The following is a 112,465-nucleotide window of genomic DNA, read 5'->3' as shown; positions in this document are numbered from 1 at the left end:
TCTAACTCTCTATGCAATCCTCTTTGAAGAGTTTTTGTCATCATAGATTTGTTTTTTGCAACAGCTTGATGGCAGATTGAAAGTCTGGAAATGAATCTGTGGGCACTGTTTAAGCATATGCCTGCTGTTGCTGCAACTACATTACCTCTTAAAATGAGCTCTTTGTCTCCCACTGCACTTTTTTTTTTGTCTCACTGTAATACTGCACATTGTCTGCGTCCGTTTAGATTTTCAATTCAGCACTGCAAGTGTTGCAATTTATCAAATCTGAACACCATCGTACAGATAAACAGTACCGTCGTTCTGTTTATGGACGACATCGTTGTGGATATGGCGTTATGAACCAATGAGGAAGAAAGGTTATGTGTCAAAACACAGAGTAATAGATTTATTGAATTTAAATAAACAAAAATCCTGCCACATGTGAAGGGAAAATGTTTCCATGTGGGTGGATGAGTCATAAGCTTTTTTTCCCCTAGCTATGAAGTATTAAAACAGTGTGTGCTTGTGCGAGACGGAAAAATAGTGTTTTAAAATTGCAAAATATTCAGAAGAAGCTGCTTGTTCTGACTTATTTATGGTTTAAAACTATAAAATCTCTTAAGTCTTTACAGTTAATTGTTGCCAGTGGGGAGGGGGAGGGATAGACACTTGTGTTTAAAGATTGTGCAGTGCTTACAACCTCACACAGTTTAAAGAGTGACTCACTTACTTTGCCCCATATGGAATTCCCTAATTTTAGCTGGTCTTTGTGTATTTCACATGCCTTGTTAGTCCAGAAAAGGTCAGAGGGGGATAACATTGCTTTGTCATTATGTCTCTGTATGTAAACTACGGAAGCGCTCAGACCAACATGAGCAACAGAGTACCAGACATGGAGGTGGCATCCAAATGCAAAACATACTCCGATTGCGAACATTTTAGTGGTGAGTTGAGCTCACACAGATTAAAAAAAAACAATCCATTTAAGACAGTCAAACAAACTGCAGCTGCTTTTTGTTTGGCTAAGTCGTGCAGTTATTTAGTTCCAGCATTTTGATCTTAGATAAAAAAAGAAAATGATTTAACTTCTTTCTGCAAATGTCTATTGTCATTGTTTTTCTTTGTGCAGAGGTTTAGTTGACATCCAAGATTGAATCCTATTCCTAATTTAATGACTTCTGTGTTCTACGTTCTATGGTTGTTGAAATTGTTCAGCTGTCTGGGTGATCCCAATGATTCATACGGCCTGCGTTTGTGATTGCGGGTTGCATGGACACAGTGGTGTAATTATCTGACCTGAAGCCCACCCAACAGGAAACCCAAATATTCCAGCCATTGCCAGGCACCCATGCAGTTATTTTACCCTGTCAAATAGTGTATTACAGAGTTTACGTTTAACAAACAAACTTTGTTGTATTATTTTCATGTTATCACTATGAAGCTGCTTTGATACAATCTGTATTGCAAAAAGCGCTATATAAATAAAGTTGACTTAAATTGACTTGACTTACACATTATAACTTTCTTATTAGGCCTACAACACATTGTAAATACTATAATAGCTGTCCCTGAGAGTATTTGTATAACGAAGAAAAACTAATGAGAATAATGAGAAATCTCATTTTCAACACATTAAACATTGCTGAGGAAGTTCTTATTATTCCAACCTGCCACTACTCCACAAAGTTTAGAGTAATTTTCCATGGGATTCAAACCTTAACATATACAGCCAGGCCAAAAAATGACATAATGCTCCCTAGAAGCTGAAGCCTGTCAGGATATGGAAAGGCAGATGTACTAACCACGCAGCTAAAGCAGCCAAAATTCTTATTGCAATTAGTTCCAATCATTTACTTGCTACTTTTCCATTGCAATCACTGAGATAGAGTGGGTCATTTAGAATAATCAGTAGCACAAGAGAGTGGATATTTCACAATATTTAACCAGAAAAGTCCATACTTGCGCATCACAAATACAGATATCTGTGGAGAAAGCAGTCTGATCTGCTTCACCTTTTCCCAGGTCATGTTGAACCAGAGCATGTGAGCATATGGTGTCTCATTGCTGGCTGACTTGCATTTTTTTTCCAGAACCAAAACGGAGGCAGATGAGAAACATCAGGACATTACTAGTTAGTGGAAAAAGCCTTTTCCCATCTTTCATCTGGAGCAGAGGGATGTCTGTGGGTTGAGGGCTAATCAGTGTTCTGGCTTTAGAAGTCCACAGATGAGAGTGGGATGTGATTTTGGTTATACCGAGGTGGACATAGCGGCGCTGTCCAATAAATAAAAAATGCCCAGCTGTGTACAAAAGCGAAATAATTATTGGTATAAGGTGTTGCTATTGCTCATTCTTGTTTTTATTTAAATATTATTAAATCATTTTTAAAATCTGTAAATATTCAATTTTGGTGGATATTATACTATTCTGACGCCAGATTTCTCAGAAAGATGTACAGCAGTAGGCTATACCACAGGAGCTTAATGCTAAATTTATTCTCCTCAAACCAGTGAAAATGTGTTGTTTACATCTATGGTTTCATATACATAATCATGTTTGTACACTCATGAAGTAATGTTTAGTACAGTTTGATTAGTGGACTTTGTCTTTCAGAAAAGAAGCAAACAAGCAATTTGCTGACATTTCTGTATTCAAACATTTGTTTAACATAGGCTAATTATGATCAAAGACTATTTCCCCCTCAAAACATTTCGTCATTCAGAGGGAAAGGAAATCCCCCCCCCCACTTCAACCTTCATGTTGCTCGTCAAACAGAATTTTGTAAAAAGTAAATAAGTAAATAAATACCAGAAAGTAAAAAAAAAATATGGGTTACACTTTATTTTAAGGTATCCGTGTTTACATTTAAATACTGTGTTGGTTAGGTTAGGATTAGGGTATGGTTGATGCATGTAATTATTGATAATTTATAGTTATTACTTCAGTAACTACACGAAACGTGTAACAATTAAGGACATTGTAAAATAAAGTGTTACCAAACAAATTATTAAAAATGGCATTAAGAGCAAATAGCTGCAATTATTAGATTCAAATAGATTGTCAAAATGAATCCTTTACACTTATTTCTTGAATCCTTTGAACATAGTACAAATTTATTATTTTTGTTTGATGATTGTTTTCCTGACCGTCTCATTTGTTAGTGCTATTTTACACCAAACGCAAAGTAAAAATGCGTAACAAATTGCAGATGAGTCAAATTACACTATAAAAGTGCCAGTGACCTTGCAGACAGATACGGTGTCAGTGCCATGAAATGCTTGGCCCCTGTGATCAGACACTTGGAGACAGTTCGCTGTGTGACACAGATTGCAGATTAATTGGACTTATGGTGAGCCTTTTATGATGTGAAATATATAGTGGGTTTTTGTATTTATTGCACCAGTGGAAAGCCAAAATGCCACTACAATGAGTCATATGTGAGCCTGGGATAAACTCAAAGCACAAAGTCACAGAGTAAAGGAGCTTGAACTTTCATCTGAATTCAATTCAAAAGAACCAGGAGAACAAAATGAATACTCTATACTTACATGGACATCTCATCCACACTGCCATTTTGTAATGCCAGTTTTGTTGACATTCAGAGTGTAGTCATGCTGTAGTGTACACATGAATTCTTCCTTTCTTTTTCCACTCCTTTGTAAACTCCTTTCCTCATAGCCTACACTCCAAACATACAAACCAAAAAGATGGTTCTTTACATATAGTAACAGTTCTATTTAGAACCGGTATGTCCTGAAGAACCCTTTTTATGCTGAAATGGTTCTTTGTGTTAGAGTTTAGGGTTCTTTATTCCCGCCTTTTTGTTTTTCAAATCTGTAACTGTCAAAGCCTCCTCAATACTGATTTTCTGGAGCTCAGCTATACACTACAGTAACACAGACTGTCAACATCAACAGGTAAATAATTTCTTAAAATGTCTATAAATTATAACTTTAAAAATTGTAACAATCATTGTTTTTACATAATCAAATGGAAGAGACACAATGTAACTAAACTCAATTGTTTATTTCAGATACTGTCACGTATCATAACCTCATCATCTGCAGAGAGAAACTACTCAGAATACACACTTAATGAAGGACATAAATATATCATTGAGTATTGTGAAGATATTCCACTGGAACATCTTCATTACATCTATATCGTGTTCAATGTCAATTGTTATTTAGTAATGTATACAGCTAACAACTGTTGTTAGAGCTGTCATTTTTGCTACAATCTGCCATGTCAATAAAAATAAAAGTACCACAACATACTGTTTAAAAAAAAAAAAAAGTAAAACCCAAATAGAGGCAACAAGATATAAGACCAGACAAAGAGGACAAAAAAACAAAAACAATATTAATAAATAATTTATAAATAATAATAGTAATATTGATAATATGAAGCTACTAATATACTAAAATTAATGAAAATAAATATTGTTGAAAAGGTTATTTATAACACTATTAAGGTCCTATAGCGCTTTCAAAGCATGTTCCTTTATGGAATCTTATAAAAAGGGTTCTGCTATTGTTACAAGCCGGAAAAAAAACCTAATTTGGTAGCCTATTTAGAACCATTTTTTTCTGTACTTTAAAATAAGCGGGTCAGTGATGAATTTTAATCTCCAAATGGCAAAAAAACAATCCAGTATCAGAAATGAAATTTTGAAAGGTCAGTATTAGAAGAATATATGTGTGAATTTATTTAAAAAAAAAAAAAATTCTTTGAATGGTCACATATTCAGATGCACTGTACACTCTAAAAACTAATTCAGAGGACCTTTAGTCATTACTTAAATATATATATTGTTGTGAAATAAAAAATCAAGTTCTGAGATACTGTTAGACTTTTTACTTGTAATTGTTATTTTATTGAGCTGGGATGACACACAAATTATGCCTATTGATTAAACATACTATCATGACTTGTCAGAGTTTAACATTTTCAGTTGATCAAAAATTAATTTAATTTTAAGTTCTGTTAATGTAAAAAACAATTTGATGACGTGTAAACGGTCCACAGTTACCGTGTGTGCATGTTTAAGGCCAGACGAGTGTGGCCACAGCTGAAACTCGCTGAAGCGTAATGTGGTGAATGGTAAGTAATTTTATGCTTACACATATTCGCATTCGCTCAGGATTCTGTTGGTGATAGCCTACTGTAACCGAATACCGAAATCTGGAAGTCCTTACTCTGAAATTTGAGCAGTGTTGATAGTAGGCTATACGTTAGTCTGTGTGCCGAGGTAAAGTTGGCTAGTAGCTACGCTATTTGTTCAGATACTTTGCTCAAAACAAGTCGGTGTTATGTAGGGCCCTATGAATTCCGTTTTAGTTTTCCGAATTTTGTTTTTATTGTTTACAATTGTGACAGGCGCCCGCGCATTTTACTGAGAGAACGAGCAGAGAGAGAGAGAGCGAGAGAGACCCTCCTCCGGCCGCGCGCGCGCGCTCTCTCACAGTCTTCAAACTGTCTTGTTCTCCCTCCCTTCCTCGCGCATATTTACGTTAATCAAAACTGATATTACCATCAAAATCAATAGAGAATTGACACGATGGTAATAGGTCGGAAGACCGAAGTTTCACGTGAAGCATTCAGAGATTTTTTCCCCTTAGCTACCGCTGGGTGTTAATTGTACTAAAATAACGTTGCCTTATCTTCTCTGAAAAGCGTTCCGCACATTCAGCTGACATGAACCACACTTTAAATAAACGAACGAAACCTATCCAGTGATGAAATGTTTTCTGTGTTCCTGTCCAATGACAGTGTAGTGACCATACATTTCAATTGAATGTTTGATTTGAAGTGATAAGTCGGCTATTGATTTCTAAGAAAATGTATGCTTTACGTTGTATTAGAAAGGACATGGTAATACAGTTCATTTAAATCTTTTGAAAGGGAAATATATTAAAAGATGAATGTTACATGTATGTTTAAAAGAGTAATCAACTTCAAATAAAAACAAAAGGGCTCAACTTAACTCTTGCAGAGATCAACTTAATTATTAAGTTCATGTTACTTAGAAATGTGTTTTATTGTGGCCAAAAAAACTGCTTCACCTAACTTAAAACATTATGTTGGATCAACTTAATTACTTGCATTCATGTTGAAAATTATTAAGTTCGTATTACTTAGAAATGCGTTTTATTGTGGCCAAAAAAAGTAATTATCCGTACTCAAAACATCGCTTTGAATTAATGTAATTCTGCCAGCAGTCTTAACATAAAAATTCTAGTGGAAAACGTTAACATATTTTTTTTTGTTGACCCAATGTTTTATTTTTTAGAGTGTATGAATATATTTTGGATTTAGTATATACCTAAAACTTCTGAGTATTGTGAATTCTGTTTGGTATGGCTATGACAGTTATTTCAGCCCTATTGATAACAAATTCCTCTTTTTTTAAATGTAACCTAATTTGGTAAAATTTTCATGCATGTGGCAGACACTTGTATCCAAAGTGGCACTGCATTCAAGGCACACATTTTATTCACATATTATCTATAGGGGGAGAGTGGGGTGATTTGTGCCAGGGGGGAAGTAGTTCCACCCTTGTTTCTGGAAAACCATAGAAGAAATTGGTCATGAGACCACATAATTTTGAAAAGCAATCACTTTTACTCGTCCTCCAAAGAAGAGAGACACATGGCATGAGAGTTAAGCATATTTTAGTGCAAAAAACAGTTTTTTCCCTTTCAAAGTAAAATTTCTATGATTAAGGTTTTTTGATTGTAGTGTCTGAACAATTATAGACAAGTCTGAAAAAATTTCACACACGTTTTAGTGCTTTAGTAGGCTACACAATGAGTCTATACAGTTAGCATGACGTTAGCTCTTAACTGCTGGATCATGCTAGTTTTTCAAACTTGTGGGTCTGGGGTGATTTGTGCCAAAGGGCCTGGGTTAAGTTGTGCCAGATCCAGACCACCTAGACCTACATACTCACAGGGGATAATCTTGAGAAGTGAGGAGATGGTCATGCCTCATCATTGTTTTATTTGGGCCTGCCTGTTATTTGTTTAATTTAGCTAACACTGATTTCAGTTTTGAGTTTGCACTATGTTATTAAAGAGAAGTTTTATTCCATTTTTAAGTGGCCTATGTCACAATAGGATGTTTAGAAATTAGCCTAGTCACTTTATTCTTATGTTACATAATTGACAGACATCACTATGTCAACAGGCATCTATTGCCAAAGCCTTTTTGCCTGAAATGATTCACAAATATCATATATTGTGTTGCTATGGTGCTCTAAATGGTTGCTAGGGCGTAGCTTGATAGCTTCACAATGATCCTGAGAGACTGATTGGTCGTCTGAGTAAAATGAGCCCACCCCCTTGTCTCTATGACACTGTGATCCAGAGTTATGTTCAATACAAAATCCCTATGCAATTGACCATAGTAGGAAAAACGCATGCTATGGTATTCCAGGGTGACAATATCTAAATAAACCTTAAATTAGTAATTTTGTATTGAATTTATCTTGCTTTCATATAGCAGTATGGTTCATAACATTAAAATGTTCTGTTTTACTTCAGAAATCACTGGCACAATTTACCCCCAATGTATTCCCCCAAAGGCACAACTTCCCCCGCACCAGGGGCAAGTTGTGCCATGAGACCACTTTTTTTCCAAGAGCTATATTTCTGAAACAATTTATTTCAGATCCAAAGTTATTGTTCTCAGGGATGCACCACATCCTGAAATATATGTACATCCTTAAGTTGAAGGCATTACTGCCATGGCCTCACTTTAAAGTCACTTTGAGTAAAAACTGGCACAACTCACCCCACTCTCCCCCTAGTCTCTCCCTGTGAAGGATCCCTTTCCCACTCTACAGATAAAGCGATGTCGGGATAATTTCGGTTTCGCGTATCTACCCCGAAGTGATAAAATTCTGTTTCAAAATTGTAAGGCCAGACAAATAGTTTAAGGCTTGGTTTGTAGGGAATTACAAACCTGCGCACATATATTCAAATGCGCATAACTAGCCTATAGAATTAATTCTTGATGCGCACGCGAGCGCCATCAGCGTTTCTCACAGGTTCGCGTTTAGTCTGTGTAGAGAGAACGATGTCGTCTTAGCGGCCTCTAATTTAATAACTAATGATCCTTGCGACGGACGTGAATCAATCAAAACTAACTTTAGCTGGAAAAGTTAAAGTTAAAAGCCAAAAAATTATCCGTTTGTTACTGTAAACCCGCTTTGAAACAATCTACATTGTTAAAAGCGCTATATAAATGAAGATGACTTGACTTGACATAATAATGTTTCAGTTCTTGAATTATTTGGGAATCGAAGCCATGACCTTGGCATTGCTAGCGGCATGATTTATTGTTTGAGCTACAGGGATGCAGGAAAACGCTAAAAAACTTTTGAAAGTATCAATGTGCAGATGCACTGTTGATTTAGCACTATCAGTGCATTGTGCTTTAATTCTGTGCTATACACAAGAAAGAATAACTTCTAAGAAAAATAACTAAATAGGACCAGGCTACTTTATAAAGCATACATTAGCTTGAGCAGCTGAAACATGAGACATTGATGACGTGCAGAATGACATCCTTCAATCACAATGAATCATTGCATTAAAACAGGATTTAAAATATATATAAATGGTAAAATACAACAGTGGTGAAAACCAAAACCTGGCATTCAGCTCTGCAGGAACCTATTGGAAAGCACTGATACATTTATTATACAGTTAACCTCAGCATGGGAAGGGGCCAGAGGGGCTGCTGCAAAGCCCACAAGACCACGTGCAGATTGTTCAGGATTGAACAACATTCATATATGCTGCAGTGATGGATTTACAGACTGGCAGAGAAAAATGCAACACGTGTGCATAACAAATCAGACTGAGATGCTGTGTAAAGTGTTTATATGGTGATATAAGACGTGCTGATTGAGGCCCAATTTAAGAATGGAAAAACAGATCATAATTCATGCATTATCGCCTCAGCTGTTGATGGAGATTATACACTTTCATTTGCTAATAACCTTATTTTGTGAATATAAATGGCTGGAACTGGTTTCAGGTGTTTAATAAGGAAGTGCTCATATGAAAACATGCTGTATTTTTAAATTCAGAACTTCTAAATTGGGTCACATAGAGTTCACAGTGAAATGTTTCTCAAGTTCTATGGCAACTGAAGATAACAAACTTTGATTTATAAAACGTCTGCTGATGAAGCTGCCTGTCCTCCCCAAACAGTCTTGATTTGGGGTAATTTCCATCATGAAAAATACAACATTTACAGGAGGGAGAGAGGAAATTACCGCCTTGGTGCAACAGAGGAAATCAGAAGCATGCCTCTTTTTGATAAACATTCAGGTTCTTGCACTTTGAATGAGTTGATCCATTTAATTTTATTTTTCAGAGTCTGAACCATGTATCAAGTTGTGGAAGCGTGCAAGTTAAAGGAAGGAGACAATCTCGTTCATGGAACTATGCTATATAAGCTGCTAATGCTTACTGCATTAAACACAGTGCTCTTCCTTGAGCATGCAAAGGTCACATCTGTCTATTTAATTTCTTGTTCTCTTAGCAGTACTTATATTGAATGTTCAGAGTCATAAAAAAGGATATTCTTCTCAGCATGACTCACGGCAGCCTAGGAGTAAAATGATGTTAAGCTTCTAATGCATTACAATAAGTAAAAAAAAAAAAAAAAAAAAAAAAAGAAAGAAAGAAAGAAAGGACAAATCAAAATCAAAGTTTTATATAAAGACTCATTTATTTATATCTTCCCATTTCCAAATACAAAGTTTTTTTTTTTTAAACACCAACCCCCCAAAAAATACAGTTTGAACAGTACATTCCAATTGCTTTTTGAAATCAAAACTTGTGTGTAAGGCAATGATTCCAAAAGTGCATAGTTATTTAAAAAATGACGTTGATTTCAGATGATGGTCATTTTATAGTTACCTAATTTGCAAACATCAACATAGCATTTGCTTGGAGATTCAGTGGAGAGCTTCAGTGAAGATCGGTATGCCAAAAAGAGCAATTAAGATTCTTCCTTCCAAGCAGTAAAAAAACATAATAAGGGTACTGCAGTAGGAGCAGACTTTACTAAATGGAACTAAACTGTCATGAACCTGTCTCATAACTACAAAGATTTATTGATATGTTTTGATCAAAATATTTCCACAAACAAACCATATGATTAAAACGGAACAACATTCTTTAAAAGAAAATAAAAACAAAAAAGTTATTTTGCCCTGGACATTTACACTGGGTTTCATACAAACCCATACACACATTAAAAATAAAACAATTTAAAAATATTAAAGAAACTGATTGTAGCACCAGCACGAAACAAAGAAACTTGTTCTGCTTTTTTCTTATTTGGAAAATACTACTTCAAGGTTCTCTTTGGATCAAATCCTCTAGCAGGGTCCAGTGCAGGCATCTTGGCTGTGGTGAAGCTTCTAGTTTTAGGTGCTATTTCCTCTAAATGTCGTCAGTGGTTAGCTTACAGTCTTCATTAGTTTCTATGTTTTAACTGCAGCGATGATCCCTTCTTTAACAGGTGCTGTTAAAAAACAAATATGTTAAAGTATGCCTTGATCTTCACACTAATATCACTTTGACATGCAATTTTTAGAAGTAATCTCACCCGCTTTTCCACAGGCCTTTTCACACTCATCTTGTGTATCAAAGCGATTCTGGTTCCCTCCACAACCTCCGTACCAGAAGCGAGTACAGTTTCCACTAAGTGGGTCGTAATGCCATTTAAGCACAAATTTAGCACAGGAACCTTCTTCTTTTGGTAGCTTGCAGATATCCACACTGGAGTGCAAGGCAGCTGTTAGAGAGCATAGTGAGGATGAGAAAAATGACAGAATTTAATACAATATCTAATTATTTGCAAAAGCCTTTCAGATATACTGGATCTTAGTGAGGTTTTGGAAAATTAGCAGGTTTGCTAAGTTAACTAGATGACATCAAGGGTTGTCCTCTGTGGACACGTCATCTGCAACATAGTTTCTTGAAACATTTATACTTTGCCCTAAAATTAGCTATAGCTATACAGACCTTTCAGTTCACTTGATACAACATTTACACAATGATTTCACTGTATTCTTTCCAGAGGTCATCAAAAAGTGGTAAAGTATTGTTCACTAAGGAATGTGCATTACATAACAAGTAAGGATGTGTTGTCTTAACATTTTCAAAGGTCTTTGGCAAGAAGTTCTTAACCTTCACATGGGCCATATTTTGCACATTATTATCCATGAACCCTGTTTCTTGTGTAAATCAATGTGCATGCATCAGTGATTACTACAAATAATCTGATCTCTTCTGAATTACAAATGTATTACTCCCAGTACAGCACAGTTTTAATAAAGTGGTCCTATAACAGAATTTTGAACACTTCATCACTTTTGAAAAAGGTTCAAGAGGTTTTTAGAGGTTACTGTAACCGGTGGACTGACCTGGAGCTGGTGCTGGGGGGAGAACAGCTTTGACATGCTTGTCACTTGCTTTATACTCAGCCACTGTGGTAGTAAGAAAAAAAAAATTTAAACAATCATTTTCCTATCTTTCATTTTATTGTACTTCCTTTTAGGAGTGCTAGTAGCCACGAGGGAAAGTCTCTAGGCTAGTAATACGGTTATTGTTGGTCAGTGCTGGAGAGTTAGGCCTACTGGGTGAATCCAACGCTATCTCACGACCAATTCGTACGAATTCGTACGAGTGATAAAAAAGTGGCTAATTCGTACGAATTCGTACGACCTCACTCGTACGAATTTGTACGATTTGTCTAAACCCACGTGATGGGTAGGTTTAGGGGCGGGGTCAGGGGTAGGTCATTCGTATGAATTCATACGAATTGGGCAATTCGTAAAATATGTACGATTTAGCAAAAATCGTACGAATTTGTACGAGTGAGGTCGTATGAATTCGTACGAATTGCCGTGAGATCAGGCTGGTGAATCATACAATGTTATCTTAGTAAGGCACTGCATTTAGTGTGCTGTAAATGATTTAGATGAAATAAATAATCTAATTGACAAGTAGTCTAATTTTGTAGCAAGAGTTTGCACTAATTTGATCCTATTTTGGGATTTAAGCGTTTTAAGACTTTGACATGAGCACTGCAACCTGTAAACTGTTTTTATAGCCTGATTTTATTCATTCATTCATTTTTTTTTTTTAGTCCTAAATAGAGATAACAGAGCAAATCGATTGTTGCAGAGTTCGTGTCAAGGGGTTAAAGGGCGGACATACCTGTCTTCATGCAGCGTTTGAGGCAATCAGCCTCAGTCTCAAACCTATTGTCATTTCCTCCACAACCTCCATACCAGAACTGTGTACAGAATCCATTCTTTCTGTCAAAGTACCACTTAGCTTGGTAATCTTTGCATGGCAGTCCAGTGTCAAAGTCAAGTGAGCATGGGTCCATAAAATTGTTAACTGAAACATGCAAACACAGAGACAAACAAAGAGGGATTATCATGAAAGAGGAAAGACAAAAACAGTTAGTGTCGTCAGTAAAATGAACATATAGTCAATATTAGGTGATTGTTATAGCTCATATGGGATTAGCTAATTATTTTAATGGGTTAGCAAAATCAGGAATATGCAAACCATGTGTCATTTTCAAATCAAAGCATGATGTCAAAATGTAATGTTTAAGCTTTGTTGTATGTACACTTGGAAAGGCCACCAAAAGACATACAGTTCTCTATTTACATTCTAGACATCTTTTGCTCAAAATAGGAGTAAGTTTAGTGCATTCACTTCAGTATTGTCAGCACTGTTGATCCAAAAGAACTTTAAAGCACATATACTGCCATTTCCAGTTCATTTGATTTATATGCTGTACAAGTGCCATCTGCAGGTAATTAGTGTGATGTCAGTCTCATTAACTCTGTCTGTGCTGGGGCCATCTCACAAATGTCTGCTTCATAACCCCCATAGAGTAAACATGCCTTTTATGTGAAACAATCACTGTTTTCCTTCAAAGTAAGTATTGAATTTTGTTAGTGGGTTATCAAGTCAAATTATGTGTAGTTCAATATAATCTAGGTTAGTTTTTTTTTAGATGCATTTATGTTAAAAGTCAAACTGCCCTGAATGAAAAGGGGTTCCCTACTGCCAACTTATAAGACAATGATCTTCTTGCTTTGCTATACCTCCATCATAACAGAACAGAATGAAGAAATCATTTATAGTACAGATTCTTCAATACTCCAAAACTACAAAAGCCTGTTTAACATGCAGGTTTCTAAGCTGTTCTGACTTTTAAATTTACAAGTTTAACTGTTATTACATCTTTTAAACAATCAGTACAAAAACTAACATTGAATATGCAGACATTTCATTGTTGATCTCGCACAAGTCTGACATACAAGAAACCTCTAATGCCACGATTTTTTTTTATCCCAAAGCACCCACAATGCTGCTTTGATGTATAATTTAAACAAGATGTTCTCCAAAAATTCAAATAGAAAACTTGTCTGAGAATTTCACAAACAAGTAAATGAAAAACATTCATTCATTTATGCTGATGTATGTGCTGTTTGTTTGTGGATAGGAATCACACAAAAAAAACAAGTAATAAAAACTCAGTGAGTGTTTTAGCGCAATTTTCTGACGTCATGGGATCACAACACTAAGAGATAGTAAATTTTTTTTCGGATTTTTTTTTGTGCGTTCCCGAGATTAGACCTTCCTTAACATAATGCCGAAAACCCGAAGTCTCTAGGTGGTCTGGTTGAGGAGTAGATAGAAGTGCAAGATTGGTGCGCACAGACAGAACAGAAATCATGAGTTAACAATCGCAATTTTGTCCGGTGGAAAATTGCGCTAAAAACATGGCCATTTTGGACATGTAAAATTACTTTTTTTTCCGTATATACAGTGGGGTTGATCGTCTGCATCACTTACATATTTCTGGTTTACTTAAGGGTGCAGAGGACACCATTCCCATTACTTCACCTGGAGCAAGAACCATCTGTTCTGCCGTTTCTGTTAATGACCAATATGAAATTAGTTTGATCTCACAGAGATCATTGTTTTCAGCCAACAAGAATGCATTCGCATTTAAACTCTGAACTATATAACAGTACTAAAGCAAGGGCCATCACATCAAATATACACTAAGAATGAATCTGTTGATAGTATTTGTTTTATACGATCCGATTCCGATTACAAAAGCTGTGTCTGTTATACTGTATTAGCTGAAAAAGCCTCTTTCTTATTTTATTGAGAAAATACTTTATGCTGCTTACTTTCTGGTTTACTTAAGGGTGCAGAGGGCCCAATCTCCATCACTTCACTTGGAGTAATAACCTTCTGTTCTGCTGCTTCAAAAGAAATCTGAAGTTAACTAACTCCTGCAGGGATCTTATTTTACAGTAATCATAAATACTTTCATACTTATCAAACTCTGAACTATGTACAGGGAAAGGATATGGAAATACAATATTCTTACCGCTTTTTATGTTATATCATATTCAGAAAAAAATATCTGTATTCTTCTAATCTGTCACTTACTAATTTCTGGATTACTCAAAGGTGCAGTGGACATCAACCCAATCATTTCACTGGCATTAAGAATTTTCTGTTCTGCTGATTCTGTTAAAAAGGACAAATTTGACGTTTACATGATATTTCAGCGCTCAGTTTTCTGGCAAGCATTCATAGGGTGAATAAAAAAACACACATCAACCTCTTTGCACTTTAAGTTGTACTAATAAAATATGCAAAAAAATTAAATAAATCAACTGATACAATCTGTTGAGCAAATTCTCTGTCACTTACTTGTTTCCGGTTTACTCAAGGGTGCAGTGGGCACAATCCCCATCACGTCACTTACAGTAAGGACCTTCGGATGTGCTGATTCTGTTTAAAAGGATGATTATGAGGTTAATGTCATCCTGCAGAGCCCAACATTAAAAGAACAGTTCACAAAAAATGTATTTACATCAACGATTCACTCTGACGTTGGAAACCTGTATGATTTTTCATGATAAGGGAACATTAAAGATACTATTTAGCAAGATATCTAGTCTGCTTTTTTGAATAAGAAAAAAATACATAAATAAGAACTAGGCCTGACCAACCCCCCAAAAAGCTCTAAAAAGTAGAAGTCAAAGCCACTCAATACGTTTGTGAGAAACAGACCATAAGTTGCTATTCACTGAAAATGTTGTCTTCCAGCACAGGTCGCAAATCTCCTTCACTAACCAAATAAGGTCCTGAGTTAAGCACACTGGAAACTCTATATTATCTATCATAAATCTACCACAATTAATCTGCAGCAGAATTTCTGTATGACGATTTAAATGATTGCCTCCTTGTTCTATACACAGTATGTAGAAATTCTGCTAAATAACTTATTTTGTGTTCCACTGATATATATATATATAATCATACTGCTTTATAGGGGAGTAGATTATAATTTTGTTAACGACATTTAAAGCATACCTTTTCATGTCATTACTTATCATTATACTTATCATAATCTCAACTACGGGACAATCACACAAAGAGAAATTTGTGTGAAAAACATGATGAGCTTACTTGTGGGTACAATGCCTTTGTAAGTGCTGGCAACATGACCATTGACATTGTGAGTGTTGACCACTACGTGATAGGTTTGGGCTGCTTCCAGCTCAGTAATGGAGAGATGGCTGCCGGTCACATTTTTCCTCAGTACCAGACTGTGATCCTTCAGACGAGTCACAGTAACCTCATGGGTTGCCTTTGAATCGCCACTCAACCACTGTAGGGAGAATCCGCTGGAGGTGACGTTAACCAGATGCAGTTCCTCCATACCCGTTTCTGGTCAAACACATTCATAATGTGACATGACTTAAACCCTAAACATTGTTTTATAAACAAATACACACAACCTACAGCGCATACTGTCAGTACCTTTATGTTTTGAGTCATGAACCTCCTGCTGTCCATAATGCTTCTGGCGTTTCCTGGAAAAAGACATCATAGCGATATTCACACAATATATTGACAAACTCAGCATTAACATGAATTAAATTAATTAGCAACTCATAGAGTACAGTCTGTCTGTCTGTCTATGCAGGAGCAACATCAAATGCGTGCATGTGCGGTTTACAGGGAACTTTGCTCATAAGTATACTCACTCCTCTGTTTGTGGAAAAGTGAACGGGGCTTTGTGTGGTTGGTCACTCTGATACCACTGGCACTTCTTAGAGACTTCAGGCGACAGGTAGAAAGCATTTTCAACTATATATAAAGAATAAAGAAACTGTTAGTAACAGTTCCTGAAGAAAAACCTGGTACGAAATGACAGGCTAATACATCATTGGATATAATAGGCAACTTTCCTAAACATTTTGAGAACGTTAAATGATAACTTACGGCCGAGGTACTTGGGCAACAGTCTGGCAAATGTCTGAATATGGTCATCATAGAAGCCTGAAGGTCTATCCACCCTCTTAAAGAACACATCTGATGGCTCGCTTGCCACTTGGGCCAGGACACGGACATCACCTGAACTGAACAGCTTTCCAACTGCCATCACCACTATGAAGTATCCTTTGCATTTAACTTCAGTAGCGGCCCTTATTATCCTCTCCTCGTGCAGTTCAACTGGTCCAGTCACCAACAGAACTAATACCTTCAAGTGGCGGGAATGTGGTGCCTTCTCAAACACATGCTCAACAGTGCCTTCAAGAGCAGCTGCAAGGGCACGTCCTCCCTCCAGCTGGTGTACCTTATCCTGTAAGAAGCTTCGAACACTGTTTGGTGAGTTGTGATTTGTCAAACCGAAGGCCACCCTGATGGGAATGCCACTGCCATTGTGCAAGTATTCATAAGGTGCATGCTGGACAAGTGCCACTCGAGCATGATGGGTAGTGCTGGTTGGCTCAGGGGACATCTCTAGCTGCTCTACCATTAGAGCCACATATTGCTTTATCTCTAAGAAGACGGAGGGCCAGGTGCTCTCTGAGCTATCGAGAATGAAGGCCATGTCGATGTCCAAGTCAGTGGTGGGATCCCTCCGGTCTCGGACTCCACGTGGAGGAATATAATCACAGATCTGATCCGGGGCACAGAAGTCTAAAAGAATTGTGACAGATGAAATATTCCATTCAAACATTCTCTTTTGTTACTGTTTTGCCAGTTTAAAAAGTTTATTTAAAATAAATTAGTTTGGTGGCTTTTTTAATGCTGAACAGTAGTACACATGATAACACAGTTTTACCCAGGCAGATATGGCACGTCATGATCTTCTTGATTACATTGTTGTATTCAGCACTTCCAGGTGAGGGTAGGACATTAATCTGGGCTAATGCAGTGTTGTTAAGCTGAAACAGAGTGATTGTAACATAATTATATGCTTTCATTTACACCAAACATCTAATCAGAACATCGGTTATGTCAAGTTTTCACTTAATTTACAACTGTTGCACTAAAACACTTATTAAACCTGTCAGGTAAAGTTTATGTAGAGTTAATTACAGTTAATTAATCCAAGAGGTTGACATTTCCAAACATTTCCCATTTCACAACTTCAAACACTACAAAATTATGTAAGCTGCAATCTGATTTGGAAATTAGCTCACTGAAGGTGTGAAGTTACTTGGCAATTTTTTACAATCACAGTTGTTGTGCCTATGACCTGAACATTTTAAGCTTAACTAAGCATTAAGGCAGAGACCAACACCAAAGTAAAGTTACACAATATATGCATTTCAGTACAAAGAGGTCAAGCCTATGTACTGGGGCAATGAAACAACTACTGTCACGATGGCCCAACATTGTATGGCTGCTACACTTTCTGAACAGTATTCTAATGTTTAAAGACAAAGGGCATTCACACAAGGACAGTTGACGAAGCCACTTAGATGAGTGATGAAACATACTAAATGAATGAAAACATTTACCAACACTAATGGAAATGGAATGAAACTAGTTATTATTCTTAAAGACGCCAATTACAATATTTGCCCTTCTACTGCTCCTACCTGCAAGGCTCTTGTGAGTTGACGATCTTCACGGTTAAGAAGGAATACAGAGGAGATTCCTGCATCGTAGAGGCGCAGAGCAGCGGCACTGAATTCTTGTGTGACTGTCACAGGGCCGTTGACAAAGAAAACAGCAACCTTACGCACAAGGAAGCCACTGCGAACTCTCTTGAATGTGTTCTGTGCAATGAAGTTCATGGCTGTCTCCAAGCTGCGCTGCTTACGGGTCTGCTGAGCCTGGAGCCCTTGAACTCGCTCAACAAGTGCTCGCTTCTTCTGGCTATCTCCAAAGCGTATCTCGGTAGTCACCTCATTGTTGTAGAGCGCTAGAGCAACACGGGCGCCTCGGGGACAGTTGCTCTCAGCAATAGTGATGTCACTGACCAAGCGGAGAACAGTGTCCCGCATGTTGTTGAAAGCAGAGCGGGATACACCATCTGATGAATCCAGGGCAAAGGCCAACTCAGTGGGGTATAGGGGACATTCCTGAGCACCTGAGGAATTAAATATTCAAAAGCTGAACTGGAAGTACAGTATTTCGTAATGAGTGTTTGAAACTCTTACAGCACAGTGGAAATGCAGAGGAGATTGTTCACTCTTCACTTACCATAGCAGCAAGCTAAAAAAAGAAAGAAAAAGAAAGAAAGATTTCAAAACATTAAAGTATAACTATAAGAAAGTCTATAAAAGTATAACTCAAACTATAAGAAAGGGAACATAATTAGATCTACACTGGAGAATCAATATACTTACGACAGTTATCCCTAATTTTCTTGACCAAATCACATTGCTGTATGGACAAAAATTGTTCATTAATTTTCAAAACATTTCAGTAGGAATAAACAATAAAGACACTTATAAAGTGAAAGAAAGGAAAAGTACATACCACAGCACCAACTCCTCGGGGTCCTTTAAGGCCCTGTTTTTGACAACAGAAAAAAAAATCAGTTGCAAAAAATGAGAGAGAAACACTTTCTCAACAGCTGAACACAGCTGGGTAGAGCGATCTGGATTTAATCCACAGAGCATTTTAGTGAGCCAAACTAATGTCTGTCACCAGTAAAAAAAAGTAATAATAATCAACAGCTTGAGTAAATCAAAGCAAAGAAAATTGCACACTTTGTAAGAGAGAACAGCCCTTGTTTCATGCCTCAACTGAGCCACATTGTTAATTCAAAGTCAACATTACTGTATTTAAAGATTTGTTGCAGGATTTTTTTTGAATACGTCAAAGAAATCCGTATAGTATCAAAATATTTTGCTTACGTAGGGCCCAGGGTATCCATTATCTCCCTTTTGACCAGGACCACCACGTCCTCCTGAGGTACCCTACAAAACATATTATCTGTCATTACCAGCATTATGGACGTAATGACCTCATAAAAACAGTTCAATCAAGATTACTCACCCTCTGGCCATTGTTTCCTCTAGGTCCAGGTCCTCCTTTTGAACCAGGGTCACCTGCCTCACCCTTTCAATCGATTCAGATTTAACATCTAGTTACTTCTATTGTTTTGCACAGTGCATTTGTATAAAAACTACAGTATATGCTGTAAAACATTCAAGGCTGCAGACAACTCCAGTCATCTCACCTTTGGACCAGGGAAACCAGGGAAACCTTCATCACCCTAAAACAACATTAAATTGTGTTTAGTGTAAAATACATTTTGAGTAAATAGTACTTAAGCACTATGCTAAAAAAAATGATTATACAGCAACACACACTCACCTTTCTTCCTTTAGGACCAGGTACACCAAACCCATCTCGCCCATCCTCACCCTGTATTGACAGGAAATCTCCTTAGTTTAACTCTCATTTGTATTCTGAATTTAACTACCCATCTAGACCAATCTGGTAATATACAGAAGATGGGACTGATAAATGAACATTGTGCTGTATGTTTTCATTTTTATAATTATTCTATCTATTCATCAGTGTCTCACATAATAATGCTGATGGTTATTATTTGTTATTATTGCTACATGTATTTGGTATGACTGGTGCAGGTTGTGTGACTCCTCACTTACAGGCTCCCCACGGGGTCCCTGGGGTCCAACAACACCTTTAGGTCCTGAGTCCCCTGGTTCACCCTTTAGAGTGAAAGTGAAAAATGTGAATCATAATTTTATAAATATAAAAGGTGCAATGGTGACACACAAAGCAGTTAAGATCGAATGAAATGTAACAGCTGAAAGAGCACCCTACTTTTCACATTAATGCAGTGGAAAAAAAAGTGAGTTAACTTCCTCTGCCCAAATTGTACAAATACAAACTCCCCAGAAACTTTGCTTTAGGTCGACAGTGAGATGTTTTCTTTAATAAATTGCTTAAGCTTGCCAGTGGTAACTGAAGTAAGAGAGTGAAACTGCTTGGAAAAGGAATTGCTAATGCTAAAGATGACCAGTACCTTGCGGCCAACAGCACCTCTTCTGCCCTTTTCTCCAGAAGGTCCTGGCAGTCCTCCTGGCCCCTAAAAATAAATATAAAATAAGATGAATGCTTTCCTCATATAAAGCAGGAGATGTATTCTTTTCATTTGTTAAGTAATAAACCAAAACTCCTTCTTTGTGCAAGTATAAAGTTATTAAACCTTTTGTCTGCACCCGAATCCTTGTTACAATCACTTTTTTGGTAGCAGAGAAAACAAGGAAAAGAACATGCTTAAACTTCTTCTCTTACCCTTGGACCAGGGTTTCCATCCTCTCCTCTAAGACCAGGTGCTCCAATTGGTCCAGCGGGACCCTAAAATAAGTACAGATACATAATATTTATATTATATATAATATATTTTCTATTTAATAATAAAACTGTGGGACATGCGTGCAAATTTCCATGAAAAATAAATGTAACCAGATTGTAAACCATATTGGAGCCATTATGTTTGAATGTATAACATGTCATGGGTCTTTTGTTTTACACAACTGCTATTTACAACTTATTAATTTACCCGAGGTCCTCCAATTCCTGTCTCTCCTGCTAAACCATCACTTCCGGGCCTTCCAGCAGCACCCTATAGATGCAACAGAGCCATCAAAAAACAAAACAAATCAATTTAATAAAACAACAACACTATGGATTACTATGGGAGCGTTAAAATAATGTTTATTTCCATTAATGGCATGGAATAGCTTATGTCTACTCACAGCTTGACCGGGAGGCCCCCTTCTACCATCAGAGCCCTTTTTCAAAAGAGAAGGTGAATAATATTATGAAAAGAACATCTGTCACTCATCATTTCATGTTCTGATACAAAACATTTCAAATCATGTATTACCATAGATAACAGGGCTTAAACTTGAGGTAACAAGTACTATTTTGAATGGTTATTAAAGCCAAATATATATATATTTTTTTTTTTAATTAGTTTATCTCATAATAGTGTACAAATTTCTTGTGTGTTTAGGTTCTAAACATTTGATTGAGCTAAGGGGTTTTAAGAGAAGATTTATGAACTGGTTAAGTTAGAAAAATAATTCCCTTTGGTCGAGAAAACATACCCGTCTGCCTGGTTCACCAGGACCTCCTTTAGTTCCATCCACCCCTGGCTCTCCCTAAAGAAAACACATCAATGAACTCTGCATTGCAGTTGTGCATTTTATTCACAAAGTACAAACAAACATTTTATAGTCCACATTGAAAAAATATGCAGAAACGAATAAGTCTTACAGACCTTGACCATTGCCAGAAACTAAAATACAATGTGATGAGAAATAATTGATATAACAACTTACATGACTTTTAAATTAGATTATTAGTGTAGAACTATAAATTAAGACGAGATTAAGCTTGTTACTTTACAATATAGATGCATGAACATTTTCTATGGTCCTGACCACTGACCAGGCACAATCAAATAAATATAAAAATCCACCAGAATGACTGACTAAGTTTAAAAAAATTGACCATACCGCTGGGCCAGCATCGCCTGGGTCACCTTTTGGTCCCCTCTGGTTGTTGTCTCTTCCAGGGGTGCCCTATAACAACAACAGCAACATCAAATTCTCTTATTGAATGAAGACTAAGTCATTCTAAATTACAACACATTCTTGAGTAACATACTGGATCACCACGTATTCCAGTCTGACCAACATCTCCTGCCTGGCCTTTGGCCCCTTTAGGCCCCTAGAAACAAAAAAGATCAGATAAACTCTATTTTATTTATTTATTTTAAATTTATTCCACATGACTCCACGGCTATATTCTACATGACTTACCCTTTGACCAGGGTTTCCTCTATCTCCTGGAGGCCCAACAACACCACTTGTTCCCTGAAAGACAACAACACATTTTAACTGGCATTCACTGAGAACACTGACTGCAAACCATTGTACAACAGATCACTGGTAAAATGTTTCTAGAAAAAACAGAATTAAACATGTTTGCGAGACAACAGCTGACCTCTTCTCCATTGATTCCATCTAAACCAATCTCTCCAATTTCACCCTTAAAGAAAACAAATGTTATCAATTAAACATATTCTTTTAATATGATAAAATGTAAATGTTATATTACAGTAATATATTATTATAGAATTATTATTCACTATTAAATAGTTATGTAGTTAATATATATATATATATATATATATATATATATATATATATATATATATATATATATATATATTCAACACAAGTAAAAAGTTCTTACCTTTTCACCATTGTATCCTCGAGATCCCTAAAAACAACAACATTGGATTAGTCAATCAATATGTTTTAGCCATAATCTGCTTTCTTAACAAGTGAGATTTACTTGAAATGCACTTACTTTAACACCTCTTTGACCTGGACATCCTTGGAATCCTTGAGTTCCATTTACACCAGGTGGACCTCTCTCTCCCTGTGAAAATACGGATTATCACAATCATGAGAAAAAAACATACCACATGTACAAACTTTGTATTTTTGACAAAATGTTGCCTTCTAATTCAACAATGCACATTGATTTAATGACAACGGCAAAGTTTAAGATGATAGATAGAAGACATGGGGTAGGTAGAGGATTAATTTTATTTACAAGCAAATACATTAAATAAATAGAAGTAACAACAGTGTTATAGTTTAAATTAATAAATGATCACATTATTTGTAATCTGATTACATAGCATGCATTACTTATAACATGTTACCCTAACACTCTGAAAAGGTATGTATAGGATCTGTCTATTTATTAGTGCATGTTGGGAAAAAAGATTTAACTGTAGTGAGAAACTGGGCATTTAGAATCAAGTGAGAAGCTAGATCTAGAGCTAGGAATCACAGACAAAATAGAGTAAAAAAATATGCCTTTAAAATCATTTTAGAAATTCATAGTAGTTAATGAATACATGCTCACCGGACCACCTTCATCACCAGGATGTCCACTGAAGCCCAGACCACCAGACTGACCCTATAGACAATCACACATGGAAATGTGGACATGAGTGAGTAAAATTCAGAATTTGAAATTGTACTAGCCTAAAATATGTTGTTTCTTAAAGAAAAATGTATTAGACCTTTGGTCCAGGAACACCAACAGCTCCTCTGTCCCCTCTCTGGCCATTACACTTGCATGGAACAGAACAGCATTCCCGCTCAGCAATGTTATCCTTAAAAAGAGAATTTATTTTTTCAACCATAATCATATTAGACAAACATATTTATTTCTTTTTGTCACTGAGGTAGGTCATCCCTTAGTTTGCTTATTTGACTGAGCAATGAGGACAGTTCTTACCAGTTCTTCTAGAAGCTCATAATCCAAGTCCATGAGGTTGACACGCAGAGGTCGTGTGTACCTGAAGCCACGGCCAAATTCCAAGAGAACTGCATCTTCAAATCGTGGCACTCTCTCCAGTGCAACAAGAATGAAACTACTAACACCTTAAAGAAAGAAAGAAAAGCAAAATTAAAATGTGTGTGGTAACATATTGTGAGATGTATAAATCATCAACAACAAAAGTTTCAAAAGTATCGGAAAATAAAAAAATAAATAAACTGATACAACAATAATAAATAAAGAAACAGATTGTATTGTTACAACCAATATATATTTGATTGTGAATTAATGCAGTTCATAAGACATTTTCATATTTATAATCATGGTTATGCTTACCAGCTAAACGCATCAATTCAACTTGCTCTTTCAGAATGTTGTACTGGACATCTAATCCATCAGTTAAGTGTATCACAACCTTTATGAGTGTAAAAACACAATTAATTTAATTTATAACACAGATATTTTTTTTATAAATATACAGTCAATACATACAATATGGTAAGATTTTGAGGTTAAAGCTCTTTGCCCTGAAATAAAATGATGTACCTTGATACTGTCTGAAGGCTGATTCTTCAATCTATCAGCATAAGCCTTGATTGTGGCACCATTCAGAACAAAAGGTCCACGATTTCGGAGGGCCTTGAAGGGCTCAAGAAGCTCTGTGTATCTGCTGGTGAAGTCCAGCTGCACAGGCTCTGAGGCAGAGTCCATCGCTAACATGCCAACTTGTACTGAGGGAACCTGGCCAGAAGTGCAGCTGATGGGCTGCATCTGGGTAATACGTTGGAGAATAGCAGACATCTTTGAATCTAATGATCTCTGAGCAGCAAAAATGTTCTGTGCAGCCACATCAAACCCCACAAGAACATCCAACTTGCATGCTGCCAGGGAGTAGAAAGAGATGGCGATTAATGACAATCAAGAGTAAACCGCTGTTCAAAACACTTAGGGCCAGATTTACTAACAGCTTGCGCAAGTGCAACCCCTCTTTTGGCATTAAACAAAAAACTACTGTCAGGATTTACTAAAGACATACAATGAAAAATTTGCACTGAAAAGGCGTGGACCGTGTTATTTTTTTTTTGGCTGACCTTATTGCATATGCATTTGTAAGAGTTTCCTTTTCAGACGCAAAATTTATGGGAGGAGAGTATTTAAAGGAATTATGCAAGGTGATTTACTAATGTTAGTCAATTTACTGGTATTTGCACCATTATTTACCACCCAAAAAAGCATGTCCTAAACCAGATGCTAATTTGCACTGCTCTTAGTAGATTGCCCCAGTCATTGCTTCTTTGTTCTTTAATTTGCATGTCACCAGTAGATCACTCGCAGAAATTTCCACTCCCATCTGTGCTTATTGGAATTGTGCTCTCACGCTAATTTGCCCTGTTTAGTAAATCTGGCCCTTAAACTGTACACTTAAACTTTCATTTGATAAAAACAACAACAAACAAACCTCTTGTAGCATCCTTTACTCCAGTGCACAGTCCTATTCCTTTCACCTCATCATCAAGTGTTTCCAAAATCTGTTCATTCAGCTCAGAGAGCTCTTGGAAGGTGCTGGCTCGGGCCACTGTAGTAGCTTCACTGCCCAAATTATTGAGCTCGTCCTCAATATCACCCACCCCAACAGCATAGATGCGCACACCACTGGCTTTGAGACCTAATGCTGCTGTTTTGCTGTCATCCCTTGACCGTCCACCAGTGACTACCATTAGAATCTGTGGAACTCCCTCATCCTTACGACTGCCTCTTTCTTTTACAAAATGTGTTTTCTGAACATGGCGAATGGCATTGCCTGTTTTAATTTCTCGACCTCCCTTGTACTCTGCTCGAGTTATAGCATTGATAATATCATCCTTATTTTTGTGGGAGTTGAGGTAGAATACATCGGTCACATCAGTAGCATAATGTGCTAGACCAATCTGAATTTGGTCTCTCTCAGTAAAGAACAGGTCAATTAAATTAAGAATAAATTCCATGACCTCTTTGAAATTGTCCTTGCCAAGATTGATTGAGCCATCAACCAAAAAGACAATGTCAGCAACCTTGGCTGGTGGGAGTCCATCAGCTACGGGAAACCAGACAAAATAAAACATTTAGATCCTATTATGATACATGCATCATGTACGGTATGTCTAAAATAACAGTTACAGTAATGCCCCACTTACTTGGCTCGTCGGGTAGAATTTCCTCTGCAATCGTTCCATTAAGTCTGGCTATAAACTTGCTCTGTATGTTTGGAAGATTTGGGAAAGTAGTCACCTGCAGAACGTCATCAGAAGTGGTGGTAATCTGTGACAGCTGTCTTGGGTCTGCATTTTCTGCACCAATTCCTATACAATTGACCCGAGCGCCTTTGAGAATTGGGCCATAATTAGATACGTCGGATGTTGACCTTCCACCAGTGAGCACAACCAAGTGCTGGGAAGCCTGTGACAGACGTACCCCAGCAGAAGGTTGGAGCTCATTTCGAATCACATACTTTATTGCCTCAGCTAGGTCAGCACCACGTCCACCCATGTGACGCAGTCTTTTGATTGCAGAGATGACAGATTGCTTGTTGTCGTGGGAGTTCAAAGAGAACTCAGTTTTAGGTCTTTCACCATACTGTACCAGAGCCACGCGAACTTGGTCAGGTTGTACATCAAGCTGATCAACCACTTTCAAGATAAAGTCACGAATGTGAGCAACACCGCTTTGTCCAACACTGTCAGTGCCATCAATGAGGAAGATGATGTCCTTTCTTCCAAAATTAAGAACGACTGATAAGAAACAAAAAAGAAAATAAACTAGTAAATGGACTGCATATTCTAAAAATGGTATGTGCTTGTGTAAAAATAAACATGACAGGAATAAATTAAGCATCAAATATTCTGATATAGTTGATTAACCTGAAATAACTTTTTAATAAAACCAGAAAAAGTAGAATACCTTTTGGAATAGGGGGGTTAGCAATATCATCTCTGGTCATGGTACTGACTTTGGTCAAAAGCTCTTGCTCCACGCTTGAAAGTTGCTTGAAGTCACTAATGGTGTATGTTAGTTCCGGCCTAAAAGAAATTAATTTTAACTCCTCTGCATCCGCATTATGAGCTCCAACTGCTAAGGGAGCAACATGGCTTAACTTCAGTTGGTTAGCAGGACCAGATACGTCATCATTTGACTTTCCCCCGGTTACCAGGATGAGAAACTGGGGCACACCCTCTTCTACGCGGCTTCCGGTTGATCTTTGATAGATGTTCTTTGATACAAATTCCAGAGCTTGGCCAGTGTTAAGCTGATTGCCACCTTTGCTTCTCATTCTTCGTATTGCTTGACGAACTTCATCCTTGGTGGAGTAATCATTGAGGAGAAATTCCTTTTTGGGATCATCGCTGTACTGCACAACTGAGACCCTGACATTGTCGAGACCCACATCCAACTTCTCCACCACTCGCTGAACCATGTCTTTTATGGCAGGGAACTCAGTGCGCATCTTTGTTGTGCCATCAATAAGGAAAACAACATCCCTCTTATCTCCAGAAGGGACTGGAATTGTAGGCTCTATATTTTTGGAAATAAATAGAGATGTTTTTTTTTTTTTTTTTTTTTTTTTAACATACAAATAAATATGACAATAACCATAGCTATAACAATAGTAAATTGATCTCAATAAATACACAAATGAAACTGACAGTCTGACCACACAGGATTCACACACAGTTGCACAGATTTAATACCAAATCGAGTAGAACTCAACTTACTTATACAGTTATACAGACTGTCAGGTATATTTAAATAGTTAACAATTTTGTCTTTTGGACTTTATCAATTTTGTCACTCTGAAGATGTTCTTCCCCTCTTCACAGTTTATGGGATGATGTAAATATCCATTCTTGGTCTATTTTGTACATTTAAATGTAAAAATGCTCTAGATTGGTACTTATAAAAATTTTTTGTATGTCTTATCATGTGCACTGTTTGTTTAAGTTTAACTGTTTGTGCCATTTTAATTAATATAAGTCTTTGACTATTGTGGTAGGTCTGGCTGTTTCAGTATGTCACTCACACCATGATTGTTGTGTTTTTAAGATGCTGTGGCATGAATGTCTTAAAAACAAAAACAAAAAGTTGATGGAGAAGCTGACCACACTTAGTGTAGCCTTAGCCTCACTCCACTGCATACTGCACAAAACAGTGGAAAGTACTTTCTCGGTATAGCAAATTTTAATCTAATTGGCAGGCTTTATACATTTCTAGCAGTAACAAAAGCACACAGTTTTTAAGCCTTTTTTCCTATGCAAAATATTAGTCAATCATAAAAGTAGTTGAAATCTTAATGAAAGGCAGCACCAAAACTGAACATTTTATTAATATGGTCACTGAGTGACTATATAATACTGAAGAAGTTGGATTTACAATCCCTCCTCTTGTATTATAAAATGAATTGGAAATCAAAGTTTTCTTGAAACCAGTGTATTTATTCTAGTATTTATGTTGCGGGCAATGTCTGTATTTGTTATCTGAGAGGTGACCGAGGGTCTGACCCATGTTAGGAATGCAGTGACAGTATTTACTCCTTAAATCTGGCTTCCAGAGAATAATTATGTATTTTGTTTTGTTTAGTCATGAAAGTCAATAACGCATTAAATGTATCTACTAATGCATATTTAGTATGTGTAGTATGTCATTTAATATATTGTTTGTATACTAGGGAAGCAAGGAACAACATATATACAATAGGTTCATAGCCTACCTATCAAGTCAGTCCCTGAATATTGATTTAATTTCATTATAATTATCAGCATTTTAACTAACCAGATCATACAATTTAATATTAATTTAGAATACAGAAAAAAACACTTTAATTTTCTACATTGGCAATTGGTTTAATTTGCCCTATATTACTCTAAGGCTATACATATCACAATCAGCTGCTGGGTCATAATAGTAGAAATAAATAACTCCACATGATTTTTTTCTGTCTCTGTCATTCACAGTTTAAATCAGTGCATTGACTGAGTGCTGTCTGTCACTGCACTTTAAAAAAAAATCATGATTTGTTATTACAACTTTCAACAAATCATTTGTCTAATTAGCTTAGGTTCACAAATGTTTGTTTATGTTTCTTTCTTTGTATCAACTAAAATTTTTAGATTAAATGAGGTATGAATGAATCAGGTTAATTTAAGTTAAATAGAAGTTTTTACAGTGTGATTGTGTCTTTAATAATTCCTGTGCATGATGTTAATACCACATCCAGAATAATACGTCTAAAGTGTTTCTTCACATTTCGTCTTCTATGTGTGAAAGGGTATGAATGCATCGAAAACTTTACAGTGGATGGGAAACTCGTATCTCGTAACTTGTCTTCTATCGCTCCCACATCACATTATGTAAACAGCATTCATGACAAAGAGCTGCAGATGCAGATATCATGACAAGCTATCAATAAACACATACATTGTCCTCTGCTTCTGATGCTGACTCTGCGCCACTACGGACTGAAAAACACGCTGAATAAATTTAACTAAAAGACGGGGAGGAGCTGAAGCCTGACGCCGTTTTCATATAAGGTTTAAAGCGTTCTGAGACAATCACAAATTAATGTACAGATTACAGAGCTAATTACAATTTTTTAGGGGGGCGGAGTAGAAAAAGGACCTAGTTACGCCCCCGGTACCTGTAACATGTGAGAAGTGCCGGTATGCAAGAAAAAGTTAGGGTACAGCTTAAAATATAGAAGTGCCGATACTGCGTACCAGTGCGTACCGGCCCACTTTTAACACTGCTCTAACTCATTTTCTAAGGACCTTGGAAGTGTGGAGAACTTTGTCTTTAGTAAACTATCTGACAACTGATTTAACTTCAACTTTGACTCCTGATCTTCATTTAGCATATTATATGCTGTTCCCAGCATAGAATGCTGGTGTTGTTAGCAATCTTCTTTACTGGTTAACCAGCAAGACTTCTATATTTAACCAGCAGTAAGTGACAAAATATCTATATGACCAGCTTCATGAGCTTACAAGTTTTACTGATCCACTATACTGACCATCACTAACTATCAAAAACCAGGATGGGGCATGGAAATTCATGCTGGTCAGAGGTATTATCACATCAACTAGTAAAAACAATTCTGAAATGATTGAAATTACCTGAAGGGTATACAGGGCGCAAAATGGCTAACTCGTCATTAGATAGCTCAGTCAGGGTGGTGATGAGTTTGTCCTGAATTGTATAAAGTCCAGGCAAGTCATCAACTGTGTAGGCAAATGTGGGGACATAGGAGATCACTTGCAATTCCTGAGGGCTCACGTCTCTTGTTCCTATGCTAAGGGGGAAAGTTCCTGACTGTTTCATTGTAGTTGCAGATTGCCTTATATTGTCTGTTGCTTTTCCTCCTGAAACCACAACAACAAATTGTGGAACTCCCTCCTGTTTCCTTCCACCACGTCCAGAAACCAGAACTTCACGTCCAACAAAATCAATGGCCCGACCAAGGTTGCGCTGTCCCCCCCCTCGTTGTTGGAGTTCCTTGATGCCATTTAGGATACCTTCTTTGGTCCTATGTGAGTTGAGGTATATGTCTGCATATGGAGAATCTCCATACTGCACCACGCCAACTCGGATCTTGTTCTCACCAACATTGAGGTTCTCCACAACTCTGCGCACGAACTCCTGGATAATTGGGAACTCTCTGCCAACACCTTCAGAGCCATCAATCACAAAGACAATGTCCTTTTTGGGTCCTTCTGACTCCGCTAAAATTAAAAGAAAAAAAGAAAACAATTAAATATAAAATAATGCTGATTGGATGAAGGACAGTCTGTAAAATTGCAAACACCTAACAAAAACAAAAATATGAATATAATTAAACACTCGACACCCTTTGTACTCAATTATTGAACATGACTAATTTGCACTTGATTCCAACATCTATTGGTAAGACATCATGTCAGAAAGTGAAGTTTGTTCTGTTTCTTTACCTGGGAATAGCAGATGTGCAAGGTGTAATTTTCAACTGAATTTCTATAACTGAAATTGTTCAAATGAATTTGTGAAGATAATAAGATTTTCAAAAACAACAACAACAACAATGACGACAACAAAAACAAAAACAACAACAACAAAAAAACTAATATTTTGGAAATTTTTGAATATTTTGGAAAGAAATGCTTGCAATTTTTTTTAATAAAAATTGTCTCTTTGTTTTTAATGGAAAAAACAAGCAGATTAAATAGAACATTACATTTTCACAAGTCACACTTCTGATGTAAATGTGAAAATAACAATAAAACAATCTGACACCACCACAAAGATGGTGGGGCATGCATACCATTAAGTATAACACATTTAATATAAAAAAAAATATATGTATAATTAATCTCTAAAAATTCAATACAAAATAAAGATGTTTCCATTTATAACAGTAATGTTTTGGGAAAGAAATACATGTAAAGAAATACATGTAAAATTTGCTATGAAACTCTCTATACTAAGATGCTAACTTCTATGATGATGTTTGATGTTCTAAATTATTTTTAAACTAAACTTAATGATTAACACTTTCACTAAGGTGGGCTCTGTGGAAGTCAATGTGCTGCAAGGTGGATGTTTGATGCTTCTTACTGAGTAAAAAGTAAGGGACCCATACCAAAGTATTTCTGACATTATGGTCCATAGATATAATGTGGGTCTCTGCATAAATAAAAGATTGCAAATTTTGCTGAACCAAAAATAATAGAACATCTCTCCGCAACAAGCCACCAATCTTTAGGAAACGTTCATGTTTTAAGCAAAATGGTAAAGGATAATTCAAGCAAAGAAATTTACATACTGCTGGTGATACTTACCTTAGCAAGTACCATAAACTTTGAAACGAAATAAAGCAAGCATGTTTTATCTTTTTCTTACCTATTACAGTAGTAGTGATGGACATGCCCTCTAAAGGTACTGTGTTAATGTTGGTGAAAAGCTTCTGCTGGAGAGTGGAAAGATCAGCGAAGTCACTCACTGAGAGTGCATAACTAGGCTCATGGGAGATTTTCTGGAGTTCCCTGCTGTCTGAGCTCCTCGACCCTATCGCAAAGATAAGAACTCCCAGCTCTTTCAGGGATGAGGCTGGTGTGTCAACATTATCAGATGACTTTCCACCACTCAGCAGAATCAGTAACTGAGGCACACCTTCTACAAGTCTGCTTCCAGAGGAGGCAGTGAAGACATTGTCCCTCACGTACTGCAGAGCTGCCCCTGTGTTGAGGGGTCTCCCTCCTTTGTGCATCAGACCCCTGAGCGTGTCAAGCACGTCCTCCTTTCTTGAGTATGTGTTAAGATAGAAATGGGCCTCTGGATCTCTGCTGTACTGGACCACAGACACATGGTCTCCTTTCTCATACACATTCAGTCTCTCCACCATCCTCTCAACAAAGTCACGCATTGCAGGGAAAGAGCTCCTTGTGCGATCTGAACCATCCAGCAGGAACACTACATCCCTCCTAGCCATCCTCCGCTCAGCTATGGGTAGTGGAACGGAACACAAAGTCACGTGAGCCCTGGGTATCTTATATGGTCTGTGTGTGTGTGTGTGTGCTCTAGTCGGCAACTGCAAAAGGGAAAAAACGCTCCTATCCTTTCAGCTAGTTTACAGCCAATCTAACAGTCAAATGTTATTACTGTCTGCTAAAATAGCATCTAATTTTGGTCAGAGTAAAACTGCCTGAATACGGCAAAATGAGGTCTATAATTTAAAGGATATTTTCATCAAAAGACAAAAACTGTGCCTAAAACTGACGAACGAGCGAATAAACAAACACATTAAAACTCAACACTGCTTAACACCCCAGGGAGTTCAAACCCATCGCTTGTTAGGCTAATTTCCCCCGCCTCTGCTAACATGCATCGCAAGCATAAACCGTTTAGTGTCTACGGCATGCTTTGCAAGGAGAGCTCAGTGTGCTGTTTTCTAGAGACTTGTGATAATCTGTCTTACCCGCCACAGTAGGTGTCATCGGCTTGACTTGTACAAGCACATTGTTGAGGGAGCTGATAAACTGCTGCTGGACACTGGGAAGGTCAGAGAATTCATTGATGGGCTGTGCATAGGTAGGGTCGTTGGCAATTCTCTGCACCTCTCTGCTCGAATTTCTGGTGCCGATGCCAAAAATCAAGATTCTGCTCTCTTTTAGGGCGGAGGCAGGTGTATCTATGTTATCGCTTGACCGTCCTCCACTGAGGAGGATAAGAATCTGAGGGACACCCTCTTGCTTTCTACTCCCCGCAGAGGCGGTGAAGACACTGTCCCTCACGTACTGGAGAGCCGCCCCCGTGTTGAGGGGTCTCCCTCCTCTATGCCTCAGACCTCTGACAGTGTTCAGGATCTCCCCTTTTGTTGCGTAGGTATTCAGATAGAAATTGACCTCAGCGTCTCTACTGTACTGCACCACAGAAACACGGTCTCTGTTTGCCTCTATGTTGAATTGCTCCACTACTCGTTGCACAAAATCACGCATTGCTGGGAATGTATTTCTAGTGCCATCTGAACCGTCCAGCAAAAACACTACGTCCTTTCTGGGTATGGCGTCATCAGCTAGGAAAAGAAATCAGCATCATTAACACCAAGTAATTTCAAAACATCTTAAAAATGTCACATTAATTCAACCACCTCATCGACTACCTAAGCTGTGGGTAATGGTCCCACTGCTCATTACTACTTAGGGAGATCAACAAAGCACAGCCTGTGAGCTAGGTGTCATAAAGTTCTGCCAAGCACATACCAGTGAGAGTCGGTGAAGTTGGAGTGATGGGCATTGCAACAGCCTGGACAGAGGCCAGCAGCTGCTCTTGGACATTTGGGAGCTCACTGAAGTCGGACACGGACAGAGCATAATTGGGGTCGTATGAGATTCTCTGCAGTTCTCTGCTATCAGAGCCCCTCGATCCAATTCCAAAGGTCAAGACGCCAAGCTCTTTCAGAGAGGAGGCCGCTGCATCAACACTGTCGAGGGACCTTCCCCCGCTAAGCAAGATCAGTATCTGCGGCACACCCTCCAACCGTCTGCTGCCGGAGGAGGCAGTAAATACATTGTCTCTGACGTACTGGAGAGCTGCCCCTGTGTAGAGGGGTCTACCTCCTTTGTGTCTCAGACCTCTGACACGGTCAAGAACCTCTTCCTTTGTCGTGTAGCTATTTAGATAGAAATGGACCTCGGCTTCTCTACTGTACTGCACCACAGAAACACGGTCTCTGTTTGCCTCTATGGTGTATTGCTCCACTACTCTCTGCACAAAATCACGCATAGCTGGGAAAGAATTCCTAGTGCCATCTGAACCGTCCAGCAGAAACACTATGTCCTTTCTGGGTATGGCGTCATCAGCTAGGAAAAGAAATCAGCATCATTAACACCAAGTAATGTGCATAACGTTCATAAAACTTCAGAATGACACATCGGTTCATCACCTCATTAACTCTCTGAGCTATGGTTAAAAAAAAGTAGGGACATCATGAAGAAAAACAAGACACAGCGTATTGTAAAGTACTGCAACGCACGTACCGGTAAAAGTCTGTGAAGTTGGAGTGATGGGAATTGAAACAGCCTTGACAGAGGCCAGCAGCTGCTCTTGGACATCTGGAAGCTCACTGAAGTCGGACACGGACAGAGCATAATTGGGGTCGTATGAAATTCTCTGCAATTCTCTGCTATCAGAGCCCCTCGATCCTATTCCAAAAGTCAAGATGCCAAGCTCTTTCAGAGAGGAGGCTGCTGCCTCAACACTGTCAAATGACCTTCCCCCGCTAAGTAAAACCAGTATCTGCGGCACACCCTCCACCCGTCTGCTGCCGGAGGAGGCAGTAAAGACATTGTCTATGACGTACTGGAGCGCTGCCCCCGTGTAAAGGGGTCTGCCTCCTTTGTGCCGCAGACCTCTGACACTGTCAAGAATTTTTTCCTTTGTCTTGAACGTGTTTAGATAGAAATGGGCCTCTGGGTCTCTGCTGTACTGGACCACAGAAACTTGATCTCTGTTCTCAGCTACTTCCAATTTCTCCACCATTCTTTGCACAAATTCTTTCATTGCTGGGAACCCATTCCTAGTGGCATCCGATCCATCCAGCAGGAAGACAACATCTCTCCTCTGTCTACGGCCCTCAGCTAAAAACAGACATATTCGTGGGTCAGGTGGGGGGACATTGTAAGGAGAAAAAAAAAACACACACAATGCATTACACACTTGGTGCTCGATCATGCTTTTCGTGTTTTCGATATCGCGTCACCTCCCGTAAAGTTTTACTCTTCAGGAAGAAATACATTTCCTTCTGCAACTCATTAGAACTAGAGGAACAATATGGCACATTTCTCTAAGACCATAATAAAAGGAGAGGAATTACAGGAAGCCGGTTTGGCTTTTTTCTTACCTATCGTCGTGGTGGTGATAGACGTTCCCTCTACAAAGACTGTGTTAATGTTGGTGAAAAGCTGCTGCTGGACACTGGGAAGGTCAGCAAAGTCACTCACTGAGAGTGCATAACTAGGCTCATTGGAGATCTTCTGGAGTTCCCTGCTGTCTGAGCTCCTCGACCCTATCGCAAAGATAAGCACTCCCAGCTCTTTCAGGGATGAGGCTGGTGTGTCAACATTATCAAATGACTTTCCACCACTCAGCAGAATCAGTAACTGAGGCACACCTTCTACAAGTCTGCTTCCAGAGGAGGCAGTGAAGACATTGTCCCTCACGTACTGCAGAGCTGCCCCTGTGTTGAGGGGTCTCCCTCCTTTGTGCATCAGACCCCTGAGCGTGTCAAGCACATCCTCCTTTCTTGAATATGTGTTAAGATAGAAATGGGCCTCTGGATCTCTGCTGTACTGGACCACAGACACATGGTCTCCTTTCTCATACACATTCAGTCTCTCCACCATCCTCTCAACAAAGTCACGCATTGCAGGGAAAGAGCTCCTTGTGCCATCTGAACCATCGAGCAGGAACACTACATCCCTCCTAGCCATCCTCCGCTCAGCTATGGGTAGTGGAACAGAACACAAAGTCACGTGAGCCCTGGGTATCTTATATTGTCTGTGTGTGTGTGTGTGCTCTAGTCGGCAACTGCAAAAGGGAAAAAACGCTCCTATCCTTTCAGCTAGTTTACAGCCAATCTAACAGTCAAATGTTATTACTGTCTGCTAAAATAGCATCTAATTTTGGTCAGAGTAAAACTGCCTGAATACGGCAAAATGAGGTCTATAATTTAAAGGATATTTTCATCAAAAGACAAAAACTGTGCCTAAAACTGACGAACGAGCGAATAAACAAACACATTAAAACTCAACACTGCTTAACACCCCAGGGAGTTCAAACCCATCGCTTGTTAGGCTAATTTCCCCCGCCTCTGCTAACATGCATCGCTAGCATAAACCGTTTAGTGTCTACGGCATGCTTTGCAAGGAGAGCTCAGTGTGCTGTTTTCTAGAGACGTGTGATAATCTGTCTTACCCGCCACAGTAGGTGTCATCGGCTTGACTTGTACAAGCACATTGTTGAGGGAGCTGATAAACTGCTGCTGGACACTGGGAAGGTCAGAGAATTCATTGATGGGCTGTGCATAGGTAGGGTCGTTGGCAATTCTCTGCACCTCTCTGCTCGAATTTCTGGTGCCGATGCCAAAAATCAAGATTCCGCTCTCTTTTAGGGCGGAGGCAGGTGTATCTATGTTATCGCTTGACCGTCCTCCACTGAGGAGGATAAGAATCTGAGGGACACCCTCTTGCTTTCTACTCCCCGCAGAGGCGGTGAAGACACTGTCCCTCACGTACTGGAGAGCCGCCCCCGTGTTGAGGGGTCTCCCTCCTCTATGCCTCAGACCTCTGACAGTGTTCAGGATCTCCCCTTTTGTTGCGTAGGTATTCAGATAGAAATTGACCTCAGCGTCTCTACTGTACTGCACCACAGAAACACGGTCTCTGTTTGCCTCTATGCTGAATTGCTCCACTACTCGTTGCACAAAATCACGCATTGCTGGGAATGTATTTCTAGTGCCATCTGAACCGTCCAGCAAAAACACTACGTCCTTTCTGGGTATGGCGTCATCAGCTAGGAAAAGAAATCAGCATCATTAACACCAAGTAATTTCAAAACATCTTAAAAATGTCACATTAATTCAACCACCTCATCGACTACCTAAGCTGTGGGTAATGGTCCCACTGCTCATTACTACTTAGGGAGATCAACAAAGCACAGCCTGTGAGCTAGGTGTCATAAAGTTCTGCCAAGCACATACCAGTGAGAGTCGGTGAAGTTGGAGTGATGGGCATTGCAACAGCCTGGACAGAGGCCAGCAGCTGCTCTTGGACATTTGGGAGCTCACTGAAGTCGGACACGGACAGAGCATAATTGGGGTCGTATGAGATTCTCTGCAGTTCTCTGCTATCAGAGCCCCTCGATCCAATTCCAAAGGTCAAGACGCCAAGCTCTTTCAGAGAGGAGGCCGCTGCATCAACACTGTCGAGGGACCTTCCCCCGCTAAGCAAGATCAGTATCTGCGGCACACCCTCCAACCGTCTGCTGCCGGAGGAGGCAGTAAATACATTGTCTCTGACGTACTGGAGAGCTGCCCCTGTGTAGAGGGGTCTACCTCCTTTGTGTCTCAGACCTCTGACACGGTCAAGAACCTCTTCCTTTGTCGTGTAGCTATTTAGATAGAAATGGACCTCGGCTTCTCTACTGTACTGCACCACAGAAACACGGTCTCTGTTTGCCTCTATGGTGTATTGCTCCACTACTCTCTGCACAAAATCACGCATAGCTGGGAAAGAATTCCTAGTGCCATCTGAACCGTCCAGCAGAAACACTATGTCCTTTCTGGGTATGGCGTCATCAGCTAGGAAAAGAAATCAGCATCATTAACACCAAGTAATGTGCATAGCGTTCATAAAACTTCAGAATGACACATCGGTTCATCACCTCATTAACTCTCTGAGCTATGGTTAAAAAAAAGTAGGGACATCATGAAGAAAAACAAGACACAGCGTATTGTAAAGTACTGCAACGCACGTACCGGTAACAGTCTGTGAAGTTGGAGTGATGGGAATTGAAACAGCCTTGACAGAGGCCAGCAGCTGCTCTTGGACATTTGGAAGCTCACTGAAGTCGGACACGGACAGAGCATAATTGGGGTCGTATGAAATTCTCTGCAATTCTCTGCTATCAGAGCCCCTCGATCCTATTCCAAAAGTCAAGATGCCAAGCTCTTTCAGAGAGGAGGCTGCTGCCTCAACACTGTCAAATGACCTTCCCCCGCTAAGTAAAACCAGTATCTGCGGCACACCCTCCACCCGTCTGCTGCCGGAGGAGGCAGTAAAGACATTGTCTATGACGTACTGGAGCGCTGCCCCCGTGTAAAGGGGTCTGCCTCCTTTGTGCCGCAGACCTCTGACACTGTCAAGAATTTTTTCCTTTGTCTTGAACGTGTTTAGATAGAAATGGGGCTCTGGGTCTCTGCTGTACTGGACCACAGAAACTTGATCTCTGTTCTCAGCTACTTCCAATTTCTCCACCATTCTTTGCACAAATTCTTTCATTGCTGGGAACCCATTCCTAGTGGCATCCGATCCATCCAGCAGGAAGACAACATCTCTCCTCTGTCTACGGCCCTCAGCTAAAAACAGACATATTCGTGGGTCAGGTGGGGGGACATTGTAAGGAGAAAAAAAAAACACACACAATGCATTACACACTTGGTGCTCGATCATGCTTTTCGTGTTTTCGATATCGCGTCACCTCCCGTAAAGTTTTACTCTTCAGGAAGAAATACATTTCCTTCTGCAACTCATTAGAACTAGAGGAACAATATGGCACATTTCTCTAAGACCATAATAAAAGGAGAGGAATTACAGGAAGTCGGTTTGGCTTTTTTCTTACCTATCGTCGTGGTGGTGATAGACGTTCCCTCTACAAAGACTGTGTTAATGTTGGTGAAAAGCTGCTGCTGGACACTGGGAAGGTCAGCAAAGTCACTCACTGAGAGTGCATAACTAGGCTCATTGGAGATCTTCTGGAGTTCCCTGCTGTCTGAGCTCCTCGACCCTATCGCAAAGATAAGCACTCCCAGCTCTTTCAGGGATGAGGCTGGTGTGTCAACATTGTCAAATGACTTTCCACCACTCAGCAGAATCAGTAACTGAGGCACACCTTCTACAAGTCTGCTTCCAGAGGAGGCAGTGAAGACATTGTCCCTCACGTACTGCAGAGCTGCCCCTGTGTTGAGGGGTCTCCCTCCTTTGTGCATCAGACCCCTGAGCGTGTCAAGCACGTCCTCCTTTCTTGAGTATGTGTTAAGATAGAAATGGGCCTCTGGATCTCTGCTGTACTGGACCACAGACACATGGTCTCCTTTCTCATACACATTCAGTCTCTCCACCATCCTCTCAACAAAGTCACGCATTGCAGGGAAAGAGCTCCTTGTGCCATCTGAACCATCCAGCAGGAACACTACATCCCTCCTAGCCATCCTCCGCTCAGCTATGGGTAGTGGAACGGAACACAAAGTCACGTGAGCCCTGGGTATCTTATAGTGTCTGTGTGTGTGTGTGTGCTCTAGTCGGCAACTGCAAAAGGGAAAAAACGCTCCTATCCTTTCAGCTAGTTTACAGCCAATCTAACAGTCAAATGTTATTACTGTCTGCTAAAATAGCATCTAATTTTGGTCAGAGTAAAACTGCCTGAATACGGCAAAATGAGGTCTATAATTTAAAGGATATTTTCATCAAAAGACAAAAACTGTGCCTAAAACTGACGAACGAGCGAATAAACAAACACATTAAAACTCAACACTGCTTAACACCCCAGGGAGTTCAAACCCATCGCTTGTTAGGCTAATTTCCCCCGCCTCTGCTAACATGCATCGCTAGCATAAACCGTTTAGTGTCTACGGCATGCTTTGCAAGGAGAGCTCAGTGTGCTGTTTTCTAGAGACGTGTGATAATCTGTCTTACCCGCCACAGTAGGTGTCATCGGCTTGACTTGTACAAGCACATTGTTGAGGGAGCTGATAAACTGCTGCTGGACACTGGGAAGGTCAGAGAATTCATTGATGGGCTGTGCATAGGTAGGGTCGTTGGCAATTCTCTGCACCTCTCTGCTCGAATTTCTGGTGCCGATGCCAAAAATCAAGATTCCGCTCTCTTTTAGGGCGGAGGCAGGTGTATCTATGTTATCGCTTGACCGTCCTCCACTGAGGAGGATAAGAATCTGAGGGACACCCTCTTGCTTTCTACTCCCCGCAGAGGCGGTGAAGACACTGTCCCTCACGTACTGGAGAGCCGCCCCCGTGTTGAGGGGTCTCCCTCCTCTATGCCTCAGACCTCTGACAGTGTTCAGGATCTCCCCTTTTGTTGCGTAGGTATTCAGATAGAAATTGACCTCAGCGTCTCTACTGTACTGCACCACAGAAACACGGTCTCTGTTTGCCTCTATGCTGAATTGCTCCACTACTCGTTGCACAAAATCACGCATTGCTGGGAATGTATTTCTAGTGCCATCTGAACCGTCCAGCAAAAACACTACGTCCTTTCTGGGTATGGCGTCATCAGCTAGGAAAAGAAATCAGCATCATTAACACCAAGTAATTTCAAAACATCTTAAAAATGTCACATTAATTCAACCACCTCATCGACTACCTAAGCTGTGGGTAATGGTCCCACTGCTCATTACTACTTAGGGAGATCAACAAAGCACAGCCTGTGAGCTAGGTGTCATAAAGTTCTGCCAAGCACATACCAGTGAGAGTCGGTGAAGTTGGAGTGATGGGCATTGCAACAGCCTGGACAGAGGCCAGCAGCTGCTCTTGGACATTTGGGAGCTCACTGAAGTCGGACACGGACAGAGCATAATTGGGGTCGTATGAGATTCTCTGCAGTTCTCTGCTATCAGAGCCCCTCGATCCAATTCCAAAGGTCAAGACGCCAAGCTCTTTCAGAGAGGAGGCCGCTGCATCAACACTGTCGAGGGACCTTCCCCCGCTAAGCAAGATCAGTATCTGCGGCACACCCTCCAACCGTCTGCTGCCGGAGGAGGCAGTAAATACATTGTCTCTGACGTACTGGAGAGCTGCCCCTGTGTAGAGGGGTCTACCTCCTTTGTGTCTCAGACCTCTGACACGGTCAAGAACCTCTTCCTTTGTCGTGTAGCTATTTAGATAGAAATGGACCTCGGCTTCTCTACTGTACTGCACCACAGAAACACGGTCTCTGTTTGCCTCTATGGTGTATTGCTCCACTACTCTCTGCACAAAATCACGCATAGCTGGGAAAGAATTCCTAGTGCCATCTGAACCGTCCAGCAGAAACACTATGTCCTTTCTGGGTATGGCGTCATCAGCTAGGAAAAGAAATCAGCATCATTAACACCAAGTAATGTGCATAGCGTTCATAAAACTTCAGAATGACACATCGGTTCATCACCTCATTAACTCTCTGAGCTATGGTTAAAAAAAAGTTGGGACATCATGAAGAAAAACAAGACACAGCGTATTGTAAAGTACTGCAACGCACGTACCGGTAACAGTCTGTGAAGTTGGAGTGATGGGAATTGAAACAGCCTTGACAGAGGCCAGCAGCTGCTCTTGGACATTTGGAAGCTCACTGAAGTCGGACACGGACAGAGCATAATTGGGGTCGTATGAAATTCTCTGCAATTCTCTGCTATCAGAGCCCCTCGATCCTATTCCAAAAGTCAAGATGCCAAGCTCTTTCAGAGAGGAGGCTGCTGCCTCAACACTGTCAAATGACCTTCCCCCGCTAAGTAAAACCAGTATCTGCGGCACACCCTCCACCCGTCTGCTGCCGGAGGAGGCAGTAAAGACATTGTCTATGACGTACTGGAGCGCTGCCCCCGTGTAAAGGGGTCTGCCTCCTTTGTGCCGCAGACCTCTGACACTGTCAAGAATTTTTTCCTTTGTCTTGAACGTGTTTAGATAGAAATGGGGCTCTGGGTCTCTGCTGTACTGGACCACAGAAACTTGATCTCTGTTCTCAGCTACTTCCAATTTCTCCACCATTCTTTGCACAAATTCTTTCATTGCTGGGAACCCATTCCTAGTGGCATCCGATCCATCCAGCAGGAAGACAACATCTCTCCTCTGTCTACGGCCCTCAGCTAAAAACAGACATATTCGTGGGTCAGGTGGGGGGACATTGTAAGGAGAAAAAAAAAACACACACAATGCATTACACACTTGGTGCTCGATCATGCTTTTCGTGTTTTCGATATCGCGTCACCTCCCGTAAAGTTCTACTCTTCAGGAAGAAATACATTTCCTTCTGCAACTCATTAGAACTAGAGGAACAATATGGCACATTTCTCTAAGACCATAATAAAAGGAGAGGAATTACAGGAAGCCGGTTTGGCTTTTTTCTTACCTATCGTCGTGGTGGTGATAGACGTTCCCTCTACAAAGACTGTGTTAATGTTGGTGAAAAGCTGCTGCTGGACACTGGGAAGGTCAGCAAAGTCACTCACTGAGAGTGCATAACTAGGCTCATTGGAGATCTTCTGGAGTTCCCTGCTGTCTGAGCTCCTCGACCCTATCGCAAAGATAAGCACTCCCAGCTCTTTCAGGGATGAGGCTGGTGTGTCAACATTGTCAAATGACTTTCCACCACTCAGCAGAATCAGTAACTGAGGCACACCTTCTACAAGTCTGCTTCCAGAGGAGGCAGTGAAGACATTGTCCCTCACGTACTGCAGAGCTGCCCCTGTGTTGAGGGGTCTCCCTCCTTTGTGCATCAGACCCCTGAGCGTGTCAAGCACGTCCTCCTTTCTTGAGTATGTGTTAAGATAGAAATGGGCCTCTGGATCTCTGCTGTACTGGACCACAGACACATGGTCTCCTTTCTCATACACATTCAGTCTCTCCACCATCCTCTCAACAAAGTCACGCATTGCAGGGAAAGAGCTCCTTGTGCCATCTGAACCATCCAGCAGGAACACTACATCCCTCCTAGCCATCCTCCGCTCAGCTATGGGTAGTGGAACGGAACACAAAGTCACGTGAGCCCTGGGTATCTTATATTGTCTGTGTGTGTGTGTGTGCTCTAGTCGGCAACTGCAAAAGGGAAAAAACGCTCCTATCCTTTCAGCTAGTTTACAGCCAATCTAACAGTCAAATGTTATTACTGTCTGCTAAAATAGCATCTAATTTTGGTCAGAGTAAAACTGCCTGAATACGGCAAAATGAGGTCTATAATTTAAAGGATATTTTCATCAAAAGACAAAAACTGTGCCTAAAACTGACGAACGAGAGAATAAACAAACACATTAAAACTCAACACTGCTTAACACCCCAGGGAGTTCAAACCCATCGCTTGTTAGGCTAATTTCCCCCGCCTCTGCTAACATGCATCGCTAGCATAAACCGTTTAGTGTCTACGGCATGCTTTGCAAGGAGAGCTCAGTGTGCTGTTTTCTAGAGACGTGTGATAATCTGTCTTACCCGCCACAGTAGGTGTCATCGGCTTGACTTGTACAAGCACATTGTTGAGGGAGCTGATAAACTGCTGCTGGACACTGGGAAGGTCAGAGAATTCATTGATGGGCTGTGCATAGGTAGTGTCGTTGGCAATTCTCTGCACCTCTCTGCTCGAATTTCTGGTGCCGATGCCAAAAATCAAGATTCCGCTCTCTTTTAGGGCGGAGGCAGGTGTATCTATGTTATCGCTTGACCGTCCTCCACTGAGGAGGATAAGAATCTGAGGGACACCCTCTTGCTTTCTACTCCCCGCAGAGGCGGTGAAGACACTGTCCCTCACGTACTGGAGAGCCGCCCCCGTGTTGAGGGGTCTCCCTCCTCTATGCCTCAGACCTCTGACAGTGTTCAGGATCTCCCCTTTTGTTGCGTAGGTATTCAGATAGAAATTGACCTCAGCGTCTCTACTGTACTGCACCACAGAAACACGGTCTCTGTTTGCCTCTATGCTGAATTGCTCCACTACTCGTTGCACAAAATCACGCATTGCTGGGAATGTATTTCTAGTGCCATCTGAACCGTCCAGCAAAAACACTACGTCCTTTCTGGGTATGGCGTCATCAGCTAGGAAAAGAAATCAGCATCATTAACACCAAGTAATTTCAAAACATCTTAAAAATGTCACATTAATTCAACCACCTCATCGACTACCTAAGCTGTGGGTAATGGTCCCACTGCTCATTACTACTTAGGGAGATCAACAAAGCACAGCCTGTGAGCTAGGTGTCATAAAGTTCTGCCAAGCACATACCAGTGAGAGTCGGTGAAGTTGGAGTGATGGGCATTGCAACAGCCTGGACAGAGGCCAGCAGCTGCTCTTGGACATTTGGGAGCTCACTGAAGTCGGACACGGACAGAGCATAATTGGGGTCGTATGAGATTCTCTGCAGTTCTCTGCTATCAGAGCCCCTCGATCCAATTCCAAAGGTCAAGACGCCAAGCTCTTTCAGAGAGGAGGCCGCTGCATCAACACTGTCGAGGGACCTTCCCCCGCTAAGCAAGATCAGTATCTGCGGCACACCCTCCAACCGTCTGCTGCCGGAGGAGGCAGTAAATACATTGTCTCTGACGTACTGGAGAGCTGCCCCTGTGTAGAGGGGTCTACCTCCTTTGTGTCTCAGACCTCTGACACGGTCAAGAACCTCTTCCTTTGTCGTGTAGCTATTTAGATAGAAATGGACCTCGGCTTCTCTACTGTACTGCACCACAGAAACACGGTCTCTGTTTGCCTCTATGGTGTATTGCTCCACTACTCTCTGCACAAAATCACGCATAGCTGGGAAAGAATTCCTAGTGCCATCTGAACCGTCCAGCAGAAACACTATGTCCTTTCTGGGTATGGCGTCATCAGCTAGGAAAAGAAATCAGCATCATTAACACCAAGTAATGTGCATAGCGTTCATAAAACTTCAGAATGACACATCGGTTCATCACCTCATTAACTCTCTGAGCTATGGTTAAAAAAAAGTTGGGACATCATGAAGAAAAACAAGACACAGCGTATTGTAAAGTACTGCAACGCACGTACCGGTAACAGTCTGTGAAGTTGGAGTGATGGGAATTGAAACAGCCTTGACAGAGGCCAGCAGCTGCTCTTGGACATTTGGAAGCTCACTGAAGTCGGACACGGACAGAGCATAATTGGGGTCGTATGAAATTCTCTGCAATTCTCTGCTATCAGAGCCCCTCGATCCTATTCCAAAAGTCAAGATGCCAAGCTCTTTCAGAGAGGAGGCTGCTGCCTCAACACTGTCAAATGACCTTCCCCCGCTAAGTAAAACCAGTATCTGCGGCACACCCTCCACCCGTCTGCTGCCGGAGGAGGCAGTAAAGACATTGTCTATGACGTACTGGAGCGCTGCCCCCGTGTAAAGGGGTCTGCCTCCTTTGTGCCGCAGACCTCTGACACTGTCAAGAATTTTTTCCTTTGTCTTGAACGTGTTTAGATAGAAATGGGGCTCTGGGTCTCTGCTGTACTGGACCACAGAAACTTGATCTCTGTTCTCAGCTACTTCCAATTTCTCCACCATTCTTTGCACAAATTCTTTCATTGCTGGGAACCCATTCCTAGTGGCATCCGATCCATCCAGCAGGAAGACAACATCTCTCCTCTGTCTACGGCCCTCAGCTAAAAACAGACATATTCGTGGGTCAGGTGGGGGGACATTGTAAGGAGAAAAAAAAAACACACACAATGCATTACACACTTGGTGCTCGATCATGCTTTTCGTGTTTTCGATATCGCGTCACCTCCCGTAAAGTTTTACTCTTCAGGAAGAAATACATTTCCTTCTGCAACTCATTAGAACTAGAGGAACAATATGGCACATTTCTCTAAGACCATAATAAAAGGAGAGGAATTACAGGAAGCCGGTTTGGCTTTTTTCTTACCTATCGTCGTGGTGGTGATAGACGTTCCCTCTACAAAGACTGTGTTAATGTTGGTGAAAAGCTGCTGCTGGACACTGCGAAGGTCAGCAAAGTCACTCACTGAGAGTGCATAACTAGGCTCATTGGAGATCTTCTGGAGTTCCCTGCTGTCTGAGCTCCTCGACCCTATCGCAAAGATAAGCACTCCCAGCTCTTTCAGGGATGAGGCTGGTGTGTCAACATTATCAAATGACTTTCCACCACTCAGCAGAATCAGTAACTGAGGCACACCTTCTACAAGTCTGCTTCCAGAGGAGGCAGTGAAGACATTGTCCCTCACGTACTGCAGAGCTGCCCCTGTGTTGAGGGGTCTCCCTCCTTTGTGCATCAGACCCCTGAGCGTGTCAAGCACGTCCTCCTTTCTTGAGTATGTGTTAAGATAGAAATGGGCCTCTGGATCTCTGCTGTACTGGACCACAGACACATGGTCTCCTTTCTCATACACATTCAGTCTCTCCACCATCCTCTCAACAAAGTCACGCATTGCAGGGAAAGAGCTCCTTGTGCCATCTGAACCATCCAGCAGGAACACTACATCCCTCCTAGCCATCCTCCGCTCAGCTATGGGTAGTGGAACGGAACACAAAGTCACGTGAGCCCTGGGTATCTTATATTGTCTGTGTGTGTGTGTGTGCTCTAGTCGGCAACTGCAAAAGGGAAAAAACGCTCCTATCCTTTCAGCTAGTTTACAGCCAATCTAACAGTCAAATGTTATTACTGTCTGCTAAAATAGCATCTAATTTTGGTCAGAGTAAAACTGCCTGAATACGGCAAAATGAGGTCTATAATTTAAAGGATATTTTCATCAAAAGACAAAAACTGTGCCTAAAACTGACGAACGAGCGAATAAACAAACACATTAAAACTCAACACTGCTTAACACCCCAGGGAGTTCAAACCCATCGCTTGTTAGGCTAATTTCCCCCGCCTCTGCTAACATGCATCGCTAGCATAAACCGTTTAGTGTCTACGGCATGCTTTGCAAGGAGAGCTCAGTGTGCTGTTTTCTAGAGACGTGTGATAATCTGTCTTACCCGCCACAGTAGGTGTCATCGGCTTGACTTGTACAAGCACATTGTTGAGGGAGCTGATAAACTGCTGCTGGACACTGGGAAGGTCAGAGAATTCATTGATGGGCTGTGCATAGGTAGGGTCGTTGGCAATTCTCTGCACCTCTCTGCTCGAATTTCTGGTGCCGATGCCAAAAATCAAGATTCCGCTCTCTTTTAGGGCGGAGGCAGGTGTATCTATGTTATCGCTTGACCGTCCTCCACTGAGGAGGATAAGAATCTGAGGGACACCCTCTTGCTTTCTACTCCCCGCAGAGGCGGTGAAGACACTGTCCCTCACGTACTGGAGAGCCGCCCCCGTGTTGAGGGGTCTCCCTCCTCTATGCCTCAGACCTCTGACAGTGTTCAGGATCTCCCCTTTTGTTGCGTAGGTATTCAGATAGAAATTGACCTCAGCGTCTCTACTGTACTGCACCACAGAAACACGGTCTCTGTTTGCCTCTATGCTGAATTGCTCCACTACTCGTTGCACAAAATCACGCATTGCTGGGAATGTATTTCTAGTGCCATCTGAACCGTCCAGCAAAAACACTACGTCCTTTCTGGGTATGGCGTCATCAGCTAGGAAAAGAAATCAGCATCATTAACACCAAGTAATTTCAAAACATCTTAAAAATGTCACATTAATTCAACCACCTCATCGACTACCTAAGCTGTGGGTAATGGTCCCACTGCTCATTACTACTTAGGGAGATCAACAAAGCACAGCCTGTGAGCTAGGTGTCATAAAGTTCTGCCAAGAACATACCAGTGAGAGTCGGTGAAGTTGGAGTGATGGGCATTGCAACAGCCTGGACAGAGGCCAGCAGCTGCTCTTGGACATTTGGGAGCTCACTGAAGTCGGACACGGACAGAGCATAATTGGGGTCGTATGAGATTCTCTGCAGTTCTCTGCTATCAGAGCCCCTCGATCCAATTCCAAAGGTCAAGACGCCAAGCTCTTTCAGAGAGGAGGCCGCTGCATCAACACTGTCGAGGGACCTTCCCCCGCTAAGCAAGATCAGTATCTGCGGCACACCCTCCAACCGTCTGCTGCCGGAGGAGGCAGTAAATACATTGTCTCTGACGTACTGGAGAGCTGCCCCTGTGTAGAGGGGTCTACCTCCTTTGTGTCTCAGACCTCTGACACGGTCAAGAACCTCTTCCTTTGTCGTGTAGCTATTTAGATAGAAATGGACCTCGGCTTCTCTACTGTACTGCACCACAGAAACACGGTCTCTGTTTGCCTCTATGGTGTATTGCTCCACTACTCTCTGCACAAAATCACGCATAGCTGGGAAAGAATTCCTAGTGCCATCTGAACCGTCCAGCAGAAACACTATGTCCTTTCTGGGTATGGCGTCATCAGCTAGGAAAAGAAATCAGCATCATTAACACCAAGTAATGTGCATAACGTTCATAAAACTACAGAATGACACATCGGTTCATCACCTCATTAACTCTCTGAGCTATGGTTAAAAAAAAGTAGGGACATCATGAAGAAAAACAAGACACAGCGTATTGTAAAGTACTGCAACGCACGTACCGGTAACAGTCTGTGAAGTTGGAGTGATGGGAATTGAAACAGCCTTGACAGAGGCCAGCAGCTGCTCTTGGACATTTGGAAGCTCACTGAAGTCGGACACGGACAGAGCATAATTGGGGTCGTATGAAATTCTCTGCAATTCTCTGCTATTAGAGCCCCTCGATCCTATTCCAAAAGTCAAGATGCCAAGCTCTTTCAGAGAGGAGGCTGCTGCCTCAACACTGTCAAATGACCTTCCCCCGCTAAGTAAAACCAGTATCTGCGGCACACCCTCCACCCGTCTGCTGCCGGAGGAGGCAGTAAAGACATTGTCTATGACGTACTGGAGCGCTGCCCCCGTGTAAAGGGGTCTGCCTCCTTTGTGCCGCAGACCTCTGACACTGTCAAGAATTTTTTCCTTTGTCTTGAACGTGTTTAGATAGAAATGGGCCTCTGGGTCTCTGCTGTACTGGACCACAGAAACTTGATCTCTGTTCTCAGCTACTTCCAATTTCTCCACCATTCTTTGCACAAATTCTTTCATTGCTGGGAACCCATTCCTAGTGGCATCCGATCCATCCAGCAGGAAGACAACATCTCTCCTCTGTCTACGGCCCTCAGCTAAAAACAGACATATTCGTGGGTCAGGTGGGGGGACATTGTAAGGAGAAAAAAAAAAACACACACAATGCATTACACACTTGGTGCTCGATCATGCTTTTCGTGTTTTCGATATCGCGTCACCTCCCGTAAAGTTTTACTCTTCAGGAAGAAATACATTTCCTTCTGCAACTCATTAGAACTAGAGGAACAATATGGCACATTTCTCTAAGACCATAATAAAAGGAGAGGAATTACAGGAAGCCGGTTTGGCTTTTTTCTTACCTATCGTCGTGGTGGTGATAGACGTTCCCTCTACAAAGACTGTGTTAATGTTGGTGAAAAGCTGCTGCTGGACACTGGGAAGGTCAGCAAAGTCACTCACTGAGAGTGCATAACTAGGCTCATTGGAGATCTTCTGGAGTTCCCTGCTGTCTGAGCTCCTCGACCCTATCGCAAAGATAAGCACTCCCAGCTCTTTCAGGGATGAGGCTGGTGTGTCAACATTATCAAATGACTTTCCACCACTCAGCAGAATCAGTAACTGAGGCACACCTTCTACAAGTCTGCTTCCAGAGGAGGCAGTGAAGACATTGTCCCTCACGTACTGCAGAGCTGCCCCTGTGTTGAGGGGTCTCCCTCCTTTGTGCATCAGACCCCTGAGCGTGTCAAGCACGTCCTCCTTTCTTGAATATGTGTTAAGATAGAAATGGGCCTCTGGATCTCTGCTGTACTGGACCACAGACACATGGTCTCCTTTCTCATACACATTCAGTCTCTCCACCATCCTCTCAACAAAGTCACGCATTGCAGGGAAAGAGCTCCTTGTGCCATCTGAACCATCCAGCAGGAACACTACATCCCTCCTAGCCATCCTCCGCTCAGCTATGGGTAGTGGAACGGAACACAAAGTCACGTGAGCCCTGGGTATCTTATATTGTCTGTGTGTGTGTGTGTGCTCTAGTCGGCAACTGCAAAAGGGAAAAAACGCTCCTATCCTTTCAGCTAGTTTACAGCCAATCTAACAGTCAAATGTTATTACTGTCTGCTAAAATAGCATCTAATTTTGGTCAGAGTAAAACTGCCTGAATACGGCAAAATGAGGTCTATAATTTAAAGGATATTTTCATCAAAAGACAAAAACTGTGCCTAAAACTGACGAACGAGCGAATAAACAAACACATTAAAACTCAACACTGCTTAACACCCCAGGGAGTTCAAACCCATCGCTTGTTAGGCTAATTTCCCCCGCCTCTGCTAACATGCATCGCTAGCATAAACCGTTTAGTGTCTACGGCATGCTTTGCAAGGAGAGCTCAGTGTGCTGTTTTCTAGAGACGTGTGATAATCTGTCTTACCCGCCACAGTAGGTGTCATCGGCTTGACTTGTACAAGCACATTGTTGAGGGAGCTGATAAACTGCTGCTGGACACTGGGAAGGTCAGAGAATTCATTGATGGGCTGTGCATAGGTAGGGTCGTTGGCAATTCTCTGCACCTCTCTGCTCGAATTTCTGGTGCCGATGCCAAAAATCAAGATTCCGCTCTCTTTTAGGGCGGAGGCAGGTGTATCTATGTTATCGCTTGACCGTCCTCCACTGAGGAGGATAAGAATCTGAGGGACACCCTCTTGCTTTCTACTCCCCGCAGAGGCGGTGAAGACACTGTCCCTCACGTACTGGAGAGCCGCCCCCGTGTTGAGGGGTCTCCCTCCTCTATGCCTCAGACCTCTGACAGTGTTCAGGATCTCCCCTTTTGTTGCGTAGGTATTCAGATAGAAATTGACCTCAGCGTCTCTACTGTACTGCACCACAGAAACACGGTCTCTGTTTGCCTCTATGCTGAATTGCTCCACTACTCGTTGCACAAAATCACGCATTGCTGGGAATGTATTTCTAGTGCCATCTGAACCGTCCAGCAAAAACACTACGTCCTTTCTGGGTATGGCGTCATCAGCTAGGAAAAGAAATCAGCATCATTAACACCAAGTAATTTCAAAACATCTTAAAAATGTCACATTAATTCAACCACCTCATCGACTACCTAAGCTGTGGGTAATGGTCCCACTGCTCATTACTACTTAGGGAGATCAACAAAGCACAGCCTGTGAGCTAGGTGTCATAAAGTTCTGCCAAGAACATACCAGTGAGAGTCGGTGAAGTTGGAGTGATGGGCATTGCAACAGCCTGGACAGAGGCCAGCAGCTGCTCTTGGACATTTGGGAGCTCACTGAAGTCGGACACGGACAGAGCATAATTGGGGTCGTATGAGATTCTCTGCAGTTCTCTGCTATCAGAGCCCCTCGATCCAATTCCAAAGGTCAAGACGCCAAGCTCTTTCAGAGAGGAGGCCGCTGCATCAACACTGTCGAGGGACCTTCCCCCGCTAAGCAAGATCAGTATCTGCGGCACACCCTCCAACCGTCTGCTGCCGGAGGAGGCAGTAAATACATTGTCTCTGACGTACTGGAGAGCTGCCCCTGTGTAGAGGGGTCTACCTCCTTTGTGTCTCAGACCTCTGACACGGTCAAGAACCTCTTCCTTTGTCGTGTAGCTATTTAGATAGAAATGGACCTCGGCTTCTCTACTGTACTGCACCACAGAAACACGGTCTCTGTTTGCCTCTATGGTGTATTGCTCCACTACTCTCTGCACAAAATCACGCATAGCTGGGAAAGAATTCCTAGTGCCATCTGAACCGTCCAGCAGAAACACTATGTCCTTTCTGGGTATGGCGTCATCAGCTAGGAAAAGAAATCAGCATCATTAACACCAAGTAATGTGCATAGCGTTCATAAAACTTCAGAATGACACATCGGTTCATCACCTCATTAACTCTCTGAGCTATGGTTAAAAAAAAGTAGGGACATCATGAAGAAAAACAAGACACAGCGTATTGTAAAGTACTGCAACGCACGTACCGGTAACAGTCTGTGAAGTTGGAGTGATGGGAATTGAAACAGCCTTGACAGAGGCCAGCAGCTGCTCTTGGACATTTGGAAGCTCACTGAAGTCGGACACGGACAGAGCATAATTGGGGTCGTATGAAATTCTCTGCAATTCTCTGCTATCAGAGCCCCTCGATCCTATTCCAAAAGTCAAGATGCCAAGCTCTTTCAGAGAGGAGGCTGCTGCCTCAACACTGTCAAATGACCTTCCCCCGCTAAGTAAAACCAGTATCTGCGGCACACCCTCCACCCGTCTGCTGCCGGAGGAGGCAGTAAAGACATTGTCTATGACGTACTGGAGCGCTGCCCCCGTGTAAAGGGGTCTGCCTCCTTTGTGCCGCAGACCTCTGACACTGTCAAGAATTTTTTCCTTTGTCTTGAACGTGTTTAGATAGAAATGGGCCTCTGGGTCTCTGCTGTACTGGACCACAGAAACTTGATCTCTGTTCTCAGCTACTTCCAATTTCTCCACCATTCTTTGCACAAATTCTTTCATTGCTGGGAACCCATTCCTAGTGGCATCCGATCCATCCAGCAGGAAGACAACATCTCTCCTCTGTCTACGGCCCTCAGCTAAAAACAGACATATTCGTGGGTCAGGTGGGGGGACATTGTAAGGAGAAAAAAAAAACACACAATGCATTACACACTTGGTGCTCGATCATGCTTTTCGTGTTTTCGATATCGCGTCACCTCCCGTAAAGTTTTACTCTTCAGGAAGAAATACATTTCCTTCTGCAACTCATTAGAACTAGAGGAACAATATGGCACATTTCTCTAAGACCATAATAAAAGGAGAGGAATTACAGGAAGCCGGTTTGGCTTTTTTCTTACCTATCGTCGTGGTGGTGATAGACGTTCCCTCTACAAAGACTGTGTTAATGTTGGTGAAAAGCTGCTGCTGGACACTGGGAAGGTCAGCAAAGTCACTCACTGAGAGTGCATAACTAGGCTCATTGGAGATCTTCTGGAGTTCCCTGCTGTCTGAGCTCCTCGACCCTATCGCAAAGATAAGCACTCCCAGCTCTTTCAGGGATGAGGCTGGTGTGTCAACATTATCAAATGACTTTCCACCACTCAGCAGAATCAGTAACTGAGGCACACCTTCTACAAGTCTGCTTCCAGAGGAGGCAGTGAAGACATTGTCCCTCACGTACTGCAGAGCTGCCCCTGTGTTGAGGGGTCTCCCTCCTTTGTGCATCAGACCCCTGAGCGTGTCAAGCACGTCCTCCTTTCTTGAATATGTGTTAAGATAGAAATGGGCCTCTGGATCTCTGCTGTACTGGACCACAGACACATGGTCTCCTTTCTCATACACATTCAGTCTCTCCACCATCCTCTCAACAAAGTCACGCATTGCAGGGAAAGAGCTCCTTGTGCCATCTGAACCATCCAGCAGGAACACTACATCCCTCCTAGCCATCCTCCGCTCAGCTATGGGTAGTGGAACGGAACACAAAGTCACGTGAGCCCTGGGTATCTTATATTGTCTGTGTGTGTGTGTGTGCTCTAGTCGGCAACTGCAAAAGGGAAAAAACGCTCCTATCCTTTCAGCTAGTTTACAGCCAATCTAACAGTCAAATGTTATTACTGTCTGCTAAAATAGCATCTAATTTTGGTCAGAGTAAAACTGCCTGAATACGGCAAAATGAGGTCTATAATTTAAAGGATATTTTCATCAAAAGACAAAAATTGTGCCTAAAACTGACGAACGAGCGAATAAACAAACACATTAAAACTCAACACTGCTTAACACCCCAGGGAGTTCAAACCCATCGCTTGTTAGGCTAATTTCCCCCGCCTCTGCTAACATGCATCGCTAGCATAAACCGTTTAGTGTCTACGGCATGCTTTGCAAGGAGAGCTCAGTGTGCTGTTTTCTAGAGACGTGTGATAATCTGTCTTACCCGCCACAGTAGGTGTCATCGGCTTGACTTGTACAAGCACATTGTTGAGGGAGCTGATAAACTGCTGCTGGACACTGGGAAGGTCAGAGAATTCATTGATGGGCTGTGCATAGGTAGGGTCGTTGGCAATTCTCTGCACCTCTCTGCTCGAATTTCTGGTGCCGATGCCAAAAATCAAGATTCCGCTCTCTTTTAGGGCGGAGGCAGGTGTATCTATGTTATCGCTTGACCGTCCTCCACTGAGGAGGATAAGAATCTGAGGGACACCCTCTTGCTTTCTACTCCCCGCAGAGGCGGTGAAGACACTGTCCCTCACGTACTGGAGAGCCGCCCCCGTGTTGAGGGGTCTCCCTCCTCTATGCCTCAGACCTCTGACAGTGTTCAGGATCTCCCCTTTTGTTGCGTAGGTATTCAGATAGAAATTGACCTCAGCGTCTCTACTGTACTGCACCACAGAAACACGGTCTCTGTTTGCCTCTATGCTGAATTGCTCCACTACTCGTTGCACAAAATCACGCATTGCTGGGAATGTATTTCTAGTGCCATCTGAACCGTCCAGCAAAAACACTACGTCCTTTCTGGGTATGGCGTCATCAGCTAGGAAAAGAAATCAGCATCATTAACACCAAGTAATTTCAAAACATCTTAAAAATGTCACATTAATTCAACCACCTCATCGACTACCTAAGCTGTGGGTAATGGTCCCACTGCTCATTACTACTTAGGGAGATCAACAAAGCACAGCCTGTGAGCTAGGTGTCATAAAGTTCTGCCAAGAACATACCAGTGAGAGTCGGTGAAGTTGGAGTGATGGGCATTGCAACAGCCTGGACAGAGGCCAGCAGCTGCTCTTGGACATTTGGGAGCTCACTGAAGTCGGACACGGACAGAGCATAATTGGGGTCGTATGAGATTCTCTGCAGTTCTCTGCTATCAGAGCCCCTCGATCCAATTCCAAAGGTCAAGACGCCAAGCTCTTTCAGAGAGGAGGCCGCTGCATCAACACTGTCGAGGGACCTTCCCCCGCTAAGCAAGATCAGTATCTGCGGCACACCCTCCAACCGTCTGCTGCCGGAGGAGGCAGTAAATACATTGTCTCTGACGTACTGGAGAGCTGCCCCTGTGTAGAGGGGTCTACCTCCTTTGTGTCTCAGACCTCTGACACGGTCAAGAACCTCTTCCTTTGTCGTGTAGCTATTTAGATAGAAATGGACCTCGGCTTCTCTACTGTACTGCACCACAGAAACACGGTCTCTGTTTGCCTCTATGGTGTATTGCTCCACTACTCTCTGCACAAAATCACGCATAGCTGGGAAAGAATTCCTAGTGCCATCTGAACCGTCCAGCAGAAACACTATGTCCTTTCTGGGTATGGCGTCATCAGCTAGGAAAAGAAATCAGCATCATTAACACCAAGTAATGTGCATAGCGTTCATAAAACTTCAGAATGACACATCGGTTCATCACCTCATTAACTCTCTGAGCTATGGTTAAAAAAAAGTAGGGACATCATGAAGAAAAACAAGACACAGCGTATTGTAAAGTACTGCAACGCACGTACCGGTAACAGTCTGTGAAGTTGGAGTGATGGGAATTGAAACAGCCTTGACAGAGGCCAGCAGCTGCTCTTGGACATTTGGAAGCTCACTGAAGTCGGACACGGACAGAGCATAATTGGGGTCGTATGAAATTCTCTGCAATTCTCTGCTATCAGAGCCCCTCGATCCTATTCCAAAAGTCAAGATGCCAAGCTCTTTCAGAGAGGAGGCTGCTGCCTCAACACTGTCAAATGACCTTCCCCCGCTAAGTAAAACCAGTATCTGCGGCACACCCTCCACCCGTCTGCTGCCGGAGGAGGCAGTAAAGACATTGTCTATGACGTACTGGAGCGCTGCCCCCGTGTAAAGGGGTCTGCCTCCTTTGTGCCGCAGACCTCTGACACTGTCAAGAATTTTTTCCTTTGTCTTGAACGTGTTTAGATAGAAATGGGCCTCTGGGTCTCTGCTGTACTGGACCACAGAAACTTGATCTCTGTTCTCAGCTACTTCCAATTTCTCCACCATTCTTTGCACAAATTCTTTCATTGCTGGGAACCCATTCCTAGTGGCATCCGATCCATCCAGCAGGAAGACAACATCTCTCCTCTGTCTACGGCCCTCAGCTAAAAACAGACATATTCGTGGGTCAGGTGGGGGGACATTGTAAGGAGAAAAAAAAAAACACACACAATGCATTACACACTTGGTGCTCGATCATGCTTTTCGTGTTTTCGATATCGCGTCACCTCCCGTAAAGTTTTACTCTTCAGGAAGAAATACATTTCCTTCTGCAACTCATTAGAACTAGAGGAACAATATGGCACATTTCTCTAAGACCATAATAAAAGGAGAGGAATTACAGGAAGCCGGTTTGGCTTTTTTCTTACCTATCGTCGTGGTGGTGATAGACGTTCCCTCTACAAAGACTGTGTTAATGTTGGTGAAAAGCTGCTGCTGGACACTGGGAAGGTCAGCAAAGTCACTCACTGAGAGTGCATAACTAGGCTCATTGGAGATCTTCTGGAGTTCCCTGCTGTCTGAGCTCCTCGACCCTATCGCAAAGATAAGCACTCCCAGCTCTTTCAGGGATGAGGCTGGTGTGTCAACATTATCAAATGACTTTCCACCACTCAGCAGAATCAGTAACTGAGGCACACCTTCTACAAGTCTGCTTCCAGAGGAGGCAGTGAAGACATTGTCCCTCACGTACTGCAGAGCTGCCCCTGTGTTGAGGGGTCTCCCTCCTTTGTGCATCAGACCCCTGAGCGTGTCAAGCACGTCCTCCTTTCTTGAATATGTGTTAAGATAGAAATGGGCCTCTGGATCTCTGCTGTACTGGACCACAGACACATGGTCTCCTTTCTCATACACATTCAGTCTCTCCACCATCCTCTCAACAAAGTCACGCATTGCAGGGAAAGAGCTCCTTGTGCCATCTGAACCATCCAGCAGGAACACTACATCCCTCCTAGCCATCCTCCGCTCAGCTATGGGTAGTGGAACGGAACACAAAGTCACGTGAGCCCTGGGTATCTTATATTGTCTGTGTGTGTGTGTGTGCTCTAGTCGGCAACTGCAAAAGGGAAAAAACGCTCCTATCCTTTCAGCTAGTTTACAGCCAATCTAACAGTCAAATGTTATTACTGTCTGCTAAAATAGCATCTAATTTTGGTCAGAGTAAAACTGCCTGAATACGGCAAAATGAGGTCTATAATTTAAAGGATATTTTCATCAAAAGACAAAAATTGTGCCTAAAACTGACGAACGAGCGAATAAACAAACACATTAAAACTCAACACTGCTTAACACCCCAGGGAGTTCAAACCCATCGCTTGTTAGGCTAATTTCCCCCGCCTCTGCTAACATGCATCGCTAGCATAAACCGTTTAGTGTCTACGGCATGCTTTGCAAGGAGAGCTCAGTGTGCTGTTTTCTAGAGACGTGTGATAATCTGTCTTACCCGCCACAGTAGGTGTCATCGGCTTGACTTGTACAAGCACATTGTTGAGGGAGCTGATAAACTGCTGCTGGACACTGGGAAGGTCAGAGAATTCATTGATGGGCTGTGCATAGGTAGGGTCGTTGGCAATTCTCTGCACCTCTCTGCTCGAATTTCTGGTGCCGATGCCAAAAATCAAGATTCCGCTCTCTTTTAGGGCGGAGGCAGGTGTATCTATGTTATCGCTTGACCGTCCTCCACTGAGGAGGATAAGAATCTGAGGGACACCCTCTTGCTTTCTACTCCCCGCAGAGGCGGTGAAGACACTGTCCCTCACGTACTGGAGAGCCGCCCCCGTGTTGAGGGGTCTCCCTCCTCTATGCCTCAGACCTCTGACAGTGTTCAGGATCTCCCCTTTTGTTGCGTAGGTATTCAGATAGAAATTGACCTCAGCGTCTCTACTGTACTGCACCACAGAAACACGGTCTCTGTTTGCCTCTATGCTGAATTGCTCCACTACTCGTTGCACAAAATCACGCATTGCTGGGAATGTATTTCTAGTGCCATCTGAACCGTCCAGCAAAAACACTACGTCCTTTCTGGGTATGGCGTCATCAGCTAGGAAAAGAAATCAGCATCATTAACACCAAGTAATTTCAAAACATCTTAAAAATGTCACATTAATTCAACCACCTCATCGACTACCTAAGCTGTGGGTAATGGTCCCACTGCTCATTACTACTTAGGGAGATCAACAAAGCACAGCCTGTGAGCTAGGTGTCATAAAGTTCTGCCAAGAACATACCAGTGAGAGTCGGTGAAGTTGGAGTGATGGGCATTGCAACAGCCTGGACAGAGGCCAGCAGCTGCTCTTGGACATTTGGGAGCTCACTGAAGTCGGACACGGACAGAGCATAATTGGGGTCGTATGAGATTCTCTGCAGTTCTCTGCTATCAGAGCCCCTCGATCCAATTCCAAAGGTCAAGACGCCAAGCTCTTTCAGAGAGGAGGCCGCTGCATCAACACTGTCGAGGGACCTTCCCCCGCTAAGCAAGATCAGTATCTGCGGCACACCCTCCAACCGTCTGCTGCCGGAGGAGGCAGTAAATACATTGTCTCTGACGTACTGGAGAGCTGCCCCTGTGTAGAGGGGTCTACCTCCTTTGTGTCTCAGACCTCTGACACGGTCAAGAACCTCTTCCTTTGTCGTGTAGCTATTTAGATAGAAATGGACCTCGGCTTCTCTACTGTACTGCACCACAGAAACACGGTCTCTGTTTGCCTCTATGGTGTATTGCTCCACTACTCTCTGCACAAAATCACGCATAGCTGGGAAAGAATTCCTAGTGCCATCTGAACCGTCCAGCAGAAACACTATGTCCTTTCTGGGTATGGCGTCATCAGCTAGGAAAAGAAATCAGCATCATTAACACCAAGTAATGTGCATAACGTTCATAAAACTACAGAATGACACATCGGTTCATCACCTCATTAACTCTCTGAGCTATGGTTAAAAAAAAGTAGGGACATCATGAAGAAAAACAAGACACAGCGTATTGTAAAGTACTGCAACGCACGTACCGGTAACAGTCTGTGAAGTTGGAGTGATGGGAATTGAAACAGCCTTGACAGAGGCCAGCAGCTGCTCTTGGACATTTGGAAGCTCACTGAAGTCGGACACGGACAGAGCATAATTGGGGTCGTATGAAATTCTCTGCAATTCTCTGCTATCAGAGCCCCTCGATCCTATTCCAAAAGTCAAGATGCCAAGCTCTTTCAGAGAGGAGGCTGCTGCCTCAACACTGTCAAATGACCTTCCCCCGCTAAGTAAAACCAGTATCTGCGGCACACCCTCCACCCGTCTGCTGCCGGAGGAGGCAGTAAAGACATTGTCTATGACGTACTGGAGCGCTGCCCCCGTGTAAAGGGGTCTGCCTCCTTTGTGCCGCAGACCTCTGACACTGTCAAGAATTTTTTCCTTTGTCTTGAACGTGTTTAGATAGAAATGGGCCTCTGGGTCTCTGCTGTACTGGACCACAGAAACTTGATCTCTGTTCTCAGCTACTTCCAATTTCTCCACCATTCTTTGCACAAATTCTTTCATTGCTGGGAACCCATTCCTAGTGGCATCCGATCCATCCAGCAGGAAGACAACATCTCTCCTCTGTCTACGGCCCTCAGCTAAAAACAGACATATTCGTGGGTCAGGTGGGGGGACATTGTAAGGAGAAAAAAAAAAACACACACAATGCATTACACACTTGGTGCTCGATCATGCTTTTCGTGTTTTCGATATCGCGTCACCTCCCGTAAAGTTTTACTCTTCAGGAAGAAATACATTTCCTTCTGCAACTCATTAGAACTAGAGGAACAATATGGCACATTTCTCTAAGACCATAATAAAAGGAGAGGAATTACAGGAAGCCGGTTTGGCTTTTTTCTTACCTATCGTCGTGGTGGTGATAGACGTTCCCTCTACAAAGACTGTGTTAATGTTGGTGAAAACCTGCTGCTGGACACTGGGAAGGTCAGCAAAGTCACTCACTGAGAGTGCATAACTAGGCTCATTGGAGATCTTCTGGAGTTCCCTGCTGTCTGAGCTCCTTGACCCTATCGCAAAGATAAGCACTCCCAGCTCTTTCAGGGATGAGGCTGGTGTGTCAACATTATCAAATGACTTTCCACCACTCAGCAGAATCAGTAACTGAGGCACACCTTCTACAAGTCTGCTTCCAGAGGAGGCAGTGAAGACATTGTCCCTCACGTACTGCAGAGCTGCCCCTGTGTTGAGGGGTCTCCCTCCTTTGTGCATCAGACCCCTGAGCGTGTCAAGCACGTCCTCCTTTCTTGAATATGTGTTAAGATAGAAATGGGCCTCTGGATCTCTGCTGTACTGGACCACAGACACATGGTCTCCTTTCTCATACACATTCAGTCTCTCCACCATCCTCTCAACAAAGTCACGCATTGCAGGGAAAGAGCTCCTTGTGCCATCTGAACCATCCAGCAGGAACACTACATCCCTCCTAGCCATCCTCCGCTCAGCTATGGGTAGTGGAACGGAACACAAAGTCACGTGAGCCCTGGGTATCTTATATTGTCTGTGTGTGTGTGTGTGCTCTAGTCGGCAACTGCAAAAGGGAAAAAACGCTCCTATCCTTTCAGCTAGTTTACAGCCAATCTAACAGTCAAATGTTATTACTGTCTGCTAAAATAGCATCTAATTTTGGTCAGAGTAAAACTGCCTGAATACGGCAAAATGAGGTCTATAATTTAAAGGATATTTTCATCAAAAGACAAAAATTGTGCCTAAAACTGACGAACGAGCGAATAAACAAACACATTAAAACTCAACACTGCTTAACACCCCAGGGAGTTCAAACCCATCGCTTGTTAGGCTAATTTCCCCCGCCTCTGCTAACATGCATCGCTAGCATAAACCGTTTAGTGTCTACGGCATGCTTTGCAAGGAGAGCTCAGTGTGCTGTTTTCTAGAGACGTGTGATAATCTGTCTTACCCGCCACAGTAGGTGTCATCGGCTTGACTTGTACAAGCACATTGTTGAGGGAGCTGATAAACTGCTGCTGGACACTGGGAAGGTCAGAGAATTCATTGATGGGCTGTGCATAGGTAGGGTCGTTGGCAATTCTCTGCACCTCTCTGCTCGAATTTCTGGTGCCGATGCCAAAAATCAAGATTCCGCTCTCTTTTAGGGCGGAGGCAGGTGTATCTATGTTATCGCTTGACCGTCCTCCACTGAGGAGGATAAGAATCTGAGGGACACCCTCTTGCTTTCTGCTCCCCGCAGAGGCGGTGAAGACACTGTCCCTCACGTACTGGAGAGCCGCCCCCGTGTTGAGGGGTCTCCCTCCTCTATGCCTCAGATCTCTGACAGTGTTCAGGATCTCCCCTTTTGTTGCGTAGGTATTCAGATAGAAATTGACCTCAGCGTCTCTACTGTACTGCACCACAGAAACACGGTCTCTGTTTGCCTCTATGTTGAATTGCTCCACTACTCGTTGCACAAAATCACGCATTGCTGGGAATGTATTTCTAGTGCCATCTGAACCGTCCAGCAAAAACACTACGTCCTTTCTGGGTATGGCGTCATCAGCTAGGAAAAGAAATCAGCATCATTAACACCAAGTAATTTCAAAACATCTTAAAAATGTCACATTAATTCAACCACCTCATCGACTACCTAAGCTGTGGGTAATGGTCCCACTGCTCATTACTACTTAGGGAGATCAACAAAGCACAGCCTGTGAGCTAGCTGTCATAAAGTTCTGCCAAGCACATACCAGTGAGAGTCGGTGAAGTTGGAGTGATGGGCATTGCAACAGCCTGGACAGAGGCCAGCAGCTGCTCTTGGACATTTGGGAGCTCACTGAAGTCGGACACGGACAGAGCATAATTGGGGTCGTATGAGATTCTCTGCAGTTCTCTGCTATCAGAGCCCCTCGATCCAATTCCAAAGGTCAAGACGCCAAGCTCTTTCAGAGAGGAGGCTGCTGCATCAACACTGTCGAGAGACCTTCCCCCGCTAAGCAAGATCAGTATCTGCGGCACACCCTCCAACCGTCTGCTGCCGGAGGAGGCAGTAAATACATTGTCTCTGACGTACTGGAGAGCTGCCCCTGTGTAGAGGGGTCTACCTCCTTTGTGTCTCAGACCTCTGACACGGTCAAGAACCTCTTCCTTTGTCGTGTAGCTATTTAGATAGAAATGGACCTCGGCTTCTCTACTGTACTGCACCACAGAAACACGGTCTCTGTTTGCCTCTATGGTGTATTGCTCCACTACTCTCTGCACAAAATCACGCATAGCTGGGAAAGAATTCCTAGTGCCATCTGAACCGTCCAGCAGAAACACTATGTCCTTTCTGGGTATGGCGTCATCAGCTAGGAAAAGAAATCAGCATCATTAACACCAAGTAATGTGCATAACGTTCATAAAACTTCAGAATGACACATCGGTTCATCACCTCATTAACTCTCTGAGCTATGGTTAAAAAAAAGTAGGGACATCATGAAGAAAAACAAGACACAGCGTATTGTAAAGTACTGCAACGCACGTACCGGTAACAGTCTGTGAAGTTGGAGTGATGGGAATTGAAACAGCCTTGACAGAGGCCAGCAGCTGCTCTTGGACATTTGGAAGCTCACTGAAGTCGGACACGGACAGAGCATAATTGGGGTCGTATGAAATTCTCTGCAATTCTCTGCTATCAGAGCCCCTCGATCCTATTCCAAAAGTCAAGATGCCAAGCTCTTTCAGAGAGGAGGCTGCTGCCTCAACACTGTCAAATGACCTTCCCCCGCTAAGTAAAACCAGTATCTGCGGCACACCCTCCACCCGTCTGCTGCCGGAGGAGGCAGTAAAGACATTGTCTATGACGTACTGGAGCGCTGCCCCCGTGTAAAGGGGTCTGCCTCCTTTGTGCCGCAGACCTCTGACACTGTCAAGAATTTTTTCCTTTGTCTTGAACGTGTTTAGATAGAAATGGGCCTCTGGGTCTCTGCTGTACTGGACCACAGAAACTTGATCTCTGTTCTCAGCTACTTCCAATTTCTCCACCATTCTTTGCACAAATTCTTTCATTGCTGGGAACCCATTCCTAGTGGCATCCGATCCATCCAGCAGGAAGACAACATCTCTCCTCTGTCTACGGCCCTCAGCTAAAAACAGACATATTCGTGGGTCGGGTGGGGGGACATTGTAAGGAGAAAAAAAAAACACACACAATGCATTACACACTTGGTGCTCGATCATGCTTTTTGTGTTTTCGATATCGCGTCACCTCCCGTAAAGTTTTACTCTTCAGGAAGAAATACATTTCCTTCTGCAACTCATTAGAACTAGAGGAACAATATGGCACATTTCTCTAAGACCAAAATAAAAGGAGAGGAATTGCAGGAAGCCGGTTTGGCTTTTTTCTTACCTATCGTCGTGGTGGTGATAGACGTTCCCTCTACAAAGACTGTGTTAATGTTGGTGAAAAGCTGCTGCTGGACACTGGGAAGGTCAGCAAAGTCACTCACTGAGAGTGCATAACTAGGCTCATTGGAGATCTTCTGGAGTTCCCTGCTGTCTGAGCTCCTCGACCCTATCGCAAAGATAAGCACTCCCAGCTCTTTCAGGGATGAGGCTGGTGTGTCAACATTATCAAATGACTTTCCACCACTCAGCAGAATCAGTAACTGAGGCACACCTTCTACAAGTCTGCTTCCAGAGGAGGCAGTGAAGACATTGTCCCTCACGTACTGCAGAGCTGCCCCTGTGTTGAGGGGTCTCCCTCCTTTGTGCATCAGACCCCTGAGCGTGTCAAGCACGTCATCCTTTCTTGAGTATGTGTTAAGATAGAAATGGGCCTCTGGATCTCTGCTGTACTGGACCACAGACACATGGTCTCCTTTCTCATACACATTCAGTCTCTCCACCATCCTCTCAACAAAGTCACGCATTGCAGGGAAAGAGCTCCTTGTGCCATCTGAACCATCCAGCAGGAACACTACATCCCTCCTAGCCATCCTCCGCTCAGCTATGGGTAGTGGAACGGAACACAAAGTCACGTGAGCCCTGGGTATCTTATATTGTCTGTGTGTGTGTGTGTGCTCTAGTCGGCAACTGCAAAAGGGAAAAAACGCTCCTATCCTTTCAGCTAGTTTACAGCCAATCTAACAGTCAAATGTTATTACTGTCTGCTAAAATAGCATCTAATTTTGGTCAGAGTAAAACTGCCTGAATACGGCAAAATGAGGTCTATAATTTAAAGGATATTTTCATCAAAAGACAAAAACTGTGCCTAAAACTGACGAACGAGCGAATAAACAAACACATTAAAACTCAACACTGCTTAACACCCCAGGGAGTTCAAACCCATCGCTTGTTAGGCTAATTTCCCCCGCCTCTGCTAACATGCATCGCTAGCATAAACCGTTTAGTGTCTACGGCATGCTTTGCAAGGAGAGCTCAGTGTGCTGTTTTCTAGAGACGTGTGATAATCTGTCTTACCCGCCACAGTAGGTGTCATCGGCTTGACTTGTACAAGCACATTGTTGAGGGAGCTGATAAACTGCTGCTGGACACTGGGAAGGTCAGAGAATTCATTGATGGGCTGTGCATAGGTAGGGTTGTTGGCAATTCTCTGCACCTCTCTGCTCGAATTTCTGGTGCCGATGCCAAAAATCAAGATTCCGCTCTCTTTTAGGGCGGAGGCAGGTGTATCTATGTTATCGCTTGACCGTCCTCCACTGAGGAGGATAAGAATCTGAGGGACACCCTCTTGCTTTCTGCTCCCCGCAGAGGCGGTGAAGACACTGTCCCTCACGTACTGGAGAGCCGCCCCCGTGTTGAGGGGTCTCCCTCCTCTATGCCTCAGACCTCTGACAGTGTTCAGGATCTCCCCTTTTGTTGCGTAGGTATTCAGATAGAAATTGACCTCAGCGTCTCTACTGTACTGCACCACAGAAACACGGTCTCTGTTTGCCTCTATGTTGAATTGCTCCACTACTCGTTGCACAAAATCACGCATTGCTGGGAATGTATTTCTAGTGCCATCTGAACCGTCCAGCAAAAACACTACGTCCTTTCTGGGTATGGCGTCATCAGCTAGGAAAAGAAATCAGCATCATTAACACCAAGTAATTTCAAAACATCTTAAAAATGTCACATTAATTCAACCACCTCATCGACTACCTAAGCTGTGGGTAATGGTCCCACTGCTCATTACTACTTAGGGAGATCAACAAAGCACAGCCTGTGAGCTAGCTGTCATAAAGTTCTGCCAAGCACATACCAGTGAGAGTCGGTGAAGTTGGAGTGATGGGCATTGCAACAGCCTGGACAGAGGCCAGCAGCTGCTCTTGGACATTTGGGAGCTCACTGAAGTCGGACACGGACAGAGCATAATTGGGGTCGTATGAGATTCTCTGCAGTTCTCTGCTATCAGAGCCCCTCGATCCAATTCCAAAGGTCAAGACGCCAAGCTCTTTCAGAGAGGAGGCCGCTGCATCAACACTGTCGAGGGACCTTCCCCCGCTAAGCAAGATCAGTATCTGCGGCACACCCTCCAACCGTCTGCTGCCGGAGGAGGCAGTAAATACATTGTCTCTGACGTACTGGAGAGCTGCCCCTGTGTAGAGGGGTCTACCTCCTTTGTGTCTCAGACCTCTGACACGGTCAAGAACCTCTTCCTTTGTCGTGTAGCTATTTAGATAGAAATGGACCTCGGCTTCTCTACTGTACTGCACCACAGAAACACGGTCTCTGTTTGCCTCTATGGTGTATTGCTCCACTACTCTCTGCACAAAATCACGCATAGCTGGGAAAGAATTCCTAGTGCCATCTGAACCGTCCAGCAGAAACACTATGTCCTTTCTGGGTATGGCGTCATCAGCTAGGAAAAGAAATCAGCATCATTAACACCAAGTAATGTGCATAACGTTCATAAAACTTCAGAATGACACATCGGTTCATCACCTCATTAACTCTCTGGGCCCTATCTTGCACCCAGCGCAATTGACTTTGTATACTGACGCATGTATCATTCCTATTTTGCACCCGCGCAAAGCGAGCTTTTCCCTCCACAGAAGCACGTCGGTTAACTAAGAAATACACTTGCGCTCCCCGGGGCGGTTCAGCGCAAAGAGGAGGCGTGTTCCAGCGCAAACGTTCCTTTATGCTATTTCGCAGGTTTAGAAAACAATTGCGCTACTAACCAGGAAAAAATTGTTTAAAGTCAGTGGCGCGTTGCGCATGTTATTCATATGCTATTTTAAGGGCGCATGCTTGGCCATAATCAATGTAGCGTGTGCACAACGCGCATACACTTTGATTCTCTCATCTACACAGAAGCAGCAGTTTTCATTTTTGCAAATCATACATTATTACGATAGATAGATAGATAGATAGATAGATAGATAGATAGATAGATAGATAGATAGATAGATAGATAGATAGATAGATAGATAGACAATTTATTATAAAAGCATACATCTAGCTTACACATTTACCCAAATTATCATACGCCTTTTTAACCGAAGTTAATTTGGGTGTGTTTCTCCATCCCCAACGTCCCTGACGAGAACGTCGGTCTCCTTGGCTGTGAACCGCTCCTGACGCGCGCCTGGCAAATCCGCCGTTACAATAGGAATCCGCTTTAGAACAAACGCGTCTGCTCTTAAAGGGATTGTGAGATGACGCTCTGATTGGTTTATTTCACGTTACGCCCAAACCACACCTATGAATAATGAAGCTCTTCAGACCAACCCATTTTAGATTTGCGCCTGGCGCAAGAGTCATTTATCCCGCCGGGAAAATAGCAACAGCGCCAAGACCCGCCCACAAAGTTACTTGCGCTTTGCGCTTTGACACTTGCGTTTCAGATCGTTAAAATAGGGCCCTCTGAACTATGGTTTAAAAAAAGTAGGGACATCATGAAGAAAAACAAGACACAGCGTATTGTAAAGTACTGCAACGCACGTACCGGTAACAGTCTGTGAAGTTGGAGTGATGGGAATTGAAACAGCCTTGACAGAGGCCAGCAGCTGCTCTTGGACATTTGGCAGCTCACTGAAGTCGGACACGGACAGAGCATAATTGGGGTCGTATGAAATTCTCTGCAATTCTCTGCTATCAGAGCCCCTCGATCCTATTCCAAAAGTCAAGATGCCAAGCTCTTTCAGAGAGGAGGCTGCTGCCTCAACACTGTCAAATGACCTTCCCCCGCTAAGTAAAACCAGTATCTGCGGCACACCCTCCACCCGTCTGCTGCCGGAGGAGGCAGTAAAGACATTGTCTATGACGTACTGGAGCGCTGCCCCCGTGTAAAGGGGTCTGCCTCCTTTGTGCCGCAGACCTCTGACACTGTCAAGAATTTTTTCCTTTGTCTTGAACGTGTTTAGATAGAAATGGGCCTCTGGGTCTCTGCTGTACTGGACCACAGAAACTTGATCTCTGTTCTCAGCTACTTCCAATTTCTCCACCATTCTTTGCACAAATTCTTTCATTGCTGGGAACCCATTCCTAGTGGCATCCGATCCATCCAGCAGGAAGACAACATCTCTCCTCTGTCTACGGCCCTCAGCTAAAAACAGACATATTCGTGGGTCAGGTGGGGGGACATTGTAAGGAGAAAAAAAAAACACACACAATGCATTACACACTTGGTGCTCGATCATGCTTTTCGTGTTTTCGATATCGCGTCACCTCCCGTAAAGTTTTACTCTTCAGGAAGAAATACATTTCCTTCTGCAACTCATTAGAACTAGAGGAACAATATGGCACATTTCTCTAAGACCATAATAAAAGGAGAGGAATTACAGGAAGCCGGTTTGGCTTTTTTCTTACCTATCGTCGTGGTGGTGATAGACGTTCCCTCTACAAAGACTGTGTTAATGTTGGTGAAAAGCTGCTGCTGGACACTGGGAAGGTCAGCAAAGTCACTCACTGAGAGTGCATAACTAGGCTCATTGGAGATCTTCTGGAGTTCCCTGCTGTCTGAGCTCCTCGACCCTATCGCAAAGATAAGCACTCCCAGCTCTTTCAGGGATGAGGCTGGTGTGTCAACATTATCAAATGACTTTCCACCACTCAGCAGAATCAGTAACTGAGGCACACCTTCTACAAGTCTGCTTCCAGAGGAGGCAGTGAAGACATTGTCCCTCACGTACTGCAGAGCTGCCCCTGTGTTGAGGGGTCTCCCTCCTTTGTGCATCAGACCCCTGAGCGTGTCAAGCACGTCCTCCTTTCTTGAGTATGTGTTAAGATAGAAATGGGCCTCTGGATCTCTGCTGTACTGGACCACAGACACATGGTCTCCTTTCTCATACACATTCAGTCTCTCCACCATCCTCTCAACAAAGTCACGCATTGCAGGGAAAGAGCTCCTTGTGCCATCTGAACCATCCAGCAGGAACACTACATCCCTCCTAGACATCCTCCGCTCAGCTATGGGTAGTGGAACGGAACACAAAGTCACGTGAGCCCTGGGTATCTTATATTGTCTGTGTGTGTGTGTGTGCTCTAGTCGGCAACTGCAAAAGGGAAAAAACGCTCCTATCCTTTCAGCTAGTTTACAGCCAATCTAACAGTCAAATGTTATTACTGTCTGCTAAAATAGCATCTAATTTTGGTCAGAGTAAAACTGCCTGAATACGGCAAAATGAGGTCTATAATTTAAAGGATATTTTCATCAAAAGATAAAAACTGTGCCTAAAACTGACGAACGAGCGAATAAACAAACACATTAAAACTCAACACTGCTTAACACCCCAGGGAGTTCAAACCCATCGCTTGTTAGGCTAATTTCCCCCGCCTCTGCTAACATGCATCGCTAGCATAAACCGTTTAGTGTCTACGGCATGCTTTGCAAGGAGAGCTCAGTGTGCTGTTTTCTAGAGACGTGTGATAATCTGTCTTACCCGCCACAGTAGGTGTCATCGGCTTGACTTGTACAAGCACATTGTTGAGGGAGCTGATAAACTGCTGCTGGACACTGGGAAGGTCAGAGAATTCATTGATGGGCTGTGCATAGGTAGGGTTGTTGGCAATTCTCTGCACCTCTCTGCTCGAATTTCTGGTGCCGATGCCAAAAATCAAGATTCCGCTCTCTTTTAGGGCGGAGGCAGGTGTATCTATGTTATCGCTTGACCGTCCTCCACTGAGGAGGATAAGAATCTGAGGGACACCCTCTTGCTTTCTGCTCCCCGCAGAGGCGGTGAAGACACTGTCCCTCACGTACTGGAGAGCCGCCCCCGTGTTGAGGGGTCTCCCTCCTCTATGCCTCAGACCTCTGACAGTGTTCAGGATCTCCCCTTTTGTTGCGTAGGTATTCAGATAGAAATTGACCTCAGCGTCTCTACTGTACTGCACCACAGAAACACGGTCTCTGTTTGCCTCTATGTTGAATTGCTCCACTACTCGTTGCACAAAATCACGCATTGCTGGGAATGTATTTCTAGTGCCATCTGAACCGTCCAGCAAAAACACTACGTCCTTTCTGGGTATGGCGTCATCAGCTAGGAAAAGAAATCAGCATCATTAACACCAAGTAATTTCAAAACATCTTAAAAATGTCACATTAATTCAACCACCTCATCGACTACCTAAGCTGTGGGTAATGGTCCCACTGCTCATTACTACTTAGGGAGATCAACAAAGCACAGCCTGTGAGCTAGCTGTCATAAAGTTCTGCCAAGCACATACCAGTGAGAGTCGGTGAAGTTGGAGTGATGGGCATTGCAACAGCCTGGACAGAGGCCAGCAGCTGCTCTTGGACATTTGGGAGCTCACTGAAGTCGGACACGGACAGAGCATAATTGGGGTCGTATGAGATTCTCTGCAGTTCTCTGCTATCAGAGCCCCTCGATCCAATTCCAAAGGTCAAGACGCCAAGCTCTTTCAGAGAGGAGGCTGCTGCATCAACACTGTCGAGGGACCTTCCCCCGCTAAGCAAGATCAGTATCTGCGGCACACCCTCCAACCGTCTGCTGCCGGAGGAGGCAGTAAATACATTGTCTCTGACGTACTGGAGAGCTGCCCCTGTGTAGAGGGGTCTACCTCCTTTGTGTCTCAGACCTCTGACACGGTCAAGAACCTCTTCCTTTGTCGTGTAGCTATTTAGATAGAAATGGACCTCGGCTTCTCTACTGTACTGCACCACAGAAACACGGTCTCTGTTTGCCTCTATGGTGTATTGCTCCACTACTCTCTGCACAAAATCACGCATAGCTGGGAAAGAATTCCTAGTGCCATCTGAACCGTCCAGCAGAAACACTATGTCCTTTCTGGGTATGGCGTCATCAGCTAGGAAAAGAAATCAGCATCATTAACACCAAGTAATGTGCATAACGTTCATAAAACTTCAGAATGACACATCGGTTAATCACCTCATTAACTCTCTGGGCCCTATCTTGCACCCAGCGCAATTGACTTTGTACACCGACGCATGTATCATTCCTATTTTGCACCCGCGCAAAGCGAGCTTTTCCCTCCACAGAAGCACGTCGGTTAACTAAGAAATACACTTGCGCTCCCCGGGGCGGTTCAGCGCAAAGAGGAGGCGTGTTCCAGCGCAAACGTTCCTTCATGCTATTTTGCAGGTTTAGAAAACAATTGCGCTACTAACCAGGAAAAAATTGTTTAAAGTCAGTGGCGCGTTGCGCATGTTATTCATATGCTATTTTAAGGGCGCATGCTTGGCCATAATCAATGTAGCGTGTGCACAACGCGCATACACTTTGATTCTCTCATCTACACAGAAGCAGCAGTTTTCATTTTTGCAAATCATACATTATTACGATAGATAGATAGATAGATAGATAGATAGATAGATAGATAGATAGATAGATAGATAGATAGATAGATAGATAGATAGATAGATAGATAGATAGATAGATAGATAGATAGACAATTTATTATAAAAGCATACATCTAGCTTACACATTTACCCAAATTATCATACGCCTTTTTAACCGAAGTTAATTTGGGTGTGTTTCTCCATCCCCAACGTCCCTGACGAGAACGTCGGCCTCCTTGGCTGTGAACCGCTCCTGGCGCGCGCCTGGCAAATCCGCCGTTACAATAGGAATCCGCTTTAGAACAAACGCGTCTGCTCTTAAAGGGATTGTGAGATGACGCTCTGATTGGTTTATTTCACGTTACGCCCAAACCACACCTATGAATAATGAAGCTCTTCAGACCAACCCATTTTAGATTTGCGCCTGGCGCAAGAGTCATTTATCCCGCCGGGAAAATAGCAACAGCGCCAAGACCCGCCCACAAAGTTACTTGCGCTTTGCGCTTTGACACTTGCGTTTCAGATCGTTAAAATAGGGCCCTCTGAGCTATGGTTAAAAAAAGTAGGGACATCATGAAGAAAAACAAGACACAGCGTATTGTAAAGTACTGCAACGCACGTACCGGTAACAGTCTGTGAAGTTGGAGTGATGGGAATTGAAACAGCCTTGACAGAGGCCAGCAGCTGCTCTTGGACATTTGGAAGCTCACTGAAGTCGGACACGGACAGAGCATAATTGGGGTCGTATGAAATTCTCTGCAATTCTCTGCTATCAGAGCCCCTCGATCCTATTCCAAAAGTCAAGATGCCAAGCTCTTTCAGAGAGGAGGCTGCTGCCTCAACACTGTCAAATGACCTTCCCCCGCTAAGTAAAACCAGTATCTGCGGCACACCCTCCACCCGTCTGCTGCCGGAGGAGGCAGTAAAGACATTGTCTATGACGTACTGGAGCGCTGCCCCCGTGTAAAGGGGTCTGCCTCCTTTGTGCCGCAGACCTCTGACACTGTCAAGAATTTTTTCCTTTGTCTTGAACGTGTTTAGATAGAAATGGGCCTCTGGGTCTCTGCTGTACTGGACCACAGAAACTTGATCTCTGTTCTCAGCTACTTCCAATTTCTCCACCATTCTTTGCACAAATTCTTTCATTGCTGGGAACCCATTCCTAGTGGCATCCGATCCATCCAGCAGGAAGACAACATCTCTCCTCTGTCTACGGCCCTCAGCTAAAAACAGACATATTCGTGGGTCAGGTGGGGGGACATTGTAAGGAGAAAAAAAAAACACACACAATGCATTACACACTTGGTGCTCGATCATGCTTTTCGTGTTTTTGATATCGCGTCACCTCCCGTAAAGTTTTACTCTTCAGGAAGAAATACATTTCCTTCTGCAACTCATTAGAACTAGAGGAACAATATGGCACATTTCTCTGAGACCATAATAAAAGGAGAGGAATTACAGGAAGCCGGTTTGACTTTTTTCTTACCTATCGTCGTGGTGGTGATAGACGTTCCCTCTACAAAGACTGTGTTAATGTTGGTGAAAAGCTGCTGCTGGACACTGGGAAGGTCAGCAAAGTCACTCACTGAGAGTGCATAACTAGGCTCATTGGAGATCTTCTGGAGTTCCCTGCTGTCTGAGCTCCTCGACCCTATCGCAAAGATAAGCACTCCCAGCTCTTTCAGGGATGAGGCTGGTGTGTCAACATTATCAAATGACTTTCCACCACTCAGCAGAATCAGTAACTGAGGCACACCTTCTACAAGTCTGCTTCCAGAGGAGGCAGTGAAGACATTGTCCCTCACGTACTGCAGAGCTGCCCCTGTGTTGAGGGGTCTCCCTCCTTTGTGCATCAGACCCCTGAGCGTGTCAAGCACGTCCTCCTTTCTTGAGTATGTGTTAAGATAGAAATGGGCCTCTGGATCTCTGCTGTACTGGACCACAGACACATGGTCTCCTTTCTCGTACACATTCAGTCTCTCCACCATCCTCTCAACAAAGTCACGCATTGCAGGGAAAGAGCTCCTTGTGCCATCTGAACCATCCAGCAGGAACACTACATCCCTCCTAGACATCCTCCGCTCAGCTATGGGTAGTGGAACGGAACACAAAGTCACGTGAGCCCTGGGTATCTTATATTGTCTGTGTGTGTGTGTGTGCTCTAGTCGGCAACTGCAAAAGGGAAAAAACGCTCCTATCCTTTCAGCTAGTTTACAGCCAATCTAACAGTCAAATGTTATTACTGTCTGCTAAAATAGCATCTAATTTTGGTCAGAGTAAAACTGCCTGAATACGGCAAAATGAGGTCTATAATTTAAAGGATATTTTCATCAAAAGATAAAAACTGTGCCTAAAACTGACGAACGAGCAAATAAACAAACACATTAAAACTCAACACTGCTTAACACCCCAGGGAGTTCAAACCCATCGCTTGTTAGGCTAATTTCCCCCGCCTCTGCTAACATGCATCGCTAGCATAAACCGTTTAGTGTCTACGGCATGCTTTGCAAGGAGAGCTCAGTGTGCTGTTTTCTAGAGACGTGTGATAATCTGTCTTACCCGCCACAGTAGGTGTCATCGGCTTGACTTGTACAAGCACATTGTTGAGGGAGCTGATAAACTGCTGCTGGACACTGGGAAGGTCAGAGAATTCATTGATGGGCTGTGCATAGGTAGGGTCGTTGGCAATTCTCTGCACCTCTCTGCTCGAATTTCTGGTGCCGATGCCAAAAATCAAGATTCCGCTCTCTTTTAGGGCGGAGGCAGGTGTATCTATGTTATCGCTTGACCGTCCTCCACTGAGGAGGATAAGAATCTGAGGGACACCCTCTTGCTTTCTGCTCCCCGCAGAGGCGGTGAAGACAATGTCCCTCACGTACTGGAGAGCCGCCCCCGTGTTGAGGGGTCTCCCTCCTCTATGCCTCAGATCTCTGACAGTGTTCAGGATCTCCCCTTTTGTTGCGTAGGTATTCAGATAGAAATTGACCTCAGCGTCTCTACTGTACTGCACCACAGAAACACGGTCTCTGTTTGCCTCTATGTTGAATTGCTCCACTACTCGTTGCACAAAATCACGCATTGCTGGGAATGTATTTCTAGTGCCATCTGAACCGTCCAGCAAAAACACTACGTCCTTTCTGGGTATGGCGTCATCAGCTAGGAAAAGAAATCAGCATCATTAACACCAAGTAATTTCAAAACATCTTAAAAATGTCACATTAATTCAACCACCTCATCGACTACTTAAGCTGTGGGTAATGGTCCCACTGCTCATTACTACTTAGGTAGATCAACAAAGCACAGCCTGTGAGCTAGCTGTCATAAAGTTCTGCCAAGCACATACCAGTGAGAGTCGGTGAAGTTGGAGTGATGGGCATTGCAACAGCCTGGACAGAGGCCAGCAGCTGCTCTTGGACATTTGGGAGCTCACTGAAGTCGGACACGGACAGAGCATAATTGGGGTCGTATGAGATTCTCTGCAGTTCTCTGCTATCAGAGCCCCTCGATCCAATTCCAAAGTTCAAGACGCCAAGCTCTTTCAGAGAGGAGGCTGCTGCATCAACACTGTCGAGAGACCTTCCCCCGCTAAGCAAGATCAATATCTGCGGCACACCCTCCAACCGTCTGCTGCCGGAGGAGGCAGTAAATACATTGTCTCTGACGTACTGGAGAGCTGCCCCTGTGAAGAGGGGTCTACCTCCTTTGTGTCTCAGACCTCTGACACGGTCAAGAACCTCTTCCTTTGTCGTGTAGCTATTTAGATAGAAATGGACCTCGGCTTCTCTACTGTACTGCACCACAGAAACACGGTCTCTGTTTGCCTCTATGGTGTATTGCTCCACTACTCTCTGCACAAAATCACGCATAGCTGGGAAAGAATTCCTAGTGCCATCTGAACCGTCCAGCAGAAACACTATGTCCTTTCTGGGTATGGCGTCATCAGCTAGGAAAAGAAATCAGCATCATTAACACCAAGTAATGTGCATAACGTTCATAAAACTTCAGAATGACACATCGGTTCATCACCTCATTAACTCTCTGAGCTATGGTTAAAAAAAAGTAGGGACATCATGAAGAAAAACAAGACACAGCGTATTGTAAAGTACTGCAACGCACGTACCGGTAACAGTCTGTGAAGTTGGAGTGATGGGAATTGAAACAGCCTTGACAGAGGCCAGCAGCTGCTCTTGGACATTTGGAAGCTCACTGAAGTCGGACACGGACAGAGCATAATTGGGGTCGTATGAAATTCTCTGCAATTCTCTGCTATCAGAGCCCCTCGATCCTATTCCAAAAGTCAAGATGCCAAGCTCTTTCAGAGAGGAGGCTGCTGCCTCAACACTGTCAAATGACCTTCCCCCGCTAAGTAAAACCAGTATCTGCGGCACACCCTCTACCCGTCTGCTGCCGGAGGAGGCAGTAAAGACATTGTCTATGACGTACTGGAGCGCTGCCCCAGTGTAAAGGGGTCTGCCTCCTTTGTGCCGCAGACCTCTGACACTGTCAAGAATTTTTTCCTTTGTCTTGATCGTGTTTAGATAGAAATGGGCCTCTGGGTCTCTGCTGTACTGGACCACAGAAACTTGATCTCTGTTCTCAGCTACTTCCAATTTCTCCACCATTCTTTGCACAAATTCTTTCATTGCTGGGAACCCATTCCTAGTGGCATCCGATCCATCCAGCAGGAAGACAACATCTCTCCTCTGTCTACGGCCCTCAGCTAAAAACAGACATATTCGTGGGTCAGGTGGGGGGACATTGTAAGGAGAAAAAAAAAAACACACACAATGCATTACACACTTGGTGCTCGATCATGCTTTTCGTGTTTTCGATATCGCGTCACCTCCCGTAAAGTTTTACTCTTCAGGAAGAAATACATTTCCTTCTGCAACTCATTAGAACTAGAGGAACAATATGGCACATTTCTCTAAGACCATAATAAAAGGAGAGGAATTACAGGAAGCCGGTTTGGCTTTTTTCTTACCTATCGTCGTGGTGGTGATAGACGTTCCCTCTACAAAGACTGTGTTAATGTTGGTGAAAAGCTGCTGCTGGACACTGGGAAGGTCAGCAAAGTCACTCACTGAGAGTGCATAACTAGGCTCATTGGAGATCTTCTGGAGTTCCCTGCTGTCTGAGCTCCTCGACCCTATCGCAAAGATAAGCACTCCCAGCTCTTTCAGGGATGAGGCTGGTGTGTCAACATTATCAAATGACTTTCCACCACTCAGCAGAATCAGTAACTGAGGCACACCTTCTACAAGTCTGCTTCCAGAGGAGGCAGTGAAGACATTGTCCCTCACGTACTGCAGAGCTGCCCCTGTGTTGAGGGGTCTTCCTCCTTTGTGCATCAGACCCCTGAGCGTGTCAAGCACGTCCTCCTTTCTTGAGTATGTGTTAAGATAGAAATGGGCCTCTGGATCTCTGCTGTACTGGACCACAGACACATGGTCTCCTTTTTCATACACATTCAGTCTCTCCACCATCCTCTCAACAAAGTCACGCATTGCAGGGAAAGAACTCCTTGTGCCATCTGAACCATCCAGCAGGAACACTACATCCCTCCTAGACATCCTCCGCTCAGCTATGGGTAGTGGAACGGAACACAAAGTCACGTGAGCCCTGGGTATCTTATATTGTCTGTGTGTGTGTGTGTGTGTGCTCTAGTCGGCAACTGCAAAAGGGAAAAAACGCTCCTATCCTTTCAGCTAGTTTACAGCCAATCTAACAGTCAAATGTTATTACTGTCTGCTAAAATAGCATCTAATTTTGGTCAGAGTAAAACTGCCTGAATACGGCAAAATGAGGTCTATAATTTAAAGGATATTTTCATCAAAAGATAAAAACTGTGCCTAAAACTGACGAACGAGCGAATAAACAAACACATTAAAACTCAACACTGCTTAACACCCCAGGGAGTTCAAACCCATCGCTTGTTAGGCTAATTTCCCCCGCCTCTGCTAACATGCATCGCTAGCATAAACCGTTTAGTGTCTACGGCATGCTTTGCAAGGAGAGCTCAGTGTGCTGTTTTCTAGAGACGTGTGATAATCTGTCTTACCCGCCACAGTAGGTGTCATCGGCTTGACTTGTACAAGCACATTGTTGAGGGAGCTGATAAACTGCTGCTGGACACTGGGAAGGTCAGAGAATTCATTGATGGGCTGTGCATAGGTAGGGTCGTTGGCAATTCTCTGCACCTCTCTGCTCGAATTTCTGGTGCTGATGCCAAAAATCAAGATTCCGCTCTCTTTTAGGGCGGAGGCAGGTGTATCTATGTTATCGCTTGACCGTCCTCCACTGAGGAGGATAAGAATCTGAGGGACACCCTCTTGCTTTCTGCTCCCCGCAGAGGCGGTGAAGACAATGTCCCTCACGTACTGGAGAGCCGCCCCCGTGTTGAGGGGTCTCCCTCCTCTATGCCTCAGATCTCTGACAGTGTTCAGGATCTCCCCTTTTGTTGCGTAGGTATTCAGATAGAAATTGACCTCAGCGTCTCTACTGTACTGCACCACAGAAACACGGTCTCTGTTTGCCTCTATGTTGAATTGCTCCACTACTCGTTGCACAAAATCACGCATTGCTGGGAATGTATTTCTAGTGCCATCTGAACCGTCCAGCAAAAACACTACGTCCTTTCTGGGTATGGCGTCATCAGCTAGGAAAAGAAATCAGCATCATTAACACCAAGTAATTTCAAAACATCTTAAAAATGTCACATTAATTCAACCACCTCATCGACTACTTAAGCTGTGGGTAATGGTCCCACTGCTCATTACTACTTAGGGAGATCAACAAAGCACAGCCTGTGAGCTAGCTGTCATAAAGTTCTGCCAAGCACATACCAGTGAGAGTCGGTGAAGTTGGAGTGATGGGCATTGCAACAGCCTGGACAGAGGCCAGCAGCTGCTCTTGGACATTTGGGAGCTCACTGAAGTCGGACACGGACAGAGCATAATTGGGGTCGTATGAGATTCTCTGCAGTTCTCTGCTATCAGAGCCCCTCGATCCAATTCCAAAGGTCAAGACGCCAAGCTCTTTCAGAGAGGAGGCTGCTGCATCAACACTGTCGAGAGACCTTCCCCCGCTAAGCAAGATCAGTATCTGCGGCACACCCTCCAACCGTCTGCGTCCGGAGGAGGCAGTAAATACATTGTCTCTGACGTACTGGAGAGCTGCCCCTGTGTAGAGGGGTCTACCTCCTTTGTGTCTCAGACCTCTGACACGGTCAAGAACCTCTTCCTTTGTCGTGTAGCTATTTAGATAGAAATGGACCTCGGCTTCTCTACTGTACTGCACCACAGAAACACGGTCTCTGTTTGCCTCTATGGTGTATTGCTCCACTACTCTCTGCACAAAATCACGCATAGCTGGGAAAGAATTCCTAGTGCCATCTGAACCGTCCAGCAGAAACACTATGTCCTTTCTGGGTATGGCGTCATCAGCTAGGAAAAGAAATCAGCATCATTAACACCAAGTAATGTGCATAACGTTCATAAAACTTCAGAATGACACATCGGTTCATCACCTCATTAACTCTCTGAGCTATGGTTAAAAAAAAGTAGGGACATCATGAAGAAAAACAAGACACAGCGTATTGTAAAGTACTGCAACGCACGTACCGGTAACAGTCTGTGAAGTTGGAGTGATGGGAATTGAAACAGCCTTGACAGAGGCCAGCAGCTGCTCTTGGACATTTGGAAGCTCACTGAAGTCGGACACGGACAGAGCATAATTGGGGTCGTATGAAATTCTCTGCAATTCTCTGCTATCAGAGCCCCTCGATCCTATTCCAAAAGTCAAGATGCCAAGCTCTTTCAGAGAGGAGGCTGCTGCCTCAACACTGTCAAATGACCTTCCCCCGCTAAGTAAAACCAGTATCTGCGGCACACCCTCCACCCGTCTGCTGCCGGAGGAGGCAGTAAAGACATTGTCTATGACGTACTGGAGCGCTGCCCCCGTGTAAAGGGGTCTGCCTCCTTTGTGCCGCAGACCTCTGACACTGTCAAGAATTTTTTCCTTTGTCTTGAACGTGTTTAGATAGAAATGGGCCTCTGGGTCTCTGCTGTACTGGACCACAGAAACTTGATCTCTGTTCTCAGCTACTTCCAATTTCTCCACCATTCTTTGCACAAATTCTTTCATTGCTGGGAACCCATTCCTAGTGGCATCCGATCCATCCAGCAGGAAGACAACATCTCTCCTCTGTCTACGGCCCTCAGCTAAAAACAGACATATTCGTGGGTCAGGTGGGGGGACATTGTAAGGAGAAAAAAAAAACACACACAATGCATTACACACTTGGTGCTCGATCATGCTTTTCGTGTTTTCGATATCGCGCCACCTCCCGTAAAGTTTTACTCTTCAGGAAGAAATACATTTCCTTCTGCAACTCATTAGAACTAGAGGAACAATATGGCACATTTCTCTAAGACCATAATAAAAGATGAGGAATTACAGGAAGCCGGTTTGGCTTTTTTCTTACCTATCGTCGTGGTGGTGATAGACGTTCCCTCTACAAAGACTGTGTTAATGTTGGTGAAAAGCTGCTGCTGGACACTGGGAAGGTCAGCAAAGTCACTCACTGAGAGTGCATAACTAGGCTCATTGGAGATCTTCTGGAGTTCCCTGCTGTCTGAGCTCCTCGACCCTATCGCAAAGATAAGCACTCCCAGCTCTTTCAGGGATGAGGCTGGTGTGTCAACATTATCAAATGACTTTCCACCACTCAGCAGAATCAGTAACTGAGGCACACCTTCTACAAGTCTGCTTCCAGAGGAGGCAGTGAAGACATTGTCCCTCACGTACTGCAGAGCTGCCCCTGTGTTGAGGGGTCTCCCTCCTTTGTGCATCAGACCCCTGAGCGTGTCAAGCACGTCCTCCTTTCTTGAATATGTGTTAAGATAGAAATGGGCCTCTGGATCTCTGCTGTACTGGACCACAGACACATGGTCTCCTTTCTCATACACATTCAGTCTCTCCACCATCCTCTCAACAAAGTCACGCATTGCAGGGAAAGAGCTCCTTGTGCCATCTGAACCATCCAGCAGGAACACTACATCCCTCCTAGCCATCCTCCGCTCAGCTATGGGTAGTGGAACGGAACACAAAGTCACGTGAGCCCTGGGTATCTTATATTGTCTGTGTGTGTGTGTGTGCTCTAGTCGGCAACTGCAAAAGGGAAAAAACGCTCCTATCCTTTCAGCTAGTTTACAGCCAATCTAACAGTCAAATGTTATTACTGTCTGCTAAAATAGCATCTAATTTTGGTCAGAGTAAAACTGCCTGAATACGGCAAAATGAGGTCTATAATTTAAAGGATATTTTCATCAAAAGACAAAAACTGTGCCTAAAACTGACGAACGAGCGAATAAACAAACACATTAAAACTCAACACTGCTTAACACCCCAGGGAGTTCAAACCCATCGCTTGTTAGGCTAATTTCCCCCGCCTCTGCTAACATGCATCGCTAGCATAAACCGTTTAGTGTCTACGGCATGCTTTGCAAGGAGAGCTCAGTGTGCTGTTTTCTAGAGACGTGTGATAATCTGTCTTACCCGCCACAGTAGGTGTCATCGGCTTGACTTGTACAAGCACATTGTTGAGGGAGCTGATAAACTGCTGCTGGACACTGGGAAGGTCAGAGAATTCATTGATGGGCTGTGCATAGGTAGGGTCGTTGGCAATTCTCTGCACCTCTCTGCTCGAATTTCTGGTGCCGATGCCAAAAATCAAGATTCCGCTCTCTTTTAGGGCGGAGGCAGGTGTATCTATGTTATCGCTTGACCGTCCTCCACTGAGGAGGATAAGAATCTGAGGGACACCCTCTTGCTTTCTACTCCCCGCAGAGGCGGTGAAGACACTGTCCCTCACGTACTGGAGAGCCGCCCCCGTGTTGAGGGGTCTCCCTCCTCTATGCCTCAGACCTCTGACAGTGTTCAGGATCTCCCCTTTTGTTGCGTAAGTATTCAGATAGAAATTGACCTCAGCGTCTCTACTGTACTGCACCACAGAAACACGGTCTCTGTTTGCCTCTATGCTGAATTGCTCCACTACTCGTTGCACAAAATCACGCATTGCTGGGAATGTATTTCTAGTGCCATCTGAACCGTCCAGCAAAAACACTACGTCCTTTCTGGGTATGGCGTCATCAGCTAGGAAAAGAAATCAGCATCATTAACACCAAGTAATTTCAAAACATCTTAAAAATGTCACATTAATTCAACCACCTCATCGACTACCTAAGCTGTGGGTAATGGTCCCACTGCTCATTACTACTTAGGGAGATCAACAAAGCACAGCCTGTGAGCTAGGTGTCATAAAGTTCTGCCAAGCACATACCAGTGAGAGTCGGTGAAGTTGGAGTGATGGGCATTGCAACAGCCTGGACAGAGGCCAGCAGCTGCTCTTGGACATTTGGGAGCTCACTGAAGTCGGACACGGACAGAGCATAATTGGGGTCGTATGAGATTCTCTGCAGTTCTCTGCTATCAGAGCCCCTCGATCCAATTCCAAAGGTCAAGACGCCAAGCTCTTTCAGAGAGGAGGCCGCTGCATCAACACTGTCGAGGGACCTTCCCCCGCTAAGCAAGATCAGTATCTGCGGCACACCCTCCAACCGTCTGCTGCCGGAGGAGGCAGTAAATACATTGTCTCTGACGTACTGGAGAGCTGCCCCTGTGTAGAGGGGTCTACCTCCTTTTTGTCTCAGACCTCTGACACGGTCAAGAACCTCTTCCTTTGTCGTGTAGCTATTTAGATAGAAATGGACCTCGGCTTCTCTACTGTACTGCACCACAGAAACACGGTCTCTGTTTGCCTCTATGGTGTATTGCTCCACTACTCTCTGCACAAAATCACGCATAGCTGGGAAAGAATTCCTAGTGCCATCTGAACCGTCCAGCAGAAACACTATGTCCTTTCTGGGTATGGCGTCATCAGCTAGGAAAAGAAATCAGCATCATTAACACCAAGTAATGTGCATAACGTTCATAAAACTTCAGAATGACACATCGGTTCATCACCTCATTAACTCTTTGAGCTATGGTTAAAAAAAAGTAGGGACATCATGAAGAAAAACAAGACACAGCGTATTGTAAAGTACTGCAACGCACGTACCGGTAACAGTCTGTGAAGTTGGAGTGATGGGAATTGAAACAGCCTTGACAGAGGCCAGCAGCTGCTCTTGGACATTTGGAAGCTCACTGAAGTCGGACACGGACAGAGCATAATTGGGGTCGTATGAAATTCTCTGCAATTCTCTGCTATCAGAGCCCCTCGATCCTATTCCAAAAGTCAAGATGCCAAGCTCTTTCAGAGAGGAGGCTGCTGCCTCAACACTGTCAAATGACCTTCCCCCGCTAAGTAAAACCAGTATCTGCGGCACACCCTCCACCCGTCTGCTGCCGGAGGAGGCAGTAAAGACATTGTCTATGACGTACTGGAGCGCTGCCCCCGTGTAAAGGGGTCTGCCTCCTTTGTGCCGCAGACCTCTGACACTGTCAAGAATTTTTTCCTTTGTCTTGAACGTGTTTAGATAGAAATGGGCCTCTGGGTCTCTGCTGTACTGGACCACAGAAACTTGATCTCTGTTCTCAGCTACTTCCAATTTCTCCACCATTCTTTGCACAAATTCTTTCATTGCTGGGAACCCATTCCTAGTGGCATCCGATCCATCCAGCAGGAAGACAACATCTCTCCTCTGTCTACGGCCCTCAGCTAAAAACAGACATATTCGTGGGTCAGGTGGGGGGACATTGTAAGGAGAAAAAAAAAACACACACAATGCATTACACACTTGGTGCTCGATCATGCTTTTCGTGTTTTCGATATCGCGTCACCTCCCGTAAAGTTTTACTCTTCAGGAAGAAATACATTTCCTTCTGCAACTCATTAGAACTAGAGGAACAATATGGCACATTTCTCTAAGACCATAATAAAAGGAGAGGAATTACAGGAAGCCGGTTTGGCTTTTTTCTTACCTATCGTCGTGGTGGTGATAGACGTTCCCTCTACAAAGACTGTGTTAATGTTGGTGAAAAGCTGCTGCTGGACACTGGGAAGGTCAGCAAAGTCACTCACTGAGAGTGCATAACTAGGCTCATTGGAGATCTTCTGGATTTCCCTGCTGTCTGAGCTCCTCGACCCTATCGCAAAGATAAGCACTCCCAGCTCTTTCAGGGATGAGGCTGGTGTGTCAACATTATCAAATGACTTTCCACCACTCAGCAGAATCAGTAACTGAGGCACACCTTCTACAAGTCTGCTTCCAGAGGAGGCAGTGAAGACATTGTCCCTCACGTACTGCAGAGCTGCCCCTGTGTTGAGGGGTCTCCCTCCTTTGTGCATCAGACCCCTGAGCGTTTCAAGCACATCCTCCTTTCTTGAGTATGTGTTAAGATAGAAATGGGCCTCTGGATCTCTGCTGTACTGGACCACAGACACATGGTCTCCTTTCTCATACACATTCAGTCTCTCCACCATCCTCTCAACAAAGTCACGCATTGCAGGGAAAGAGCTCCTTGTGCCATCTGAACCATCCAGCAGGAACACTACATCCCTCCTAGCCATCCTCCGCTCAGCTATGGGTAATGGAACGGAACACAAAGTCACGTGAGCCCTGGGTATCTGATATTGTCTGTGGGTGTGTGTGTGGGTGTTTGTGCTCTAGTCGGCAACTGCAAAAGGGAAAAAACGCTCCTTTCCTTTCAGCTAGTTTACAGCCAATCTAACAGTCAAATGTTATTACTGTCTGCTAAAATACCATCTAATTTTGGTCATAGTAAAACTGCCTGAATACGGCAAAATGAGGTCTATAATTTAAAGGATATTTTCATCAAAAGACAAAAACTGTGCCTAAAACTGACGAACGAGTGAATAAACAAACACATTAAAACTCAACACTGCTTAACACCCCAGGGAGTTCAAACCCATCGCTTGTTGGGCTAATTTCCCCCGCCTCTGCTAACATGCATCGCTAACATAAACCGTTTAGTGTCTACGGCATGCTTTGCAAGGAGAGCTCAGTGTGCTGTTTTCTAGAGACGTGTGATAATCTGTCTTACCCGCCACAGTAGGTGTCATCGGCTTGACTTGTACAAGCACATTGTTGAGGGAGCTGATAAACTGCTGCTGGACACTGGGAAGGTCAGAGAATTCATTGATGGGCTGTGCATAGGTAGGGTCGTTGGCAATTCTCTGCACCTCTCTGCTCGAATTTCTGGTGCCGATGCCAAAAATCAAGATTCCGTTCTCTTTTAGGGCGGAGGCAGGTGTATCTATGTTATCGCTTGACCGTCCTCCACTGAGGAAGATAAGAATCTGAGGGACACCCTCTTGCTTTCTACTCCCCGCAGAGGCGGTGAAGACAATGTCCCTCACGTACTGGAGAGCCGCCCCCGTGTTGAGGGGTCTCCCTCCTCTATGCCTCAGACCTCTGACAGTGTTCAGGATCTCCCCTTTTGTTGCGTAGGTATTCAGATAGAAATTGACCTCAGCGTCTCTACTGTACTGCACCACAGAAACACGGTCTCTGTTTGCCTCTATGTTGAATTGCTCCACTACTCGTTGCACAAAATCACGCATTGCTGGGAATGTATTTCTAGTGCCATCTGAACCATCCAGCAAAAACACTACGTCCTTTCTGGGTATGGCATCATCAGCTAGGAAAAGAAATCAGCATCATTAACACCACGTAATTTCAAAACATCTTAAAAATGTCACATTAATTCAACCACCTCATCGACTACTTAAGCTGTGGGTAATGGTCCCACTGCTCATTACTACTTAGGGAGATCAACAAAGCACAGCCTGTCAGCTAGCTGTCATAAAGTTCTGCCAAGCACATACCAGTGAGAGTCGGTGAAGTTGGAGTGATGGGCATTGCAACAGCCTGGACAGAGGCCAGCAGCTGCTCTTGGACATTTGGGAGCTCACTGAAGTCGGACACGGACAGAGCATAATTGGGGTCGTATGAGATTCTCTGCAGTTCTGTGCTATCAGAGCCCCTCGATCCAATTCCAAAGGTCAAGACGCCAAGCTCTTTCAGAGAGGAGGCCGCTGCATCAACACTGTCGAGGGACCTTCCCCCGCTAAGCAAGATCAGTATCTGCGGCACACCCTCCAACCGTCTGCTGCCGGAGGAGGCAGTAAATACATTGTCTCTAATGTACTGGAGCGCTGCCCCCATGTAGAGGGGTCTACCTCCTTTGTGTTTCAGACCTCTGACATGGTCAAGAACCTCTTCCTTTGTCATGTACGTGTTTAGATAGAAATGGGCCTCTGGGTCTCTGCTGTACTGGACCACAGAAACGCGATCTCTGTTCTCAGCTACTTCTAATTTCTCCACCATTCTTTGCACAAATTCTTTCATTGCAGGAAACCCATTCCTAGTGCCATCTGATCCATCCAGCAGGAAGACAACATCTCTCCTCTTTCTATCACCCTCAGCTATGAAACAAACATTGAACAGTGAAATAGGGGAGCACAATACATTACCTTTGATTTAATTTTTATTGCATGTTACAATACACATTATTAAAAAGAATGTTGTAGTTGAAAATTGTTATTTTAATTAAATTATTGTTCCTGAGTAGAAATACAAATATTAATTTTCAATTATTGAAATATGTCATATAATAATAGCCAGATTTTGTAATTTAATAATAATAATAATAATAATAATGCATTTCTGTATATTGAAGAAGCATTGGTAACACTTTACAATACAGGTACACTAATATGCAATTTATTCTTAACCTATTCACAGATAATCTTTAGTTCATGTATGGCTCATGACAAGCCATGTACTAATGATTGCTGCATTAGCAACTAATAAACTAGAATTTGATTAATAGATCTGGACTGCGTTTCCAGAAACCTTCTTAACGTTACGTCGTTCTTAAGTTACACTAGATTTTTAATTAATTATTATATATATTATATTATTAATTTAATTAAAGAGATAATTGTTTCTCATGGGCTCATATTTTAAACATTTATCCACGACTTTCCCGAACTCTGACCTTTCCCGTGATCGCTATGGCAACGTAGAACAAGCCGGTATCGAACTTCCGGTTTACGTTAGCCTGAAGATACCGCTATCAGAGAGCCTCAACAAACCCAAACAATTTGCTTGGATAATGAGGAGTAGAGCTTAGATAGGGCCCAAAAAATCAAGCCCGACCCTACCTGAGACCGTTGTGTCCGAGCCCGGCCCGACACATTAAATGGAAGCTTTAGCTAAGTTCTGCCAGGAAGACTCAATCACTACGTCATTACTACCTTCATCTCTATCCAATCACGTCTTTATACTTTCTGTATAAAAGATGGTACTTACTCATGTTTGAGTTCGCAGATGCCGACGCGACATCAACCTCCACCCTCCCCACCACCACCAGGATGGTCCTGTCTATACCTTCTAGGGGGTCGGCTGCGCCCCTGCCTTCGTCTTCAGGCAGGAGATGCAGATCCGCTACCCTCGGATTACGAACTATGGACGGGGCCTACGCCAAAGAACTTTACAATGCTTGCTGGGCTGCCAATAAAAATATGCTTGTTACATCACTTTATCTTCCGAGTCTTTCTGGTAGAACTGTAATTATGAGCCCGAGCCCAATTTAGACCCAATCATTTTTAATACGTGGGCCGTTATAACCAGGGGCGGCGCCAGATAATTTTTTAACGTGTGCTGAGGGGGTGCTATTATATATAAATACTTTTAATAAATGAGCAAAAATTGGCCACTTAATATTTAATATTCAATTATTTTAATGATCACAATTAAAGTATTAATGTTATTAAATTGAACAAGCACAACATTCGGCATTCAATCAAATATTATTAAAGATTTATTATTATTAATAATGTTATTTCAACACAATATCTCGTTATTTTGACATCATATGTGTGCCGAGTGTGCGTGCAATAAGCAAGATGTGCATTTGTAAATCCAGTGAAACGCGTGCATTGATTTTTATTAATAAACTAGTGTTTTGTGTCAGTGTCTGCTGCAAAGATGAAGATGATCATGGTGTTCACTTTTCATAATCAACATAGATGGAAAAAAATTGCATTATAATATTTGAACAAATATGAAACTAAATGCTCTTATTTAATGGCTACAACAAATATAGGCCAACATACTCTCTATTTGTACAAATTGCTGCACATTCAAGTTAATTCTCGAATTAATTTTCAAATTATTGAAAACAATAAACATACCACTTAAAAATATATATACAGTTGTACTGCAGTTTTTTCTAAGTAGCGTTACAAGAAACACTCTTTCTGCGTAGAGGGTCCGTTTATGTTGGAAACAACTCCCATTCATAAAATCCTTCAGTTTTCGCGTGTTGTTTGTGCACCTGACAACGGTACACGTTGAGCCACAAGGAGCCATTGCTGTCAGCATTACTACTTGTCAGTAATCAGTTTCACCCGTTTGTACCGCGACGCGAGTATCCCTTGTGTGCAAGCTTCATTAAGCGTTACGCTAAACCGGAACTGAGATACCGGCAACAGGAAGTATCGAGTGTCATGGCGACGCCCATTAAGACTCGCAGGAAAGTTGTGGATAGGGGTAAGTCGGTGATTTTAATGGCGTCTGAATCCATAATATCAGTGTTTTTTCTCACCCAACCCGTGTAAAAATCCCTGGCCAAATTAGTACCTACTGTTTTTTGACAAACAGATTGTGTGGTGATTTAACTGCCGTCTGAATCCACATCTCTGAGTTTACAAGAAGAGATTCAAAATTCAATGTTTAAATCCTTTTTGATCACTGCCGAGCACCGTAAGATGTACACTTTTATTACTGAAATGCTGGAAAGTATTTACAAGAACAATATATTTTATCGCAGCTCCACCTCTGCGAGCAAAAATAGGAAAGAGAAGAAAGCACGTCAAAATTTGAAATGGTTATCATGGCAGCAATATATGATACAATTTTAATTGTATGTAGGCTTGGCTATTATTGGCTTTTATAGTTTTCTATTATTTTTTTATAATATCCCATGAGTCCTAATAAATGCAATTTCAACTATTTCTGAAGTGCTTCTTTTATAAAGAACACCGCTTTCTCACATAACACAGTGAAGCAGCTCCTGCACGAGAGAATAATTGATTCTCGAGCCATCGACATCAACCAATTCAGCACCATCTCCACGGACAGCACCAGGTAACGTCGCACATAAGAAGGTATATCTTAAGCAGCTTCCTAAGGTATGGTTCGGGGAACACGCCTAGCAATGGTATATCTTTAGTTAAGTTATACCTTGTCTTTGTGGCGCGCTAAGAGACAACGTTATCGGGAAACGCAGCCCAAGTCATTATTAACTGCTATTAATCAAATGTGTTATCATGGATTAATTCCTCATCATCATCTAGTAATAAATGTACCTATTATGCAAAATGTACTTTTACATGGTGTTTGAATATAAATGTTTTTATAAACCATATATCAGAATTTTAGACTGATAGGCTATGGCTTTAAAACGCTTGCAGATAACTTTCATGATGAAGTTTTTCTTCATGAGTCATACATCTACTCCAGATTATCTGTACATTCGTTAAGCATGTTAGTGCACCCGTATTGTAAAGTGTTAGCAAATAATTTCACTCATTATTTTGAGTAAGCAATATTACACTTACCTATCAATTCCTTTTTGTTGTAACTTGTATTGGATTTCATAGCTTCCAGTAGCTGTACTTGGATTTTTGGTAATTCACTGAAGTCAGCCAATGAGAGCACATTATTTTCAGAAGAAATTGTCTGTAATTCATCAGAGTCTGAGTACTCTCCTCCTATTCCATATATTATTACCCCATTTTTTTTAAGAGCAAAGGCTGCTTCAGAAATGCTGTCCCTGGACTTCCCACTAGTCAAAAGAATTAATATTTGAGGGGTTCCTTCGTTGTGCCTGCTCCCTGAGGCGCTTATAAAGATATTTTCCTTTACGTATCGAAGGGCAAATCCTGTGTTTAAGGGCCTTCCACCTTTATGGCTAAGCACTTTTACTGCATTCAATACATCTTCCTTTCTTAAGAATGAATTTAAATAAAAGTTTGCCACAGCCACATTGCTGTATTGAATTATTGAGATTCTATCGTTATCAATTCCCACATTAACATTAGTGATAATGTTATACAGAAAATCACGTATTTCTGGAAATCCTCTTCTTGTACTGTCCGAACCATCCACAAGAAAAGCAATATCCCTTTTTAATCCTGTGCCTAGAATTGCAATAATTATAGGATTAGAAAGATTTAAATTATTCATCTTTAATGTATTCATCTTATTAGAATTTGCTTGCTTAGTTTAATTAATAATTATATACAATGGCAGGAGAAGCATACATAAAATGTAAAAATTTTCAATCAAATATTCTGTAGCTTTCTATCTAATTCAGATTTCAAACAACAACAACAAAAAAACAGAATAGCATAAAGTTTAAATGATCAGCCTATAACAGTGGTTTTCAATCCTGGTCCTGGGAACCCACCGCTCTGCACTTTGTGTGAATGTCTCTCTAAATAAGGAAGACATACAAAATGTGGGTCCCCAGGACAACGATTGAAAACCACAGGCCCAAGCCTCAACATGCATTCTTAGAACTTCAACAAACTTCTTCAAATCTTTTTCAAGTTTTCTCAAGTTTTAACATGTATTAACATTATTTTTAATTCTTACCATCAACTTCAGTGTCTCCTTTTTGTCTTACACCCATAAGTTTTGTCAGGAGGCTTTGACGGACATTTTTTAATTCATGAAAATCATAAACCGCCATGGCATAATCTGTCCGAGAAGAAATTGCTTCCATTTCAATGGGATCTGTCAGCCTTGACCCAATGGCAAAAATGGCTACTCCCATACTCTTTAGTGCATTAGCTGGTCCACGAGGAGAATCTCTTGATCTGCCACCAGCCACTAGCACAAGATTTTGGCTAACACTGTCTATTTGCTGACTTCCAACTCTAGGGGTAAAAACATTGTCTCTAACAAATTGTAGAGCTTGGCCAATATATTGTGGCCTTCCCCCTATTGGTTTGAGGTTGCGTACAGCATCTGCCACCTCAAAAGAGGATGAGTACATACTGAGATTAAAGCTTGTTGCTGCAGTATTACTGAACTGCACAACAGCAACTCGATCTTTTTCTTGACCAACATCAAATGTTTCTGCCAAACTGGCCACAAATTCTCGTATAGTTGTGAATCTATCACTAGCATTATCAGATCCGTCAATAAGAAAGACAATATTTCTTCCTGCATCCAAAGCCTGGCCTAAAATAAATAAAGGGAAGAATATTTCCATGAAGGAAAGACAACAGAATTTTAACAACAATTCTATAGAAGCCAGAATTGCAGTACATCTGTCTGCATCTGTAAGTCTCTTCTTCATTTAAAATAACAGCATGTTCAAGAAAAGATATCAGTTATTAGAATTCTTACCCTCAGGAGTTGGAAATTGCTCAGGAATTTCATCACCACTTGTCAAAACAGAGGCAACTCTTTGGACAATGTTGTTGATGGAGGTGAAGTCAGGAACAGAGAAAGCATAGGCTGGAGTTGAAGACATTGTCTGTAACTCAAGTGTATCAGCATTTCTTGTGCCAATTGTAAGTACTTTTATGTTGTTTTCTCTTAAATTCTGTGAAATGATTCTGACATCATCACCAGATCTACCACCGCTAAATAAGTACAGAATCTGAGGTACACCCTCATGACGTCTGCTTCCAGAGGATTGTGTAAATATATTTTCTTTAATAAACAGTAGAGCAGCTCCAGTGTTCAGCGGCCTTCCACTTTTGTGCCTCATAGAACGTATGGAATTTAGCACCTCTTTTTTGGTTGAGTATGAGCTGAGATAAAAATTAGCTGTGGGATCTCGACTGTACTGAACAACCGCCACCCTATCGAGATCTTCCTCCACATTTAGACTCTCAACTACCCTCTGGATAAAATTGCGAATTGCCTCAAAACCAATTTTAGAATCATCAGAGCCATCAATAAGAAATGCAACATCCCTTTTAGCAGATTCTGTAATAAAGAAATTAGACAAAAATATTTACTATAATAGAGGACTTTAATAGCACATTCTACAACACTAGATCATGTGTTTACTGATCTAAAGATTATGTAAGAATGTGTGATGGGATTCTTTATGCTGTCATGTGCTATAATACATAAAACACTGCTGTCAGTGGCTGGTGTACACACATATACACACATACATTAAGAAATTAAATAAATCTCTTACCAGAAACCTGAGAAGTCATTTTTGGTAACCGTTGGTAAGATACCTCTTTTATTAATGCGAAGATATTATCTTGAACATCAAGAATGTTCTCAAATTCAGAAATGAAAAAGTAGTTTGGTTGATGGGATATTGTTTGTAACTCAAGTGTATCAGCATTTGTGGTGCCAATACTTAATGAAATGACACCGATATCTTTCAAAGCTTTGACTGGACCACGTATGTCATCATTAGACCTTCCAGAACTCAGCAGAATTAGAAACTGTGTCACACCCTCCGAATATCTACTTCCTGCAGCAGCAGTAAACATGTTGTCCTTTACATACTGTAAGGCTGCCCCAGTGAGACGCAGCCTTCCTCCTTTATGAATTAGACGTTTCACATGATTTATAACATCTCCTGATGATGAATGTGTATTCAAAAGAAAATCAAAAGCTGCATCATCACTGTACTGGACCACTGCAACACAATCTTTATTTGGTTCCACATTCAGTTTCTGAACCAGGGTCTGAACAAAGTTTTGCATTTGTAAGAAACTTTCCTTTGTGCCATCAGAGGCATCGATTAAAAAAACAACATCTCTTTTTCCAGCATCTGTTGCAATGGAGAATATATACACAGTATATACATATAGTTATGTAACTAGTCCATAACACCTTTAAATCAACCACATAAAAAAACAGTCATTTTATCCTTACCTGTTGCAGTTGATGGAATCCTCCTGGGCTGACGAGGAACTAATTTTACATATGATAAAAGTTTCTGCTCAATGGTTTGAAGGTCATCAAACTGAGGAACAGTAAGGGTATGACCAGGAGTATACGAGATTGCCTGGAGTTGAATAACATCTGCATTTTGATTGCCAATACTAAATGGTACAATTTGGTCCTGTTTCAGAGCAGCAGCTGGAGCTCTAACATCATCCTGAGACCTTCCTCCAGTCACAAGCACAAGAATCTGAGGAACCCCATCCAGGAGTCTGCTCCCAGAAGAGGCAATGAACATGTTCTTTTTTGTATAATCAAGGGCTCTTCCTGTGTTGAGGGGATTTCCTCCCTGGTGTTGCAGTGTCTCAATTGAATTGAGAACTTCTTGCTTTGTGGCATGTGTGTTCAGGTAAAAATGGACACGTGGCTCTCTGCTGTATTGGACTAAAGACACTCTGTCTCCACTGAGCCCGATATTGAGTTTGTCCACGACTCTTTGAACGAACTGACACATCTGTTTAAACGCATCCCTGGTGTCATCAGACCCATCCAGGACAAAGACAATGTCTCTTTGAGCTACATCCAATTCAACTGGGATGAAAATTAAATGGCTTTAGTAAAATGGCCTTAACTCTTATAAAAAGTGTAAGACAAAAAATCATCACACAGTAATATGTGACCCTGGATCACAAAACCAGTCACAAGTAGCACGGGTATATTTGTGGCAATAGCCAACAATACATTGTATGGGTCAAAATTAACGATTTTTCTTTTATGCCAAAAAATCATGAGGATATTAATTAAAGATCATGCTCCATGAAGATATTTTGTAAATGTCCTACCGTAATTGTATATAAAACAATTATTTTTGTGAGTGAATGCAGCACAATCGTGAACATAAATTGACAAATTTAAAGGCGATTTTCTCAATGTTTAGATTTTTTTGCACCCTCAAGATTCCAGATTTTCAAATAGTTGTATCTCGGCCAAATATTGTCTTATCCTAACAAACCATACATCAATGGAAAGCTTAATAAAGCTTAATAATTAAAAAAATTAAAAATGACCCCCATGATTACTGGTTTTGTGGTCCAGGGTCACATATTTCCCATGGTATTAAGAATAAAATTCAAACGTGAACAATGATTTTAATCAAATTTACATTCCAAATACACTTTATTATACACTATATTTCTGTTCTGTCTTTAAGAATATGCTGACAATATCTGAAACAAAAAAAATCCATTATGAGAGAATATTACTAGTGTATTTTCACACTCACATGAATAAGATCAATCAAGCAACTAGAACAGAAAAAGGGAAGAACAAGGAGTTGCTATTGATCAAACACCAACAATGATTAAGAAATCATTGGCTCAAACAAGAGCTTAAACTGAAGAGGAATCTCCGCAAGAAGTAAGACTCTTCCATGGTTGAGAGAACCAGTGGAAAATCATGAAAGTTCTCTGATGGACAAAGCAAAAGATAAACAGAACAGGAAAATAGTAAATATTTAGTGGCAAAGGCCATTAATTGCCAGTCTTTAACATATGTTAAGCTGAATCAGTCAATAAATGGCCTCATGGTTAAAGGGAGTATTTTAGTGAAGAAAGTAGATTTTCATGTCCAAACTATCAAATGTCTAAAGTCATAAGAAAAAGCTTGAATTTTAAGAAAATGACAAGTGTAGTTATTCTTACCAATGATAGTAGGGGGTTCTATTTCCATTTTGGATTTGATAAAGGAGAGGATATCAGGCTGTATATGTAAAAGTTCACCAAAAACTGGAAGATTAAAAAGAAATCTAGGTGAAAATGCTATGCTTTGAAGCTCTGCCTCTACAAAATTCTTTATTCCAATGGCAATGGACAGAACTCCAAAATTTTTGAGATCTTCAGCGGGACCTGCCACATCATCACTGGACCCTCCACCAGTCATAAAAATCAACAGCTGAGGGACTCCTAGCTGATGTCTACTTCCAGAAGCAGTAATGAAAACATGGTCCCTGACATACTGTAACGCTGCCCCAGTATTTAGGTTCCTTCCACCTTTTGCTGTGAGGCCATTAATAGCGTAAATTACAGCTTTCTTACTATTGTATGTATTAAGTAGAAAATGAGTCGAAGTATCTTCACTGTATTGTATTACAGCAACTCGAACAATGTCCTGGTCAATGGCAAGATCCTCTGCCATTCTCCTAATAAACTCACGGATGGCAAGAAATCCATTTCTGGAGTCATCTGAGCCATCAAGGAGAAAAACTATATCCCGTTTGTAAATTCCTGTATCAGGCAAGTTACCAAGAAAAGAAAAAGAAAAGGATATTGGAATACATCTCAATCATTCAATGTTTAAATTGAATAGCAAAAGCTTTAAAAGTGTACAAGAGCAAAAGATAAGCAAGTAAATCAAAGATTTACTTGACATCGACATCTTGACATCGACCCCTCAAAAAATATTTTGTGGGTCAGGATGTGAACAGCGTTGAATAAGAAAAAGCTCTTGCAAGTACAGATCAAATGGAATGAACATCTTTATGTGCAAAAGATGTCAACTAAGGACATGGAAGACATGAGAACATACTTAAGAAGAAAGATTTAAGTAAGAAAGAATTTTTAGTTCCACACATCCTAAAACATCATATATATAGCAGTTTATATGATACTGACATTTAAGGTTTGTAGCAGACTCAATGCCTAACTTAAACACAACTAATTGTTTATGTATTGCTTATAGTGAAAGCTCTTACCAGCTGAGTCTATAAAACTTCTGTTTTAGGAATTTGTCCAGATTCTTTTGGGATATTCCTAAGAGTTGAAACAATGTGTGGCTCTACTAAAGGAAGATCATCAAAACGATCAATATAATGTGTGAATTTAGACTGGATTGATACAGTCTTCAGCTCATTTAGATCTGCATTTTTCACACCAATGCTTACTATCCCTATTTTAAGATTTTTCATAGCATGGCCATGGCAGGTCCTATTATTTCATCACTAGATGGTCTGCTACTCAGCAATATTAGTATTTGAGGAATTCCATGAAGTTGTCTACTCCCTGATGAAGAAGTGAAAACCTGTTGCCTCACAACTGTTGCCTTGCACCAGTGTTAGCTATTTGTCCACCTTTGTGTTTCAGGACCTTAATGGCATTTAGAACCTCCGTCTTTGTTGAGTAGGTTTTGAGAAAGAAGTCAACTGTCACTGTCCTGAACCACAGATACTCTGTATTTTCTCTCCTCCACATTAAGTTTCTCAACAACTCTTTGAACAAAATCACACACTGCACCAAATCCACTTTTAGTACCATCAGAACCATCCAAAAGGAACAAAATATTTTTTTGCAATATCTTTGGCATACACGAAGATACAGTAAACCAATGAGAAATATTTAGAAACAAAGAATAGCACAGCACCCCAAAAAAAAAAAAAAGCATATAGAAGGCCACAGCAAAATAAAAAGCTAAAATGTTCTTACCTTTATCTAGAAAGACCTTCAGTTCTTGATCTGGAAGGTTCACATAGTTCTTGAGCCTTTCCTGAACTGTGTTGAGCTGACTGAATTCCTTCACATTGAAAGCAAATGATGGATTGTGAGAGATGGCCTCAATCTGTTTAGGATCTGCATTTTTCACTCCAACACCAAAAGGTACAACTCCATCAGTCTTTAGGGCTACCGCAGGTTCTCTGACACTATCTCTTGATCTTCCCCCCGTCAAAACGATCAAAAATTGGGGAACATTTTCGCCAGATCGACTACCATATGCTGGTGACAAGATGGTGTTTTTCATGTAAGTCAAGGCAGCACCAGTATTCAAACTTCTGCCACCTGTCAGAGTGAGTCCACGTACAGCTCTCAGAACCTCATCTTTGGTTTGGTAAGTGTTCAGGTAGAAGCTAGGACTTGGTCTCTCGCTATGCTGGACCACAGAAACTCGCACTTTATTAAAGCCTATATCCAAAGGCTCAATTACTTTGGAAATGAAGTCACGGATATAGGGAAAGTCACCTCGGACATCATCAGAGCCATCGATCAAGAATGCAACATCCCTTTCTCCACCTGAGGGAGCTGGTGTTTCAATATCTGTGAAAGATAAAAAAAAACAGAAATATCAATGAAATACAATAAAATGCTTAAATATATACAAGAAGTTACATTGTACATTTCTGAATACAAAATTCAAACACTGTGAGTGTTAAAAAATAGAGAGGAGCAAAAAGTAATTTGTATATGTTGACCAGAGATGTTCTTTATATTATATTATAATAAAGTAATTGTTTTGTATTATTCATTATATAAGTCTTAATTTATTAACTAAAACATTATTCAACAAAACTGAGAGTATGCACTGAAAGTATGTAAAACTTTTTTTATGAAGTCATGTCAGCATGATTCAGCTTACCTGTTCTTGTATCGGTCTCCCCAACAACAGTGATCAGTGGTGTCATGATACTGTCAACAACATTTGGCAAATCAGCAAAATTTTCTCTGTAGTATGCCAAACCTTCAACAAAAGCAACAGTTTTAAGGAAACTCTCTTCCACTTGGCCAGCTCCAACAGTAAAAGTCAAAACACCCTCTATAGCTACACGGTCAGCAATCTTCTTGACTTCATCTTGAGATGGTCCTCCTGTTATTAGCACTAGTACCTGCTGGATCCTCTCTCTCCTACGAGACCCAACTGACTGCTGGAAGTGGGTGTCTAGGGCATACTTTAGGGCTGCGCCAGTGTTCAATGCACGTCCTCCCATCAAACTCAGCTGAGCAATGGCAGAGAGAACATCTTGTTTGGTGTTGTGAGTGTTCAGATAAAATTCAGTTTTCTGCCCCTCAGCAAACTGCATTAGTCCAATGCGCACTCGCTCAGGTCGAACGTCTAGTCTATTTACCACGCCAGTGATGAAGTCCAGCACATATTGAAAGTTATTTCCAACGTAGGAAGATCCATCCACCAAGAAGACAATGTCTCGGACAACTTTTTGGGTGCGGACTGTAGTAACATCCACGTATTCGCCTAGAAGATTTTATATGACCACAATTTTAGATGTCTAAGTACCTTTAAAATGAAGTTCAATAATCTAAATTTGTATAAGACAGTATCAATGGGCAAAAGTGCATAAAAATATATATATATAGTTTTGTACAGTATTTTGTTTATTTATATTTATCTTATTAATTTAAATGAATAACACAATTTGCACTTTTTATTTAAACAAAAAAAGTATGTTTGTAGAATATTACCCGTTTCAGTTGGGCCTTCTGTCACAACAACACCAGTCAATGTAGAGAGTCGGGATATAATTTCTCTGGGGTTGCGCAGCAACATCCTGAAGTCCTTCAGCATGAAAACCACAGATTCATCAAAAGCTATTTGCTTGAGCTCAGCCTCATCAGCAGCTCTTGAGCCTGCAGCCAAAGTTAGAACACCCAATTGACGAAGAGCTTCAGCTGGCTGTTGAACACTGTCTTTAGATTTTTTACTGGTCAGGAGCAACACAAGCTGTGTCACTTGATCTTGAATGCGGCTCCCACTCTCAGGTCTGAGCATGTTGGTTCTCACAAAATCCAGGGCAGCCCCTATGTTGACTTCAGCCGAAGGTTTGGGTTTTATTCTTGCGAGAGCAGAGCTCAGGGATTCTTTTGAACTAAATGAGTTGAGGTTGATCTCCGACCTTGGGGTGGTGGAAAACATGGCCACTCCGACCTGCACCTGATCAGGTCCAATTGGCATGGTGTCAATAAACTTTTTGATGAATTCTCGCATTGCATTGATTATGGTGGCACCCATGCTACTGTCAATGAGGAAAATTATATCTCTTTTCCCAACAGCAAAAACTAAAAGAAAAAAAAGAAAAAATTCTACTTAGTCCTTCTGCAAATTCAAACCAAAATCAGGAAACCAATGAATAAGCAAGCTATCATTTATTTAAAATGTATGATGTTTTACAGAAACAATGTATTAACTATCACCATTTTTTTTACTTGCCATAAAGCTAACATATATTAAAGTAGTAAAAGTTGTAATATATCAATATATGTAACATATATTACAAGTAAAAATAATGGAAACCAATTAGCATAAAGTGATCATTTATTTCAAATAGAAATAGATACAAATGCTATGACCTAAATGTATTAATATCCTGAATATAAACATACAAGGAGTGTTAATGGGTTGCATGATGTGCTACTCTTGGTTTAGTTTAAATGTTGTATCTTATAGAAAACACAAACTCTGAAAAGAACAGTGAACTAAAAAAAAAAAGTTTGTATGGCTCATTTGTAAACACAGCATGCGTATGTTGTTTAAAAAAAAATAAGAAAAGAAAGATATTTTGGGACACTAAAACCTTTCACCTAAAAATATTACGTTTTTTTTTTATTATTATTATTATTTGTTTAGATGTCCACGCCCTTGACAATGTACTGTTATTATTTCCTTTTTCTTCAGTTCCTCTATGGAATCCCTCTCATACAGTAATTACATACCTTCTGTGAAATCTGTTCGAATCTCAATGGTGCGCTCGGCGACCCCATTAATGTATGGCAGTATCTGGTCACCCATGCTTGCCACTGTTCTGACATCAGGAGCGGACAGAACAAAGCTTTTGTCTGTAGCAATAGCTTCCATTTGGGCAGTAGCAGAATCACCCGCAGCAATACCAAAGGTGTACACACTGGCCTGTTTTAGGGCCCTCTCACCCTGACTGACATCATCAGTGGACTCCCCAGCACTAATTACCACCAGTGCCTGGGGCACCCCTTCCGCTGCCCTGCCTCCTGCATCTTGGCCCAACAGACTGTCTACCACCTCCTCCAAGGCGGCCCCCAGATTTGACTCAGTCCCGCCAAGGTACTCAAGCTCCCGGATAGCACTGAGGACACTCTCTTTGTTGTCATGGCTATTAAGATTGAATTGAATTTCGGGATCTGCACCATAAAGCACGAGGGCTACACGGATTGTGTCCCTGCCCACGTCAAGCCCCTCAATCACTTGGACAGCCAAATCACTGACGAGGGGGAAGTTGGCAGCTCCAACGCTCTCTGATCCGTCAATTAAGAGTATAAGGTCGGCTGACCCGGGGGCTTTGAAGGAGAAGTGGAGAGAGGACAGAGAAACAAACAAAATATAATGCAAAATGTGTGGGTTAAAAAAAAAAAAACGGAAAGAGGGAGACAGGGGAAGGGTGCAAGCGTAAAACATAATCATGGATAATTACAATCCATCATAAAAACACAACACAAACACATTATACTGCATGTCTGCTGAACCAAGGAAGATGCTCTGCAACTTTCTAATTTTCATTCTCTGAAATTGTGTAGAATTATGTTGTGGGGATTTAATTTACAGTGTATTTAGAATAATTGTGTGTACATTGTGAACTTTCAATATGTATTCGGGCACCTCTGGCTGCCTGGGCAATTGAATCTTTCCATCTTCTTGTGTTCAGTCAGACCATGCAGACTCATGTTACAGTATTCAGTGATAACAGCACCAGTCATGACCCTTCTGTCTCATCTTTGGACTTCTTTAAAATCACTTTTACTGTTACTTGTTTCAACTGTACTGGCTTTTTTCCACACATATGATTAAAGACTCAATGAAATCACTCAATGAGCACAGTTTTATTTCTTGTGATAACAATTCCTGTTGAAACAAAAGGTTTTTCCATGATTTTTAAATAGCCAATAATCTTTAGTTGTGTCACAGACATGAGCCATAATTTAGGCTACTGCTTGATGATCGGTTGCAGCAGATATTAAAGTGAGGGACATCAGTAAGACAAGTCATCAATACATTAGGCCTGATTTTCAAGAAAAATATTGATGGCTAAAAGGAAAGTGCATATTGAGTAAAAGTGACAAAACTTTATTCTACTTCTAAAACTAAATTTTGTTTTAAGGGGTCTTTAATGTTTGAATTTAGTGAAAAATGCATAGCAAACATTTCAAAGATGAAAACATATGGGTTCATCACTGTATCAATTGTGGAGAAACATTTTTTCTTTTTTTATATGGTTACACAGTGAAGACAGTCAGCACACATATGACATTAAGCTCTCAAGACATAAGCTGTGCTGGGTGGTTAGCCATCATCAGCTGCTGATGATCTCTAAAGTCTCATAGACATAAATCAGTGACATCTTGCCATACTTTAAAGAATTTAGGCATTCGATTTGAAGTGAATCTACTTTTTTTTTTTTTTAAGAATTTAGTACAGAAATGATGGATAAATTAGTGAACGGATGATGAGAGACAGAAAGACAGTTGGATGGATGTTGGTGGTTTTGAAAATCTGTTACACCTAAAATCCATTATCTCACGCCTCTTTGCGCGAAGGCATTAAAAACAGAGGAGTCACAGCAGGCAGAAAATGTGAATGTGACAAAACTAGTCATGTTATCAGTGTGGGGGAATGTTAATTGGGTTATTTCTGGGAACGTTTTGCATGAATTACCCGTTGTCAATAATAACTGGCTGTGGCCATTCCCAATGCTGACAGTAGCTCTTGAGACCCTTCAGGATTAGTGTAAACTTGAAATTCAGTGTTCTGTTCAATTCTTCTTGATCACTGGGGGCTCTAAACAAACTACAGCACACCACTCTGAATATCTTTACAGTATTTAAATCAGTTATTTAAATACGTGCACAACTCCCTTTACTGAAACTGTAGATGTTTCTCTTCACTGTCTTTATATTTCAATTTTTAACTCAAGTGACCAGCATTAATGGGGGGTCTAATAAAAACTGAATATTTAACAAAAGCTTTGCAAAGAAAAACACCTAATTTTAAGGTCTCTTTTCAATCAAAGGAAACATTTATGATTTTTACTTGTGAATTGTCTGCAGCACAGTAAAATTAACATGTCTTCACTTATAACTGGAAGTTTACATCTCAAAGAAAAAAATAAAAAATAATGCTGAACTTAACTTACCATCCTGAGCTTCAAGTTTTGGGAATAGACCAAAAGCCATTATACCCAAAAGGGCATACAGTAACAACCGGTTCTTCCCCATTGTCCACAAAAGCATCGGAATAGACAGCTGAAAAAACAAAACAAAACTGCTTTTAAGTTTTTGGGAAGAATTTACACCATACTATATGGAGTATATACACCTCTGATTTGTTACTCTCACTCATCATCACTTTGTGCCAGAACTTCACTTGCAATGGCACAAACACATATGACTGTTGTTCATCCACAGTTCTGTCATGACTTTGAACAGTTTGATAATGTTTTGCTATCAAATTATAGATCTCAAAAGATCAATATTCTAAAAATAGTCACTTATTGGGTTGTTTGTGTTCTCATCTTTACTCATAAAATATGACATAAACATTCTCTGAAATACCTCAGGACTGTTTACGCTTATTTTTAGGAGGAGAGGAAAAGTTTTGGCAGCACAGTGAGATTTATGTGACCTGTTTCCACCCCATGAGCCAAATCCACACAGCTGTCAGATTTCAGGATTTCAGGAGGAAAAGGATTTCTTCCCACATCAACTGTCCTCACTTGCCAGTAAATACCACAAGCAATAAGAGGTCCACACATTAAGAAAAAAAAGCATCAGAATTCTGGACACAAACAAAAATGCAATAGCATGTGGACAGACAGATGCCAGGACACAGAATGTCCCCTCCTTGTTGAGCTCAGAATCACACTGAAAAGTACTGTTGTAAAACCTTTTAGACTGGACTAGAGGAAAATGACATGATTTCCCATCACATCAGTCTCAGATTTGCTGAACTGAATCCTTTAGTCATAGTACAAATTAATTAGTTTTGGTGGTTGGCTGTCATGTTACCATACACGCAAATGTGATAAAATAAAAAACCTGAGGAATACATATTAATTTATAGTGCATGTTACTGTAAGAGGCTCTCAGAGTTAGACCTATAAAAAATCACTGTTAATGAAGTAAAGTGACCAAAGCCATTTGGGACAGTTTAATTTGTTCTGAAAAATCATTTCTTGCATGGCCCAAGTCAAACATTCCAGTTTTATTTAGTTCAATATTGAATGAAATATGCCTTTAAATCATAGTTTTAATTAATTTATTAGAAATTCACCTGCCATTGTACAACACAAAGAATGAATTGCAATTATGTTAATTATGTTGTATGCTACTCTTTAAAAACATAATTGTTTAAAAACATCATTGTTAACAACACAAAGAATTGCTAACAACATTTTTACTTCCATAAGTAAACTTCTATCTATCTATCTGTCTGTCTGTCTGTCTGTCTGTCTGTCTGTCTGTCTCTCTGTCTCTGTGTGTGTGTGTGTGTGTGTGTGTGTGTGTGTGTGTGTGTGTGTGTGTGTGTGTGTGTGTGTGTGTGTGTGTGTGTGTGTGTGTGTGTGTGTGTGTGTGTGTGTGTGTGTGTGTGTGTGTGTGTGTGTGAATAATTGAATTAATGAATGAAGCATTTACATAGCACATTTTATTATTGTACACCCACAGCGTTTTACAATCAGGGTCTCTCCTTACCCATATATATAGTTTAAATTAATTATGTGCATTGTACACAAAAGACCAGGAACATAAATAAATAGCATAAACTGCAAAATAAATTTCTACCAAATCAATGCTAACAGAACAAAACTTATTGATCACATCTATCACAGCTAAAACCTAAAATAAGAGGTCCATAAACAAGATCAAGTCCTTTCAGTTGGCATTTAGTTAATTTGGATACAGAATAATTAAAAATATTTTCAGACTTCAGCACACAATGGTCTTATATGGAAACGTACACTATAACATTATGTGAACTGCATGTGCTAAGTGTGTCAGAGAAGCAATAACTACAAGTACAGCCATATGAAAAATTGCCATTTCCATGTGAATTGTTGTCACTGTACAAAGAAAGAAATAACAAATAGATTTAATTAATCACAAACTCTATGAATAAGAGGCAAAAACAACAATAAAAGCAACTGCACACTGCAAAAATATTACACTTTCAAATCATGGAAATCTCTCACAGGATTTTCCAGCATGATTTTGCTGCCTAATACATTAAAGGTTATTAAAGGTTTCAATGCCCAAGGAACAGTAATGAGATCAAAAACATACGTCTGAACCAAATTCAATCCCTGCCCCCTTAAACTCAGCCTGAAAACCAAAGCACCAAATGAGTATTACAAGGTGTCTCAACATTGGCCTCTAGTGGTCTAAGTGGGGATAACAACCTCTCCATGTGAATTTTTCTTAAAGCTGGCCCAACATTGGAGAGGCCACACTTCTGGGTTATTTTTTCTTTACCTTTAGCTTGTCACTGGGACAGTACAATAATAAGTAAACCTTTATACCTCATCTACCCCTAAACGGTGATTATTAGTACCCTACGGTGTTGCATGTGTGACAATTATGTCTGTATGTATGTATGTCAACGGGAAAGAACTGTAATGAATCTATTTTTTCTGGTGTTTTCAAGGGTCTACATCTGGTTCTGCTTCACTTAAGTTTAATGTCTGAGCTCTAACTCTCCCAGCATTCTTTGTCAATCTGGCAGGGACAGTGGAAAAAGTGTTTCACATCACCCTGTCTTTACAGTGCTGGGCAGAAGCTGCAATGAAAAAAATAAAAAAAATCTGAATAGTGTCTGCAGTGGTAGAAAAGTGCAACATAGCTTCCTGACTTGTTCTGCTTCTTGCTGTTTAAACAAGCTCATAGTTAGTATCGTTCTCATCAGGGTGTGTTAGATATCATCTTTATAAACAAAAAGCAGCATAACAACTCAACCAAACAGTTATGGTGATAATTCTACAAACCATCCTTCTAGTAAAATGTGGATTTTACACACCAGAATCAATTAGGTTATGTGCAACCATATCACAAACACTTGATTACATACTGTAACAGTTATCTCAAAAACTTCCCCGCTGAAGTTCTCACTCTGAACACACCCTTAGCACAGAACCCCTCCTCATGTATTATCTGAGCACTTTGCTCTGCCTCTTCTGCTATGAAGATTTCTGTTTCTCCCAATGCTTTGGAATTTACTGTACCCAGTAAATTCTTAACATTAAAACTATAATTAAGAAATAAAACTGCCTACACAATGTGTTCCTTGGAACAGCCATACAAACAAACCAAGCTTTATAGTGTAAAAAAGGCATATGCAACGGCAGATTTTAGTAAAAATGGATTTTAGCACATTTTTTAGAATGCATTCCTCAAAACACACTAAAAGCCACACCATCTTGCACAGTCTCACTCATGCACTTAAATGTATTTGCACAATTAAGCCACTTACCCCTGGAATACAGAATTCAGAGCGCTGTATTCCACAGTCTTTCTATGGAATTTCAAATATCTGCAAAAAGACAACTTTTAGGTCATTATCTTCTATCTGGTATCTTCTTTCTGTGAACTGTTCTGGATGGGTCAGACACAGATGATGCTGATCAGCTTGTGGGCTTGAGCTTTGCTGTGAGACTCTCGTCCGTTGAGCTGACTGTGTGCTCTCCAGAGGAGCAGTGCCAATCACTCCAGCCTGGGACAGAACACACAACTCAGAGAATCCTGGAGAAAAGCCACACAATGTTTCCACGCCTCCTACTTTCCTCTGCAGAGAGAAGAAGGAAAAAGCACAAAGAGGAGAAAAAAGAGAGTGAGAGAGTCATAAATGAAAAACAGACCCAGGCCATATTTGGTATGGCTGTTCCTTATTGGGAAGGTGATGTAACAAACCAAAGCAAGTTTTTCTTTCTCCTTACATTGCTCCATCTCAACTTGTATCCATGGCTTAACACAAACACAATATATGAACTTTCTAGCAAGTCTCTAAATAAAAAAGGTGTGGAGCATAGACGTAGAAGAAGAAGAAAAAAATCACTTTCTGTATTGGACTTGTTTGGGTAACTGTGACAAACAGAGCTCATGGGTGGGAGCATTTGTTTCTGATTCTGAAGAAATTAACCCAGCATAAAAAGATCATATTTTTGCACTTATTATATGGACAAATAACACACAAAGACATGTAAATCAGTTACAGCCACATCAGCTTCAATAGTAACATGACCAAAAAACACATCCAGATAATGAATAACATCTTTACATGTTATGTGATATATAGGATGTTTCAAAACGATGTAACAAAAGTTCAACAACAATAGCGTATTCCACACAATGAAGTTATTTTCTAGTTGATGTCAGTACGAGCTGACCTAAGATGGGTGGATCAAAGTCCTGAGAGATCAGACACTTACTGCTGTGTTTAGTCTAAAAAGTAATATTAGAATACTCATCTAATTTAGCCCAGATAACATCTGTTTCTTGCTGGTAATCCAACTATATCTCAGTGTTGTAGCTGTGTTCTGAATTAAGTCAGAATCCTAGTGAATGAAAGAGGCGTGCACAACTGATGCCTGTGATTAAATGCAGCGATTACCAAACACAATAAGAGACGTGTAGACAAATTCAGCTCCACTGTGTGCAATTATAACAGATCAATGTCAAAATCAAGAAATTAAAAGGCAAGTTATGGAGAAATGAGACCTAACAATTTTGACAAGAGTTCCCATTTGTATGAACACGTTACAGCCAAAAATACAGCCTAGTTCTGTTGTCATATATATGTGGGGCCTTTTACTGCTTTCCCCTTACTTCTGTACACCTGTCACCAGAGGTGGACAAAGTACACAACTTCCGTACTTGAGTGAAAGTAAAGATACTGGTCAAATATTACTCTGTTACATTGTGAAGACCGATTTTTACTTGAGTAAAAGTACAGATGCATTTGGTTTTTAAAAAGTATATTTATATATCAAATATATCAAAAGTATCAAAAGTAAATGTCAATGCATTGTTTTATTATTGTTGCATTGCTGTATGTAATACTTATCCTTATGCCTCTGAATCTATGCCTGCATACCTACCCTCATATCAATATCAAATTTATTTCTAGTACACAGTTCCAGTAGGATTGAATGTGAGATTGAATAAGTGCACTCAATAACGTCCACAATGGTTTCAGACACCCAAATGGCTGTTCCCTCAAATAGTGCCCTATTTAAAAACTCTATGATAAGTTTTTTGGCTTTTAATATGAATATGTTAGCCTTACTGTTATCTATAAGCTAGTGTACTCCAAAACAATGACAAAACTCGCATTGCAACCAAAATCATCCTCTGACTGACGTTACTACTTTCTACTCAAGTACCTTGACAGAAATGTAGTCGAGTAAAAAGTATGATATTTGTCTTTCAAATGTAGTGAAGTCAGTAAGAAGTTTCCAGAAAACGTAATACTCAAGTAAAGTACAGATACTCAAAAAGTGTACTTAAGTGCAGTACTCAAGTAAATGTACTTTGTTACTGTCCACCTCTGCCTGTCACCTAAATGTCCAACTAAATGTCAGTCAACTGTACACTGAAAAAATAACGCTTGAAGAAACAGTTGAAAAACAAACAAAAATCCCTACACACACACACACACACACACACACACACACACACACACACACACACACACACACACACACACACACACACACACACACACACACACACACACACACACACAAACATATATATATATATATATACATATACATATATATATATATACATATACATATACATATATATATATATATATATATATATATATATATATATATATATACAGTATATATATTGTATATCAAATAAACAAATCAGACAATTAGGTTCTAACTGCAATGAAAAAAATAAACAATTAAAATATACTATACACTCTTCCTATGAAACAGTTGAGAGTCTGAGACTATAAGGCAATCAATTTAAAGGCACTGTACTTCAGGACCTGTATTGTAAACATACTGTATGTCACAGAGGCTTCATCCTTTGTGCTGGTACAGCTCAGTTTAAATAGCAGATGTCAATTCAATATGAATAGCAGATATCAGGGTTTGTTTCATATAATACTGAAAGCAGCAGAATGGAACTTAAAAGTAAACGCAAACAATGGTTTGGGTTTTATCACAGTTTTGACGCACTGGACTATGAATGTTGGAAGTATTGCTTGACTTAAATACTTGTATAGTTAAAACATTTTAATGGTGGGTTTAAACCTCCATTTACCTTTTCATGGAAAATTGGTGCGCTGACCAAGACTTTCCATGGGTAACTCGATGGATATTGTGGAGTTCAGTGAAATTCCCTGATCAGAGTTTCCTCTGCTTAGTCATGGACTATGCTGAATCACATGTCCGCAAACCAACCTGCAAGAAGTAAAACTAGATAAAATTAGGATTGATGTGTAGTTTATTTTTGGGGCCATTTCACGGTAATTAAAAGAACAAAAAAATTATAATAATACAGCAAAGAGAAGACTGGAGAATGGGAAATGATGTCTTGCATGAACACATACAGCGACTCAATAGGTGCATGTCCTCTAACTGCTAGGCCATGACATTCTTTGAGTCAGTATCAGCATGTTTGTGTGCACATACTTTTGGGAAAGTTTTTGCCAATACCACATTAAATGGCAAGAGTCAAATGATTTCCCTTTACTTCCAAGTCTGTCAGTTACTCTCTGCTCCTTTATATCCTTTATAAAAATACATTCAAGCTAAACCTTTAATCAGCAATATGCTTGCTTTGATAAGTGCATTCTGTTTTTGAGAAAGTAATAAAGATACATGCACAATTGCAATGACAATGTTACATTTATTTGCAGTTTTCTGTCTGTTCTGCTGCTACACTGACATGGAACCAGGTGGAATTCAGTTTTCCGTTCTAGCCTGCTAGATCCAGTGATGATAAAAAGTAAATAGGTACAATCATTGCCAATTTTGCAAATACTGTAGCTTGTTTACCAAGCAGTGTTGGCTTGCACTATAAAATTCACCAATGTTCATCCAGCTATAAGAACTACTTTAGCAAAGAATTTGAACAAAGGTGTCAGTGTACTCTGAAATCAACAAACTCTTTTGAATGCCAAATATTCTAATGTGAAAACAGCAAATCTGTTTCAAAAGAAAATTATCAAGCTACAAGTTCAGCAAGTTTCATTAACAAGACTTTGAGAGTCTAAATCCTTTTCTCTTCAACATGAGCTGCAGTTTTCTACAGTTTTACACAAGGCCAGGTGGGCACAGACCATCAATAAAGATGATTCACAGATTGCAGATTAGTTCCAGCTGGACACAGGCTGCACTGAGGAACACAAACTAAACTGAGTAAGGAAGTTTGGTCTAAAAGGAACTGCAAGACTCTGATGCACCTAAAATGAAAGCAGAATCATCATAAAGGACAGACTTTCAGATATGATATATCCATCCATTCCTTTATATTTGTCAGCACTTTTGCTGAACCAAGACATCTAAATTAATTTGTAACTGAGACTGAGGTTCAAAAAGGCACCAGCTTTCCTCATGAGGAGACTCTATAGGATTGTAAGCAAAGGGTCAAGACAGAATGTTCTGATTGTGCTGGTTTCCAAACTCTCTCTCTCTCTCTCTCTCTCTCTCTCTCTCTCTCTCTCTCTCTCTCTCTCTCTCTCTCTCTCTCTCTCTCTCTCTCTCTCTCTCTCTCTCTCTCTCTCTCTCTCTCTCTCTCTCTCTCTCTCTCTCTCTCTCTCTCTCTCTCTCTAATTTCTGTGAGAAGACTAAATCAGATGAAATGGATTTTCAGAGATGGCTGGCAGCTGTCCACACCATGTGCAAAACACATTTCTAAAATCCTCCTTTCACCATAATCTTTTCCTTTTGTCTCTCTTTGGACAGTTCGAGGGGTAAATCTGTTTTGAATTTGACCAGTATTTTAAGATTCTTCCTGTGGTCTTGCAGCCTAAAGACAAAAACGCTGGCAACTAAACAAATCAGCACATCCAAAGCTTTAGGGGAAAAAATATGCATATACTGAGTCAGGATTACTTGTTTTGATGAGAGAAAAAGCTGTGGTCGCACACTGTGTCCAGATTTGCTCTGGCTATAGCTAAAGTTGTGACCATTTCAGCAAATCTGTTATAAATACAATAAATCAATAACAGCACTTATGCTCTATAAATAAAAACTAATGTTATGATTTTTTTTTCTCCATCAAAGATAACATACAACCAGGCCTTTGTTTACCTGTTTGCTGTTTACAGCTTCGAATAGGTTTTTGCTACATGTACAAGAATCACTTTTATACCCACTATTTAACAGACTACAAATCAGGAATAAAAAACCCTGTGTTAAGTCCTTGGCCCTCAGAATGGTCTAAGTGCTTACTATGTATCAAATCCCCCGTTCCAGCTGCCAGCAGCAGCCCCAGTTTAACCCTCCCTTGTTGCTTCATTGACTCACCAATCTATCTGAACAATAAACTCGATTGAAATCTCACTGGGTGTCCTGTACAGACAGCTGCTGTTTTAAAATTCTGAACTTAGTAACCACGACTACGATGCCGCAATGACTAATGCCTCACAATGCATACAGTATTCAGGGCTGGAAATGTAGTGAAACTGGGTGTGATGGAACTTTTAGAATATACTGCAGAACATAAGTCCTGAAAATGTGCCTTTGAAAAAGACAGTGTGCTTGAAAATCTTACTCATTTTTACCATGAAGTATATGTTCTGAGACTGGAAATTAGAATTTCCATGATTAAAATGAATCATGCCTAATGTTTGTTTGGGAAGGATCACAATCGTTAGGCATAACATTTCCCTCAACTCATGTCCAGCTCAAACGGAAAGGTTTTTGTGTAAACTGAGAGAGTAATGAGGAAAGAGTGTAGTACAGGGAAGAAACTACATTGGAGTAGTGTACTCTTAATACACATACATTGCAGGCAGAGTCCTACACTGAGGCAGGTTAGAAAATGGAGAGCAATAGAGATCCATTCTCTATTGAGAATATGATTCTGTTCTACTCTATGCTCTTGAACCAGATGAGCAAGCTAAGATTTAAGTTAAATGTTACTGTATGTTTATCTTGCATTTCATAACCTAATCTGCAAAACTCCATCAGCAAACATGCTCTCAAATAAAGTTACATGAGCTTATTTGGTTCAGTAAGGAATTTTGCTACTTCCCCATGTTTTGTCTAAAACTGATAGGCGTCCCTTTCTTGTCTGTGCCAAGTCTGTGTCAAGTAAACAAAAAACATACAATTTCCTAAAGCAGAATTCATTTCATGTGAGGCAAGATTGTGTCTTAAAGACAGTACGGAAAGTATGGATGTGATGTAATGTATAATTAAATACAAAAAATGAAGGTAGAGGCTTTGTAACTTAGCCAGAGTAGGCTATACAAGCATTATTCAATGTCATAGTTTATTAAAATATCACCAAAAATGTGATGGATAGACATACAGTCATTTTAATGGGTTACACAACTTTTCAACAAAAAAATTTGTTGAACTTTCCGGAGGAAATTATGGGTTGTGAAAATCGGATGGAACCTTAAAGGTCCCGTATTATGCCCCTTTTCACAAGATGTAAAATAAGTCTCTGATGTCCCCAGAGTGTGTATGTGAAGTTTCAGCTCAAAATACCCAACAGATCGTTTTTTCCAGCATGTTTAAATTGTCATTTTTGGGGGCTCAGAAAAACGCGCTGTTTTAGTGTGTGCCCTTTAAATGCAAATAAGCTGCTGCTGGACGACACAGGGGGCGGAGCTTCATGAGCTCGCGCTCAGTCTCTCAGGACAATTTCATCTCACGGAATGATGATAATATCAGAAACTCTCAGTAACGGTGTTCATTTCGAGTCGGAAAATAATGCCTACAGAGTCAGAGTGCTGTATAGAGATGAAACAGGTATAGTTTAGTAGTTTAATTACGGTTATTATAACGTATTTGTCATCTGCTTGTATGTAGGCCTATCCATTATTTATTAATAGCCTACAAGTCTGCTGTCTGAATGATGATCAAACATATACTGATGAGTTTAAAGCTCCAATATGTAGGAATTTTGTAATAAAATTTCCAAAAATAACTTGCACAGTGTGATATATTTCCTCCAGTTGTGTACTTACAATATCTCAAAAGTCTCCAAAGATTTTTTATTTCAGAGAAATTCCGATTTTAAATAACTGGCCGTCCCGAAAAAGAAATGTCGCGCCTCAGTGACGCAATATCCCTTTTTTCCGGTGTGGACCATGTGATAGGATATTCCACCACACCGGATTTATTTTTTTATTTTTTTTACAACAACTTTATTGAGGGGTTTTTTTTCTTATCACAATAAACAATAAAGACGTCTGACAAAGAATAAAAAAAGAATAAAATAAAAAATATGACCCACCACACCGGAATATCGCATGGTCAAATGCGGAAGTGGTGGGTAAAGCGTTATAGCCATAGACTGTATGGTTATAGCTGTTATGGATCACGAACTCTTTGGCGAGTATTGAAGTGCCAACAAAACGAAAGCGTCCATATTCGGATACACTCAGACCGTGTGACAAACGGAGGAATAAAACCCAGATAAATATCGGCAGGCGTTTTCGAGATGGAGAGAGCTGCGCGACAATCTTGGACTTGACCGAGACTCTGGTCTCGCGAGTGTATTGATAGACAGGTAAGACATGCAACTGTCAATAATAGCACTTATAAACAAAGTTATATTGCTCTTTGTACTTTGGTAAGGCTTTTTATCACGTGTGGTGACCGAGCTTATGGCAGTACAATTAAATACAATCGGATATGATGTTAAAAAAATATATTTAGTCATTACTTGCAAATGTTCATTCAAATTTACTTTTAGATATTGGTTTGAACACGTTAAACAACACGGCATTAACCATAAAAACGTAAAACTGCACAACATTAACCAAACAAATCATTTGACAAATTAGCTGTATGTTGTAACGGGATAATATAGCATAACATTTCACGTTCCTTGCAGTTCATTAATTATGATGAAATAAAATAATACGATCAGACATACAGGTAATACAAAAACGAATAAATTACCTCATCCGTGATCATGATTCATTAATTCCATGTAGATATATCGCTAGATGGTGAAAACGCATTAAAAACGACATCTCCCATCGTCACCTCCTTCATAGCGTCATCAAGCTTCGCCTTTGTTATTGTTGGAAACTGCGCCCTCTTGTGGTCAAATACCAAAGTCGCATACTGGAGCTTTAATAAAGTTTATTGTACATCACACAAAAGATGAAGCGTCAGTTTTACTTCAGAAAATCACCGTAAGAGCTGAGTAAACACAGTAAGTTATTAGAAGTGTGCAAGTACATAAACGAATTTCGGTAGAGTTGAGGGAGCATTCCTGTGGGCGGAGGTTAGTCAAAAAATGGTTTTAATGACGTCATTAAAGAAGGAAGTAGAGGGATGTAGTCCAAACGGGCCGTTCGATGTAGTCAACTTCTGTTAAATAAAATATCTCGCTTGGCAATGAACTTTGAGCTTTATAATTTTACAGATATTATTTATACTCTAACAACATTACACACTAACTAAAGTTTGAAACATGGGATCACGAAGAACGGGACCTTTAAAACAATAAAACCCATTGAATAGACTATGTCTATCCCACAAAGCATCACTGTCATTCATGTAGAATGAAAAATGCCATCTACCACTGCAACACGTTTCAGAAGCCGTTAGAGATGTTATTTCTTTTCTCTACGGCAGAGGGGGCTGTTCTTGCAAACAACCGCTTCCAGAGCCACATTCTGCTGACAGTTAATTATATTTAAATTCTTAGGCTCAGCACAACATGTACCTTGGTTTTTCTATATCTACGTGTTTATATGCATTTATCTGATACAAAGAATTACTATGATTTAACACTTCTGCCTTTTACCATGTCAGTCTAAATTTTGCATAAATCATATAGATCATCAATTCAGCTCAATCTTGGAAATATAAAAGTCTCCACTTTTATATCGCTCACTAAATTCAAGATTTATTATCAACACAAGGAACAAACCAAGCTTCGGGATGTGTAGTATTTTAGAAACCCGCAGGTAGATCTTTCTGAACGTAGTTGTGGCTTGGGATTTGTCATTTTCCCAGTCATGAATAGAAGCCCCTGCATAAAGAAAATGCAAATGGTTGAACCATTTTACATGCATTGCAAAATAATCTAACTTGGGCAAACTTAATCAGAG

The 112,465-nt window shown here is 41.8% G+C and overlaps 14 protein-coding genes across 21 annotated transcripts; all 14 read right to left on the bottom strand.

Annotated features, from left to right (window-relative positions):
* Positions 1-9,703: 9,703 nt before the first annotated feature.
* Positions 9,704-104,585, bottom strand: col6a3 (collagen, type VI, alpha 3). Of its 8 annotated transcripts, none has more exons than XM_081368556.1 (47): positions 103,670-104,585; positions 100,344-100,452; positions 97,897-98,493; positions 96,649-97,242; positions 95,810-96,421; positions 94,885-95,490; positions 29,855-30,460; positions 26,649-27,260; positions 25,886-26,479; positions 25,171-25,785; positions 24,258-24,592; positions 24,048-24,126; positions 23,670-23,815; positions 23,452-23,544; positions 23,292-23,345; positions 22,725-22,796; positions 22,608-22,634; positions 22,356-22,400; positions 22,172-22,225; positions 22,017-22,079; positions 21,866-21,931; positions 21,455-21,508; positions 21,101-21,136; positions 20,905-20,967; positions 20,637-20,699; positions 20,365-20,427; positions 19,985-20,047; positions 19,686-19,736; positions 19,549-19,584; positions 19,365-19,427; positions 19,223-19,285; positions 18,843-18,875; positions 18,690-18,746; positions 17,957-18,442; positions 17,194-17,296; positions 16,347-17,048; positions 16,109-16,211; positions 15,882-15,934; positions 15,528-15,788; positions 14,766-14,846; positions 14,499-14,579; positions 14,234-14,305; positions 13,890-13,970; positions 12,228-12,413; positions 11,432-11,494; positions 10,612-10,800; positions 9,704-10,527 (listed from the first exon to the last, which is right to left on the bottom strand). In XM_081368556.1, the coding sequence occupies exons 2-47, from the start codon at positions 100,438-100,440 to the stop codon at positions 10,487-10,489; spliced, it is 9,114 nt and encodes a 3,037-aa protein (XP_081224682.1). In that variant the 5' UTR covers positions 100,441-100,452; positions 103,670-104,585; the 3' UTR covers positions 9,704-10,486. The 8 variants fall into 8 exon arrangements, with proteins under 8 accessions (XP_081224682.1, XP_081224681.1, XP_081224683.1 ...); XM_081368555.1 differs by having other exon boundaries at positions 14,234-14,308; positions 103,670-104,584; XM_081368557.1 differs by lacking the exon at positions 14,234-14,305.
* LOC308692504 (collagen alpha-3(VI) chain-like) lies at positions 33,426-36,792 on the bottom strand. Its single transcript, XM_081368563.1, has 4 exons — positions 36,186-36,792; positions 35,113-35,712; positions 34,250-34,849; positions 33,426-34,072 (listed from the first exon to the last, which is right to left on the bottom strand). Exons 1-4 carry the CDS (start codon positions 36,703-36,705, stop codon positions 33,441-33,443), a joined length of 2,352 nt encoding a protein of 783 aa, XP_081224689.1. The 5' UTR covers positions 36,706-36,792; the 3' UTR covers positions 33,426-33,440.
* Positions 36,923-37,649, bottom strand: LOC308692396 (collagen alpha-3(VI) chain-like; the record flags this gene model as incomplete). The annotated part of the gene is made up of 2 exons (XM_081368366.1): positions 36,923-37,569; positions 37,640-37,649. The coding sequence occupies 2 exons, from the start codon at positions 37,647-37,649 to the stop codon at positions 36,938-36,940; spliced, it is 642 nt and encodes a 213-aa protein (XP_081224492.1). The 3' UTR covers positions 36,923-36,937.
* Positions 37,661-40,289, bottom strand: LOC308692506 (collagen alpha-3(VI) chain-like). Its single transcript, XM_081368565.1, has 3 exons — positions 39,683-40,289; positions 38,610-39,209; positions 37,661-38,346 (listed from the first exon to the last, which is right to left on the bottom strand). The coding sequence occupies exons 1-3, from the start codon at positions 40,200-40,202 to the stop codon at positions 37,676-37,678; spliced, it is 1,791 nt and encodes a 596-aa protein (XP_081224691.1). The 5' UTR covers positions 40,203-40,289; the 3' UTR covers positions 37,661-37,675.
* On the bottom strand, positions 40,420-41,146 carry LOC308692395 (collagen alpha-3(VI) chain-like; the record flags this gene model as incomplete). Its single annotated transcript, XM_081368365.1, has 2 exons — positions 40,420-41,066; positions 41,137-41,146. 2 exons carry the CDS (start codon positions 41,144-41,146, stop codon positions 40,435-40,437), a joined length of 642 nt encoding a protein of 213 aa, XP_081224491.1. The 3' UTR covers positions 40,420-40,434.
* On the bottom strand, positions 41,158-43,816 carry LOC308692507 (collagen alpha-3(VI) chain-like). Its single transcript, XM_081368566.1, has 3 exons — positions 43,180-43,816; positions 42,107-42,706; positions 41,158-41,843 (listed from the first exon to the last, which is right to left on the bottom strand). The coding sequence occupies exons 1-3, from the start codon at positions 43,697-43,699 to the stop codon at positions 41,173-41,175; spliced, it is 1,791 nt and encodes a 596-aa protein (XP_081224692.1). The 5' UTR covers positions 43,700-43,816; the 3' UTR covers positions 41,158-41,172.
* LOC308692394 (collagen alpha-3(VI) chain-like) lies at positions 43,917-48,073 on the bottom strand (the record flags this gene model as incomplete). Its single annotated transcript, XM_081368364.1, has 6 exons — positions 43,917-44,563; positions 44,681-45,340; positions 45,604-46,203; positions 46,677-47,273; positions 47,361-47,365; positions 47,430-48,073. Coding segments are annotated over 6 exons (3,138 nt in total), but the record flags the coding sequence as incomplete, so codon positions are not given.
* Positions 48,152-50,779, bottom strand: LOC308692505 (collagen alpha-3(VI) chain-like). Its single transcript, XM_081368564.1, has 3 exons — positions 50,175-50,779; positions 49,102-49,701; positions 48,152-48,837 (listed from the first exon to the last, which is right to left on the bottom strand). The coding sequence occupies exons 1-3, from the start codon at positions 50,692-50,694 to the stop codon at positions 48,167-48,169; spliced, it is 1,791 nt and encodes a 596-aa protein (XP_081224690.1). The 5' UTR covers positions 50,695-50,779; the 3' UTR covers positions 48,152-48,166.
* Positions 50,912-57,768, bottom strand: LOC308692392 (collagen alpha-3(VI) chain-like). The gene is made up of 9 exons (XM_081368362.1): positions 57,168-57,768; positions 56,095-56,694; positions 55,165-55,830; positions 54,423-55,053; positions 54,354-54,358; positions 53,670-54,266; positions 52,597-53,196; positions 51,670-52,335; positions 50,912-51,558 (listed from the first exon to the last, which is right to left on the bottom strand). The coding sequence occupies exons 1-9, from the start codon at positions 57,685-57,687 to the stop codon at positions 50,927-50,929; spliced, it is 4,917 nt and encodes a 1,638-aa protein (XP_081224488.1). The 5' UTR covers positions 57,688-57,768; the 3' UTR covers positions 50,912-50,926.
* Positions 57,905-64,877, bottom strand: LOC308692383 (collagen alpha-3(VI) chain-like; the record flags this gene model as incomplete). Its single annotated transcript, XM_081368335.1, has 9 exons — positions 57,905-58,561; positions 58,664-59,328; positions 59,593-60,192; positions 60,666-61,262; positions 61,450-62,059; positions 62,162-62,826; positions 63,090-63,689; positions 64,163-64,759; positions 64,847-64,877. The coding sequence occupies 9 exons, from the start codon at positions 64,875-64,877 to the stop codon at positions 57,920-57,922; spliced, it is 5,007 nt and encodes a 1,668-aa protein (XP_081224461.1). The 3' UTR covers positions 57,905-57,919.
* On the bottom strand, positions 64,900-74,394 carry LOC308692379 (collagen alpha-3(VI) chain-like). Its single transcript, XM_081368329.1, has 9 exons — positions 73,792-74,394; positions 73,008-73,604; positions 71,935-72,534; positions 70,988-71,671; positions 69,329-69,955; positions 68,572-69,168; positions 67,499-68,098; positions 66,636-67,235; positions 64,900-65,546 (listed from the first exon to the last, which is right to left on the bottom strand). Exons 1-9 carry the CDS (start codon positions 74,312-74,314, stop codon positions 64,915-64,917), a joined length of 5,460 nt encoding a protein of 1,819 aa, XP_081224455.1. The 5' UTR covers positions 74,315-74,394; the 3' UTR covers positions 64,900-64,914.
* Positions 74,483-80,607, bottom strand: LOC308692370 (collagen alpha-3(VI) chain-like). The gene is made up of 7 exons (XM_081368307.1): positions 80,007-80,607; positions 78,934-79,533; positions 78,006-78,670; positions 77,294-77,903; positions 76,510-77,106; positions 75,433-76,032; positions 74,483-75,168 (listed from the first exon to the last, which is right to left on the bottom strand). The coding sequence occupies exons 1-7, from the start codon at positions 80,524-80,526 to the stop codon at positions 74,498-74,500; spliced, it is 4,263 nt and encodes a 1,420-aa protein (XP_081224433.1). The 5' UTR covers positions 80,527-80,607; the 3' UTR covers positions 74,483-74,497.
* Positions 80,744-81,396, bottom strand: LOC308692508 (collagen alpha-1(XII) chain-like). Its single transcript, XM_081368567.1, has one exon. The coding sequence runs from the start codon at positions 81,311-81,313 to the stop codon at positions 80,759-80,761; it is 555 nt and encodes a 184-aa protein (XP_081224693.1). The 5' UTR covers positions 81,314-81,396; the 3' UTR covers positions 80,744-80,758.
* Positions 81,497-91,302, bottom strand: LOC308692348 (collagen alpha-3(VI) chain-like; the record flags this gene model as incomplete). The annotated part of the gene is made up of 8 exons (XM_081368284.1): positions 90,705-91,302; positions 89,897-90,484; positions 89,138-89,728; positions 88,099-88,680; positions 84,298-84,897; positions 83,514-84,110; positions 82,431-83,030; positions 81,497-82,167 (listed from the first exon to the last, which is right to left on the bottom strand). Exons 1-8 carry the CDS (start codon positions 91,225-91,227, stop codon positions 81,497-81,499), a joined length of 4,752 nt encoding a protein of 1,583 aa, XP_081224410.1. The 5' UTR covers positions 91,228-91,302.
* Positions 104,586-112,465: the final 7,880 nt, after the last annotated feature.

This window comes from Scardinius erythrophthalmus, assembly GCF_964197995.2.
Source record: "Scardinius erythrophthalmus genome assembly, chromosome: 6".
NCBI classification, from domain to species: Eukaryota; Metazoa; Chordata; class Actinopteri; order Cypriniformes; family Leuciscidae; genus Scardinius; species Scardinius erythrophthalmus.
The sequence above is the reverse complement of the archived record's forward strand: the minus strand, read 5'-3'. Positions and strand labels throughout refer to the sequence as shown.

What these genes read in the sequence shown, in the direction of transcription:
- LOC308692505 (XM_081368564.1), bottom strand. Translation starts at nt 50,694, where the DNA reads ATGCGTGATTTTGTGCAACGAGTAGTGGAGCAATTCAGCATAGAGGCA. An exon ending in GATGACACCTACTGTGGCGG is followed by an intron (nt 49,702 to 50,174) that starts GTAAGACAGATT and finishes CACTACCCATAG; the next exon opens with CTGAGCGGAGGATGGCTAGG. An exon ending in TATCACCACCACGACGATAG is followed by an intron (nt 48,838 to 49,101) that starts GTAAGAAAAAAG and finishes GTCTGTTTTTAG; the next exon opens with CTGAGGGCCGTAGACAGAGG.
- LOC308692370 (XM_081368307.1), bottom strand. Translation starts at nt 80,526, where the DNA reads ATGCGTGATTTTGTGCAACGAGTAGTGGAGCAATTCAGCATAGAGGCA. An exon ending in GATGACACCTACTGTGGCGG is followed by an intron (nt 79,534 to 80,006) that starts GTAAGACAGATT and finishes CACTACCCATAG; the next exon opens with CTGAGCGGAGGATGGCTAGG. An exon ending in AACTTCACCGACTCTCACTG is followed by an intron (nt 77,107 to 77,293) that starts GTATGTGCTTGG and finishes TTCTTTTCCTAG; the next exon opens with CTGATGACGCCATACCCAGA.
- LOC308692508 (XM_081368567.1), bottom strand. Translation starts at nt 81,313, where the DNA reads ATGCGTGATTTTGTGCAGAGAGTAGTGGAGCAATACACCATAGAGGCA.
- LOC308692379 (XM_081368329.1), bottom strand. Translation starts at nt 74,314, where the DNA reads ATGCGTGATTTTGTGCAGAGAGTAGTGGAGCAATACACCATAGAGGCA. An exon ending in CTTGGCAGAACTTTATGACA is followed by an intron (nt 69,169 to 69,328) that starts GCTAGCTCACAG and finishes TTCTTTTCCTAG; the next exon opens with CTGATGACGCCATACCCAGA. An exon ending in GATGACACCTACTGTGGCGG is followed by an intron (nt 68,099 to 68,571) that starts GTAAGACAGATT and finishes CACTACCCATAG; the next exon opens with CTGAGCGGAGGATGTCTAGG.
- col6a3 (XM_081368555.1), bottom strand. Translation starts at nt 100,440, where the DNA reads ATGCTTTTGTGGACAATGGGGAAGAACCGGTTGTTACTGTATGCCCTT. An exon ending in ACTTTTCCACAAACAGAGGA is followed by an intron (nt 15,935 to 16,108) that starts GTGAGTATACTT and finishes GTCTTTTTCCAG; the next exon opens with GAAACGCCAGAAGCATTATG. An exon ending in ACCCTTAAGTAAACCAGAAA is followed by an intron (nt 13,971 to 14,233) that starts GTAAGCAGCATA and finishes GGTCATTAACAG; the next exon opens with AAACGGCAGAACAGATGGTT.
- LOC308692392 (XM_081368362.1), bottom strand. Translation starts at nt 57,687, where the DNA reads ATGCGTGATTTTGTGCAACGAGTAGTGGAGCAATTCAGCATAGAGGCA. An exon ending in GATGACACCTACTGTGGCGG is followed by an intron (nt 53,197 to 53,669) that starts GTAAGACAGATT and finishes CACTACCCATAG; the next exon opens with CTGAGCGGAGGATGGCTAGG. An exon ending in TATCACCACCACGACGATAG is followed by an intron (nt 52,336 to 52,596) that starts GTAAGAAAAAAG and finishes GTCTGTTTTTAG; the next exon opens with CTGAGGGCCGTAGACAGAGG.
- LOC308692504 (XM_081368563.1), bottom strand. Translation starts at nt 36,705, where the DNA reads ATGCGTGATTTTGTGCAACGAGTAGTGGAGCAATTCAGCATAGAGGCA. An exon ending in TATCACCACCACGACGATAG is followed by an intron (nt 34,850 to 35,112) that starts GTAAGAAAAAAG and finishes GTCTGTTTTTAG; the next exon opens with CTGAGGGCCGTAGACAGAGG. An exon ending in AACTTCACAGACTTTTACCG is followed by an intron (nt 34,073 to 34,249) that starts GTACGTGCGTTG and finishes TTCTTTTCCTAG; the next exon opens with CTGATGACGCCATACCCAGA.
- LOC308692507 (XM_081368566.1), bottom strand. Translation starts at nt 43,699, where the DNA reads ATGCGTGATTTTGTGCAACGAGTAGTGGAGCAATTCAGCATAGAGGCA. An exon ending in GATGACACCTACTGTGGCGG is followed by an intron (nt 42,707 to 43,179) that starts GTAAGACAGATT and finishes CACTACCCATAG; the next exon opens with CTGAGCGGAGGATGGCTAGG. An exon ending in TATCACCACCACGACGATAG is followed by an intron (nt 41,844 to 42,106) that starts GTAAGAAAAAAG and finishes GTCTGTTTTTAG; the next exon opens with CTGAGGGCCGTAGACAGAGG.
- LOC308692506 (XM_081368565.1), bottom strand. Translation starts at nt 40,202, where the DNA reads ATGCGTGATTTTGTGCAACGAGTAGTGGAGCAATTCAGCATAGAGGCA. An exon ending in GATGACACCTACTGTGGCGG is followed by an intron (nt 39,210 to 39,682) that starts GTAAGACAGATT and finishes CACTACCCATAG; the next exon opens with CTGAGCGGAGGATGGCTAGG. An exon ending in TATCACCACCACGACGATAG is followed by an intron (nt 38,347 to 38,609) that starts GTAAGAAAAAAG and finishes GTCTGTTTTTAG; the next exon opens with CTGAGGGCCGTAGACAGAGG.